A 140,164-nucleotide genomic window follows, 5' to 3' on the forward strand; every position below is an offset into this window, starting at 1 on the left:
TTTTTTTGTCCTTGTTAGGTATGTGTCGTCATGCAAAATCCTTATGTCTTGTTACTAAAACTGAGATTCAACCTAGGCAGCCCACTCATTGTTCACTTTACCAAAAACAAGACCCAGCTGGCTTAATTTGAGGGTCTATGTAAATTTTTGACCATCTTTTACCTTAAAGAGCACTTCTTTCCTACATATTTGCAACCTGTAACGCTGTAAATCACAATAAACACACCCAGGCCGAACCAAACCGGAGGAGACGGGCCAAACAATAAATAATGTGTAAAAAGTTCACGGCACACCTGGAACTCTGCTGAGTAAGCGATCTGAGTCCTCTCAGCGGCATTAAACCCTGGACCATTACAAGCTTGTTTCCTTTCACATCGAGAACTCTTTCAGCCAGAACCCATTGGCTGGCTGCTTGGACTGGGAAAGAGCAATCTTATTACAAAGAAGCCAAATCTCAGCACTGAAAAGCTCTACTGTATGTCCTAGGCTGTAGATCCATTCGGCCTGAAGCGCTCAGTCAGGAGGATTAGTGCTGTTTTTCTCATCTTTCGAGGTTGAAGAGCACTGCCTGCTTAAAAAAAGCAGGAACATGTTTTATGTACTGAATGCAAGAAGCTATCATTTCTATAGTTTCAGCTCTAAACAATTGCTAGATACATGCTAAAGACTGTAGTATTGTGAAATACTGTTTTAATTGAAACAGTTTTCTGTTTATTTAAAAATGTAAGTTATTCCTGTGATGCAAAACTGAATTTTCAGCATCATTACTCCAGTCTTCCTTCAGAAATCATTTTGATATGCTGATTTGGTGCTAAATAAACATTGTAATGTTGAAAAGAGTTGCCGCTTAATGTTTTTGTAAAAACAGGGATACATTTATTTTGGATTATTTTATGAATAGAATGTTTAAAAGAGCAGGATTTATTTGAAATGGAATGTTTTGTAACATTATAAATGTCTTACCTGTCACTTTTGATCAGTAGAATGCAGCCTTGCTAAATTAAAATATCAATTTATGTCAGAAGAAAATCTTATTTCAATCTTTTGAACATTATTGTAGGCCTATAATTATTCAAAGCATGGTTGTCAAATTTTAAAAAATAAAAAAAAATACAATTTTTTTTTGCTCGCAGAATTAAGAGATAATAATAGATAATAAAGAGATAATAACTAAGGCGTGAAAATAATGTATAATATACTTCATGTATTTGTGATATGATCTTCTCTAAGTCACTTTCTCAAGTGAACTAACAATCTATGGTCACTGAATGACTTTTTTGAGGTAAATATTATGTCAGATGATATGTCCATAAGTTGTTTTATTATATTTCAGCAGTTAAAGACATTTCAGTAAGTTGTACTGAATCTTTCATATTTTCTTTCTTTCTTTCTTTGTTTTTTGTGCAGTAAGTTATAACTAGTAGTAAAGAGGAAGAGATGAACAGTTCATTCGTGCTTTGTGCTGCTGCTTAAAACAGAAAAAGCAAAAAAGTGATCTGACACGGGACATTAACAACATTTTTGGATTTCATAAGGAAAAAAAACAATTTAAAAACTGTATTCTCTGTGAGCTGATTATAATCAGACCATTTATATCAGTTGGAAATTTTAGCAATTTTGATTCAAATGCTACAGAAAGGGGCATGGTTTCTGGAGCCCTGAACAGTCAACGTGACCTCATGATAATTCACATGTATTTTACGTAAAATGTGGTTCTACAAAACATACATTTACCTACATTTTTTACAGGCACTAAAACTTACAAATACTGATGTATTTACAGCATCTAAACGTAAAATTCTGACATAATTTCAGCATTTTAACATACAATACTGACATACTGATTACAAATAAAATGTAAATTATTTAAATTATTGTTAAACCTTAATTATTTCAATTATACTTATGCATTTTGAAATCGCAGCATTCATTTTATTATTGTATTCAGTTGTCATTTCAATGGCATTAGGTTTTCAGTTCCATTATTAGATTAAGTATTTTCATAATATGAAATACCATTTTATTCTGTTCTGTGTGATTTCTGCTGCCAACTCGTTTCAAAGAATAAATAACGTTAAACAAGACCACACTTTAAACCAAGGGTCAGCAGACCCGGTCCTGGAGGGCCCGTGTCCCTGCAAAGTTTAGCTCCAACCCTAATCAAACACACCTGAACCAGCTAATCAAGGTCTTACTAGGTATACTTGAAACTTCCAGGCAGGTGTGTTGAGGAAAGTTGAAGGTAAACTCTGCAGGACACCGGCCCTTCAGGAACAAGTTCGGTGACCCCTGATTTAAACCTTTAAAATTAATACCATTTCTGCAATCATTTAGTCACTACTTATCATGTGATGTTAACTTTGTTTGCCGAGGGACACAAAAGCATTTTAACGACATGCTGTGACAATAGAACCATAAAATAAACCAAAAACGCAAGATAATTACAAAAGGAATCAATTTTATTTGTGCACTGTAATTCAAATATTCAGAGTCCATACGACTGCAAGGAACAGAACCAAATCCAAGCCTTAATTCGGCGATCTTCATCTCCATCCTGAGCAGAAACCATAAGCATCAAAACCTGGGCTGACGCACTCATTACAAATTCAAAACATCAAGAAACTTTATGACAGGTTTTATAGCAGGATAATCAAACGCTCATTGGCTCTCGCCTGCTTCGTCACAGATTGAGACATGGCGTGTTTCTGGTGAGGTGTGCTTGAATGAGAAATGCGCACCTTCACAGAGTGGATCGAGATCATAATCTGGACAATATTTTCAGCGATTAGCAATAAATAAATTATCGCGATTGCACTTATCGGTCTGTCATGTTTTTCTGTATACTGTATAGAAATAGTTATGGTTAAGTTTAGAGGTAGGAGTGGGATTGGTGACTATAAAAAATATCTTTTTACTCCTATATTGTTATTAAAATTTCCCTGCACACTTTAAAAAAAAATGCAAATGCATATTTTCCAGTTTAAGAAACATTTTGAGTCTCAAATTCTAAAAAATGCTCTTTTCTTGAAATGACATAAAAACCCTTGTCAGACCAACAAAATTTCCCAAATATTGTCCCAACTAGTCAAACACAGTTGTTTGAACAAAGAATTTCATACTTTTGAAATGTTAAGGCTTTGTGAGTTCACAGCCTGTATTGCAGCATGAATACATTATGCAGTTACTATTATAGGATTATTGTTTTGCTGTTTGCTGACTTAATTTAAACTTTTTGTTGTTGTTTTGTCATTATTGTTAGTTATTTGTTGCACTGTGAGGTAAAGAGCTCATCTTTTTAACATTTGTTGACTGTAGCCAATCTTGAGGTTTGTGTCTAGTTTTGAGGACTTGAGTATGTTCAACCACTTCTATCTGTTTGCTGGATATCTTATTCTCGTAAGGTGTTTTACAAACAAAGACAATGTTGTCTACATATTAAACTAAGTTATCCATTAAGGTTTCTATAACAATTCACTGTTTGTCATTTGTAAATAAGCAAAAAAAATGGATACATAAAAAAATAAATTACCTCAACGACAGTAATCATTGTTTCATGACTTTTTCTGTTAGCAAAAAAAGACAATCAGCATTGCATGAACAAATTTATGTTGTTTAATCAAAGTATGTAGAGGAAAACTAAAAAAAAAAAGTTATTTGCCTTATAGTTTTCTCAACTATTTATTTTTTACAGTGCATATTTCAGTCAATTGCATTTTATATTCGCTATAAAATGTGAATATAGGTTTAGATTTGGGGGAAGGTTAAGGGGTGTAAAAATCTAAATCTCTTATCAATAAAATTATAAAAATGCATTGATTCAAATATCTTGATATAAAAGATTTGTAAATAATACATTTTCAGCTAAAAATACATAACCATTTTTACATTTTAAATGTTAAAATATGTCCAAATTGTAAGTTTCAGCATCAATAAAATGTACAAAAACGTACATCTTAAGCTTCTAAAAATTACATACTATGTATGAACAAAGAGACCAGGCTGGAACAGCATATTGACTAGGTCGCATTCCTTGGGGAAAGGGTGTTGCGTCAAGACCCCTCTCTGATCAGAGCCCTTGAAATCATCCTAACTTTCCCCTGTTATACGGCGCCTCTGGAAAGGAGGCAAAAATTAATGAATAACACAGCAGAAAGCACACATACAATAATATTCACACAAACACACACACCCATGTCCCACTACCAGTTCAGTACCTGTGGGAAAAGGAGAAAAGAACAGTAAATGAAGGACATTTTACAGACCTCACAGCCTTTCCAGGCATGAGCTGTGTTCAGCATCCTAAACCTAAAATGTTCCTGTCCTTACTCACAACTACATGATTCACTCATCAATATGCCCCCAGAACTGCAGCCACTGTATAGGATACAATTCATCGATTTACTGTCAAACATGGTGGACAGGATAGTGGAGAATACTAATTACAACTGTAAAAAGGAACAATATTTTAGTGATTTATAAATATAGAGCATATTTTCTGGTCCAGGAAAAAAGAAGACGCTGAAAATCAAACCCAGCCTGGCAAATATTGGCTGTTAGTAAGTTCATTTCTGACATCTGCACAAAGTGCTTACGCTATACAGTATATAGACCATTATGCCAAACCCAACATATTTCATTAAACCGGTAAATCTGTGCTTTATTTTTGTGCAGCATCAGGAGAGATTAAAGACGGCTACGTCTCTGCAGTGTGTTAAACAACGCTGGCTCTGCAGAACACAGCTCAAAATCAAACCCAATCAACTCAACTGCACTGCAGGGACGGCTAGCCTTTTCCACTTCCTGCAGTTCCGCAAACCGATGCAGAAACATCAGAACCCCCCGTAGACTCCCCTGATATCAGGCTCGTGCTTGATCCAGAATGCACTAAATCAAAGCTAAATTAAAGCCAAATGTCCTCCGATACCTTAGACTGGGCTCTAAAAAGAAATTAAAATGGAAAATGATCCACATGACGTTCATGAGCTCAAGCATTGTGATTAGTATTCGCTCACGAAGTGTATAATTTTAGGAAACATACTGTATATAGACACACACACGGAGAAATTATCGTGTAACTCCACATACTGTAGAAACCTTTCTCAGTTTCTCTTTAGATGCATTGCTTGGAAGGAATTCATATACAGACTGACTGTAGTAAATAAAATTAAATGCATGCAAGATTTGTGTTGCTTTTTGGGGTACTGAATTCCCCCAAAAGAACTAAATATGTTGATTAAAATAAAAAATTTAATAATAATTGTGATTATATTTCTGCAAAAGCATACCTTTTTACAGCCCTAATATTGTAATATTCTATTTTATGGAATCATCAAAGCAAAAGCAAAATGTTCCCAAGCACCCCTGGTGTGTAGACATACCACATAAGGAGGTTTTGGTGTGTGAATCAGTCACAGTGTGATCTCACAGCAGCAGGAGGAGTGTTCCACTCTATAATGTTATTAACTAATATTGCTCTGATGAGATCCCTAATTAGAGCTTTTATCAGCTGGATTATTCAGTCAGAAAAAGAAGAACACATGTTCACACACACACCCCTCTTAACAAGCATGTAAGGTGAGATAGAAAAGACAGAGAGACATTTGACCCTCATTTATCCTGTACATAATGGAATAGCTATAATAATAAAAAATAATACTAATATGGTGGGTGTTCAAATCTGTACATTGAAAGTTTATGTAAAGTCTATGTTTCTAAACACATTATATATGTTATAAATGCATTGTGAACGATGAACTACGTAGTTCTGAATTGTGGAGTTTTTCACCATTTTTGTGTTCGGGATTTATATAGGGCTGACCTGAAATCATGTTTCAATTACGCACTGGAGCCACTGAACATGGGCCCTCTGCTAATATCATAATAACTAGAGCGCATTAACATCAGTGGCTCACCTGCTCAGTCACGAGTTACTGTCATTAAAGGAGAAGTCCACTTCCAAAAACAAAGATTCACATATAATGTACTCACCTCCTTGTTATCCAAGATGTTCATGCCTTTTTTCCTCAGTCGTAAAGAAATTATGGTTTTTAAATGCAGCGTCAAATGATCCCAAATGCGGCTGTAAACGATCCCAGCTGAGAAAGAAGTGTCTTATCTAGCGAAACGATCGGTTACTTTAATAAAAATTATACAGTTTAGATACTTTTTAATACCTTACTCTGCCTAGACATTTTTTTTCGGTTCATGACAGTTAGGGTATGTCAAAAAACTTATGTTCTGTCTTGAGCCAGAATACACACAGTTCAGGGAGAGAAAGACAAGATGAGCATTTGAGATTAAAAATAATTAATTTTACATAACCTTACATATTGTGCCTTTAAAGGCATCAATCTGTCAATAATGCATTAACTAACAAGCAAATATAACTGTTCATTGTTAGTTAGTCGGCTCAGGCCCATTAAATAATATTTACAGACGCATTTCATTTTTTATTAAATGTGTTGGTAAATGTTGAAATTAACCTTTACTAAGAATGATAAATGCATTATCTCTTAAGACGGAAATATATTAAATATTTTATAATGATACATTTATTTTACGTTGTAGTAAAATTACAATAATTATGTCTTCATTTTTTCACTTGCAAATGTTACTATGGCAGAAAACTGCAGGGAGACCTATACACAAAAATATTAGAATTGATGATGAGCTTTGAAGAACTGCAAAACAAATTAGGATTAATCTGAAACAATTCATAACACAAAACTCATTACGGCGTATTACTGCATTTGGAGAGAGAACTTATTTTTCTTTCACAATGGGTAAGCATGTTATCAATCAGCTGTAACAAAAACATAACCACATTTGAAGAAAATACTGCACCAGTGCTTGCAAAGCAGAAAAATAATAAAATTTATAATATTTAGTTTGACCTCCTTAGGTTGTCCATCAACATTCTCGAGGTTAACTGCATGTTTTCCCTGACCATCTGTTTAAAAAAGAAGGAAGGGTAGGGGGAAAATGTATCTGAAGCTATTTTGCACCATATCCAAGGAAAGTGCCTTTTAACTTTCAGTGTGTGGTCAGAGTTGTCAACACTCATGAAAATCTCTGTTTGTATCTCTAAAGAACTGATTGTCTCTCATTAGTGTTTGGTTTTCCAGCTTTGTTTAAATGAGTTAATCTTTTTGCTGTCATCCTTAAAGGAGAAGTCCACCTCCAGAACAAAAATTGACAGATAATGTACTCACCCCCTTGTCATCCAAGATGTTCATGTCTTTCTTTTTTTACCCATAAAGAAATTGTTTTTTGAGGGAAACATTTCAGGATTTTTCTCCATATAATGGACCGATATGGTGCCCCGATTTTGATTTTCCAAAATGCAGTTAAAATGATCCCAAATGCGGTTGTAAATGATCCCAGCTGAGGAAGAAGGGTCTTATCTAGCAAACGATCAGTTATTTTCATAAAAATAATGCAATTTATATATTTTTAATCTCAAACACTCGTCTTGTCTCACTCTGCCTAAACAGTTTTTTCAGGTTCATGACAATTAGGGTATATCCCCAATCAATATATATATATATAACTCCCATCTCATGTTCTCCCTCAACTTCAAAATCACCCTGTATCGCTGTTTTTACCTTTTTTGTTGAGGGTGTTTGATCTTCTTTGCATGTTCACTTTGCAAACACTGGGTCAGTACTTCTGTAATGATGTAAGATGATTTTTAAATGATTTTTGAAGTTGAGGGAGAAAATACGGTCAGAACTTTTCTTGAGCCAGAATACACAGAGCTCAGGGAGAGCAAGACAAGATGAGCATTTGAGATTAAAAAGTATTTCAATCGTATTTTTTTAAAATGAAAATAGCCGATCGTTTCGCTAGATAAGACCCTTCTTCCTCGGCTGGGATCGTTTACAACCACATTTGGGATCGTTTGAAGCCGCATTTGGGATCGTTTGAAGCCGCATTTAAACTGCATTTTGGAAGTTCAAAATCGGGACGCCATATCAGTCCATTATATGTAGAAAAAATTCTGAAATGTTTTCCTCAAAAAACAATTTCTTATTGAATTAAGTAAGAAAGACAAGAACATCTTGAATGACAAGGGGGGTGAGTACATTATCTGTCAATTTTTGTTCTGGAGGTGGACTTCTCCTTTAACAGGAAAGCTCCTCAATTTGTGATGTATAAGAGTCCTGCTTCAATGAGAAGACGAGTTCTTACCATGTCCAGATTAATAGAACAAGCAGAAAAGAAAGAGAACAAAATGAAATGATGAGAACAGGATGAAAGATGAAGCTTGAAGATACTGGATGGGTAAAGAAAAAAGGGGATGTAATACAGTGATAACAGCTCAAGTGACACAACAAACATTCATTTATTGGCCGTGACCTTTTAGATAAATGTGTGTGTGTCTAACTCTGTGTGAAGGACGCTTGATTTCACGTATCTGCTTTGTGTCTGTAAAACAATGAATGGGTTTTGCACCTCCTTTCTTCCACCCTTCTGTTTATCTCGTTCATGTTTTTCTCTGTTCTTCCCCTTTCATCTCCTCCTCCTGCTTTTTGCAGTCCTTTTCCACACTCTCTCCTTCCCGGACCATCTAAAGACATGTCGCCGCAAGCGATTGCAAGTTGCCATGACGCTTTCTGTCTGGAGATTCCTTTGGCGCTGAGCTTGTGTGGGATTCATCTGTCAATCAGTGACTTAACATACAAGAACGCATACACACACACACACACACACTCTCACACTCAAAAGACAGTCGAGCAGGGATATATTAAACAGATCGTCTTCAAAAACGTAGCAAGCAAACACAGAAAGACGCCTTTCGGATTTCTGTCTAGTGTGAAGGGATGTGCACATGCACAGACAACTTAATGAATAACTGCAGACAGATGTGTGAGAAATTGATCCTCTAAAAACAACCCATGTGACAATACTGGAGATTTTAAGTGTCACAATATCTCCGCAGGTTATAAAATGCACCTTTTAAAATGAAGATCTACCTTTTCCAGCATAAAAAAAGTGAAACGCTTTTTATATTTAACTTCTGTAATCTGTATTTTTAGAGTAAACCAGAATTTCCAATGAGAGAAAAAGTAGGACATGACTTTTTCCTAATTGATCCTTAACAAATGGCATTACCACATGGATGTAGACTGTTAGAGGGCAGAAATTCATTATATCTACCAAAAAAAAGGTAATGAACTAACATTTTAAAGTCAATTTTAAATTCATATTGAATTTAAAAATGGAGTGTCTATTTACACTAAGTGCAAACAGCCCGCCTTGTTGGCAGAGGCTATTTACAATAACTCCGCCCACCAATGTGTTATTGGGCTAGTCAACACTACAAAAGATGTTTACTAAACAATGGCTCCAGTGGTGTAAATGGTACAGCGCGTGCCACAGTCATTTTGACGCAATCAACCCGAGTTGGAATCCGCCTTTTGACCAACGTTTTTTTCTGCCTTTACAAATCTCAAATTACATCAGAAAGACATTTATTTTCAGTAAAAATAAAGGAAATAATCAAAAAGTTGAAAATAAAGTATCGGTTAGGGTTAGGGTAGGTGTAGGGAGTGCTTAATTGTCCCAACTAGGTGGAATACATTTAGTAATATGAATTAAAATTATAATTTACACTAAATACATTATTATTGCATACTGTTTTATAATGTACTACAATGTACTTGCCACTGTTTGCAACAATTCATATAAATAGTGGGAAATCCTGCTATTTTAACCAACACATTCTTACTCCCAACTCGTCACATATTGACACTTGGTCAGGACCTCTTGGCGTCGCTGTTTGATGCTCAAGGTACCCCTTTAGCGTAATTTTTCGACGTACAGGATCCTCCATTGTTTTCAGTTGTTTGTCTTTGTTTAATGATTTGCATACATTTGTAAAATATAGAAATAATTTAATATAAATTCATACTTTCATTTGAACACCTAAACCCACCCCTATCCCTAAACCTACCTACGTCAGACCAATAAAAAACATGTAAAAGGCAAATATATGTACAGTCAGAGGTATTTATTGCAAAAACTGACCATTAAAAAGCAGTATAAAAGTCCTTTTGCCTTCCAAGTCTTTCTGAAGCCATACGATATCTTTATGCAAAGAAGAGAGTAAAACACAAGGTTTTAATCGCTGAAAATAATCGCTCTTCTCATTCAAAAAGATGCTCCCATACTTTAGCATGATGCAATTGGTCATGAGGCACACAAGAGCCAATAGCAGTGTTGCCAAGTCCACCGTTTTCTCGCTGAATTGGGCTACTTTAACACTGTTGCCGTTAGTTGTTTTTCATGTCCATGGGTTGAAGCGACTGTGATATTTATCCATTGGAATGTGAATTTTACCAGGGGTACCCCGCATATTTTACCCTGCGGAATGCGATTTTTAATGGGGGACCCGATTGGGCTAGTTTTGAGTAGCATTTGTTCAGGTTTTGTAGTAAAAACCTGGAAACCCTAGCCAATACCAAGGCTTCTTTTGGAGTAATTTTTTTAAATTGCACACAGACTGCAGCACACAGGATGAGAACCTTGATGCCAAGGTTTTCTTACTTAAAGCAATGGAGGACCCTGCATGTTGATGCTATACAAAAAAAAAAAAAAAAAAAAAAAAAAAAACACTTAGTTGAGTCAACTTAAAATAATCTCTTATCCTGCTACCTTAAAATTTTATGTTCAGTAAACTCGAATAAATTTAGTCAACCTGAAATGGTTAGTTGTACTAAGTGACAACTTAGATATTTAAGATGACTATACTAAAAATGTATAAAAGCTGTGTTTGTTACCTGGCTGCTCTAACATTTTTAATTTGAATGAAACTAAAATATCTAAGTTGTCACTTAGTAAAACTTAACATTTGAAGCAGACTAAACTTTTTTGAGTTGAACTGAGCCTGAACTTAAAATTTTAAGGCAGTGGGGTAACAAATTATTTTAAGTTGAATCAACAAATAGTTTTTTACAGTGTAGGGTGCCCTGTGCGTCAAAAAATGACGCCAAAAGGTCCTGACCAACCGTCAATATGTGACGAGTTGGGAGTGAGAATGTGTTGCTTTAACATAGTGTAAATAGATGTACAGCTTATAGTCTTAGTCTTAGGTCGCTATATTTTCACACACACACACAAAAATACAAATAAAATAAATAAATAAAACAAAAAAGTTAAGTAAATTATTTCTGCCTTCTATCTTATTATTAACTGATTTAATTTATCTGATAGTTAAGTGACAAACACTTATCAGAAAAGTACCTCACTTTACAGCATTTTTACACAAGCGCCTAAAACATTTCACAGAACAGTACTGTAACATTTCAGGTAGTTTCTTCAAGTGTCTTGAAGATGTTGCCACAGTTCTTCTGGATTTAGTCTGTCTCAGTTTTTTTTTTTTTTCTTCAGATTCTTCATGTCACATACACAAAGCAAGGATACATTAAACTGATCAAAAGCAGTACATTTAAAATTCTGATAATATTTCATAATATTACTTTATCTTTTATAACTTAAAAGATAAAGAAATATTACCAACTCCAAATTATATAATTTTTTCACATAAATTAATTCTCCTCATGCTACATCCATTTAAATGCTGTCTACTGCGATCTTACATCATTTGATAGCTATCACAAATCATTTAGATTACCCAAATAAATAACTTTAATGTACTCAGCTACTTCCGTCAGTGGCTAACTACAGTAGCACACACACGAAATACAGAGTGAGGTGACTGTGCGCCACACAAACACCTTGTAGAGTTTGTTAGGAGCATGTATTAAAATACACTCAGACCTTGTGCAGTTTGTTAGAGCGGAATGTGAGACAGGCGAACACACACACACACACGCAGGCAGGCGAGTGAAATCCCTGACTGCCTCCAGCCTTCACTTTGCATTTTGAGTGAAACTAAAGATTAAAGCCCTTCTCAATACAAAACCCCAACAGCAGCACAGCCAATTACACCTCCTAGACCTACCAGAGAGAGAGATAGAGGGGGAGAGAAAAAGAGAGAGAGAGCGCAAGAAAAAGCAAAGAACTGGACTGAGAGATGTAAAGAAAGAAAAGAAGTGGACAGACATGCAGAAAACAGAAGAAAGAGCGAGAAATGGTGAGGTTGAGGCCAAGGCACATCTCACCAAGGAAACAGTCAAAAAGGAGAGATGAACCATATGTCAAAATGATAAACTTAGAGATCGCTTGGACAGAAATAGAGAGTTGTCACGTTGTGGCTCCTGTAAAGTCCAAAAAAAAAAAAAAAAAAAGAAAGAAAGAAAGAAAGAAAGAAACCACACACACTTTCATTCGAACAAAGTCATAACACTCTGAAGAATGTAGCAAGGAAGCTGCTCCTTTTTATGCTGTCTGTGGTTACAAAGTAAGTTTTTAGAGCAATCAACGAGTCTGATGCTCCAAATGCTTCCAACGTGTTAAAAATGGAGGGAGATGAGGAGTGAGAGAGATTAAACGTGTGCACTTTCACCATCCTTCACGCTGTGGTTCAGATACAGGCTCATTATGGAGGGAAAGTATGTGTGATGGATAAAACCAGCATTAGTCAAGGGTTTAACTTGGGAAGAGAGTGTAAGTGTGCCTCCGTAATGGTCGCAAGGTGTAGATTAGTCAGACCTAGTATCATAATGGTTGAACATTCTGGATTCTTGATTGTGCCTCAGAATGAAACGAGCTGCCTACTTTAATTATATTTTGGCCTTCAAACAGTACACTCAAATATATATATATATATTTAAAGAGCATTTTATATTCTGTTTAAAATGCTATTTGTGGAATCTTCAGTGCATTTAACATTTAAAAACCAAGTGAGCTGTTGTCTATCTAGACATCAGTTTTCGGACATCATTTACATGAAATTTGAAATTCATGGCCATTTCATTCACATTCACCTTGTGCACTACCTACCTAGACAAAACAATGATATGGATTCAAATTTATGCTTGTCTTAAAACTTTGTGCCCATCTAAACTGCTTCAAAAGTTTTGAGTTGGCAAGACTTGTTTTGAATGTTTTTGAAGAAAATCTCTTATGCTCACCAAGACTATCAAAATACTGTAAAACATTAATAGTAAAATATTTCAATTAAAAATACCCATGCAGTATTTCAATATACTGTATTTGAAAATGTAATTTATTCCTGTGATGCAAAGCTGAATTTTCAGTATCACATGATCCTTCAGAAATCAGTCTAATTTGCTGGTTTGCTGCTCAAGAAACATTTATTTATTATATATTTATTATTATTATTGTGGAAACTGTGATAGTACATTTGTGTGAAACTCTTTTCTGTTGCTTTCCATTTCCAATTTAATGTGTCTTCGCTGAATAAAAGTATAAATTTTTAAAGAAAAAAAATACATTTAAGGTTGCATAAGTTTGTGTTTTTCGTGCATTTTTAACATTTATGAATTAATAAAAAAAAACAATAATGGCTGAAACAGTCTTTTTGGGCACTGCTGATGAATTAGAGCATGATGTGATGAAACACGTGATTGTCTCAAGACCTGAGGTGCAGGGCAGTCAAAGTGAAACCTCGCAGTCCATTTGCTGTGGGACTGTGGGACACTGGAGGTCTGGAGGGGGGATTTTAATCACTAAGCCCCTGCATCATTACTAACGAGTCTCACACATACGCACAGCTGCAATCAAAGAGGCGAGACAGCCTGCACCACGTCCGGCGAGATTTTATCACAATCATACTAACGAGCCCCTCCGTACACGTACTATACGATGATAACTAAACCAAACACATACGCTTTATCACTCTCTTTCTACCCCTCTCATCACCATGTCTGCTACACTCTGGGTCCATCTACGTCACTCTTTCCCATCTTTTCACTTTTCTCACATTATTATTAGTAGAGTGTCTACACCTTAAAGGGGCCATGACATGAGAAATCAAATTTGCCTTGATGCCTTTTGACACATAAGAGGTCTTTGTAACATTAAAATATCCTGCAAGAACATCTTGCTCATAGTAAACAAAGCATTTAATCAAGCTCCAAAAATTGTTCATTAGGATATTGTGGGATTTGTGATGTCACATGGGTATATATATATATATATATATATATATATATGTTATTTGCATCTGCTACCATCTGAGGGGAGGAAGAACAAAAATGTTAAAGAAATGAATACCCTAAAACATTTAACACTACTAAATCAAATGCAGTTCTGACTATTATTTTCCCCTTTTGTTGTTGTCTTTCTGGTTGATTTGTTCTCTCGTATTATGTTAACCAGTATGTGTATATGTGTGTAGTTTGTATTGTGTATGTATATCAGAAAAAAAAACATAGAAATAAGGTTAAGAACTACAATCCAATGAAGCAATGCAAATGACATACAATTTAAAAACTATATATTTTCTGTTTATAAAAAAATATTTTCACTGAATATTTTCGTCACTGAATAAAAATAAAACAGTAATTGTGACTGTTTTCTCGCAATTGTGAGTTTGTCTCGCTATTCTGACTATTTCTCAGATTTGAGAGACATACCTCGCAATTCTGAGAAATGAAACTCCCAGGGGAAAAAAAAAGTCTGAATTGAGTTTACATCTCACAATTCTGACTTTGTAACTTGCAGTAGTGAGTTTTTATCTCACAATTTGGAGAAAAAAGTCAGAATTCTGACTTTATAACTCACAATTGTGAGTTTACATCACAATTCTGAGAAAAAAAGTCAGAATTGTGAATTTATTTCTCGCAATTCTGACTTCATAACTCGCAATTGAGTTTACATCACACAATTCTGGTAAAAAAAAAAAAAAAGTCAGAACTGTGAGGTTTTTTTTCCACAGAGTTTTGAGGAAAAAAGTCAGAAATTGTGAGTTTATCTTGCAATTTTGACTTTATAACTCACAATTGCAAATTTATCACACAATTCTGAGAAAAAAAGTCAGAATTGTGAGCTAAAAAGTCGCAATAGCCTTTTTATTTTATGTAGTAGTGAAAAGGGGCTTCCATAACCTCCAGAGCAAGACTGACAAATGCCCCGCCCATTGACTCTCAGACTCTTAACGGCTTACATCTGATGTGAACATCCTGTCAAAAGCAAACAGAACCCATTATAATCACTTACGCTTTCTATATTGGTTACAGTATACAGATATACGTTTATATATATATACGTTTCTTATACACTCCATGTGCTTGAGTCTGCTGACAACAGGACAAATGGAAGAGTAAAAGAACATTCTCTTTGATGAGTCCATTTACACAGCTCATTTGCATCTCTGTACAAACTTCAGAAGGATCCTAGTGTCAACAACAAGGAACAATCTTGGAGGGTTATGTTTGTTCGGAGCATTTGACTGCAGATTGTTTTATAAATGAGGCACAGTGTAATGGAGAATTTGCAAAAGCTGACGATAGTGAAATGGTAACACTTACAATAAGATATCATTTGTTAACATTACTGAATATATTAACTAACTTTAACTAACAATAAACAATACATTTGTAACAGTATTTATTTTTTTTGTTACTGTTACTTATTTAAATTTAACCTTATTTTAAATTGTTTCCAATAAAACTATAAAATATAGGCGCTGCCTAAGTTACATTATAAATTAAACAAACAGCTAGAACAATTACATCTGGTATTTCAGCTGTAAACTGTATTCATTTGAACAATTCTCTAGCATACAGTAACGTTACCGTTTAATCTTCCAAACAAATTCGAGTGTCCATCTTCCAGTAGATGGCAGCAATGTTTTACTAAACTAGCCCTTTCTAACATTATCACCTCGAATTACACTGAGAAACGTACACCTTTAAAGTGAATTTTACATAACATGTGGCTATTTTAATAAGCCCAGTTATATACAATTATTACTAAATTAGCCAGTTCCCTGTTCCTGGAGATCTACCTTCCTGCAGAGTTTAGTTCCAACCCTGATCAAACACATCTGTATGTAAACTATCAAGTGCTCCTTCAGGTCCTAATTAGTTGGTTCAAGTGTTTTATCAGGGTTGGAGCTGAACTCTGCTGGAAGGTAGATCTCCAGGAACAGGGTTGAGAACCTCTGCATTAGCCAAATACCATAAATCCCCAAAATACTACACACTACTACTGGCATAAAAATATAATTAAACTTTTTTTAAACTTTTAGACTAGGCCCACATGAAGTTTGTTCACAAACGTTTACCTCATGTAGTTTATTTATATGATCATCATTCATTACATCATATTACCTCTGTCTTTGTCCCGGTTTTCCTATTTTTCTCTTCTTTTTTTTCTTCCCTGAGCACCAGAGGGCTTTGGTCTTTTTGATAATTTATTAGTGAAGTGAACATCTATCACAATCAGGTGACTGATGTACGTGTATGTCATGCATTTATTTATTTATTTTTTGCAATATTTAAAATTCATAGTATTGAAGTATTGAAGTAGTATTGAAAAAAAAACCTTCACTCATTTTGGCGCCCATAGCGATCGGCGGCGCCCATAGCATTTGCCTATTCTGCCTATGCCACAGGCCAGCCCTGCTGCAAGTAAACGATTTCATAATGCTTTCTGTAAATGACAGTTTCATATAAATAATGTTTTCATAACCTTATGGCCCATCCACACGGAGATGCATTTAGCAGTAAACATTTTGTATCTTATCTGCATTTCATCAAGGCATTTTAGGAGCCTGAAACCGCTATTTTTTGAAACCGGGTCCCAGAGTGGATAAATCTGAAAACGACACCCTCGTGTTTTCGTGTGCACGGCCAATCCGTATATTTTGTGAAGCGATGATGTCATCACCCCACATCTCGACCCTACAGAGACCACCACGTCACATAACCGCAACAACAACATGAACAAACAATGAATGACTTTTTATTAACATTAACAAAGATTAATAAATAGTGTAATCAATGTGTAATCCACAGGGGGCCAGAATGAGGGTTGAAAATAATTTTTTTCAATGTACCTACAAAAAACTTTATGCATGGATCGGTTTGTGTGTGTATGTGTGGTTTGGTTTATATATCCTGGTGGGGACTTAAACCTGAACACACACAGACTCATGGGGACTAGTGTCACGGTGGGGACCTAAATTGAGGTCTACACGGGTACAAAAGCTTATAAATCATACAGAATGAGTTTTTGTGAGAAAGTAAAAATGCAGAAAGTTTCCTGTGGCGTGTAGGTTTAGGTATAGTGTGATAGAAAATATGGTTTGTACAGTATAAAAACCATTACGCCTGAGAGTCCCTACAAGAATAGCTGACCAGATGTGCGTGTGTGCGAGAGATAACCTCAAATTACAACCTTGAGTAGTGTTGTCAGTGTTAGGTGTTATATTTTTTCTTCTTTTTTTCCAGTTTTGTTTTTTATTTTTTAGTAATTTCAGTACATAAAGTTAGAGTAAATAAAAATAAGAAATGTCTCCTTGGCAACTAGTTGAAAAATAAATATATATATTTTTTTTTGTTTGTTTTTCAGTTTAAGTTTATCTTATTTCTTCTTTTTTTTTTTTTTTTTTTTTTTTTTTTTTTTTTACTATAACAATCCTAACCTTGACAACAATAACCTGCATGTAAGCATGCAAAACAAATACAAAAATATGAACCTTCAATTGTAAAACTCCCATGCGCATTTGCGACAGACATGGCAAAAAAATAAAAATGAAATAAATAAATGGACAGCAGCGATAACAATACCTCCTTCCCTCATTCCAAATCCCATCTATCCATCTTTCCTCGGCAGCATTATGCGTTTTGCTTCATTAGACTTGAATCTCATCTCCTGACTGTGTTCAGCGGCAGCCAGTGTAGCATCCACTGGGGAGATGCACATCGGGTTCAATGGCAGAGTTAATACACACTTAATACGCACGTCTGCATCAGCCTCACCCCACACACGCACTATTTTGCACAGCCATTAAACCCCAAAACACAAGCTAGAGTGAGTGAGGAACAGAAATCAGACTGGAGCATTCATGCGGGGTGAACGGTATATTTGTTTATATGTGTGTGGGATGAAGTAAGGAGGTAAATGTTGAAGAGATCAAATGAAATGTTTGGGTAATAAAAGGTATGAAAATAAATAGCAATGTGTAAAATGTGTGTGAGAGGGAGTGCGCACGAAACAGACATGAGGCCCCTGAGAGCGTAAAAGCGTCTGCTTTCATTACTTTTCAGAGGCTTTTAGTTTAATTGTATTCTTATGGTACGTCTCTGGTGAACGGAGGGGTTTGCTGAAGGATAAAAGTCTGTTTGCTCTCTATCTCCCACTGAGAATTGTGTGGGATGAAAATCTGAAACTATTTTTTTTTTTTTTACCGAAACTCAGATAAACTGCTCAAACAAATACATAAATTACCTCTCAAATATCAACACTTTAAATATTCATTGAAATATTAAACAGTGTGCTAAACGCTAGTTAAAATGGAGTGCAAATGGCCACCCACTGTTTCACAGTGGCCTTGATTCCGGAAGTTTTTCCCATTCGTTTCCCCAGACGGATTAAAAAGAAGATTCAATATAAAAAAAACATGAACTAACCAAATTCAAAATGAGCCACGTCACAATACTGGAAATACTGTTTATATTGTATTTTATTTATATTGTGTTTTATTATTATCTCATAAAGCACTCCAGAAAATATAACTGAATCAACTCTATAGTATGTTTAAATCAGACACAACAAGTCATTGATAAGTACAAAATATATTTTACATGTATGCATTTAGCTTTTATCTGTCTAATAATATTATTAGATGCTTTTTATGATTTTTTAAGTTGAAATGGTACATATCGAAATCACATAATGAAGCTGAAATCAAAGTTGAATTCACACATATTTTTAAAATGTAAAAAGCTTTAAATTTATAATTTAAATATTTGAAGTTTACATTGTAATTTTTTAAAATTGTAACTAAAGCTTTATCAAATGAATTATAAAGTACATTTTACCTTAAATTTTATACAAGAATCTTTTTAACCAAAAATACTATTTCAGTCTTTCTACTTCAAAATGTTGCATTTAATTTAATGTGGTTTTTGCCTATTTGTGAAACTTACCAGCAATTTCTAAGTGAAAATCATTTCTTGGTCAAATTGTTTTTTTTTTTGTTTGTTTTTTTTTCCCAGTGTATTGCTTTTAAAGTTCAAATCACACATATGGCCTCTTGATAATTTTTTTGTATGTTTTTTTTTTTTTAAACAGAAAATGAAACCTGGTCAGCTCTATTTAAAAACATTAAAAATCTTTTGACTGATTGTGTAAATATAACCAATTTCACACGAGTAGCAGTGCGATATGGCTGATTATCGGCACGGCTGTGATTCAGCATGCCGATATACAGCCATATCTCACATCTACTCATACAATATTGCGTTTATACAACAGTTCAACAGCACAAGTGTGTAAATACATAAGAAACAACAATGGAGTGTCTTTAAAAACCCTCTTTTGTGTGGAACTACTTCTTTACACCATGGATTTAAATCTAAGTTTGACAGTTTAACAGCTGAGCCCTAGCCTCCGTTACTAATTTGGAATGTCACTTTAGAACTAGTAACGAAGGAATTTTGAGTTGTTTTATTAAAGCTCATTGTATTACTGTATTAAATGCTTGCTGTATTATGCATAGTATTATGAGAGAGAGATGGACTGAGCGAGTGTAATTATCTGCATCCAAAACAGCATTCATTCTTTAGCGCAATCTCATATTCACAATAAAACATTAGTTTAGTTTTTTCATCTGTTAAAGGAGAAGTTCACTTCCAGAATAAAAATGTACATATAATGTACTCACCCCCTTGTCATCCAAGATGTCCGTGTCTTTCTTTTTTCAGTCGATAAGAAATTATGTTTCTTCAGGAAAACATTTCAGGAATTTTCTTCATATAGTGGACTTCAATGGTGCCTCCGAGTTTGAACTTCCAAAATGTAGTTTAAATGCAGCTTCAAATGGCTCTAAATGATCCCAGCTGAGGAAGAAGAGTCTTATCTAGCAAAACGATCAGTCATTTTCTAAACAAATTGACAATTTATATACTTTTTAACCTCAAATGCTTGTTTAGTCTTGTCTCTGTGATGCACATGCATAGTCTGTGTAATCCGGGTCAATACGGTTAGGGTATGTCGAAAAACTCCCGCCTTATTTTCTTCTTGTACATCAAAAATAAAAAAAAAACCTTTTTGTAAAGGATGTTTGATTTTCTTTACATGTTCACTTTGTAAACACTGGGTCAGTATTTCTGCAGCAATGTAGGACGATTTTGAAGTTGGGGAAGAAAAACGAGATGGGAGTTTTTCGACATTGACCATATTGACCTGGAAAAAAAAAAAAAGGGTTCACGCAGACTCAGACAAGACGTGCATTTGAGGTTTAAAAGTATGTACGTTTTTTTGTTTGTTTCGAAAATGACCGATCGCTTTGCTAGATAAGACCCTTCTTACTTGGCTGGGATTGTTTAGAGCTATTTGAAGCTGCATTTAAGCTACATTTTGGAAGTTCAAATTTGGGGGCACCATTGAAGTCCATTGTACGGAGATAATTTCTGAAATGTTTTCCTCAAGAAACAATTTCTGATTGAATGAAGAAAAAGACACAAACATCTTGGATGACAAGTGGGTGAGTACATTATCTGTAAATGTTTATTCTGGAAGTGAACTTCTTTTTAAGGGTGATTTCTGATGACAGCGCTGCTCAATGCACTTGTTGGCTGCATTTTACAAGCTGTTATTGAAAGTAAAATTAACTTTCTTGTTTAAAACTGTTTTAGTCTTTCAGTATAAAAGTCTTTACTTCGGACTCTTGTCACTTGTCCCCATCTAATGTATCTAATAATGTATCTAAATCACCAGCACGAACAGAGTTTCTCAATACTAAATACTATTAAATGCTACTATAATTTATATAAAATTGTATTTATTGAATAATATTTAATAATCAACAACAGCCATCATAAAAGTTGCTAGGCATTTCAGTCAAAAGTACAAATATACAGCACTGAAGTTATATAAATTGTAAATTAAGACGTTGCCCTCAGGCAAAATTTTTTGCTCTGGAACAAATAATAGATTAATGAGACCAAAGACTGCCTGTTAGATTTACCCAAAATGAATTATATCTCATGTTTAACCACTATAGAGACATCAGAGCCAGCAGCAAATTCCAGAAGATCTGGCTGAAGTGAGGCTGCTCTCGGCGGGTTCATGAGCGCAACCCATGCCCTGGAGCTCACACATCCAAAAAAAAACACTGAAGCAAATTTTCAAATAGAGGTTTTCTTTATTAAACTGCATATCTTAAGTCTAAACAACTACATTTTTGCCTAAAAAAACTTTTGGTTGTGAGAAATACTGCAAACGGAATGATACAAACGGTGAAACGGTTGGAGTGCTGTTATCACTAGAATATCACACCTGTGTAAAAGGCAGTTGTATAGACATACATAATGGTTTAATTTATTTAAGATGATTAAATGTCAATTTTTTTAGGTCATAAAATGACATCACTTATTTTTCTCTGTTTGCTTTCTTTACCATCACATCTCATTGTTGCTAGTGAAGGCCTTAGTACTAAAGGTTGGGACGAGTTTATCAAAAAGGCAGTTGTCTCTTCTAGCAGATAGGCGGGACTTGCGTTCCTACAGCCACCATATGGAGTTTCAATTTCTTACATCCGTCTCCTCCCCCTTATTACGTCTCTGCTTTGGCTCAATATATGAGCATTTGATTTGTCACTTGTCTGAACACGCACCGCAGATAGATGCCCTCAGACAGCGCTGTTTCTATGATGAATGGAGGATACTGTGGCCTTGTGATAGAACAAGAGATGGATGGATATTTAACGGAAAGGGAAAGAGATAAACTGATAGAAAGTGACGCAAAGCGAGAGAGAGAAGCTGGCGGATGAGACAGATCAGGAAAGGGGAAGGGACAGAGATGTATGGAGAGGGATGTGGAGAGAGCAGCGGTTGTTTATCTCTTCAGGTGCACATGTTAGTTAAGTAGACGTATAGACTACGGCGGGGCAGTCAATGGCGCAGAATAAATGCGACTGTAGATCATTATCTGTTGACGCCGTTAGTCTCGTGGCTTCTGGCCAGCGGTGCTGTCCATCAGCCGTGAAAGACTATTGTCAAAGTCTAGATGTGGGAGAACATTTAGACCTCTCCACAGCTTTTGTGTTCACTGAGATTGCTGATAGAACGGATAATGGATCCGCGAATATCTTTTCATCTTATATACAGAACTGAAGTTATGAGAATCTTATGAGACCTTCAAAATAAGCAAAAGATAGCTGCATTTGTGTTAGCATTCTGAGTTAGCACCCTGTAAGTGCAAGGACCATTCAATTTACTTTCCATTACGGACAGATGTCTTTAAACATTGCAATGTGGTTTTCACTATTTATGAAATTACAAACAGCACAGTTCTATTAACTAGCATTTAATAGTAGATAGCATTTAATATAATGCTGTCAAACGATTAATCGTGATTAATCGCATCCAAAATAAGTTTGTGTTTACATATGTGTATACTGTGTTATTGTGTGTGTGTGTATGTATGTGTGTATATATATATATATATATATATATATACACACACACACACACACACACACACACACCCTATATTTCAGAAATATTTACATGTATATATTCATATTCATATAATTCACATATATACAGGGGTGCACATAAGTGATTTGCAGGTCCAAAATTAGAAAATGTGCTGTGTAAATAAGTTCAGACCAAGCATTTGTTTACCAACCTGGTTGACAGCTGCACAATTACCATTTTAGTTTCACAAACTGTAATACTGTATAAGATTACTATTCAAACTAAAAGAAGTATAATTCTAGGTTATTTACTGCTGTTTTCAATGAATAATGCAACAATGTGGCATTTCATTCACTGACACTCTTCACTGAACGCTCTTCAATCCGAAGCAACCCGCCAAAATAAAAGCTTGCTAGTTTAAGTTTGAAAATGATGAAAATTCATTAAAAAAAAAAAAAAAAAAAAAAAAAAAAAACATTTTAAGTTTACTATAAACTAATTTTATTTTTATTTAATACACACTTTTTATTTTGAAATATAATAGTATTTCATATTGTTTTGTTTATTAATGAATTTTTTTTTTTTTTTTTTTTTTTTTTTTTTTTAGAGTTATATTTAATGGGTTACACTATGTGCAGCGTGAGGACCAAAACATATCTCCGGGTACTCTTATAAAAACCAGGCTAAAAAACTTATGTGCACCCCTGTATATATAAAATTTTTTGTTCATAAACAACATTTTTCTTACACATACACATTCATGAGTGTGTATTTATACATAATAAATACACACAGTACACACATATATTATGTAAATGAAAACTATCTTGGTTGCAATTAATTGCAATTAATCATTTGACAGCACTATTTTTAAACAAGTCTCTTCTGCTCACCAAGCCTGCATTTATTTGATCCAAAGTACAGCAAAAGCAATAATATTGTGACATATTTTTACTATTTAAAATAACTGCTTTCTATTTGAATATAAACAGCTGAGTAAAATTTTTTCAGCATTCTCTGATTCTTTTTTTTATATTATATTTTTTTATAAATAATTATAGAAATTAGTACTTTTATTTAGCAAGGATGCTTTAAATTGGTCAAAAGTGATGATAAAGACATTTATAATGTTACAAAAGCTGTTCTTCTGAATTCTATTCATCAAAGAAACCTGAAAAAAAAATTGTACTCAGCTGTTTACAACATCATCATCATCATCATCATAATAATAATATATAATTGATGATAATATAATAATATGATAATTGAGCAGCAAATCTAAATATTAGAATGAGTAATGATACTAAAACTTCTGCTTTGAAATCACAGGAATTAATTATATTTTACAATATATTCAAATAGAAAACAGTTATTTTAAATAGTAAAAATATTTCACAAATTTACTGTTTTGCTGTACTTTGGATCAAATAAATGCAGGCTTGGTGAGCAGAAGAGACTTCTTAAAAAAAAAAAAAACCTTACAAATCTTACTGCTTTAAACCTTTTGACTGGCAGTGTATGACAATTTATGTACTTTTTTTTTTTAAATAAATAAAAGTAACATTTTAAAATTAACATTTTAATTATTCTAACAAATTTAGGAAATTTCTCATTCTCTCTCTGACCTTCAGTGCACTAACACAGCGGGACAATAGTTTGGAATAATTAAGTTTTTTGCTTTGTTTGTTTTTGGTTTTGTAGTTTTTGAAAGTAGTCTTTTACTAAAGGTTGCATTTATTTGTAAAAAGCTATTAAATTTGAAAATACCTATTTCTATTTGAATATATTTTAAAATGTAACTTATTCCTGTGAAGGCAAAGCTGAATGTTTTAGCAGCCATTATTCCAGGCTCCGGTATTACACAATCTTACAGAAATCATTCAAATAATTAACTCTTGTCAATATGGCCGACAAGTGGCATGAAATGCCTTAAAATAGACTTTGGCCAAAGATGTAGTATTTATGTGACAGGAAATGCAGCAAGACAATACGTGTACCTGTTTAAAGCCCTTTTAGCAGTATGAGACGTAATTGTGCTCCTGTTTTCACACAACAATGACCCTCTCGTCCTCTCTCTCACCACCTTTTTAGTCTCGACAGCCAGAGCACAACACCATCCATCCATCTCCCCCTCTCACTCCAGCTTTCTCTGGGAGAGCGACAGAGACGCAGAGCTGTTCATCCTGTTTGTAGAGTTGACCCGCTGCAACCCTCTATTCAATAAAAGAGACAGAGTGATGGAGAGAGAGACGGAGCACTGGTGATTGGCCATTTGTGCTCTCGTATCTATCGATCAACAGATGTCGTATTGATCTCACAGTATAGCCACAAAAATTGCACACTTGATTGCAAACTGAACGTATACAGACAAAGATTAAAAAAAAAAAAAAAAAAAAAAAAAAGTAAGCACAGACTTGCAAACAAAAAAGGAATTGTGACATTAAGTAACTGTGCTGGATGTCTCAGCAAAGTGGTTCATAACTGAATGGGTTCAGAAACCTTGAGCAAGGTTCTCATAATGCCAGAACTGAACCATCAATACACCAACAAATGCTTCATTCCACACACTCAAGGACAACACACACACACACGGTTTTTATGAGCTTACCTGCACGCATGGCGGCACCCATCTTTATAAGCACACTCTTCATGCCACACAAACATGAAGCCATACAAAAACAAACAAACACACAACGCACACTTTCCACCCACAGGGGATTATACGGGCCACGCGTATCTAATATTCGTAAGAGCTTTTTTCTCCCCCGAGTCTTGTTAAACAGAGCAGAGAGAGTATTAGAATTTCAAGAGGCTTTGAGAAGAAAAAAACTCAATTAGAAGAATCTCAGGATGTACTTGAAAGAGAAAAAAAAAAACCACACACATACTCAAAACACCAGCCAGTACCACCTTCTTTTCACATCTAATCCACTGGTTAGCTCATCAGACCCATTTTATGAAACAGCCTGCAGGTACGTTCTAGAAAACACTTCAGCCAAGCTTATTGCGATGAGTTTCCAACTGGTAAATCATAGAGGAGCCGGTGACCCACGTCCCATTAGCAGGAAGAAAAATGGGACTCTTAAGTATGAGATTCGTTCATGTTTTTGGTTAATATACAGTGGGGTCCAAAAGTCCACATTGAAAATTTCTAACTAAAAATCTTATTTAAAGTTTTAGGATGTTGAAACATTTTAAAACAAAGAAATATTATAAAGTACAACAAAGACGACAGACTTATGATTTGGGATTGTATCTACGTCGCTAATCAAATTGTTACACACGTCATTTTTTCATTATAATGAAACAATTGCATTTTCACCACTGGTCTTTTAGCACCCACTGTACATATTGTATATTACAAAATGGGTAGTTACAGTACTGGCATCTGACTGGTCAATTCAACGTCGATTATGCCAGGAATTATAGGCCTGTTCACGTCAAGGAAGATAACAGGGACTAACAATGGATTATAGAAGATAGATAACAGGGAATAGCAATACTTACACAGCCCTCCAGAAGTTTGGAAACCCCCCCTGGCAAAGTGTGGTTTTGGACGATATCAGCATAAATCCTTATCATTTTTTGGTGCAAATACATTAAAGTAACTTGACATTATCATTGAAGACCAGCAAAAATAATTTTCATTTTGATTACATAATACATGTCAAAGTCAGACATGCCCCTTTGGCAGCTGTGATGCCTGGTTACTGGTTTAAACTTGGCCCAGGTTTTTAAAAGATTTTTGGGTCAGCACACCTTAATAGCTTCAACAAGTGATTGCTAACTAAGTTTAGAATATAGTGCATTTAGGCCCAGATTATGCAGAGCTGTAATAGCTGCTGATGGTGGATATTTTGATGAACTGAAAATTTACCTTTTTTCTATGTATAAACCGTTTATGCAATAAAATGTTTTTATACTTTGTGTTGTCCCTTATCAGTGTGAAATTATCACAAATCGAAAAGGATTCATGCCAATATTGTCCAAAACGCCACTTTTCTAGGGCGTTTCCAAACTTTTGGAGGGCAGTGTACATTTTTCGTTTCACATCATCTCTAGTCTCAGTGCTACCTGAGGTGCTGTTGCTAACAGCAGACATATGTTTGTACAAATAAAAAAAAATAGTTGAAATTAGCTTAAATTTAAAACATATCGACAGATTAAATGAAAGACTAATGGTAGAATCGTATACTGCTGGAATTACAGTAGTATTTCACTTACTTTATTAAAATAGTGTAAGTGATTAGATTTTTAAATTTATTAAACTATTATAGAAATTTAAATTTCTAATGAATGTTTTCAACTGTTCATTTTGAAACATTTAAAGCAGGCAGGGTTAACATTGCTACAGTACTCAACTCTGTCAATTATGGCCAGACTTCTCAAAACCCTTCTTCACTTGAATTAAGATTATAATAATCTTAAACTGATACACAAACCCAAATAGAAAATAAAACAGTTATAACAAGTATGATATAATGAATAAGCACGCGTCCTAAACTCTAAATATTGGTGTTTCATATTTTAGAGCAGTCAATGCAATTTGGGAAATAAATCAATCAAATCTGTATCCCCCCCTTTGAAATAATTAACATTTTCATAAATGACTAATTTAATTAAACTTTTTTTTCTCTGTAATTGTAACAGATTACAGTTACATTTATTTTGTAATTAAATAAGGTAACTCATGTAACTAGTATACATTTTTAATAACTGTTCTAATTCTAAAAGAATAAAGACGTCTACATCACAAGTATAACGATAATGACAAACGACATATTTGGAATCATTTTCAGAAAAGTTTTTTTTTTCAACTGATGATCGATAAAATCACTGACAGCCAATCAGAATCCACCACACTTTAACGAGTTTAGACAACACAACTGCAGTATGCTTAAAATATTAGTTCACTTCCAGAGCAAAAATTTACCTTGTCATCTAAGATGTTCATGTCTTTCTTTCTTCAGTCGTAAACTAACCAGGTTTCTTGAGGAAAACATTTCAGGAATGTTCTCCATATAGTGAACTTCTATGATGCCCACGAGTTTCCAAAATGCAGTTTAAATGCGGCTTCAAAAGGCTCTAAACGATCCCAGCCCAGGAAGAAGGGTCTTATCTAGTGAAACGGTCGGTCTTTTATTAAGAATGTTTATATATTAAAATTGTTTGGCGTGTTCCACACGTCGGCTCACGTCGGGATCATGTTGGCGGGAGTTTGCGTCTGGACCGTTGGGGAAAGTGAGGACTCTGATTGGATGCCCATTTTCGCAAAGGAGTCAGTGCCGGTGTTGTGCCCAATTCTGACCCCCGCCAGATTACTACCCCCCCTAGTATTGGAAGGTATAGGGTTAGGTGTGGGGGAAGGGTTAGGATTAGGGGTGGGATTAGGATTAGGCAATCAGGTAGCGATTTCAACTAGAGGGAGTAATAATTTGACGGGGGTCGAAAATGGGCACAACACCTGAAAATTAAAGCAAGAAGAAAAAAGTAAATGAAGGCGGCACAAACAGAAGATCCAATGTTATGTGATCTTACTCAAGCTTTCCAATATGTGAATATTATCATAACAACATGAGCCGCTTAAAATGAAGAAAGTTATCAACATAACTGATACTTAAAATGATAAGAAAGAGCTGCTTTGTTTATGTTTCGTATATCTGAGTTTATCTCATATATCTTTGTTTCGGTTTCTCCTTTTGAATGACGAATATCTAACCTTACTATTGAAGGCTGCTGATATATAGACAACTAAATCTTTTCACGCATGCGCAGAAAGCACATTAGTTTACAGTCGGCTGTAGTCTGTGTGGTGTGTTCAAGCACAGCTATTTGTCCAGACGCTGCCGACATGAGATGTGTCGAAAAACTCCCATCTCATTTTCTCCTCTATTTAACACCAAATAGTCCTACATCGCTGTTTTACCTTTTTTTCTTTGCACATTCACGTTGTGAACACTAGGTCGGTACTTCTACAGCGATGTAAGACTATTTTGAAATTGGAGGAGAAAATAAGATGGTAATTTTTCGACCTACCCTAACTGTATTGAACCGGAGTGCACAGAGTAAGCATACGCATAGACAAGACGAGCATTTGAGGTTAAAAAGTATATAAACTGTAATTATTTTTTATAACATAACCAATCGTTTGCTAGATAAGACTCTTCTTTCTCGGCTGGGATCATTTAGAGCCATTTGAAGCTGCATTTAAACTGCATTTTGGACATCTTGGATGACAAAGGGGTGAGAAAATTCTCTGTAAATTTTTGTTCTGAAAGTGAACCACTCCTTTAACAGCGCTTATAAGAAACAGCAAGCTATTGTTCATTGGGGGAAGGTAATATTATTGTTACAGTTATCATCAAAGTTGTTTTTGGTGTAAATGGGTTTTATATCTTTAAGCAAAAAGATGCCATTTAATGAATTCTGATTTAATAATAATATATAGTAAAATATCAGCACAGATTATGTTATTGTAAACCTTCAAGCAGTAAAAAAAATGTTTAATGTTTTGCCAGTCAGATCAAAATGAGTCAAGATGGAAATGTTAATCACAAGTGATATTACTTACGGTCCACTAGTCACACTTGGAAATGGAAGGTCAAGTCGCAAGCACTGCATTGCAGGATACAGTTTTCCACTTAGTGTGTCCTGCTGTGTGCTAATCTTTTGGCAGCGTGGTAAATCATTGGAATATTTCAAAAATAAACAATATGACAGAGTATACATACTAAATAAACAGTAATGTAGTATGACATTCTGCAAAGAGACATTATAAGCCTTATATTATAGTTCCTGGAAGACTCATCTGTAAAACTGTATGTCAGATTCATAAGCTTTTAAAGGGATATTTTGCCAAAAAAGAAAATTCTGTCATCATTTACTCACACTCCATTTTTTCTAAACCAGCATGAGTTTCTTTATGCTGTTGAACACAATGTTGGTAACCAAACAGTTGACGGCAGCCATCAACTTCCATAGTGTCTTCTTCCATTCCATGGAAGTCAATGGCTACCGTCAACTGTTTGGTTACCAACCTTTTTTTAAAATATCGTGTGTTCAACAGCTGAAAGAAATTCATACAGGTTTGAAACAATTTGAGGGTGAGCAAAATGATGCCAATTTTCATTTTTAGGCAAACTATCCCTTTAAGCATGGATATATATATTTTTTTGGCACCAAGAACCATTTACTATGCCAAATCGTAATATTTCTATTTTAATTTCTATGCATCTTTTTTCTTAGTTTCTAAAAAGGCTTTATTTATTTATTTTATTGATTTCTTGTCTCCCAATTTTTGCGAGCATGAACAGAATTTGTTCTAAGATTTGGTGCATTGTAATTTTTTTTTTTTTGAACAAACAACATTAAGCCACATATGAAATTCTTTTTATGAAACCAAAAACCTGTATGCTGTCAGTCGGACAGGCTTTTATTTAATTAATAAAAGAAAAAAAAGCCAATTCTGTTTTAGCAAGAGCTCCAGATTTGTCTAATCCATGACTGTAACCAAATATAAAGAGAGAATGGAATCAGCAGAAAGCAGGATAACCGCTAAGATATGCCTGTAACATAAACATGTTGTGCTTGTTACAATACAAAAAGAAAAACACAAACGCAGACAGGTTTGTGTTTTTTGGCATTTTTTATACAGAAAGCCTGGATTCAAATACACAAGTGCTACAAGGAGGAAAAATCCCAAATAAACATCACAAGGAAAAAAAAAAAGTTCAATAAGCATTTCCCCATTTTTACACTCCTCATTGGATTCGTCAATTTATTCGCCCTGTAAAATGAGACCGAACTGCTGTAAGTCCATCTGAACTTCATCTACACTGGAAGCCAGGCTAGCTTGTGGGTCGCAAGTCAAAGTTCATTAAGGTGGGAAGTTCTATGTTTGAATTTCCCAAGAAACGGAGGACAGTTCTGAAAAAAAGCTGTTTGTCGTCACACAGGATTCATAAAGTCACACAGGAATCTACTGAACGCTGATGTCGTCGTTACGAAGACACATGCTACCTATTGAAAAGTTTGTCCTCAAAAATCCCTCCATCCATGACTGTAAAGGGGAACGTCTATTGGCCGATCACGTCGTTTTACAGGTGGGATGAAGCGGAGATGGACAACCGGTTCACACAGTGAAGGAGAGCACACGGTAGTGCCAGTGGAAAGAAGTTACGTAAAAGTCCAGTCTTAATCCATCTCATGTTCAACTGCCCAACCAAAAGCTCAACCTCGATCCATCCGTCCATGCTCAAGAATCCACGGTCCGACAGATTCATAGAAACTCTGGAATACATTTTTGGGTAGGGTTCAACCTGTGGCAGCCTCCACACTCCCCAACACTGAGAAACCCAACAGTAGGGCAGCAACAAAGAGGGTCCTCTGCGCTCGAGGGGTCTGTCCGGATAACGTGAAGGGAGGGGCAGGTCAAGAGCTGGTTTAGGCATCTAAAGGGACAGAGCTTGGGGGGGACGTAAATCTAAAATAGCGCTTTCCCCCCCTTTGTAGGCAGTTGTGTGAGTGTGTGTAGGTGTGTGGGTTAAGTAACGGTACGGGGCGGCACTAAGACTGTTTGAGGCGTTTGCGAGGAGGGCCCAGGAAAGGGCACTGGGCGGAGGCCAGGGAGCGGTACGCCTCTGCAACCAGGTGAGGATGGGACGCCACCATTGACTTCCACCCCGAGGTCTCCATCACATCGGACGCGTGGCTGTGAGAGAGGGAGAGAGAAAGAAAAAGAGAAACACTGAGAACACAATCCTCTTCGCTGAGCTCAGCACCCCGAGGGCACTCGCACTGCACTATCACGCACACCAAAAAATGGCCTTTAACGACATTTACCCGGAGTGTGTTTGTGTGCGAGATGCTGACCTCCGCCTAACCCCACTATGCTGTTGCCCCCAAACACTTGGCATTAATTGCAGCACTTGCTCGCAGTGTCGACAGCGGGCCTTGCGGGCAGATGCCCGTTCTACTTCCCCCCCCCATGCAAAAGGTCACAGCACGGTCAGCCATCCACAAAGAACAGGTTACAGGCTTTCCAAAATAACTTCAAAGTAAACAAGAGGATGGAAAAAGCAAAAACAGCTTTTATATGTATGAAAAAGCCTAGTGTCTGTAAATGTGACAACGGAAGGGAGAGAAAAAAAATTAAGCTTTCTAAGTTCATTTGAAAGTGCTTGCTCAAGATTTATCCATTTGCACTGGTATAATGCCATATTTTCACAGTCTTTCTAAAGATGCACCAATATTACAATTCCTCAAAAGGTCAAAAGTTTACATGCACCTTGCAGGATCTGCAAAATATTCATTATTTTACCAAAATAAGAGGGATCATACAAAATGCATGTTATTTTTTATTTAGTACTGACCTGAATAAGACATTTCACATAAAAGACGTTTACATGTAGTCCACTAGAGAAAATAATAGTTGAATTTATAAAAATGACCCTGTTCAAAAGATTACATATGCTTCTTTCTTTATGCTGTGTTGTTACCTGAATCCTTTGTTTGTCCTGAACAGTTAAACTGCCCGCTGTTCTTCTGAAAAATCTTTCAGGTCCCACAAATTCTTTGGTTTTTCAGCATTTTTGTGTATTTGGACCCTGTATGATTTTGAGATCCATCTTTTCACACTGAGGACAACTGAGGGACTCATATGCAACTATTACAGAAGGTTCAAACACTCACTGATGCTTCAGAAGGAAACACAATGCATTAAGAGCCAGGGGGGGGGGTAAAAATTTGAATTTGAAAATCAGGGTAAATTTAACTTCTTTTGTGAAACTTGTATCTTCTGAAGCTTCTGAAGGGCAGTACTAAATGAAAAACATATGATATTGAGGCACAATAAGAAAAATGTACACATTCATTCTGTTCAAAAGATTTCACCCCCGGCTCTTAATGCATTGTGCTTCCTTCTGGAGCATCAGTGAGGGTTTCATCCCTCTGTACTAGTTGCATACGAGTCCCTCAGTTGTTCTCAGTGTGAAAAAATGGATCTCAAAATCATAGTCACCGCAGGAAAGGGTTCAAACACACACACACACAAAAAACAAACAAACTGTGGGACCTGAATTTTTTTCTGAAGAACAGCAGACAGTTTAACTGTTCAGGACAAACAAGGGACTCATGAACAACTATCACTAAACAAAAAACACATCTGTGGATAATTCAGGTAACAACACAGTATTAAGAAACAAGTGTATGTAAACTTTTGAACAGGGTAATTTTTATAAATTCAACTATTATTTTCTCTTGTGAAATGCATGTAAATGTCTGTATGTTATGTAAAATATAATATTCAGGTCAGTACTAAATAAAAAATAACATTTAGCATTTTGTATGATCCCTCATATTTTGGTAACATTATTTACATTCTGCAGATTCTGCAAGATGCATGTAAACTTCTGACCTCAACTGTACAAGACAATATTTTTTTTTGTCGGCTGCTAACCTGTTAATGACTTACAATAAAATCTTTTTTATTTTGTCTAAATAAATAAAACACTTAAAACTAAAATCAATCATTTAAATGCTGAATCTAGTGAATTTAGGCGTCATAACATTATAATGTACAGTATAGAAAGTACACATTAATTTTGAAATATGCTATATAAGATTATATTTATTATATTTATTATATAGTGTTTTCAGAACTTTTAGTGAGGTAAATAACAGGAAAGGTAATATAATTTTAAAAACGAAAACGAGCATGCACTATTAAATATTCAATATTAAAACCAATAAATTAGAAAAATCTCTGAAATCTCCCAAAAATAGATTCTATAAGTCTTTACGCATTTTTGGTTTTGTCTCAAAATTTGTGAATTTGAGAAGATGTACAGTCGTTATTTTTTTTTTGTTTTCCTTGCTTACAAAAACAATTCTCATAGCTTAAAAAAATTATGTCACATGGACTATTTTACTGATGTCCTTACTACCTTTCTGGGTCTTGAACATGTCAGTTGTGTTGCTGTCTAAGCAGTCAGAAAGCTCTGGGATTGCATTAAAAATTCATAACAATTTTTAATTTTTGGGTGAACTATCCCTTTAAGCACTGTATGAAATTTCTTTCATGGAACCAAAACCCTGCATGCTGTATTTTGGACAGGCTTTCATTTAAATCAAAAAGTTCAAGGCTCATTTGTATGTGGAACTGAAAAAGACGTAAAGTGTCATTTGTTCTTGAATCTGACTACAATGGCCGTGCTGTATATTTGTTGCTGTGCTCAAAAAGCAAGGACAACTCAATAGAAAACCTCTCTATTTTCACTGTATTGTTTGACTTTATTAATTTGTAAAGTTTCCCTTTCTTTTTTTTTCTGAGCAGCGGGGATGCTCCCGCTGACACTCATTGTCCTGTGATGGCTGGACAGAGTCTGGCTCTGTGGGAAGACTGCTGCACTCTGACACTAGACTCCTACGTGCGGCAATAATACCGTTTGAGAAAAGAAAGACGAGCACATAAACCAATAACATAAGCAGCAAACATGAATGCAGGAAAAGAAGGGCAGAGAGGACGAATCGTTTTGGGAGGGGGAGCTGGTGTGCATGTTTATTTTCTGTGTTGCCCTTGTTATTGATCTCCCTCTGTCTCTGCTGTTGTTGTGGCAGTGGGTGTTTTGTATAGAGATGGAGAGAGAGGGAGCTGAAATGAGATGGCCACAGTCCAGTTTCACGCCAGCCAAGTTACTGCCATCCACGAAATGAACTCAAAATTACACCGTCCAATAAAGCTGCTGCAAAGAGAGACTGAACAAGCTAGTAAAATAAAATAATAATAATAAAAAAAAATCTACAAAATAAAGCATGAAAGATGCAGAGAACAGAGTGGGGGGCTGACAAAGTGGGGACATCATGTGAAGATATCAGTAAAGTGAAAGAGCTCAAAAAGCATTTAGTTTCTATTCTAAGACTGAAAGGAGCTGGTTAATTATCACCAGCCTACACAATTAAACCCCTCATAGAAATCTAACAGATTACTATTTTTTTAAATGATTTATATATATATATATATATATATATATATATATATATATATATATATATATATATATATATATATATATATATATATATATATATAGACAGTATTATTATGCTTATTTGTTTCTGAACTATTAGTCTGACAGGAGTAGCACTCACTAGTTGATGAAGTCGACAGCCTGCGTCTTGAGCTGGTCGGCGCTGTGCAGGTCGGCCAAGATCAGAATCTCTGCTGCGTTTTCCACAGACAGACTCGTGCACAAAGCATCTTCACACATCACCTTCAGCCGCTCTAGAGCATACTAAAGACAGAGAGATGCACTTCAATACAAAGCTTGCACTGTCAACACAATTGACACAGGTATTGCATTCTTACTGGCAGATATTGGCTTTGTTTTAATAAGTGATTAGGATTTTTGCCAACTGCTGAAGCTTATGACACGTGCACATTCTGGTAATTTATTGTTGGTGTGTCTGCCAAGAAAATAACGTGATGTGAATGCATGATTGAGAAGAAATCAAAAAATGTTTACAATTGCCATTGTGACTTTTAATAAATTAATCATTTTTTTGTTTTTAGGTGAGATGAAGAAATGCTGTTTGGCATGCATTCAGCTAAACTTGGTGATTGTGTGTGGGCATTACTCACCTTGTCAGCAGCAGCGAGCAGGTCATCGGCCATCTTGTCCAGGTTGGGTGCTTTGCCAGTGTAGATGAAGAACATCATCTCTTTAAAGACCTCAGCCTCCACGTCGTTTATCTCAACTCGGTTCTAGACAACAAATCACAGCAGAACCCCGTCAATCACAGTCCATCAATACTCCTCAACTTCTGCAGACTATCTGTACACGTGTGCTGATCAGCAGTGTTTTATCTAAAACACAGAGGCAAACTATGTTTGTACTTGATGGATAAACCCAAAGTGAAGTATTATTAGTATTAGATGAACCCAAAGTGAAGTACCCATTAGTTTTCTTATTATTCTTCCATCTTTTTTTCTGCTCCGGGAGTCTATGGGAGCCCATAAAACCGCTTATGAGAAAGTTATGAAATTTGGCACACAGAGGACAATCTCTAGTCTCTTGATATTAACCATAGCAAATTTGGAGTCTCTATCTCAAATTCTCTAGCGCTACCAACAGGCCAAATTTGTACTCATTTTTGCTAGTAACTTTTGAACTGTAAGGTCTAGAAGCATTTTTTTTCCACTCTGATTCCTTGGGTCATGTCCAGTCAAACGCATACTAAAATTTTACTTTCTACAGGTCAAGATTTTTCAAAAATATTTTTTGAACTTGTCCTAGTTTGTTCAAATTTCAACAAAATTGGCTCTGATCATCTTCAGATAATGCTTGCAAAAAGATAGACCAATAGACCAAACCATTTTCGTAAAGCATGTTAACGAATTTGATGAAATTTGTCCAAAAATGAACATGAGGCTATATCATTTACAACACTTCAGCAGATTCTGACCAAACTTGGTATGTGTTACACCAAGCATGACCTGAAGGCACAAGTAGTTTTCGCACAGACCTACTGGTAAAAAGATATATATATATATATATATATATATATATATATATATATATATATATAAAAAAAAGATATAAAAATATAAAATGACCATTCTGCTTATAACTTCTGATCAGTTTGGCCAAAAAGCTCATCTTTAGAGCATTTTGGCAAAAAGTAATCAAAAGCTTTTTAATAGACCAAACCTTTTCGTAAAGTGCAATAACGAATTTGACCAAGATTGTGCAAAAATGGACGTGAGGCTATATCTCTGCAACACTTAGCAGATTCTGACCAAACTTGGTGTGTGTTTTGGCACAGCACCACCTACTGGTCAAAAGATGTATATATAAAAAAAAATGCTTAGAACTTCTGACCAGTCTGGCCAAAAAGATTGGTCATATTAGATTTAAAACAGCATAGATTGTCATTTCTTTCTCATTTCTCATTTCTTACAATTCTCATTTCTTACAATTGTACGGGTCATGATTTTTCACAATTTTGAATTGTTGAATTGAAAAAAAAAAAAAAAATAGTTTTGGCACAGCACCACCTACTGGTCAAAAGATACTTAAAAATGGACCTTTCTGCTTATAACTTCTGATCAGCTTGGCCAAAAAGATTGGTCTCATTACATTTGGAAAGGCATACAAAACGATACCCTGAGCGTGGACTATTTCGAATTTCATAGTAAAATGCTGTGTTGATAAATCTCTTAAACGGGGATCTCCAACCCTGCTCCTGGAGAGCTACTGCTGTGTTCAAATGCTCCTGGGATGTTCGTACTAACGATTTACCTTTTCTACATAAAATTCAACAGTTTTTAAACTGCATCTACAAAATGCCAAATAAAGAATGTGCATCATTGTGCTTTTGCTTTTTTCTCTTTTTTATTCAATTTATGAAGGTGATATAAACTGAATTATTGTATATTCGATGGTAATTATACAAGAATATAATATTTTGTTTATGTAACTTATATAGTTTTATTGTACATTGCAAAAAATAATCTCAATAAATTTGCCATCAATTATCTATATCACTTCATATCTCCTAGGCTGCGTCCACTGCATCCGAAACGTTTTCTCACTGACTCCCCCCAGCTCAGAAACTCTGGGCTTAAAGAAAATTTTGAGTTTCCCATTCGTAATAACATACACCTGAACCAGCTAATCAAGGTGTTAAGGGCTACTTAATTTCAGACATGTGTTTTGAAGCAGGGTTGGAACTTATGCTGCGTTCCAAATGAAGTCGGAAGAGGGAACATCCAAGTTGAAATGTTCCACTTTCAACTTCATTTGAGTTCCCGGCAATCACACATCATGTTAACATATTTTTGTCAATTATGGCAAAAACAGAAGAAAAAAAATAAAATGCTAACATCTAATGTTTTTAAGTTTGACGTAAGGTAACGCCACACTATGATCATTGGAAGCGGTGACGTCAAATGACTGCATCTACGGTCAGAAATTTGACTTCAAGCAGTGTTCTAAATGTTATTTCCAAGTAGGAGGTGGGAAAAATCCTAATTTCAAGTTTGTCTAGAATGCAGCATTTGTCTGCAGGAAGTTAGCTCTCCAGAAGCAGAGGATGGAAAACCCAGGTCTTTACTGAGTAATTAAAGACAGCTTCTTAGCTCTTCATTTCACCTCTGTTGTACATGGTCCCTTAATTGCAGCTTGTAGCTATATTTATTCATATTATTATATTAAAATAATATATAATTTGTTAGTATTGTAATATAATAATGGGTCATTGTTGTAATTCTTTAATTAACAACAGTAGTATTAACAATGATAACAAAAAAAGCATCAAAAATAATAATAATAATATTAATTTATATAATCAACAGATAAAACATCAAGAGATTTCAACTAAAAGTAGTGGAATACTAAATTTGATGCTGCTGAACAGCCTCAAGCTTGCAGCTGAGTGGTCTGAAGTTAGTGGCCATTCAGAGATGAGGTGCAGCCTTGATGCTCGCAATGTAGACACAGCATGAAGATGTCGTGGTGCAATGCGACAGCAGCCGCTTTAAAGAAGACACAGTGTTAAGCCCAAAGTATACTTCGGGCATCCGTGTTGGTCCATGGCATGTTCACATGATGCAAGTTTCATCATCAGATTTGTCCGCGGACGTCCTATTTTTATAACTGTGCAGACGGTCCGCGTACAACAGCGCAAGCGCGAGGTGAAGTATACCCAGGCCTTTAGAGTTATTCTAACAATCTAGAATTTATTCAACTCTATGTCACTGAAACAGTCAAGTGGCTGCGCTTTTGGAGGTTTAAATGTGATGTAATTGGACCTGATGCAGTTCAGGCTGTTGAAATTGCTGTAAAAGCATAACGTGCAATTGTGTCAAAGTCTGGTCTTTCCTCTCATGAGCTCCTGCAGTGTTCCCTTGAGCACCCTACACCAAACTCACACAACCACTGACCTCCACAGTATGAGCGCATATGTGCACACAAAAGGACAGAGTCACTCAAAAAAAGCAAATTAATATATAGCTCAGAAAGCCTCATTCCCTTTCTGTTCCTGCCCTGATCAATGTTCCGGAATGAGCGCTGCGAGAGTTTCTCTCTTCTGCCCAAGGCTGCCAGAGCACAAGCTCTTTGTTGATTGTCGTGCTGGTAACAAAGGCTTTTCCGTCCCAGCCCGTCCATCACAGCTAAACCAATTAATGCAGCAACTGTTAGGAACTCCACCACACCCACAGACACAGAAACACGGCAAGGTCAAATGAAAAAGTTAGCTTGAAAGCAAACAGCACTATTTATTAAAGGTTGTTACAGAAAATAAAAGTCTGTGTAGCCTAAAGGTGCGTTACCAGTCACAGGCTTTCTTCACAGTTTTCACACTAAGTTTTACCTTCCACCCCCTGCAGATTGCAGTTTTGGCTGTGAACTGTGGCACTTTTGTGCCACACATAAACTTGTTACAAATGTAAGAGGCTATGTCAAGGAAAAGAAAGCTTGTTTATTTGATTCAATGAAAATTCACTCATATCATTCCGTACACTAAGGATGAAATGCTTTTTTTAAAAAATAGATAAAATAACTATAACCTCCATTTGGATCATCTATTATTCATTTACTTTACCTTTCGTTTTGTGTTTTTGTTGTAGTATCGTTATAGTAGCAGTATCGAGATATTTTAGTTAGGTATCGTATCAGAGTCAAAATTTTGGTATCATGACAACAGTAATTTCTACAGATCAAGATTTTTTGCAATTTTGACTTTTTCAAACACATCCTAGTTTGTCCGATTATCACCAAAATTGGCTAAGATCATCTTCAGAGCATTCTGGCAAAGAATGATCAGAAGATTTCCAATAGACCCAACTGTTTTCATAAAGCGCGTTAATAAATTTGACAAAATGTCCTGTAAAAATGAACATGAGGCTATATTTTCACAACGCTTTAACAGACTCTGACCAAACTTGGTACGCGTTATACCAAACATGACCTGAAGGCACATGAGTAGTTTCGGTACAGCTCCACTTACTGATCAAAAGATATAAAAATGGACATTTCTGTTTATAATTTTCGAACAGTTTGACCAGAAATCTTCGTTAGATTTTTAGCGCCACACTAAATTAAACAATACCCAATTTTCCTGTCAGCCACTTTGAGCGTGGACCATTTCTATGAAAACAACAAAGGTACAGATCACCAAACATGAAAATTCACTCATCATACCATTCCAAACACTAGTGTTCAAGTCAGTCAGTAAGATTTTAACAATGACTGTAAACATTTATAATGTTGCAAAATATTTCTATTTTAAATAAATGCTACACAAAGATTCCTGAAAAATCATCATAGATTTCACAAAAAAGGAATGAGCACTAAATCGGCATTTATGAATTCTGAAGGATCATGTTGACACTGAAGACTGGAGTAATGATGCTGAAAATCCAGCTTTGCATCACAAGAATTAATTACATTTTAAAATATACCCAGTTAAAAAAAAACTGTTATTTAAATCATAATAATATTTCACAATATTACAGTTTTACTGTATTTTTAATCAAATAAATGCAGCCTTGGTGAGCATAAAAAACATTGTTCAAAACCATTGCAAAAATGATTCACATAATGAAAGTCAAAGGGGCTCATTGTTATTTTGATCCTCAGTGATTTTCACTGCATGGACAAAAGAAGTTAAAATTTCTCTCGTGTTCCTCAAAAGAAAGCAAGTCAAACAGGTTTGAAATGACATGAGGGTGAATAAATAACATAAATAATAAAATGACTATTGGTGCATCACAAGAGATGAAGAATGCAGACTTTTCATTGAGTTTGCTCAGTAAAAAAAAAAAAAATAAAATAAAAAAAATTTGACATCAAAAGCACTCAGGTCCACACCAGTGTGAAAAGTCACTGAAGTATCCAGGCAAGTTCACTGGCAGATTTTCAGGAGTATTTCCTTCAGATCTAACTGGCAACTTAACTGTTTACTCTCTCTCTCTGATGAGGCATTACCTCTCAATTCTCTTTAGATTTTCTCTATTGGAGTATCAAATCCATCAATATTCTACAGACATCGCATCCAATTCACTGAGCCCCAGCCATCATCTAAACCTGACACACACATGCGGCCATATTCGTTTCACACGTGCCTATGAACAAACAAAGCCCCAGATCCCGTCATTCATCTATTAAGCACACTCTCTCTCTTGCTCTCAACAATAAACTCAGTCTCACACATTTGCATGGATCTTCACAAAGCTAATAAGCCGCACAAGTGAAAGAACAACAGGAAATCTCACTGCTCCACAAACCCCAAACGCAAGCACATCCTGTCCCAAAAAACGGTGCATGATGAAACTCTGGGAAAGGGTGGATATGACAGGAGGAGAGAGACAGAGGAATACTGGATCAGCAGATGGCGAAACATGGGAATATCATAGATGATGATAAGAGGAAGAACAGGAAGTTTGTTAGGGGGAGTTTAAGGGGCAATCAATGCAAATAATTGTAATTTTAGTATTATTTACATTAGGGCTAGACGATTAATCAAAAAAGTAACTGAAACTGAAATTCAGAACCTCTAACCAACGTAATTTTCCCATGTCAGTTATTTCATTGTTTTAATCCTATTAATACTTTACCCTTAAAACTTTCCAAGCGGCACATTTAAGACGCTTTGTCAGGTTAAAAGAATTTAAACTTTTATGTGCAGCTCTGCACATCAGTGTCAGTTTCAAAACTAATCAGAAGCTTTTGCTCACAGCTTTTGCTTTTTCATAAGTTGTCTTCATTTCAAGCAATGCGTGCTTTGATTTAAATTGTTTAAAACATTTAAAAAACCATAAATGTGACCCTGGACCACAAAACCAGTTGTAAGGGTCGATTTTTTGAAATTAAGATTTATACTTCATCTGAAAGCTGTATAAATAGGTTTGTTAGGATACAACAATATTTGGCCGAGATACAACTATTTGAAAATCTGGAATCTGAGGGTGCAAAAAAAAAAAAAAAAAAAAAAAATTTTTTAAAATAAAGATCTTAGCAATACATATTACTAATCAAAAATTAAGTTCTGATATATTCACAGTAGGAAATTTACAAAATATCTTCATGTAACAATTTTTTACTTAATATCCTAACGATTTTTGGCATAAAAGAAAAATCTATCATTTTGACCCATTTTTGGCTATTGCTACAAATATACCCATGCTACTTAAGAATGGTTTTGTGGCCCTGGGACACAAACAGTTTGTTTCCTTCAATTATTTTAAAATCACAATAAGAAATGCACTCTTTCATTAGAAACAAAAAACATTCCACCTTTAATAGTTGAGCATATTTGCAGCACAAATGTTTAATGAACTATGAGGGCAAAAAAAGATGTAAAAATTGTTCATTAATCAAAGTAAAATGTTCAATATTTTGATTTAACGTCATATAGTCCGGACCTAATTTATATATTATTGGAGTTTGAATTTATATTTTGAATTAGCTTTAATTTTTATATTTTCAATGTGCTTTTGCCATTTTTATATATTTTTTATATTTACTTTTACGCTGAAAAAAATGCAACTGCATATTTTCCAGTTTACGAAACATCGAGTCTTTTTTTCTTGAAACGACATAAAAACCATTCCCTGACCAACAAAATAACCCCAAATGTTGTCCTAGTCAAACACAGTTGTCTAAACAAAGAATTTCATATTGTTGAAATGTTAAGTTCACAGCATTCATAGCAGCATGAATAAAATATGCAGTTACTATTATAGGATTACTGTTTTGCTGTTTGCTGACTTAATTTAAACTTTTTGTTGTTGTTTTGTCATTGTTAGTAATTTGTTGCACTGTGATGTAAAGAGCTCATTTTTTTAAACATTTGTTGATTGCAACTGTTCTTGAGGTTTGTGTGTCTAGTTTTGAGGTCTAGAGTATGTTCAACCACTTGTATCTGTTTACTGGATATTAGTATTGTAACAAAAAATTGATACATAAAAAAAATAAATTACCTATCTTGCTGTGACAAGATTTTTTCTATTAGCAAAACCAGACAATCAGCACAAACAAATTTATGTTAGCTAAACAAAGTATCTCTACTGAGAAAAACTAAAAAAAATATTGTTGAGAGAACTCAAAAAGGGTTCATTTGTGTTCATTTTAGTATTACAAACTTATTTTAGCTACTTGTCAATGCAACATTTTAGATTTATGTTTTGAAGTGTAATATTTATATTTTATTATTATTTATTTTAATAGTTTTAACAGTTGTTATTACCTATAACACCACAAAACATAAAAACATTCCACTAATTCCATTTTTGTAGCTAATGCATTCATTTCCTTTTAACATGCAAGAATTGAGTTCTCTGCTTAGACTGCATTATACAAATGAATGTCAGATTAAATAAATTGCATGAAACATTTCACTAATTGCAAGTGTTATCTTTGACAGTCCTAAAAATAACATACAGTCTTCAGTCCTCATTTAAACAGACATGTGCAGCCCTCTCGATTTACACAGGCAATCTTTAACGCCTCTATGAACAAACTATATCAGGCCTAACATGACTGCCATATTAAAAAGCCATACAAGAAAAATGGCAAATTGTGATTTATGATCGGCTATTGAAAACAAGCAAGAAGATGGTACAGTTGAGCAATTCTCTAAATGCGGAGGTATTAGACCACACACACACAAACACACACACATCTGGACTGAAAATTAGGCCACTGATAGGCAAGGATGGATACTGGGAGACAGCTAATATACTTAGAAACTAATAAACATTGCAGAAATGAGGCATCAGGAAAACACTTGCATGAAAAACAACAAGCTGTGCATGAACATGAATGGTGTGACGCCCTAAATGGATGGGAGTTGTCTTGCTGCTTTTGAAGTATAATGAGACAAAATGTGAAATGTATACAAATAAATAAACAGACTCACCTTTTTACTCTCCTCCATCTCGTGTTCAAACATAGCGCTGAATACGGGGGAACGTGCTGTGAAAGTGAAAAAGAACGTTTTTAATACACAACAAAAAACGTAGATAATTATAACAGACTGAAACAGCGAGTTCCCCACGTATCTTCTCATTCGTGTTCTCCGAAGGCAATTTCAAAATGTTCTTCGAAAAAGAGTTCATGCCATGAACCAAATCAACAAGCTCTGAGATGAATCACAACATTACAAACTTTGATATGAAGCAAACCTGAAAAAGAAAGCTACAGTATGGTCTACTCTTTCATATAAGGAAATGTGCTGCTGACAGATCAATTCAATTTATTTGTCCAGTGCTTTTTTGTTAAATCATAAGAGGGATCATGAACAAAGATTCTGAGGAAATGTATCAGTCGTCGACATCAAAAAACGAAACATCTAACAGCGGTTCCTCAGACAATTTGTGCCTCGGTGCAATTGCCGGTCCTTTTGGCTGATTAACCCAGGGGATGATGGCGGCTCAGACCTTCCTCTCTCTGTTAAGTCTGGATATGGAGTCAGATCTGTCTTGGGCAACTTTAACTTGTTTAAGGGAGTGTGTGAAGTCTGGCACATTCGCTCCCTCACACACACACACACACACACGGTCTAATCACAGCTCAGACACCAGCCGATCAGCTCCGTCTCCACGGCGATTAATGAGCACTACCAGGTACAGCCAGATAACGAGGAATCCCGCCTCACCATGAGCGACAGCGGGAGAGAGAGAAAAGCTGCTTCTGAAACCTGAAAAATTCTGCCCTCACAGGCAGTATACATCGGTAGGAAGGCATTCAAATGTTAACTAACATCATGTCTAAGATACCACTGTCTGTTCGATTTTTGAAGGAAGCACGGATGCTTCTTTCCCTGCCTATGATATACCACAATCCTGCGCGTGTGGGTCGGTAGTTCTGTGTCTGGCAGAGCTCACTGTTGAGTTCACTTCTCACCGAAACCAGTGAAATAGTTTATACATTTACATTTTTTAACTTATGATTCATTTTTAACAAGATATCAGCGTTGCACTCGTTACATATTCACTTGGTTACCTCTACAGCTCATATGAATTTGTTCTTGAAATGTAAAACCAGATTCCCTTAAAGGTGCCTTTATACTAAAAAGCTGTCTGATAAGTGACTGACTGACTGAGCAATAAGACAGTTGTCTTTGGCTTTGAACACAAACACAGAGAAAGACGACGGAGGGAGATTTATTTAGTGACGAGACTTTAACAACTTCAAAAATGTGCAAAAAATTGCCAATGGATAATTTGTTGTGAATTTTGTGTAAAATAAGTGTTCATTTAATATCTTATGTGCCGTCACTAAAATGTACCAATGTATATAAGTGTACGACCACATTGGTCTCTAGATATCAGTGTTGTTGATAACTTAAGCAAACTAAAACAATTAGAAATCGTTTTAATTGATCACAATAATGCTGAATTAAATGTAAAAATTACACATTTCATTTCTAATATGAGTACTAAAATTACTAAAACTGAAACAAAATGAATTAAAGCAGATGAAAAATAGCTTTTTTGGCTAATTCTGGCACATTTACAGTCATGTTTATTACTGTGCATTGCCCCTGTAAACTATTAAAACAAACTAAAGCTAAACAGAAATAATAATAAAAAAAAAATCTTAAGCTTAAACTAAACATGCTTAGGCAAGCTTAAACTAACATCATGAAAATATTGACATTACTAGTGTAACAAACTTCTGCAATAATTTCCTTTAAACTTTCATAAGATAAAATCTCAGCATATGCGAAACTCTGAAAAATGCATTCAAGTTAGGAGTGTGTGATATCATACTTTTTGATTGTGGATTTTTAAAAGCTGCTTTTGAAGAAATAGTATCATTCTACAGCGCACATTTTATCAGTTGCAGTTCTGGCGTCTTTGTCTCAATACACTGTACAACACGACATATTCACGTCAAATGTTAACTCAGCAATGGAGTTAAACTCTTATTCGCAACCACAAAAGTACATTATTTGCATGTGCTTCAAAGCATTGCTGGTTAAACATTCTCATGTTCTCCCTCAACTTCAAAATCATCCTATATCGCTGTTTTACCTTTTTTTTTTAATGGTGTTTGATCTTCTTTGCATGTTCACTTTGCAAGGACATGTGTCAGTACTTCTGCAATGATGTAGGAAGATTTTGAAATGATTTTTGAAGTTAAGGGAGAAAATACGATTGGAGTTTTTAAACATACCCTAACTGTCTTGAACCAGAATACACAGAGTTCAGGCAGAGCAAGACAAGACGAGCGTTTGAGACCGCATATGGGATCGAAACAACCCCCCAACCCCACTCCCCACGGTGACCCGGTATTTCCAGTGTTACCACACATCGATTAACCAGTGGGAAAATTTCTTCACCATCACATCCCTAAAACACAGTCAGTAAACAGCTGAGAGAAAAATGGATGTGTGCTTGTAAAATGTGTGCAGGCCTTAAAGTGACAGCAGACTAAGGCTACATTTACACTAGTGTGGTTTCATTTTAAAACGCAAAACTTTTGCTATGGTTACGCTTGTTGTTTACACTACTCCGGCGTTTTCGGCCATTGAAAACAGAGACTTTCAAAAATGCTGCAGACTTTTTAGTTAAAAAAAATCCAGGGTTGCATTTCACACATTTGCTCTGCCTATCCTTGACAACCGTGTAAACAATAACATTAGCCTACATGCCCAGTGTGCACAAATGTTCATTTGACAAGTGTTTTAGGTCGTGTTGTGTGGAAATCATTTCTGAAACGCAGTGAAAAACACCAGTGTAGATGTGGATCACACTAGCGTAAACAGGGCCTAATAGTACGAAACAGCTACCGCTCGTCATTAAAGGGATAGTTCACACAAAACTTAACATTCTATCATTATATACTCACTTTCATGTTGTCCCAAACTTGTATTTATTTCTCTCTTGTGCTGAACATAAAAGAAGATGCACTGAAGAATGTGGGTAACCAAACAGTTGTTGGTGCCCATTGACTTTGAGTGTAGAGGGGGAAAAAAAAAAAAACACTATGGAAGAAACTGTTTAATTTACCACATTCTTCAAAATAACATGTTTAAATGAAGAAAGAAACTCTTTCAGGTTTAAAATAACTTGAAAGTGAGTAAATGATGACAGAAGTTTCATTTTTGGGTGAACTATGCCTTTATTGTTAATAAAACAACAAAAGAGAGAAAAATCACTCACTGCTCTTGACTGAAGAACTTTAATACAATTGATTTGATAAAAATCAATGTATAAGTTACACAGTGAAGTGTATATAGTGTTTTATTTCTAGATTTGTTCACTCAATTTCTTGAATGCTACTGCTAAATACACCTACTGTACCTGAAAAATAAAGCACTGTTTGACTTTTTGTATATTATGTGTATTTGTATTTTGGTTCTTATTTTTTTAAAATACAATAATTAAAATGTTTAATTAATAAAAAATATGTTGTTACCTTGTAAAGCTTTGTTTTTAAAACAGAGAAAATAGTTTGGCTGTACTGCTCAGAGAGCTTGCAAAATAGTAAAACCAACATAAAGAATTGTGATAAAAATCACGATTCTTAAAAAAAATATTTTTGAAAAAATATTTTTGTCATATTGGCTGACCCTAATTCAAGTGTGTGTATTTCCCACATTACCTGCCAGTATGGCTTTGTGCGCCTGGAACTCCTGCCCGGCGACACACAGCGAGCAGTCCGTGAATCTGGAATGTTCCCACAATCCACCCAGTTCATCTGCCAGCCGGCAGTCAGGAACCTTCACCATGTTCATGGTGTTCTGACCCGAGATGTTCACGGAGTCCTGCACCACACTCACCTGAACACACAAAAACAAAATGCAAAACCAAATCAGTGCTGTGCATTAAAATGTGTAAACAATAAGTGTTGAGCAAGCACTGAGTAAAATAATAATAATATAAAAAATAAAAGATACTTAGCGCACATTTGCATTGACATATTACAATGAAATTACAGAAATTATGGATTAAATGAGCCATTTGACAGCCTGCTTATAGTAATGGCCATTTAAAAAAAAAAAAAAAAAAAAACTCATAAGCCACTACTTTAAAGACACCAGTTTCATGCGTTCTGGGTTAACTTTTATGTTTATTTTAAAGACACATTTAAGGACATCCATATGTCAGCCAATATGGTAGATCCTGATTACACTGGCTCAGGGGGGACACCACAACGACTGTTCAACAAGGGCAGCCGTCTAGTTATCTCTTAATTTACACAAATTGCCTCAATTTGTTACTGGTCTCTGTGTGTGAGCGTGTGTATGTGTGTGTGGCGGGCCACCATGCTGACTTGGCCACCTGTTCCCGCAGACATAAGCAGGTTCATTTATCTCACTCCAGGAGTCACACACACACATGCTGAAATGCCACAGGTTCTCACACCAAGTTAATTGCCATATAAGGCACATTTCTTTAATGAGCAAAACTCCTCACAGACAAACCTCAAGACTGAGGGCGTTTCAAAACCTTGTGAGCTGCCTACCTTTACAGCACAAGACAGGTACTGAAAGTTCATTTCAAATTTGAAAAGTCTGCAAGGCATGAAAACTGGAAATTTCTTTTCAAAATGCTCAGAGGTGAACAGTTTGAAGGTAAAATCAGGGATTATGAGTCGGCAAGAGTGAAATGACATAAAAGAAATGTGAAAGCGAGTGAGAATGAGACGGCGATGGACAGAGATGGAGGAGAGTGAGTATGACACACAGGAAGAGGGTAAAAGAGCACCACAAACAGGAAATTAAATGTCAAGGACCCTTGTATGTTCTTAATGGAGGAGCAGACTTTCCCCTGAAGGAAAACAGGGAAGACAGCAGACGAGAAAGAGAGGAACAAACAAGGGAAGAGAACCAGAAAACGCATAAGATTAAGACAGATTGGAGAGCCAAATAATAAATATATATAAATTAATATGAAACATGATCCTAAAGGCCTCACGATAATGTTGCAATGTCATGATTCATAACAAATCACATGGCCCATGTCTTTAAGATTGAAAAGTCAAAGATTATTAAAGATTTTTATTAATAAAGTCTGTGGAGAGAATGAATGGGAAATACATTTCCTGAGGCAGCTGAATAAGTGACTGGAGTTCTGTCTGTTTACAAACACAAGACTTTATCTCCAGCCTCAGAAATAGGACGGATCACTACTTTAAAGTCAAGCACATCACTTTAATGAGCAGTGTGTGTGAGATGGGCACTAGAGCAGCTCTGTGCTGTCTGGACTCAAGTATGACTGAACTGTTTACTGTGTGTAAATCTAAACACAGAAACTAATGAGGGAGGAGGGTGTAAACTAGTGTGTGTGCACGCCGCTCCTCCACTGAACTTGATTAATGAACCTGCGACACACACTCAAACTCGCTGAGTGAAACCCATGTGCGGACATTCATCACTCACTCATTAGTGGCACGTACGCAAAACAGAAAGAGGAAGAGATGAGATGAAAAAGAAAAGGGAGGAACAATAATTCCAGGTGACTTCCTGCATCTATAAATACACACTTCAGGACAGCGGCAGTCCTGAGTCCTAGCGCCGCACCGGGCTCATGCTAATGAGCTTGTCCAGGTCATAATGAATTCATTGATTAATCAAACCAAGCAGTGCGTAATTTACACACACTTTAATTAGAGAATTACCACATGGTATCTTCTCACTTCAACTCTTAATAACAAACACACCTCCGCTGCACACTAATGCAAGAGACAATTAAGCACAGAATTTACCACTACTGGACAACATAAACAAATTTCTTACAGACAGATATAATACAGATTTGAGTCTGCTTGTATGTTATGTATATACATACAAACACAGATTAGATAGATAGACAAACAGATAGACAGACACGCATGTATGTACGCAAATACATGCACATACATATAGAATACAAAAGCCTACTCTCTAAACTTTAAACCATTTTATTGATTGGAATGAAATACATGTACGTTGTTGTCTGTGTTGATTACAGTTGCTGAGCAACAGTGCAAATAGGCGCACTAATGTATAATTCAACTGCCATGTATTTGAAAATGGATTGCTACCTTATATAGTACATAAATCATTTTGAGGTTAAACTTAAAGCTAAAAAAATACCTGATATAAAATTACTTGTACAGCGATTTTGGTCATAACGCCCACAATAATGTGTATATCTGATATTCATTGTAGGGTGTGCGATAATTAAAAAAAAAAAAAAAAAAAAAATCTCAACATTTTCTGGAATTATGTTGATAACGATAATTAGACAATATTTTGTCGAGTGTGTTATTGTAATGCTACTTTGACAGGTTTAGGACTGCCATGGACAGCTGACTCCCAAAGCTTTTGATATTTTTTTATATTCTGTGCAGTGGTTAGAATGCAGGACTAATTAACTTTTCTAATAAGTTAAAACTGATTTTTACCTTTATGGTCATTTTTTAATTACATGTATGCATCATCTTTTGTGTCAAATTCTTACATTTAATCAATAAATTGAAATGGTAAGACACTGGGCTGTTGCCAATCAAATTAAATCAGTATCAGCAAAATTTGTGTTTGGTTTGCAGAGGTGGCACACAATCTGCATCTGAAGTGGCATTTAGATTCATTCACAGACTGTTTAAAGCAGGACATGAATGCAGTTGGATGCAGTTACAAATGCATAAATAATGTTTTGATGTTTAAAAAAAAACACTGATATTTAAATGATTTGGGAAAAAGCGGAAAATATACATTAAATATAAACCTAAAATCACCAGTAGGTGGTGGAAAATCACTGCGTGAGTGAGTCATTGAGTCATTCATTCAACTGATTCATTCAAACAGCCAATTCACTCAGTAGCGAAACACCATTGTGTGTTCCTCAGAGTTAAATATAGGCCCTATTCTGAGACGCTCAGACTCTAGCAGAATTCTTGGCCTGAGTGCGACCCGAGCCAGTCTTTTCCCCTTTCTCCCAGCTTATACCACTGTTTCAGCTAGGGATGCACCGATACCACTTTTGACAGTACTCGCCCAATACAGATACTTTTATTTTTGGTACTTGCCGATTCCGAGTACCGATACCGCACACCAGCTATACAGGCGTTAATACTAAATGTTTAACATTATATTATTGCATACATATACTTCAAAAACATCCTTAATCTTTAATGACTCCATTCTGCTATCTGTTGTTCTGTTGTTTGTGCTTATTAGCCTGAATACGCACTTGTCACATGCTGTGTGGTATCAACGTTTGGTATCGGGGCATTTTAACAAGTATGAGTACAGGAGCTCAGTATCGGTATTGGTGCATTCCTAGTTTCAGATTATTAAAATAGTTCAGTTTTGTATGCAATGGCAAAGTGATTATAATTGATTTTATTTAAGTTAATTTTGAAAAACATTTGAAGAATTTTTTGTTCATTAAATGTACGTTTTTGTTTTTAAAGTGACCAAGCAGCCAGCGAGTTTATCATAGCTTATGTTTAATCAATTTAGCCATCTCAAATCATCACAACTTGCCTAAAAAAAAAAAAAAAACCTCACATCACAATGTTAGTTTAAACATTGAACCTACAGTATATAAAGGTTTTATTATTAAGCACATATCCAAACGTTTATGTGGAAAGGAGCTAAAGCGTGCTTTACAGGACATGGAGGCGCCAGGGCAGTCACTTGCATTGGAAACAACTTAAAATGCGTCATCATTTTTGCTCATAAAGGTAAGAGGAATACATTAATCGGACCTGTAAAGGGTGTACTTTTATTAGTGTGCGCTCACAACATCAGAAATTCGTTGTGCTTTTATAAAATAAAGAAAAAGGATTCGCTTTCTGCCGTCTGGGTCTTGAACAGGAGTGCTTCTCAACGATGAAACGAAACTCACTGAATAATCACCTCACAAACTTGATAAATATATCTATAGAAAGCTTTGAATACTACTTTAAAACTAAACAATTCAAATCAAAAACTCTTTCATTATAAAATCCATGATGATTTCTCTCTAAAGGCTGAGGAGACGGCTAGTCAGGATCGGCAACTTTATCTTTGCAAGACTAGTTTATTAATAATTTAATTTCAAATATATTTTGCCAGTGATTTGCGGCAAGCTTTGGCCTTTTGCGTGCGATTACTCTTGACAGTCACAGTAACACGGTCTCATGTTGTTTCCATCAGCGCTGCAAATCTTTCTCATCACTGTAACTGATGAATGTTGAAAATATAAAAATAAGGATAAGTCTAAAACAGGTCCAATGCATGGCCCACGTTTGAGTTATGCTGTGAAAATTCTACGTTGCGGCCTGCCAGGCTCGGGCTGAACCGCAGGGCTCTACTGCTGCTTGTTTGGAACTATTTTTTTTGTCGAAATTCCGCAAAAACAAGAACTGCTGTGTCTACAATGCAAGTCTCTAAAAAATTAACTTCTTGTTCATTGAACTGTTCATCAAATCAATATCACATTTGCAATCGTGCTGACATTTGGAGAAAAATGTCACTCTTCGTCTGATATTAACTATATCAGATGATATAAATATAAAAGTCATGTAAAAGTCATGCGGTGGACATATTTCCCCATTATCTTGAATTCTGGGTGAATTCTAGCCTAAATGTATTTTAATCGACTACATCAAGCAGTGAAAGCGTGAACTGTAAATGTGCATGCGCAACAGTCTAACCTACGTCATGTGGCGTATTTCCGGGTCATATTGGTGTGTTTTGTTTGCCCTGCTGGAAAAAAACGTAGAAACGTCACAGAAATTCTAATGGTCTCCACTACAAACACCATTACAAACCACCAACTTTTAACCATTAAACCCATTAAAAAAACGGATTCCTGTAATGTGTTTTGGGACATATTCCAGTAGGATTGAGAGGTTTTAACAAGCCACCAATAGAAGGTGAGCAATTACCAGTAAAACCATTACAAATTCTGTGAAGGCCTCTATTGTTTTCTTCAGCAGGGTGTTTTCTGTGATATATTCGATAATGTAAAATCATATAGGCCTATCTTTAAACAACGATATTATCGCAGACAATGTATATTGCACACTGCATCCTAAAAAAAAAAAAAAAAAAAAAAAAAAAGACAGAGAGGCAAGCTTTATTTGTAAGCAGCTGTGCGTTTGTGTCAGAGAGCTGGTGTTTATACAGTCATTCTGTTTCAAACTACACATACGCTTTTACACGCATCATTTCCACTCAAGCTGTTCAAGTCTGGCCCTGACCACAAACCTCCCTTTTTCTCCTTCACCTGATCTTATTCCTCCCTTTCCCTCCTTCTGACACCAGCATCTGCCTCTCGTCTCACTGAACTGTCTGCGATTATGTATGCGCGCGAGCGGACTCGTCTGCAGAGACTGCCGACCTCATACATCTGTGAAAAGGGATTCCTGACTTTGAAAACACCCTTTGTAGAGATGCAAGCACAAAACCGAGGTAAAGATTAATGCATTTTGAGGTGTTTCTCAGAAGGTCGCAACACATCACTTCATCACGTACTGTATGTAGTGTGAATGTTTACAGGAAAATGTTCAAAAACACATTCAAATCCTCCTTCGCTTTCATTAGGGTGAGATGGTTTAGCACTTCTACCTCTCCACCTTCTCCCTCAATCACATCCTCATCCCCGCTGAGCCCTCTGTGTTTTGAGGGTGAAGAGGAACAAAGCAGATGCTGCAGGTACAGAACTTTTCTTAAAGAAACAGTTTACTCAGAAAAGAAAACTATCACTATTTCCTTCCTGTAATTTCACACCCAAACATCTGGAACATACACTACTAATCAAAGGTGCAATGATTGCACTACTTCTTCTAATATCATTGCACTTTGTATTTTTTAACTTCTTTAAATTCTTTTACATATGCTACTCAACTGTATTTTACAGAGTTGTTTATCATTTTTGTTGTATTATTGTTATTGTTTCTTTTTTTCCTTGCCTAATAACATCTGGCAAAGGGACTACAAATGAAAATTAGTCTTCGGGCTAACTTGGGTACATTTATATTCATGAATGTTGATTAATGTACACTTTCCCTTTCTGAAATAAATAAATAAAATGAGTTTTTTGTAATTAATATTCAGAAAGAAGGCATTAAATATATGTAAATTATCAAATGTAAATTATGTTACAAAAGATTTCTAATAAAAAATGCTGTTCTTTCAAACAAAGAATCCTGAAAAAAAAAAAAAAAAAAAAAAAAATACCACAAAAATATTAAGTAGCACAAAATATTAGTAACTGTTTCCAACACTGATAATATGAAATGTTTATTGAGAACCAAATCATCACATCATAGAATGATTTCTGAAGAATAATGTGACACTGAAGATGATGCTGAAAATTCAGTTTCGACATCACAAAAATAAATTACATCATAATAACATTAAAACAAAATCAAAAGTGGAATAATATTTCACAATATTGTTTTTACTGTATTTCTTAATCAAACAAATGCAATCCTGGTGAGCACAAGAGACTTCTTTCAAAGTCATTAAAAAAAAATCTATCGACTCCAAACTTGTGAAAAGTGAAATTTTGAAGAACTGTACCATACTGTAATTGCTCTTTTTGATGCAAATCTAATAAATGGAGACAGCGGCTTCAAAAAAAAAAAAACAGTGTCCAAAAGATGCAAAAGCATCATCAAAGTATGAAGGTTATTAAATAATAATTTTCATTTTTCAGTAAACTACTCCCTTAACTTGCTACCATTTCTAAACTTTTGTGTGTGTGCGCGAGTGTGTATATATGTGTGTACATATATATCAGCAGCAGATGTTGCAGCCGTAGTGGATCTCAGAGATATCAGTGTGGCATATGGCTGCACTGAGTGAAAGATGGCTGCTGTCAGATGGAGAGAGAGAAGTGTAGAGCTCATTTATTTACTATGAGCAATCTACCTGCTGGAAGATGGAGGTGGAGTGAGGGAGCAATGGTGAGGTGAGAAAGAAAAAGAAGAAAGCTAGTACAGGTGAAGGAGAGAAGACCTGAGAGAGAGAGTGTATACAGAGAACAAAATTATAGAAAGAGAAAAGAAAACAGTGGGTCGAACGAGAATATAGCTACCAAAGTCAATAAATCATTAGCTAAAACCAACACGTTATTAGTCTGATTTTTCATCAATCTTTAAAATGCAGAGAAGAGAAATCAGAATTAGAATTAGAATCCTCTTTTCCCTCTTAAATCCCTCCATCTCGCTGGCCACAATGACACCAAGTGTTCCACCTCTAATGGGACCCCTCTCCTCATTAAAAACAAGAGAGAAAAAGAGAGAGAGGGAAAGGTATGCTCAGGCCCTTATTTAAGGAGCTAACACCTAAAAAAGAAACTGCATAACAGAAGACAGAGAAAGAGAGAGAAACACCTCAAATGTAGGCAAAAAAAAAAAAAAAAAAAAAAAAAAAGAGAATAGAATTGTGGGAGGAAAACTGAGTTAAGAATGGTGCAAGAAGGAAGAAAGGAGGAGGCAATGCTAAAGTTCTGGGAAATAATAATGAGATACAGGAAGAGAGCGAAGAGGAGGTGGAGGAGAGGAGAGAGGAAAGAGTTTGTCTATCTTGATTAGGATGTGTAAAACAGCATATTTTCAAGACTAGCAGACTAATTAGTCTTAAGGAAACCCTGTATAATTAATCTCATTTCAGGTTCACCTGACCCCTATCAGACATGTTTCTTTGGGAGTGTTTACATATACAATTTTCTTATGTTCAGAAACAGCTAGATGGAGTGCAGCGGTATAAAACTGGGATCTTGAGACTTTTTTTCCCACATCATCTAAACAACAGTTGTAGCAGTATGCTCAAAAAACAGTGTAAGGCATGATGCAACAACTAAAAGCATCCGTACGAATCTGTGACTATAGTGCAATGCTTTAAGGGAGCTTTCAAAACAATGCCATTCTGGGGTCTCAATTTTCAACCGTTTTAGAAAAAAAATCACATGTATTAGAGATAATGAAGTCAAATAGGAAAGACTGGACATCACGTTGGTTTTATAAAGATTACTTTATAACAGCATATTTGTTTTTTGACAGGACTTCATTTAAAAGTAGACATATCAAGCTTTCTATTGATACATCTCTCATGTCTGTGTCGAGTATTCACTGAGTTTTGGTTAATTTTAGTGATGCATTTAAAAAAAAAAATGCACGCAGACTGAGACAGCTGAAAGCACACACTGTTTCTTTTCTTTATTTTACAAAAGCACAATGTTTTGTTTATATTGTGAGTGAGCACAAACAAAAACAGACCCTTTACAGATTCAAACGATGCATTACTATCTTATGTTATTATTATCTAATATGTACAATCAAAAATGTCAGAGATTTATGCTGTTGTCATTAAAAATTCAACTGCTGACCCCAGGAGGTTAAACAACAAAAATGTATGAAATCATGTTTTTTTTTTTGTTTTTTTTTAAATAAAAAAGAAAACCTTCCCTAATTACACTACTGTTGAAAAGTTTAAGGTCAGTAAGATAACTACAACTTTTGTTTAGCATGGATGGATTTGTCACATTTGGTTAACTTTTTAACTTTTTGGTTACATTTTTTTTAATACCGATAACATTAAGAATCATAAATTAGCATATCAGAATGATTTCTGAAAGACCATGTGACACTAAAAACTAGGGTAATGGCTGCTAAAAATTAAGCTTTTTCATCACAGAAATACATTATTTTAACAAATTCAAATAGAAAAAAAGTTATTTAAAATTCCAATAATTTTTCACAATTTTACAGGTTTATTAACTAATCAATTCTTTGTCTGGCTCAGACTGCATTGGTTAAGTTGATTGGGCTGTCACGTGATGAACGAATGACTCGAACCCGAAAACTTGTCAGATAAGAGGTGAGGTGAGCTAATCATAGACTAAAGACCCAGGTAAACAATGAATTAATCTTTTCTGTTCCTTATAGCATTATAGTTTTGTCTTGTTTGTAGTGTGATCAACGTTTGTGTAAGAAGTAGATGTGTTAGGGAAGTAACACGTAACATTTTAATTATATTTTGCTAAAATGAACAAAATGACTCAAAAAAAGATTCATTCATTTTGCTGAACGGGTCTTGGTCCGAGTCGGTAAAATGATCTGAACTTCACATCACTAATTGAAGACCAATGGTTAATTTATATTAAAAAAAAAAAAAAAAAAAAAAATATTCAAGGGCTTAATCCCTTGAATATTCGCAACAGTTTAAAATCAGCATAATTCCAAGCAAAAAATGCAGATTTGAGAAAGCTAAATCCTGGACATTTTGGGCAATTCAGAAATCTTGGCCGGACGCATTTTTTAGGTCCAAAAAGAGGACATGCCCGGGGAAAAGAGGATGTATAGTCACCCTAACTAATGTAAATCAAGCAAGCTAGTATGTATAGGTCACAAAGTGTTGGCGAAATAACACACTGGCAGACCGGAGGGAATAATATGGATTTTTTTTCCAGAAATCTTCTCGCACAAAATAAATTCAAGCACTTTCAAGGACCTGTATCCATGCATGTTTATTTTCAAAAACTTTCCAGGGCCTTGATTTTTATTTTTTTCCAGATTCACAAACTTTCAAGGATTTCAAGTACCCGTGGGAACCCTGTGTTAAGGGTAAATGACTGGAAAAGTGTAAAGAATTCAAAAACGTGAAGTGTTTGTCATGTTCTGACCATAAACCACAATTAACCGTCTGTTTTTACAAGTTTCACATTGGAGCAAAAATCTGCCTTTTAAACTTGAAATAAATTTAAAAAAAAAAAAAGTACCTTTATCAAGATAATTATCGATATCGACTGATATCGACTCCATATCACTCAGCCCTACATTACAGGCCCCAAACTATTGAAAAGTAGTATATCTTAAACCTACGAAAGAAAGTGCAGCATATGATTGGTCGTGCATCACTTACCTCACAGAAGAGTGTCAATTTGTCATCAGGCAGAAGGCCGTTGGCTTCATCCAGGAGGAAGTCTCGCCTGATGAACTTCTTGAACCCCCAGTCTTTTCCTTGTACGAAGCGATACGCCCGCTGGCTCTCTGCGCAAAAATAAAAAACAAAGCATATTGGCACACAATTGATTAGGTGGACACAGAACACCGGCCTTGCTCCAGGTTTCTGTAATGACCTGTTAACAAAATCCCACTGAAATAACTTTCACTATGTATAAACGTGCACAAATTCAGTCAAGTATTAGAGTGAGGCGAAAACATAATCTATGCAAGAAATCTCACACATATCTCAGACTAATCTGAATCAAAATACTCTTAAGAGGCTTTTCTGCCTATCTGGCAAGGTCTATAATCTTGCTCTCCATTAATTTCTGCATTATAACCCGTCTGATTATTCTGTGATTTTTCACTCTCCTGCGGTTTCTCTGCAAGCACCTTAAACCTTCAAAGGTATTTGTATTTTTTTTTTATAGCTACTACATTTAAATCTTCGCTCCATCTTGACTGCATATCTTTCAGCTGACCAGCAGAATCAGTTCTACATAATCCATACTGGAAGGTATTTTGGGAAAAAAAAAAAAAAAAAAAAAAAAAAAAGATCTGCCTCATTACAATAAGCTTTCTACAGTATAAATGTAGCAAAATCAAACACTTGCAGTTTAACAATCAATTTTATTATGACAATTATCTGAAATTACATGATAAAAACTATTTGATATGAAAAACGAAAGACAGGATTAAAAAGAAGGGATTCAATAAGAAGAAGGGAAGAAAGGATGAAGAACAAGAACTTAAGAAAGTGATGCTGAATCAAGACGTGCCAACAAAATCGTGCTGGAGGATTTCTCCTTAGTCACTACTTTCATACACAGAAGGAGAGAGAAGAGAAATGCATGACACAGGAAGTGGGGAAAAGCGAAAAAATGAGAGATGAATAGATTCCTTTGTGCTTTTGTTGCATTGTGGGTATGTGTGACAAGCACACTCTATCAAGTGTGACATCCTCTCTTCCTAAACGTTACACTTGTTCTAGTGAAGCATCTTTCCTCTTTTCTCTGTCGGTCGAGCGCAGCTGGGGCTCAAGTCATTGCCGGTTAATCTGCTGCTGTTTGTTTGTGCGTGTGCAGGTGTTTTAACTTGGTGTGAAATGGCTGTGTGTTCACAGCTCAACTGTGACAGTCATACAGATTTACTCAATGGGGAAGCACTGGAAGGGCAACCAAAGATATGCCTCAGGAAGACCCTTGTCTCCCTTCAAATCAGAAAGTCACAGTAACTTACCAGGAGCTGCTGCTGGTATCCAATAACAGAAAGACTAATATATTTGTAATTATTATGATTACTAATATTCACTACCTGATCTCATTGCCCTGTGGGAACTGTTTCGCAAGACACAAAATATGTACCAATAAGTACATATCACTGCAGGACTTAAGATGCAGATGAAAGCTGAAAGATGAGAGATCGAAAAACAAGCTAAAACGGCATGCTTGTGGCTGCGTTTGTTACGTCACATTCACTTTTGTTCATACTATTGGGTCGTTTATGTGTAGTGCAGATGGTACTATATTTTAGAACATAACGGAGCATTAGAGTTATAGCGCCACTCAATGGACTTTTCAAGTCAGAACTGCGGTGACACACACAAAACCAACATTACATAAAATGTAGTACATGTACGTTCATCTGTTACACTTTTTTTAGCACCACTCAGTGGACATTTCTGTATGTATTTCACGTCTCACGAAAGAGTTTCCACAGGTACGTTTTCATCATGAGATTAGGTTGTATATTTGACATATGTGACCCAGGACCACAAAACCAGTCTTAAGTCGCTGGGGTATATTTGTAGCAAAAAAATACATTGTATGATTGTATGGGTCAAAATTATTGATTTTTGTTTTATGCCAAAAATCATTAGGATATTAAGTAAAGATCATGTTCCATGAAGATATTTTGTAAAATTCCTACTGTAAATATATCAAAACTTAATTTTTGATTAGTAATATGCAATGTTAAGAACTTTATTTGGACAATTTTAAAGGTGATTTTCTCAATATTTTAATTATTTCCCCCCCAAAAAAAACATTTTATTTTTTTTTCCCAAATTCTGCTTTTTCCAATTAAATTTTTTCTAAACTGTTTTAATGATTAAATTATATTTTATATATCAAAAAGAATATCAATTGATTAATTGCTAATTATATCACATAACTGATATCACAAAACTTTTAGCAATTTATTAAAAGTTTTTAAAACAAGAATTACATTTTTAAGGCCCTATGAAATATTTTCCCCCTCAAATTCAGTTTAATTTTTAGTTTTAGTTTTTTAATAATCAAAAGTATCTCTAAATAGTTTATTTTATTAAAAAAAAAACAACAACAACAACAACAAAAATAAATGTACTAAAAATATCATTACATTCAGTAATATATTTCTATCACAATTTCACAAGTTAAACCAAACTTTTATTTTGACAGGTTGCTGTGAAGACCTTTAAGTTTCTGTTTGTAACATGACTATAGTTTTTGTCACAAAAAAGGTAAAATGCTCATGAAGTGATGCTCAGTGCAGTTCCAGAGGTTATGTTCGTTCATGTACTCCTATTTTGAGGTGGGAGAGTCTGAAAACACAGCGAGTGTCAGGCGCACTTCAGTATGCGTGTAGTAAACAAAACCGTGCGTCTGCGCCATTCATTCACACAGAGACACACAGAACATGCGGGATTCATATTTAAATAGTATTTTTGATATTCATAATATTTATATTAACATCTTAATATTCATAGACACTAGTCCATATCACATTTTAATTGAAATGTACTGACCTAATTTAATTTATCCATTCAAAATTTGGCAAATTCAGTGACATTCTGTGTTATACAGTAAATTCTATTTTAATGAAACGGATTCCGCGTCTGAGTTTTCCCCTTTTCAGAAATCATAGGGCCAAGCATCACTTTATTTTTGTTAAATTAAAATAAAACACATTATAAATGTTTTTTTAGTTTTGTGGTGAACTATTTTAGAAATTCATTTAGGGAGAAAACAAGAGAATATACTGCAATTTAATAAGACATAATGATACATCTCAAATGGTCAAACATCAGCCAATTTATTTGTTTTATGCCTCTGCTGAAGTATTGCTTCTAGGACAGCCCGTATTGCTCATGAGTTGTGATGTCTCGAATTGGACAGACAGGAGTGTTCACAGATGGCGTGGTTTGATTCAGCTGCTTTGGAGAAGATGCTGATGGACCGGTGGGTAATTAACCCTCCCAGAATCAAGAACTCCTCGGTAAATCAAGTTACTCCTCTATTAAATGGGAGAAGCAGAATTTCAAAACATCATTTTTTAACCCCCACAAAATACAGGCATGTGCACACTCCAAGTGAAAGCGACTTTGCGAGTCATACAATGACAAAAAAGGCCCAAAACGATACAATTTCACATGGTTTCAGCATAACCCTTGACCACAGATGCACATAATGGAAGATTGAAAGAGAGAGGTAGAAAGAAAGAGTGACAGAGACACTGATTGGTCTCTTGAGGAGGTCTAGGGGTCAGATCAGGGCAGTGGCTAAATTTGTGCTCTCATTGGGGACATCTAGCAACTAACCAATTGCAGTAGGGCAGGGCAAGTTCCTGTTGGCATCCAACCAGGGTCAGGCCTCTGTGGACACGAATACACAAGCAGAAAAGAAAAGGAGTGTTTTAGGACGTCTGACAGCATACAGCTCTAATAAAAAGGACTGACAGATGGATTATGCATATACAGAGGGAGAAGAGAGAGTTAAAGCACTGAAACAGAAAGAGCAGTCAGCGGTAATGCATATTCAGGCCCCGGCGCTGGGCTTTGGGGCACAGTGCCTAATGTCCTGGCACATGGTGAGAAAGAGAGAAAGGTTGCTCGGATCGCAAATGCACTAAGCATACACGCACACAGAAAGCCAGGGAGGTCGAAAGGCCAAGTTCTGTTTGCCCACACTTTAAAACACATCTATGAGTGAGAAAAACCAGATGAATTCCAGCACGCATCAATTGACCAGAGTTCAACAGCAAACCATTTTAATCCGCAACACCGCAATTGCGAACTCCTTGAGAAAGACATTGAGGGCGTCAAGTAGTCTCAGCCTCGGACAAAACACCCATTGACCGCCCACAGATGACCTGATGCGCACTGCGCACATACACGAAAACAAAACTTGTCTGAAATAGCCAGTTGGCTTCGACATACGCAAATTTCAGGTGTCAGGATACACAGGTTTTTTCTGCTTAAGATGATTTCCTCATTGGAATTGCCAATGTTTGCAAGGACCATGGCATCTAGTCTTTGAAAGATTTCCAGGAATTACTCTCGAGCCACTTAGTAGCAAGCAAATTATATCTTTTAGCAGATGGTCTTTTAGTTAGACGGTCGCTTCATGTCTATATGGGCGGTTCTTGGACAGAATAAGCTGTAAAGTGGACCGATTTTACAAGAATAGTTAAAAGTCTGGCTACATGACACTAAAAAGAAAATCATAGCGAGATCTGTCACATTTTTCTCAACAACAACAACAACAGAAACATCCTTGACGTACACTCTGCCATTAATAGAATAGCACAATGTCAGAAATATAATGTGAGTAAACTGACATTCTCACAACAGCATCAACACAATCCGCTAGTGTAAACAATATCCAATAATTCCTCTAACCTTGACACTCCTATACAAACATACAGAGAGCAAAGCGCCTTTAACTGCCTGATATGATAAACTATCAGCTCTGATCGGCTTGTCTCGATCAGGTCTGTAAAAACGTCTGGTTTCTTGGCTGGAATAAGCTGTAATGTGGGCCACACTAAGTTGTTAGTCAGACGTCCGGCTACGTGAGAACACTGCAAAGTATTGTTAAACTAAATACTTTATATGAGAGGAACAAAGACAGACAGAGTTTAATAGCAGGTTATGAAATTAACACCTGCCACCAGCTGAATGCCAATACTTTTAGCACAGATGTGACTTGTATGCCATCCCAAATTGACTTTTGACAGAAAAACGCTGCTGCTCAGAAGCAACATCACGAACTTGATTATTACATAAAACAGACAAAAGAAAAACTATCATTGTGCATGTCGGACATATGCATCTCACCTTCAGCTTCTGGACTGGAAAAAAAAAAAAAAAAAAAAAAATTGAGTATTTTCAAAAAGTAGTCAAATAGAATATGAATTCAAATCTAAACTAAACAAAAAAAAGGAAATACAATGTGAATACAAAGAGTGCAGTTTTCTTTGCATTATATAGGTCTTTGCGCATTCATTTCACATGCATTTAAATACAAACAACTGATAAAACTAGATATGCGCCAACACGTGTGGCTGACCGGCCCAAAAAAGAATTTAAATCCTCAACTTTCTGTGGCTTTACAGTGAAAGCGTCAGTGTTATAAATGTTGATCTATGGGAGTATTACCAGCTATGGGCCACAAGGGGCTTAGAGCAACAGCAGTAAAGCTCTGTTGTGTAAATATTCATCAAACGGTCAATAGCCAATAAAGCACATTCAGAATCAATATCTGCCAGCACGCAATCTCATCTGAATAACTACACACAGCACGCAGTGAAAGGATCGTCAACAGAGTAGTTTATACACTACACAGCATCCATCCAGTCTACAACTATGTGAATCTTTCATTTCTCTATTAGCCCAATGCCTCTGGCCTAAAGGATCTAAAGAGGGATTGGAAAAGAATAACGCATCTATATGAACTTGTTCACTACAAGTCAAAAATAGTTATTTTTAGTAAGACATGGTTTAATACAATTACATCTAAGCAATAGTTATCTTTAAAATAACAATGAACAAAACCTTCACAGCATTTTAGAATCTAGGTTTATCTTAATTTTTAGCACATACAGTCCACTTTTAATATTTCAAGTTGTAAAGATTAACATTAGTTAATATTTCAAGAATGCTGAATTAACTACTACCAAAAGTATATTTATAAAAAAAGTTCATTGTTAGGTCATATGTAATGAATTAACTAATCTTAGATTAAATTATCTTTAACTTTTTAACAGCAGTGTACTTCTTATTAGGAATAGCACGTAAAATACATTCAAGATCTAAAGGCTATGAAATCCCGTTTCCGCCACTGAAGGTAATTGCGAGTTTATATCTCACAATTCTGACTTTATTCTCGCAATTGTAAATTTACATCTTTGCAATTCTGACCTTTTCTCAGAATTGCAAGAAATAAACTTGCAATTTTGAGAAATGAAGTTAGAATAGTGCGATATAAACTCGCAGTTGAAAGAAAAAGTCAGAACTGCGAGATTTAAACTGGCAATTCTGACTTTTTTTCCTTAAGTTTATCTCTCAATTCTTTTTTCTCAGGACTGCAACTTTCAAAAAATTGTAGATTTAAATCTTGCAATTCAGAGTTTTTTTTCAGAATTGCAAGTTTATATAATGCAATACTGACTTTGTAACTCGCAACTACGAGTTTATATAATAATATACATATTAAGTCAGAAGTGCAAGTTACTTTCTCAGAATTGTGTGATATAAACTCACAATTGCGAGTTATAAAGTCAGAATAGTGGGATATAAACTATAAAAATTTAAAACTCGCAATTCAGACTATTTTTGTGAGTTTGTGAGTTTCTCTCCCAATTCTGATTTTGTTTTTTTCAGAATCGCAACTTTCTCAGAATTGCTAGTTTACATCATGTAATACTGACTTTAAAACTTGCAACTGCAAGTTTATATCAAGCAATTCTGATAAAAAAAAAGTGATAAATGCAAGTCTATATCTCAATTTTGACTGTTCTCCTCAGAATTGTGAGATATAAACCCACAACTGTAAATTATATAATTATAATGCAATACTGGCTTTGTAACTCACAACTACGAGTTTATATCATGCAATTCTAATAAAAGTCAGAATTGCAAGTTACGTTCTCAGAATTGTGTGATAAAAACTCACAATTGCGAGTTATAAAGTCAGAATAGTGGGATATAAATTATAATAGATTAAAACTTGCAGTTCAGACTTTTTTTCCCCGCAAGTGCAAGTTTATCTCTCTCAATTCTGACTTTTTTCCTCAGGATCACAAGTTTAAATCTTCCAATACTGACTTTATAACTCGCTACTCGAAGTTTATATCTTGCAATTTTGACTTTCTCAGAATTGTGCGATATAAACACAGTTGAGAGTTCTAAAGTTAGAATAATGGGTATAAACTGTAATAAATTAAACTCACAATTCTGACTTTTTTCCTCGCAAGCACGAGTTTATCTCTCTCAGTTCTGACTTCATTTCTCAGAATTGCAAGATAAAAAGTCACAATTATCTTTTCATTTGATTCAGTGGTGGAAACGGGCTTCCATAGAAGGCATACATAATATGCCGTAATTTTAAATATTCCTCTTTCTTTAAAAACTCAGAAAATAAGAAAGGTCCTTTTTACAGGATACTGTATTTTAAATTTCATTTTGTAAAATCCAAATCCTTGGTAAGGGTTTAAATAATGTCTTTTTTTCATCCTTGAGCAATGAACCATAAACAATTATTGAACATTATATATTGTTCAGGGACTTTTCATTCCACTTCTGTTCATCAAATGCCTGTAAAACTTGCACAGTTGCAAGTCTTTTATTCCTAAAAATGTTTGTGGAAAATAAAAGCAGTTTCATGTGAGAAAACGTTTCTTTTTTTGCTGAGCTTATATAAACGTACACTCTTTATATCACAGTCTGTTCATTACATAAATTTGCGCTTTAGATTTAGATCATCTAAATAAATGCTTCAATTTAGTAATCAGCATGATGCTCTTCAAAGGGTAATGACTCATTAATTTATTCTGGTACCTCGGAGAGCTTATCACTACTGGAGTGTCTATTGTCTTCAAAATAACTGATTAGGAGTTGCTTTTGTGGACTTCTTTATTTCTTCCACACTATAAAGAGGCTGTTTTGGGATTGTGCGTTTTGGAGCGTCTCTGACCGCACTTGAGGTGGTTCTTAGATTTCTTCCTTGGGAGCTCTCATTATTGGAGCTCTACACCATCACATTCTGTTTGGAAATTTGATTTAAACAAAAGAGTAATCTTTTTCCACAACAAACTAGCCCTTTGACATACGGTATGTCCCATCCCGACATCTACAAGCCATTTTAACAGACTACATACACACTGCTCTCCTGAAACTGGTTTCACATGTCCGTCAAACCTGATCACTCTTCCTCGGAGGGGACCAGGTTCCTCGGCACCTCTATTTGTTCGCCGTCATGCCCATGACTGACTCCATAAACACAAGTCATGCTGCAGAGACCCAGTGCTTTCTCACAGCCCTCTTAATTAAAGCACTTTACTTTGTTTTTATTTCTCTCTCTCCACCTATGCTTTTCCCCCCTCCTCTCTCGTTCATCTCGCTCTCCCCCAGGAGGAGGGCAGGATTAAATTGGATTCTAAATGATCCAGAACCGATAGAGCAATTTCTGCTGCCATATTTTCATCCTCCGTCCCGCTTTAAAAACTCTCCCATCACTGTACGGTGGCTGTCGGCGCTCCCGGGTCCCCGGGGACGCCCTGAGCACGTCACCCCCCACCCTCCCCAGTTCCGGAGGGGCACTAACTGGAGAGAACGTTGAGTGGAGGAAAGAGATGGAGGAGAGGGGGGAGTGTGGGGCAAAACACAAGGAGCTCCTTCTCGCCCATTAAGGTGCAGAAAATGAGAAAATTGGAAAATGAGAGACAGGGTTGTTCAACCTCTCATCTCATCTCGCTGCCACAATCTGGCAGACTTTTCGCTTTCTTTCACTCCCGTTCCTCTGCCCATATGTGAGATTCTTCAAAAAGATGAGAGTGTGACTGCTGCTCGCACCTCAGTTTCGTCACTCCAGGTCGCATGGAGCTCGCCACCTTTTGTGTAACATCTAATACAGGCTTGTATAAAACCGTCAGCGTCGACACGAGGACCATTCAGGGGCATGTAATGGACTCATATGGTGCCCCGAGTTCGAACTTCCAAAATGCAGTTTAAATGCGGCTTCAAACGATCCCAAATGTGGTTGTAAACGATCCCAGCCGAGGAAGAAGGGTCTTATCTAGCGAAAAAAAGTATGTCGAAAAACTCCCATCTCATGTTCTCCCTTAACTTTGAAATTGTCCTACATTGCCATTTTACCTATTTTATTATAAGGGTGTTTGATCTTCTTTGAATGTTTACTTTGCAAAGACTGGGTCGGCACTTCTGCGGCGATGTCGGATGATTTTTAAATGACTTTTGAAGTTGAGGGAGAAAATACAAGTTTTTCGACATACCCTAACTGTCTTGAACCAGAATACACAGAGTTCAGGCAGATCAAGACAAGATAAGCGTTTGAGATTAAAAAGTATTTAAATTGTATTGTTTTTTTTTTATGAAAACAACCGATCGTTTTGCTAGATAAGACCCTTCTTCCTTGGCTGGGATCATTTACAACCACATTTGGGATCGTTTGAAGCCGCATTTAAACTGCATTTTGGAAGTTCAAAATTGGGGCACCATATCAGTCCATTATATGACATGAACATCTTGGATGACAAGGGGGTGAATACATTATCTGTAAATTGATGTTCTGGAAGTGGACTTCTCCTTTAAGTGAAATACAGCACAGAAAACATTTTTGTCTGTCTCTTATACACACAGCCAGAGAACTGGTGAGGAGTTATCATTTACTTTTATCATTTACTTTATTTCCAAATCTTTCTTTTGCCTAGCACAAAAGGCGAAAATCCTTGACATTCTTTCAATATAATAAAAGTGGACTAAGACTAGAGCCATCAACCTCTAAAATGACCAAAAAAAAAAAAAAAAAAAAAAAAAACAGGATTTAAGTATCAAAACGTGGTTCAAATTTTGTCTGCTATATTCCATGTTCTCGGAAGTAATGCAATATCTTTGTGTAAGGAACACACTAAAATGTCATTAAAACCTTCACATTTGCCCCAGCTGATTCAGTTTACAAAAACAGATAATAAAAAAAGATTTGTTCATTAATCAGACTAAGCCGGTTTACGAGTTTAAAGTGACAGTTCAACCAAAAATGAAAATTCTGTCATTAATTTACACCCCCATGTCGTTATAAACTTACACATACTTTTTTGGGTCTCGACAGTGGTATTTACCTGGCAGTCAATGGGACAGTCACAAGCCTCCCGGTTTTCATCCAAAATAGCTTAAATTGTGTTCAGAAGACGAATGAAGATTTTACGGATTTGGAACGACAAGGGGGTGAGTGATTAATGGCAAAATTTTCATTTTGGGGTGGAGTAACCCTTTATTGACAATTTTTATTTTTGGGTGAATTATCCCTTTAACTAGGACCTTATGATTTTAGTGATGTGGAAAACGCGTAATAACGGAATTTACAGTTTAACATGGAATGGCACAGAATTTGTCAAAGTTTGGATGAAGTAATCAAAAGAAGGTCATTCAGAGGTTGCATTAGACCTTAACATTTTCTGCCATTTTGACGAACAGGGTTGTAAAAATTCTATCATAATCTATCATTACCCCTCATTTTAATTTTCATATTTGAATTATAACAACACATGTAATTGCTCTTATTTTTGTTCATATTTTCATTTTTAATCATGAATCTACAGGATGACAGCACAGTGTCTAAAGACAACAAAATACACTAGGGCTGGGTAAAAAAAAAAAAAAATCAAATAAAAATTCATTTCTCGACTTTAATAGATGCTCATTTTAATGAACCAATATCAGTTCCTAAATCCTAATCAATCTTTTAGTCTATGCTGTTTTCAGTTGATAAATAAACAGTACATAGTGCGCTTCTCATCCAATAAATTGCAATAATCTCTGTACTTTGTCACTTTTGATATGAAAAAGTCTCAGATTTCAAATTCTGTCCATTTTATTAGGAAATTTAAGCAATAAACACTGTTTTGGAGCTCTTTAATGTGACATGATAGATCGCTGTAGCTAAAGTCAGTAGGCTACTCGTAATCAAACGCATAGCAATAGATTCGTGAGACTTTCGTTTTTGTTCTGGTTCCTGTGCTCTGCTGCCACACTGGAGCGCACTCACCACCAACTGGACAGGGGTGGGAATTACAGCTACAATTTACAATAGATCACCCTCAGTGTAATCTGTCAAAGGTTTTTCCGTCACTGATAAAAAAAGATTCCGTCAATGACGACCTTTGATGTCATTACACTTAAATCAAATCGCGATATGGACTAATATTTGTAAATATTAAGCACTAAAACGACTATTAAAATATGAATTCTGCATGTCTCTGTGTAAATGAATTGCATTAAATTAATGCTTTATGCCTTTATTTGATAACCAGATAACATTTCACAAGGCTATTTTAATAAATGAAACTTGTTTTTATGCATTCAAATAATTAGACATGCTAAAACACAATATTTGGTAACAATAAAACATAAGGTGGCCAAAAATAATTTCATAGGGCCCTAAACATATGAGTTTGTTAAACTTTTAATACACGGATGTTAAACTGTTTAAGTTTCATGATTGTAATTAAATAAAATTTAATTTAATTTAACCATTAAAAAAAAAGTCCAGAAAAAAAAAAGAAGAAAAAACAGAATGCAGAAAAATTAAAACGGAATTTGGAAAAAAAAATAAATAAAATAAAACAGAATTTGGAAAAAATATCATATTTAACTCACTAACCCACTCAACAATCAGTCACAGCAGTTAACAGATAAATGGAAGGGAAGATTATTACTGAACCGCCTTAATTTCAGTCTGTTCATCATACAAATCTATCACACGGCTTTAAAACACCCGAAATATGGAGTCAATACACTTAATCATACACTTTTGCTGCTTTTGCATCCTTTTTGAATGTTGAAAACTGCAGTTCTTATTCATTGCAAATGCACAGAACACAGCAATCTGTACAGTTTACTTTTAATATTTCATGAAAGAAAAATGAAGGTTTGACGTGAGGGTGAGCAAATGATGGCAGAATTTAAAATTTGGAATAAACTTTTGGACAGAGCAAAAACTAAAGCTGCATACTAAAGCTTCTAGCCAAACATACACACGTCTACTGCACCATTTCTTTTCCACATACGAATAAACTCCATGACCCTGTGCGCTACAGAGTTCACTGACCTAACGCACACATGCCCACACTGATATTATATGCATATTGATCTTTTCAATCTGTTATTTTCACATTTATCAATGTGCATTCGCCAGGATTTAACATCCACACCAGAATGTCAGAAATATTTTTCCTATGAGACTACACAAACACACACCCCCAGCTATGAATACCATTTGGTTTAAAAACTGGCAGAAAACCGAAATCGGACATAAAGTTGTTCCGTCTGAGTGACTAATCCAGCGCCACTGAAGGCCAAACCCCCAGTAACCCACTTATACCCATCAAACAGGACAGCCCGGAGGCCATCACCCCAAAGAAATCTCAATTAAAACACTGCCGCCTGCCTCAAATTTAATATTACAAGGGGAAAAGTTCACACTGTATGTTATTACTTTCACAGAAAATACAAGACCGATCACATTTTCAAAGGCATGCCAGTCTGTGATTAACTTCGTTTCGCAGGTATCCATGTCTGTAGGATCTACAGGTCCCTAAAGGAATCAAGCGATACTGAGCTAGTTTACAAAAACGCTCTCTGATTAAATAAACGTTTCATAAAATACTGATTGTGATGAGTATGCGAGAACGAAATTTGCTTCTGCTTATTTAGTTGTTTTTTTTTTAAGGAGATCAAATTATACACTAGATTAGAGGTGGACAATATGACTAAATACTGTATGAGCGATTGTATCTCTGTTAATCACTGAAACAAAAGTTATTTTGGCTAAAAAAAGGTTTATATGCAAGAAATAATCAAATACTTTAAATGATATTAAATTACTACTTTAAATTGCCAATTCTTTTTATTTGAAACCGGATGGACACAAAACCAAAACATATAAAAAGGAAGCTAGTACCATGGTACATTGTACTGCTTCCTTCACTGAATAAAAAGAAATTCAGCCTGAAGAGTTTGATTGACATCTCACCCATAGCTTTGGTTTCCTCGGCCTTGGCATTAAGGATGGAGAACTTGAACTTCGCCCGAACCTCGCTCTTAGGACAGCTGACCAGTAGCAGATAGAGCGACAGATAATCTTTACTCTCTTCATCCAGACCTTTTGGATTCACTCGCAAACACCTGCTCAAAAACAACAAATCTTACATCAGCAGCTAGACTTTTTTTTCATTCCAAACAAAGTTTATGTGACAAAAATCACACAACTTAAAATACGTCGCAAATCCATGCGTGTTCCTTCCCGTCTTACCATTTAAGCTTGTCATTGGCCCCCGAGGAGAAGGTGGAGCTTTTGATGACCTCGCCCATCTCCTCCCTGCAGAAGCTGAAGTTGTTGATGGTCCACATATAGGAGAACTTAACCACTTTGATCTGGACAAACACAAACACACAAGAAGATAACAGACAAGACACTTCATTCTTCCATTTATCCATCTACCTTTTTTTTTCCCCTTTCCTACATTAGATCCGCAAGTGTTGGCCAAGACATCAAAAAGCGACACATCAAAACCGCCTTTTATCTTAATGCGCTCTGACAACAAACAGGATGGGGAGAACAAGGAATAAAAAGACCTCAAACAAAAACACTGGGGGAGAATGATGGCAAGATAAATGAAAGCATTAATGGAACATGTTTCACTAGTCGTGGGGATTCGGAACACGCTGGAGGGTCCTGTGAAGTCACACACACTCAAAACACAGAGAAGATAATGGCCTTTACATATTTTTAGACAGACAGACACGTACACAGATCACTCAGGTACATACAGAAATGTTTTCTTAAACACACTTTAGGTTTAGTATTATGTAATATGCTTATATTATCTATATTTACATAAAATATTGGTTAAACAGTAATACTCCTATTCAGCAAGGGTTATATTATATTGGGCAAAACTGACAGTAAAGAGTTTTACATTCTTACAAATAAACTGTTTAAAAATCAACATAAGAAATGTTTCTTGATCAACAAATCAGCATATTAGAATGATTTCTGAAGGATCATGTGACATTGAAGACTGAAGTATGCGGAAAATTCAGCTTTGCCATAACAGAAAATAAACTACATTTTTAAAAATATTAAAATAGAAAACAGTTATTCTCTTTTTATTTTATTTATTATTTTTTTTTATTATTATTAAATAAAAGCAGCCTTAGTGAACATAACATTTTATAAAATATTAAAAAAAATAATTTTAGAAAACATGAGTGACCTTTAATGGTGTTTTGGTGCGTTATGAAGCTTCACTGCCCCTGGCAACTGTATATATATATATATATATATATATATATATATATATATATATATATATATATATATATATATATATATATATATATATATATATATATATATATATATATATTTTTTTTTTTATTGGTTTTATTTTTAACATTAAAGGATTAATGGTTCACTTCCAGAATAAAAATCTCCTGATAATTGACTCACCCCTATGTCATCCAAGATGTTCATGTCTTTCTTTCTTCAGTCAAAAAGAAATTATGTTTTTTTGAAGAAAACATTCCAGGATTTTTCTCTGTATAGTGGACTTCAATGGGGATCAGCGGGTTGAAGGTCTAAATTGCAGTTTCAGTACAACTTCAAAGGGATCTACACGATCCCAGCTGAGAAATAAGGGTCTTACCTAATGAAACATTTTCTTAAAAAAACTACAGTTTATAAACTTTTTAACCACAAATGCTCATCTTGCACTAGCTTGACCTCATGTGTGACGTAGGCAGACGTACCATCCCAGTGTTTACAAAGCAAATGTGCAAAGAAAGTCAAACGCTCTTTACAAAAAAAAAAAAAAAAAAAAGGCTAAAAAAAAAACAAACAAAAAAAAACATATACATCAACAATTTTGTTGGAGGAGAAAATGAGATAGGCTATCTTATCTTTTTTTCACAGAGCTAAAGCAAGATGATCATTTGTAGTTAAAAAGCATGTTTTTTTGTTTTTAGAATATGATGGTGTAGAGCCCTTTGAAGCTGCATTGAAAGTGTAATTTAGAAGCTTCAACCCTCTGATCGCCATTATACGAAGAAAAATCCTGGAATGTTTTCCTCAAAAACCTTCATTTCTTTTTGACTGAAGAAATAATAAATGTCAACACCTTGGACGACATAGGGTGAGTAAATTATCAAGATATTTTTATTCTGGAAGTGAACTAATCCTTTAACATTCTGATAAACTACTCCTTTTGTGTTCCACAGAAAGTCATATGGCAACACAAGGTAACTTTAACCTTTAAAATGTTATTTCAAAACTACTAATTCCATTCAGCAGAGAAAAAAAAAAAAAAAAGGATGCAGATCCCACATGAGCATTTTGATTGGCCATTTTTAGCATCAGACGAGACTTAATGTGTGGCTGGAACACCAGAGGTGCTCAGATCTGCACCTGGAAGATCTTCCTTCCCACACAATTTTGTTCCAGTCTTGCTCTAACACACCTGCCAGTAATTTTCAAGTAAACTGATGTTTGATCGGCTGGTTCAGGTGTGTTTGATTAGACATGGAACCAATTCTGAAGGCAGACCACTAGAATTGAGCACCCCTGTCACAGAGTATACAGATTCATCGCATGCACTCACCTGTGTGTAACACCAGCTTTCGGCCACAGGGCCGCTGGTCATTTCTGCAGGAGGGGGCGGACTCGGTACCCTGGACATCGCCAGTTTTAAGCGTTGGGGGTGGGGGGAGGCTCACCACGCCAGCCACCACAGAACGTCCCAGGAGAAGCGCACACACGTGATTACTCACTCGAAAGCAAATAATGCACACGCACGCATGTGTATTTTACAGCCGCCGCCAGGATCCGGGCACACACTCGTGTTCAGCGTAACCCAGAGAACATAGAGGCAATGCAGGCAGAACCTCGAGGCGTTTTTCAGTGAGCCGTCCAGTTCATTAGCTTTACAATCTGTAGCAGAGAAAACAGACAGCAAAAACAGATTGAGAATTTATTACTTCACACTCTTTCAAACAGCTTTAAAATTTGATCTTTTAGAAACAATTTAAATAAAATTAATAAAAACTATATATTAGTAGTAGTAGGAAGTTGTCTATATGTGACCCTGGACCACAAAACCAGTCTTGTGCTGCACAGGTATATTTGTAGCAATAGCCCAAAATACATCGGATGGGTCAAATTTATCGATTTTTCTTTTATGACAAAAATCATTAGAATATTAAGTAAAGATCATGTTCCATTAAGATATTTTGTAAATTTCCCACTGTAAATATATCAAAAATTAATTTTTGATTGGTTGGCTTAAATGTTTAACATAGGTAGATTTATTTAACTCAACTACTGCTTAAAAATTGCTATTATTTATTTATTGCTTAAAATGAACCAAAAATAGGTCGGAAATTAACATTTATTAATAAGTTCAATAAATGAACATCATAAGTATTAAATAATTAATATGAAAAGTTGAATAAATAATAATTAAATAAGCATTTTTAAAAATGGCCTATTAATAAATGTTCACCTTTTGATCATTGCTGATGCCTCTAGTAATTGCGTGTCCAATGTTTTATTTACAACCTATTTTGGGCTCATTTTAACCCAGCCAAATAGCAATTTTTAAACTAGCTGAGTTAAATAAAACTACCCAAAAATTGGGATAACATTTAACCTAACTGCTGGGTCAAAGCAACCCAGTTGCTGAATTTGTCTATATTTCACCCAGCACTGGGTTGTTTTTAACCCAGCATTTTTTAGAGTGTGAAGACGACTTAACACTACTACTACTACTACTACTACTACTAATATATATTTTTAATTAATTTTATTTAAATTATGTTTAAAGGTGGAATTTTAAAGCTGTTTAAGTTTAAGAATCTGAAATTTGTCCATTTGGATTGTCCATATTTTGCCTAGCACTGGTTGTATTTAACCCAGCACTAATTTTTAGTAACTAATAAACAAAAATTAACAGTTCAATATATAATTAAAGGTGAACTCCACTTTGTGAACAACAATTCACAAATAACTTAATTTATTCACCCCCTTGTCATCCAAGATGTTCATGTTTTTCTGTCTTCAGTTGTGAAGGGTTTTTCAGGATTTTTCTCCATATAATGGACTTCATTGGTGCCCCGATTTTGAACTTCCAAAATGTAGTTTAAATGCAGCTTCAGAGGACTCTAAACCCAGCCAAGGAAGAAGGGTCTTATCTAGCAAAACAACCTGTCATTCTTTTTTTCAGAAAATAAAAATTTGTATACTTTTTAAGCACATAAGCTCATGTAGACACAGCCTCTGGGATGAACGTCCATGACACTACGTACTACTGAATCATGTCGAAAGGTCACGCGGAACTACAGACCCAGTGTTTGCAAAGACTAAGAAAGTGCAAGTAAGTCAAACGGTGTTTACAAACAAAAAGGTACAACGATATTGGACGATTATGAAGTTGTAAGAGAAAATAAGATTTTTCAACATACTCTACTATTTTGAGCCGGAGTACACAGACGATGAACTTATTCGTAATAGTGATGGGAAGTTTGGATCATTTTACCGACTCAGACCTTAGAGTCTCGTTCAGCAAAATGAAGGAATCTTTTTTCATTTCGTTCATTTTAGCAAAATCAGCATCACGTGACAGCCCCATAAGATGAACGAACGACTCGAAAAACCCGAAGACTCAAAACAGGTGAATTAATGCCAGTACAGAACCTAATAGGATGTCTCACTCCCTGAGATGACTCGTTCTTCCTGAGTCACGCGCATCCCAGAGCCTGTGCTACATGAGCTTTTGTGCTTAAAGGTATACAAATTTTTATTTCTCACAAACAATGACCAGTCGTTTCGCTAGATAAGACCCTTCTTCCTCAGCTGGGGTCATTTAAAGCTCTTTGAAGCTGCATTTAAACTACCTTTTGGAAGTTCAAAATCAGAGCACCAATGAAGTCCATTACATTGAGAAAAATCCTGAAATGTTTTCCTCAAAAACCATAAGTTCTTCACGACTGAAGACAGAAAGACATACATCTTGGATGACAAGGGAGTGAGTAAATTTAAGTGCATTTAAGTGAATTGAGTTATAAATGAAAAAGTATATTTCTAAATTATTTTTAAATAAATAAATAAAATAAAGTTTTACAGTCATGGTAAGTGAAAAGACCAGATAACTGATTCACCATTAACAAATTCAACTAATTAACACACTGCATATTACATGTAGTAGTAGTAGTATTAAATTGTCTGTAGTAGTTTGTGGATATAAATTAATAATTCAATATATAAATAATACTAATTTTAACAAAAAAACTTAATAAAAATGGTATATTTGCATCACTGTTAATTAATAAATGAATAAATTGTGTTCTAAAGTGAAAAGATCAGACAGCTGATTCACCATTAACTTCCACCTTCATTAATTACAAACAATTTCATACTGTTCTACATACAAAACAACACTTGCTAAGCCTGTTTTCTACAGTGGCTTTACTTTTCTTGCACATATGTACGAACCACAAAAATATGCAGAATCAAACAAACCACCACATCTTGTGTACCGTTTGATCTCGGTTTTGTTGATATCTAGTTTAGCACGTCTGCATTTGCCACTTGTGTCAGAGTAAAAGCCAGACCTCTGAAGACTCAGAAGCACCATCAGCAACTACAGCGAGTTTAAATCCGTCAAAGCTACATGTTTATAATGCTGGAGGAAAAAACAATTTCTTCTTTTCCCCTTGTGTAAAACAGCCCTCCCTCTCTTTTCCAGGAGAAAAGCACATTCATCATTCTATTGGCTCTCTTGTTCATTTCCCCTCAAACCTCTGAACCTTAAACCTTTTCAATCTTTTTTTCTTCAGACCAAAAAATAAATAAACAAAACCGAACCTCAGGACTAATCCTTATTTTTCCACTTGCTGCTGCTAATTAAGGCACTTTAATCATTAGCTGGATACACCCTAGCCATTAATGAACTGACCAAACTAGCCACTTATCTAACAGTACTGTAAGTCATTAATAAGGCTAATTATTGGATGTAAAAACAGTCCACGGGAAGCTCGTGACTGATAACCAATTAAAGCAGAAAAGTACATTTCTCGCTCTATGAATGACATTTATAAATGTTTAAAGAACACGTGGTCAAAGGCCCTCATGGTCATGAGCTGGGCAGAAACGTCTTTATTAAAATACGTCGCTTATAGGTAACTTTTTTAATTTACTTCACAGAACAGCAAGATTCTCTGCGGTCAGATCACAAAGTTATGAAGAGTTGAACATTTACCAGACACGCCGACTGGGGGACCTTTGATTTTAGCTAAACTTTGAAGAAAGAAAAAAAAACAAGTATTATCCTCTCTTTTCTCAATCTGAAGCGACCTCATCACCCTTTCAACTCTCATTCCTCTCTCCGTTTCTTTTGTCTTGCGCTCCTCTCTCCCCTTTCTCACTCAACCTGCACATCCTTTCGTCTGCGAGCGAGAGAGACGGAGACGTTCCTTTCCCCTAATTAGCATCTGATTGAAAGGATAGACCACGGCCCGGCGGAACCTTCTGTAAATTGTGCGACGATTTGAAAAAGAGAACCAGAGCGGATGAGTACATGGTGGAGAAAGAAAAAAAAAAAATTAAGTGCAAAACAAAGTGTATTGTGGGGAGAAGAGAAGAAAAGAAAATATTAGGAGAATGAAAAGGTCAATTTAAAACTTTTCTAAAGTACAGAGCAACTCAACCATTTCCCACCTACACACACTAAATTATAACCTAATATATTTCAGCTATTTAACAATACAGAAAATAGATCTCGATATTTGTTCTGAAATGGCTTAAAGGAATGATTTTTTTTTCCAATTAGAGGAAGAATCATTTTGACTGAATAGTCATTTAAGCCAAGTAGATGTGGAAAAAATGTTGAAGTATAAATATACAAATATAAAATAACAATACGAATATAAAAACAACAAAATATGAAAATATACAAGTCTTTGAACAACACTTTATTTTAAGGTTTCTTAACTAGTTTCTTATTAGCATGCACATTACTAGAATATTAGCCATTTATTAGTACTAATTAAACGCATATTAATGCCTTATTCTACATCCCTAATCCTACCCAATACCTAAACTTAACAACTAGGTTACTAACTATTAATAAGCAGCAAATTAGCAATTTATTGAGGGAAAAGTCATAGTTAATAGTGAATAAGTGTACACTATTCTAAAGTGTTACTGAAAGGATATTTAACATTTTATTAGGAATGCATGATATCATCGGACCGATATTGAAATCGGTCAATAATGGCTTTAAATGTAAATATCGGCATTGTACCGATATGAAAAACCGACATGCCGATATGTCTTAAATCATGAGTATGTTTTGATTTAAAGGTCAGAAGCTATAGCTTACATGAATTAATAAATAAATAAATCACAAACATGATACTTGTAAATTAAATCATTGATATATAGCGATTGATATATAGTTTAGTTAGAGGTATTTACAAAGCTTCAATGTACTGTCATTATAAAAGAAATTCATTACTGTTAATTCTAACAAATAAGTTCTTGTTAGAAACTAACCAAAATTAAAAAAGAATTTGCTTATAATTTCCGTACAGGAGAGACTTGGTGTTGTTTCGAATCAAATGGAAATATATCGGTATGGGTATCGGCTATCGGCCAAATCAAGTTGAAAATTTTTGCCAAAATTAGCATTTTATCCAGCAAAATAATAACACATAGTAATAAAAAGTAATATTTTGCTACAAATTTCCATTTTTTAATAGCATTTTATATATGCCAAATTAATACTTTTGTGTGCGACAAATGTTAATTAAATCAGAGTTTTAAAACAATTAGTATTTTACCATTTCTGTTTTTTTTTTTTTTAATCAAAAATAAACTTTTCGCTTATTTTATTTAGCCAAAAATAAGAAGTTTCAATAATTACATTTGGATAATTGGGTAATAACAAATAAACAAGTTGTAATAAAGTTTGTCAGCAACAGGCCGCCTCTTGATGGGTCAGCCAAACAAATTTTACCTACTGCTAATTTAATATCAATTTGCTTACAAAGTGCATACACACTGCTGAATTAACTGTTATAACTTCTACACATAGTGTGCACAAAAACACTGGCAGTCAAAATATGTCATATAATACATCTCTTTTTTGTTTTTTTGTGCCGTTTTGCACAAATATTCTCAGTTGTTGAAATTTCAGTGCATCAATGGAATCAATTTATTTCAAACAAAAAGATCTACAGAACCAATTCACCAGATTTGCTACTCAAGTTAAAACAGACAATATAAAGACAATAGACAATATGAAGTTCGTCTTTGCTTTTATACTTGCAAGAACTGAATACTTTAGGAAACTTAAGCGACCTTAAAAAATAAATATGATGTTTACAATTTTGCTAAATTATCTATAGGACAATTACCAAGAAAACAAAGAATATTCGATATATTGCCCAGCCCTACTACACACACCAAAATTAACGTTCAGAGACAATATTTATTACCTTGCAACTCATTATTACCAGTTAAGCCAATCTCTCTTTTTTTCCCTACTTCCTTTGTGCTATTTGTTTCTGATGAAAAACACTTGTGGCATTTTCACTCAGTAAAACAATAAAATATTAATCATTCAAGTCGGGGAACAAGTTGGTGTCCATTTGCAATTCAAATTATCACCGACTTCCTGGCAATTAATTTCCACGCGCGTGTCTCCCATCATGTGTCTCCAGTTATCTGTTTTCTGAACTTCATTTCCAGTAGTCTTTGTATCCTCATCTATCGGCACTGTCAACGCGAACGCACCTTATGGCAACCTAATATCACTCATGAGTCTGCTAACAACCTTTAAGTACTGAAAACACACAAACACTGTACCAGCCGCAAGACTAACAGGCTGGCTCTTACAGATTCAACAAAATTGTGCGTATTTCCTGAAAAATATAATCATTTGCAAAGTTCTAGTTTGTATCCATAAAATTGTGGTAATTTGTTTTCAGTTACCAATACAAGTGCAGCACTTTCGGTGTTTTAAAATGCATTCCACAAATGTATCCCTAAATCAGCGCAGAAAATCCTGTGATTCCGTCTGGGTCTAGTAGGAGACGATAACCCACAGGACACAAACAGGATGCACACACACTTCAGCTGTTAGAGGTGTGAGGAGGGAATCTAAGCTCGCAGGCACATACACCAGATCAAAGAAAAAGCATGTTTCACATGTGATCCTGTTCATTAGTTTGCAAACTACTCAATATATGACTTCATAACTGGAACCACACACACATCATCATCTGCTGATGTTTAAACCTTAATTTCATAGCTAAGAATCCATATTTGGTCAATACACTAACACGGCTTGAAGCTTACTTCTTCCCAAGAGGCACCAGTGCTTCAGCTTTAAAAATCTTCTGAGTGCATAAAAACTTGGGTACAATGAAAATTGATCAAATCAATTGTTTTTTCTTAATAAAGGGACATTAGGAAATATTTAATATTTAATATTTAAAGGGATAGTTTACAAAAAAAAGAAAATTCTGTCATTAATTACTCACCCTCAAATTATTTCAAACCTGTAAAACCTTCTTCAGAACACAAATTAAGATATTTTTGATGAAAGCTTTCTGACCCTACATAGACAGCAACGCAACTACCACATTCCAAGGCCCAGAAAGGTAGTGTTCTCATGAATGCTTTGACACGGAAGAGAAGAAATTGTTTAATAAAGTCATCATTTTTGTTTTCTTTTTGCATAAAAAGTATTCTAGTAGCTTCATAAGATTACGGATGAACTACTGATGTCACATGGACTATTTTAACAATGTCCTTACTAGGGTTGCCCCATAATAGTCGACTAACCATTAGTCAACAAGAAGAGGCATGCTCAACCAAAATTTTATTAGTCGCAGAAAAAAAAAAAAAATTCCACAAGAAGTGGCGAAGTCAAGCAGTTCGTAACGGACAGATCGTTAACTGCTGGTCTATGGGGTAACAGTAAATCGGACAGGACATCCAAACACTCACCTATCATTCATCAACCTCAAATATGGCTTTTCATCTCAAATATGTAAGTAGTAGCAACTTTACATGCTGGCTCAATCTAAGGTTAGCTTAGAAAAATGTGCGCTATTGAAGTGTGGAATAGTAGCACGCTTACTGCATTGACAGATGGAGGCACCGGTGCGCTCAATTGCTCTTAAAATACTCATTTTCATTTTCGGTCATACAGATAAAAGTAACACATCTTTCGAATCTACGTTTATTTGTGTGCACTCAGAATAACAACAAAACGTTACGCTTTTGTAAAATAATGAAAGCAAACAGGATGTGCTTTCTATCGTCTCTGTGAACTTAAACGCAAAATTTCAAAAAACGGTGTATACTAGTTTTACAGACATGAAAAATACATTTATAGAGAGTGAAATGTCTACTTTTAAATGAACCAATTCAAAAAGAAAACAAATATTGTCAGATCATATAATCCATATGAAACATGTAGGCGCATCCACTACTGTGGAGATGATGAGTCAGTGTCGCTGACTTCCTCTCTTAAGCCGAAAGCAAAGAAAGTGCTAGTTTATCAATAAATTATTAAAACGTTAATGCAGTCTACTTGCTGTTTTTCCCTGAAACATTCATAATTATTATATCTACCAGTGCGCTGTGGGAAGCTTTTTTACGTGCACTTGAGCGCTTCCTAGGCTACCTAGGCAATTAAAGGCTCATAAGTATGATTTATATGGTTTATTAAACGTGCGATTATTAGACTAATCCTTAAAAAGAACAACTACTAGTTGACCTACCTGTCTGGGTCTTGGACATGTCAGCTGCGCAGCTGTCTATGCAGGGTCACAAAGCTCTTAGATTTCATCAAAATTATCTTCATTTGTGTTGCAAATATGAACAAAGGTCTCACTGGTTTGTAACAACATGAGGGTGAATAAGTAATAAAAGAATTTTCATTTTTGGTGACTATCCCTTTAACAAGCAAAATTATTTAATTTATTTGAATACAAATATTACACTAGGTTCAAATTCTATGTATTTATTTATATTTTTCTATTTAAATGCCAGATATAGTTTGTGTAACAAATACCAGTAGTAACCAGAAAAAAAAAAATCCATATTTTGCATAATGCAAGACTTTTAATTCTAAAACAAAATTCCATCTAACCATCTAAAACAGACTACATTATAAAGTAAACATTGTCCTTATTCATCAAGCGTACATCAAAAACAATCACTAGCATAAATGTGTGGTATTCATTAATTGCAAACTGCTCTAAAACCAATGAGCTTGTACAACATGTTTAATAATTATAAATTGTCATTCATTTTTTTTCATACATATATTTACAGTTTAAGATGTTTGAAACTTTATGACCTTAAATTTATTACTGAATTTAAGACTTTAAGGACCCGCAGGGAGCTACTTTTTTTTTATTATTATTATTATTATTATTATTATTATTATTATTATTATTATTATTCACACACACACTCCTAAATACATTTCACACATTTATTTTTAGTTGCAAATGCGAGCGAAATTCTCACACTGTCAATCCCTAGCTGATGTGTAGCACAATTCACAAACATATCTATGATAATCAAAATCCATTTGAAGTCAGAGTACAGTTTGTTTGGTTGGTGTGAACGCATTTATTTTTTTTTCTCCAATGGAATTCACACCCGAGTCTGCATAAAAAGATCAGATCCCCTATCGACAACATATAATTTGCATCTTTGCATGCTCCCAGACCCACAAATTACAAAATAATGCATTTTTTATTGCTGCTTTCTCTGAATAAACAGCCTTCGGAGTGAAGCTCACATGCTTTGCATCTTGTGCTACGTTCATAGCAGACAATAGGACATTCTGTGTCCGTGCTAAATCTTACGTGACTAAACGTTCATCACACAATGAATGTGGGGTTCTGATCAAATTCGAGTCTGACCCAGCAATAGAAACAAGTGTTACAACAGTCTCAGATATAACGGAGTTGGTTAAACCACAATTAGTTTACAGCAGTGTCAGACAGCATCTGAGATCTGATCGGCTGGCACACGCGAGGCGGGTGGGACGAGACGGGTGCCAGGCAAGGAGTTTCAGCCCTCGAGGAATTCATTACTGCAACCGTTACCCAGCCAAAATAATTAATGAATTAATGAGGGGAGGGGAGAGAGAGCGAGGGAGAGAAAACACACAGCGTTTCTGCGCTGAAATTCTCTTTTAGTTGCGACTTGAAAGAGAAACATGAAGTACAGCCCCACCCAGCAGACTCTCCCTGCTGGATTGAGCTTCTTGTGAGGAAAGGAGAACCATCACATGACCCTTCACTTACTTAAGCTCCTCCCACAGAGAACATGTCAACTACACACTATCAGAAGGGGGAGTGACATGATATAGAAAGGGGAGGAGTTTAGCATGGGTTTGAGGAGAGAAGATATAACTTCAGGAAGATGGGTCAAGACTTTTTTCTTTCTGGTTTAATTTTACTTAGTCTCTTTTTTCTCTCTCCACAGACAGAATGAAAGAGATATGTTGGAAGAGAGAGACTTTTTTTTTTTTTACTTGACCTTATTCAAACCCCTATGCAATGCTAAAATACATTCAGGGTCAATGTTAGGTTGACATCTAAAAAATGCATTTAAAATCAACATGAAATGTTAACTGCAACCCACTTTAGTTTCCAAACAGGTCATTCAACAAGGACATTCAAAAGTTTATATAATGGAAAAAGTCATTACATTTTTTTACATAATGAAAAAAAAAAAAGTGTTTTCTCTCTTTTGAAATAAAGTATTTAAATGAATGTCAAATTAACAGGAACGTGTATCAGGAAAATAAATTAGGTCAATTCAGATTTCGTGCTGACTTTAAAGAGATAGTTCACACAAAAATGTAAACTCTCATTAATTACTCACCCTCATGTCGTTCCAAACTCGTAAGACCATCGTTCATCTTCAGAACACAAATTAAGATATTTTTAAATGAAATCTGAGAGCTTTCTGACCCTGCATAGACAGCAAAACAACTGACACGTTCAAGAAACCTACAAGAATACTTTTTGTGCACAAAGAAAAAAATTTCTCCTTATAGCTTCATAAAGTTAAGACTGAACCACTGATGTCACATGGACTATTTTAATGATGTCCTTACTAACTTTCTGGGCCTTGAACATATCAGTTGTGTTGCTGTCTATGCAGGGTCAAAAAACTCATGGATTTCATCAAAAAATATCTTAACTGTGCTCTGAAGATGAATGAAGTTCTTACAGGTTTGGAACAATGTGAGGATGAGTAATTAATGACAGAATTTTCAGTTTTGGGTGAACTGTCCCTTTAAGACAGTACAACATATTAAACAAACTGTACTTTAGGCTTGATGGTCAAAAAAATAAGTGTCTGAGCACTGCAGATCAATAAGATGGCACTATATAACTTAAAGCACAAACCGGTAAAAGCACAGTGAAAATTTATCAGCATGATACACCATCTTTTCATGCATCCAAGCATTCATTTCCTCCTATCTTCTGAGAATAAATGAAGTTGGTTAATTATCAGCTTGATTAAAATGGATGAGTCGATGCCAGAAAAGTGAGACGCTGAAGCAGGAAACTTTGAGGGTGAGATTGTACACCTTTCTTGCTCACATACACACAAGCAAACAGCTAGACCCTTGGGGGTCTTTATATTAGCATGTGTGGAACTAGAAACGTCCAAATTTGATGCACATTAAATCATTACCAAGTTCATCTAAAAATACTGCATATAATTACAGCTTAATTTTCAGATAATCCTAAGTCTAGAAAAATAGCTGCAGTGGAAGAAAACCCCTTGAACTTCTCTTTTCTTTTTCCCCCTATTGAAAGAGAGAAAGTGGCAGTGTCTCTCTTGTTAGGACACAGTTAGGGAATCGTGGTGTGTGAGCTAACAGTTTGCCATTGCACACTGCTGCAGTGTGATCAATTAGACAGCTGACTCTCTCAAGTTTACATCACAGTTAAAAAAAAAAATTCTAGGTTGTAAACAAACACATCAATACATATATAGCCTTGCCGCCCTCAATGTGGTTGCCTAATTATACAAAACTTTGAAGGCAATAAAATGGAATCTCTATCTGTCTGTCTAGCATATAAAAAGGCTGCTTTGCTACCCACCACACTTGTAAAAATATATCATTTGACAAACTGATCTCGATTCATGACACGTGCTTAATTGTATGATGCATGCTTGTGGGAAAAATATGCCAGATCATGATAGTTCCTAGAACTAATCAAACATTACATTACAAAACAATTAAATTTTTTTTTTTTTTTATTCATTGTTACCCAAAAAAAAAAAAAAAAAAATCTATTACAAATAAATGTGAATTTTCTATTTAAAATATATTGAAATAGAACAGAACTTATTTGATCACATAAAATCTTTATAAGAGAATTTAAAAAAAAGGAGACCAATTATGTGCTTTTTATATGTAATACAAGTCTCAGATGTCCCCATAATGTGTCTGTGAAGTTTCAGCTCAAAATACCCCACAGATCATTTATTATAGAATTTAAATGCAAATGAGCACTGCTCCCCGCCTCCTTTTCCAGAATAGGGCTGTGCCTTTACAGCTCATACCGCAGATACTCTGCTAAAAAACATCTGTTTGGTTTTGATTATCAAGTGTCAATTTATATACTTTTTAACCAATGTTATACTTTTTTTTTATACTTTTTTTCCCCCAGTTCAATATGGTCAATACAGTTAGGGTGTCAAAAAACATCTTGTTTTCTTCCCCAACTTCAAAACCATCCTACATCGCTGCAGAAGTACCAACCCAGTGTTTACAAAGTGAACATGCAAAGAAGATCAAATGGCCTTTACAAAAAAAAAAAAAAAAAAAAAAAAAAAGGGTAAATAGCGATGTAGGATGAGTTTGACATTGAAGAAGAAAATGAGATGGGAATTTTTCGACATGCATTTGACAACTATATTGACCCGGATTACACAGACTGCGCATGCACAACGCAGAGACAAAACAAGACAAGCATTTGAAATTAAAAAGATATAAATATAAATTGTCAGTTTGTTTCAAAAATGACCAATCGTTTCGCTAGATAAGACCCTTCTTCCTCAGCTTGGGTCGTTTAGAGCCATTTGAAGCTGCATTTAAACTGCATTTTGGAAGTTCAAACTTGGGGCACCACTACATATGGAACATTTCTGAAATGTTTTCCTCAAGAAACAATTTCTTATCGACTGAAGAAAGAAAAACATGAACATCTTGAATGACAAGGGGGTGAGTAAAATATCTGTACATTTTTTGTTCTGGAAGTGAACTTTTCCTTTAAACTTCTGAAATACAATTTTCTGAGCGCACATATCCGAAGCACGCACACAGAAAGCAGCTGTCACACGGCATTTGAGTACTAGTTCTCTTTGAGGTCTTATTGCGCTTAAATGGTTAAATACACACAAGTTCATGTTAAAACACACAAGTTACAAAAACTGTCGGTTACGTCTGTGAAGGTAAAACATTGCATGTTTGTATTAGTTATGTGGCAGCAGCATAATATACAGCAAATGAATCAATAAATCCACCGTTCTCGTCTCCTCTGAGGCTGGGACTCTAAATAGTTTTCTGTGCTCATCTGCGCTATCAATGACAGAACAGTTAGCATGCTTTGCTTGAACTTTTGCCATGGCACAGTGGGTGGAAATATGCAGATTAAGGGACAGTAATATCATCATAAAATCCCCTTTCTATATCAAGGGGGGAACGAAATCTGGCTTTTTTTCTTTCTTTTTTTCCCCCCCACAAGCTTGCAAAGCAAAAGGCTTACCAAAAAAATGACTGGGTTGTTCTTTTTCACATTTTCTAGGTTGGTAGATGTACCGGGGACCCAATTATAGCACTCAAACATTGAGAAAATTTGATTTTCTTGATACGTCACCTTTAAAATCCAACCCTAAAATCTTAAAAACTTTTATTATAGTAATATTGTATTACAAATAAAAGTGTAAGGCACATTATCGCACGCTGTATATTTTTTGCTACATTAAAAACTGTATAGTGTATAGCAGTAAAACAGTACAGTTCTTATTCTCCTCCACTGCAGCAGTATGCATGAATGTGTGTGTGCCACTCTTGAAAGGGCACCGGCCCCACAGGGGGGCCCCTCTGCCTGGGACCCGCCGCCTGCCATCCATCAGAACAACACAGTTAGCAAAAACACTCGGCCGCAACCTGCCAAAACCCACAGCCGTAATCAGTACATCTCCAACCTCTATAGTTAGAGAGATGGGGAGCTGTGTGGGTAAGAACCGTTAACTCAGTGCATGTTAATACGGTTTATTTAAAATGCACAAACTACTGTTCCTGTTCTAATACCGCCCTCTTCAGTGTGTCTCGCTGTTCTAATTTTTCATTCTGTAGGGTTTTTAAGGCTCAATAAAACAATTTAAGAGTGTCGATAATATAATCTTTCATATGGCCCAAATCCAATTCTACCCATGACTGAAAACGACAGCAGGACAGAGGTGCCTTTTATTCTTCTGCACTGTACATCATCCAAAACGAGTCTACGAAATATTCTCACTTGGAATAAAATATTGAAGACTACCACCTGAAAGCACAAGATAAAAAAAACAACATCAAGGCAGGTGCAATAGATGCGTTTTAAATGCAATTTAGAAAGGGGGGAAAAAAAAGATGGATTTTCCAATCAGCTTTGTGGAAGCAGTGGCCACTAAAATCCCTTCAAATTGTGAGAAGTTCCCCAAGGCTCACCCTCAGGTCCTTTTCTAATTTGTTGTTCATGCTGAATTTGGTGTTTGAAGCACATCAGCAGAGTTAAAACAACATCTTTACATTAGGAACAAAGGATTCGCTCTCAAATGGATCATCAGGTCCTTTTATATTTTCAGTAACGACCTTCAACTTGACTTTGCCAGGTAACACATTTCCAGGCTCAATTATCCCCCTTCAATAGATTTCAAAGGTGTTCTTTAGAAGCATAAAAGCATTATAATTAGCGCGAGCCCTCGTTCACGTAATGTGCCAAACACAAAGCAGCTCAGTAACTGCTAATTTCTTTGGCTGTCCTTACAGTTGTGTCTCATCTCTGTTGATCCTTCCTTCCTTCCACACACACATACCGAAAAAAACAGACACGCTCACACATCCCAACACTCCTCACCAGCCGAGCTTGAGCCATGTGTGAAAGCCCTTTGTGTCACTGTCTTACTCTTCTTCTGGTGAGACTCAAGAGTCGAAAGGAAAAACAACTTTTTTTTCCCCTCATAAGCGCACTCTGAAGCATAACTAGTAGTTGGCAAAAAAAACTTGAAGTGAGAAGGGGACACATTTCCATGCATGATGAAAAGCCAAAGAAACCTGGAAAGGAGCCCTGGATATCCTTGAACCTGTGCAAACCTGCAAATTTAAATGAATTTCTTTAGCACCAAGACTAAAGTTTCACGTCAAGATTAAATTGGTAAGTTTAATTGGATATTTACACCAGCCAGCTGCCTCATTTATGAACTAGACCACATCAACGAGATCTAAAAAGACATGCATGTGCATTTGTGTGTGAGATAACATTTTCTTCATTTTAGATAATATAGTGCCATCTAAGCCAATAAAAATCTATAATGAATGCAAAGAGCTTCCTTTTCACTCGCTTTAATTGAAATTCACCGGATTGTGGAATAAATAATTATTTTTATATTTTGAATACTACTCATGTCATTCAACAATGTGTAATACTTAATAACAAAACCATTAAAAATTATACATTTTCTTTAGAAGCTTTTTTCAAGTTATAAATTATGAATAAATGAGACAAACTATTAAGTCATCAATTCCTATTGTTTGCAAAACAATTAATTGCCTGCAAAGAGTCATATTTCAGGAGGGGGGCATTTAAACTAAACAGCAACTACTAACAACTAAACAATAGAGAGCTAAGCCAAAGAGATGTTTGATTATTATAGACACAGACAAAGACTAAGTTTAAGACCTGCTGTGCTGAATTTCCCAGTATCCCTCTCCTCTGTGACCTCATCACAAAGTTAACACGAAACAGATTGGGCGACAATGTCCTTCCTGTAGTCCAGCAGAGTTCACAGTCACAGAACTAAATGAATCCCAAAAAAGTCTAGTATCCCTCATAACTAAGCCAATAAAACCCACCAGTTACACATAACACCCACCCTTTAAAAGTTAACATCAATGAACCGGCCCCTAAACGGGTATGTGCACGCTCACACATAAAAACACACAAAAGTGCCTTCAGCAGAGCCAATTAAGATCAAGTCTTCTGTTAACTTGTCATGCTGTCTAAGCAACAGCAGAAATGCAGCCGTTAAGGCCGATGAGCTGCCATGGTGATATGAGAGGGTTAACTGCCCTCTTCCTCCTCAGTTTATCCCTCTCTCTCTCTCTCTCTCTCTCTCTCTCTCTCTCTCTCTCTCTCTCCAAGACATATGTCAGTGTTAATACTAAAGGTTTTAGCCAATGGCTAAAGACAGACAGACAGACAGACAGACAGACAGATAGATGAGGACAGTGAAGAAAAAAAACAAAAAAAACAAAGAAGACACAAGAAGAGGACAAAGAAGACAACGACAAAGAAGAAGAAGACAAGGATAAAGAAAAAGACAACAAAGAGAAAGAAGAGGACAAAGAAGACAACGAAGAAGAGGAAGAAGAAGAAGAAGAAGAGGACAACAAAGTAGTAGAAGAAGAGGAGGATGAAGAAGAATGAAGAAGACAGAAGAAGACAGGAAGACGAACACGACGAAGAATAAGACAGACGATGAAGACGATGGCGAAGGAGAAACGACAATGAAGGAGAAGACAAAGGCAAATAAGAGGATGAAGATGATGAAGAAGAGGACGAAGAAGATGAAGAGGAAGACAAAGAAGAAAACAGAGGAAGATGATGATGAGGAGGAAGATGACAAAGACGATGGATGAAGAAGCGGAAGAGGACGACAAAGTAGAAGAAGAGGACGACAAAGGAGATAAAGAAGACAGCATAAGCGGACAAAGAAGAAGAGGAGGATGAAGATGATGAAAAAGAGGACAAAAAAGATGATGAGGATGAAGATGATGGCGAAGGAGAAGAGGATGAAGACGAAGGCGAGTATGAAGACAATAAATAATAGTATGAAGAAGATGAAGTAGAGGACGAAGACGATGATGGAGGAGAAGACGACGAAGAAGAGGACGAAGAAAAAGTGGATGAAGTAGAGGACAAAGACGAAGAGGACAAAGAAAAAGAAAGATGAGGAAGAAGAAGAAGAGGATGAAGATGATAAAGAACGAAGAAGAGGAGGACGAAGTAGATGAAGAGGATGAAGAAGAGGACAAAGAAGTGGACGAAGAACAAGAGGTAAAAGAGGGCGAAGACAAAGCAGAGGACAAAGATGATGATGGGGATGAAGTAGTAGAAGCTTTAATGAGCCGGCTGAAAAATAAATGTAAATGAATATTCATTCCTCGAAAATATAAAAAAAAAAAATAGTTGAATGAAAACATTAAGGAAATGCAATCTGTAGGTATGTAGCATGTAGGACTGACACCTAGTCGTTGAACTAGGTATTGCAGTCCAAATTAAAATTGTAACCCGGCCCCTTCTCCTCAGGCTTGACGCACACGCAGGTTGGCAACTGGAATGAGTGCACCTGAAGATGGAATCACACCAAGATCTCGATCTCACCAAGAACGATAATGACAACTATAAATACAACAATAACTATGTTTGCGTCCACACCAGTAAACGATAACTGCCTGGTTTTGTTCCATTTACACTTCAATCAGTAGATGTCCTCAGCATGCACGTTTCAAGCGCATCTAAACAGTGAATCTAGCGTAAACTATCTGATCTCTAACATAGTCAATGTAGTGAAATAAAAACAATACCTACTCTTTTCTACTGCAAATTCAAAGGAGGCAAGACAATGTTGTCCAAACTAGTGCTGAATTCCTGGGGTAATTTTATTTGCAGTGCACTGTCTGTTTGTTTCTCTACAATGCATTTGCAAACAAATTTGTATTTGTATTTTCGTTGATATCTTTACTGCATCTTCAGCAGCTCAGATGGAAATCTGGGAATGACGAGCTTGTAAATAAGGAAAGGCGATCGCAAAGATTCATAGGAAAACGCTTATACACTTCTGCTGTCAGTGAAGCTGGATCACGAATGATTCCACTATGTTCATTATTACATCCAGCAACACAACACCTCAATCGCTCAATCGAAGATATTCTTGTCTAATTTACATCCCTGCTTCCGCATCGAAACAAGGAAAGTTACTGGACTGTGACAGCTGGTCTGAGGTAAGAGCTCATGTCAATCAACTGTCATGAGAGTGGCCTCTGTGGGTGTGACGACACACCGACAGGCATCTGATAATGGTTTGATTTGAAAAAGGGGATATTATTTTTACAGATTAATTAAAAACCACTGCATGGATTTTTATCATTATAGGGTAGATTTGTACATACACTGCCAACACACATTAATGTTCAAACAACATGAAAAAGTGAAGTTTGCATCCAATGACCCCTTTAAAAGTTATGATGCAGTGGAAGTGGAAAAAATAAAGTGGAAATATGCATCTATCCATCGTGTATATATATACACATATATATATATATATATATATATATATATATATATATATATATATATATATATATATATATATATATATATATATATATATATATATATATATATATATATATATATATATATATATATATATATATATATATATATGTATGAAGAGCTCAGATGCATAAGCAGCTAAATCCATCTGACGTCTTTCTTTAAAAAATACATTTTTATCAGGCTCAGATGTATAGGTTTCTATGTAAGTTCTGGTACTTCTGATTGGGCTGAGGCTGGTATTTTAGCGAGTTTAAGGAAAAAGTATTTGATGGACGAATAATGTGTGTCAAGAGCATTCACTCAGTATCATTATCTCATTTTTGACCGAGATGGCTTTTAGCTGGTTTTGCATCTGAACTCTTCATATATATAAAATGTAAAAAAAAACATGCAGTTACGAGTCATTCATAATAAGATCACTAAGGTGCCTTTTCATACATTACCTTTTTTTTTATATAGAAAAATAGATTTCACAAATATTTTCATAGAATTTTAATTTTCAACTAACTTGAGCATCACACACCAGAGAGATATCTCCAATACAAGCTCAAAAATAATTCTGCTGGAAAATCATTAGCATCTAATTTGTTTACTATCGTAAAGCTTTTGTTCAGGTTAAGTAATGCAAATCAATAATAATCTAGCAAAAACAAATTAATTGCTGAAGCGGTTGTTACTGCGAACACACACATTTGTTGAGCTCTTCAAACAGGTTTGTCACATACTTGTGCTGCTGTGTGGCTCTGACTAACATATGCACAGACATGTTACAGAGTATACTCATTTGTATTCACATCTTTATATCAAGTTAATTTTACATGGGGTTGCAGTTTCCCTCTGTAAGTGCATGGTGATTATCATAATTGCCTTTAAAAATTGACAAACAACTCATACAAATGCATTTATATTTTCAGAAGCGTCATTAAACACGGGATGAAGCACAGTTCACAGTTCACGCAGAACTGTGGGTGGCTAACCATATGCTTCTTATTTTTTCGTAAGGGAATGGTTTCACCCCTACTGAGTAAATGTATGAGTTTGCGTGACAGCGTGTGTAGGACTGTAGCGTTGTGGATTCTGCATGCGACTTTAAACTGAGCCCCAGTGACACTCCGCCACCCAATTACCTGATGCAGACACACAAGCCACTGAATATTCTACATCTCTTGTCCATGTACTCACACCAGAACGTGAAAGAGAATAAAATTCAAAGAATTAAATAAGCTGCGAATGGTAATTTATTTTAAAAAAGCAGAATGTGAGGCCGGGTATGAGACGAAGCGTGAGACTTTCTCCTCTCAATGCAGCCTTTGTTTCAGGCAACATCTGAAACAGGAAGGATTTTACACTGCATGTGTTTACACCTCTTGAATAATAGGGAGGAAGTCACTGTTTAAATTCGGCTGAGTGCTGTAATGTGCAAACGGATCCTCAACAGAGGCTTTCTGTCATTGCAAACAAACTGACTCTTCACACTCTGGGATTCCACTGCACGTCTGGGACGACGTCTGTAAAGAACTGTCACGCTGCATGAAAGCATTTTTATGATGTAATCACTAAAACATGAATCGCAAAAAAACTATATTACAGTGTCCTAAGCAGATACGACAAAACAACAGGAAATTGTTACTTGTTTACAGTATTTTTGATCAAATAAATGCAGCCTTGGTGAGCACAGGAGACTTTTAAAACCATCTTACCGACCCTGAACTTCTAATGGTAGTCTACAGTAAATCTGTCAACCGGTAGAGATTTTCGACTATCGTCTCTATTGCGGGGACACGCTTGCGTGACATTGCTGTGCTACACTGTCACAAAAACGTATCGTTTGCATTCGTTTTTAAACATTGCCATTTAAAAACAAGTGATTTTAGGCCGTTGAAACAATCATCAGTGAAAGAGATCTCATTTCTCTATATGCACACGCTGTCAGAGGCTGTTTCTGAGCACTGTGATGGTGTCATAGAGTGCGGATGTACTGAACAGTTATTTTTGCCGCTTTATAGGGCTTGAACGGCACACAATAGTATGTGTCAAAATGCCTGTCTTTGCAAGTATCCTCATAAACAGTTATTTAGGTCTTAAGTTAAAGCAAACAGCACAATATTCCTGCTGTCTGTCATGTTAATTAAACAACAAAGAAGAGAAAATCTCTCACTGTTCTTGACTAAATTACTCTTGTATCTTTAATAAGAAGAAATAAATATATTTAATTCACACAGTGAAGAATATGCAGTGTTTTTATACATTTGATTACTTCATACAATGTACACTACCAGTCAAAAGTTTTTAATGTTTTTTAAAGAAGTTATTTGATCCAAAGTACAGCAAAAACAGTAAAATTTCAAAATATTTTTACTATTTAAAATGACCATTTTCTATTTTAATATATTTTAAAATGTGATTTATTCCTATGATTTCAAAGCTAAATTTTTTAGCATCATTACTTCAGTCACATGATCCTTCAGAAATCATTTGAAATCATCAGAAATCATCTGATTTGCTGCTCAAAAACATTTTAGTAGTAGTAGTAGTAGTAGTAGTAGTAGTAGTATGTTGAAAGTTTAGAAGAACAGCAGAACAGCATTTATCTGAAACAGATTTCTTTTGTAACATTATAAATGTCTTTGTCATCACTTTTGATCAATTTAAAGCATTCTTGCTAAATAAAATTATTCATTTCTATAGCAGCAAAGCATGATCAGCAGCAAATCAGCATGATTTCTGAAGAATCATGTGACACTGAAGACAGGAGTAATGATGCTGAAAATTTAGCTTTGATCACAGGAAAAAAAATACATTTTAAAATATATTCAAACAAAAAGCAGTTATTTGAACTAGTAAAATATTTCACAATATTACTGCTTTTGCTGTATTTTGGATTTAAAAAAAAATGCAAAAAAAAAAAAAAATTTAAAAAAAAAAAAAAACTTACTGTTCAGAAACTTTTGACTGGTATATAGTTATGTAGTTTTTTTTGCGTTTTGTTAAAAAAAAATTGTTTTTTATTCTAATTTAAATCACTGACTGTTTACTTGTCTTCAGCGAGCTAGAGTTTTGTTTGTTGTTATATTTTATTTTTTTTATTTTTATTTTTTTTTAAATGTCATTGTCACTGGTCACAACAACTATAAAATTTCTATGGTATCAAAAATGAATATCATAAAGACTTTATTTAAAGCAAAAATAATTATATTGTAAAACATATGTGACCCTGGACCACCAAAACCAGTCATAAGATTTATACATCACCTGAAATCTGAATATATAAGCTTTCCATTGATGTATGGTTTGTTAGTATAGGACAATATTTGGCTGAGACACAACTATTTGAAAATCTGGAATCTGAATGTGGGAAGAAAAAAAAAAGAAAGAAAAAAATTCTACATAGTAAGAAAATCACCTTTAAAGTTGTCCAAATTAAGTTCTTAGCAATGCATATTACTAATCAAAAATTAAGTTTTGATATATTTATGGTGGGAAAATTAGAAAATATCTTCTAAAGATCAAAACATGATCTTTACTTAACATCCCAATGATTTTTTCATAAAAGAAAAAAAAAAAAAAAAAATCTTGCATTTTGACCCATAATACCCATGCTACTTACGACTGGTTTTGTGGTCCAGGGTCACATATCGATATTGTGAAATAAAATTATTTATATAATGATATCAAATTTTGGTTATATCATCCAACCCTAGCACATATACTAACATTTTCAAACAAAGCAATAGCAAAAACAGACAGTTTAACACTAAATAACAAAAAGCATGGAAAATGGCAACGTAAAACTAAATTACAATCGCTCTCCTTTCATTATATATATGGATTCACTTCAATGCCAGTAACCGACATGCTTTCACTACCTCACTACAGTTTCATTACATCACAGATTCAAAGAAGACTTGCTCAAAGAATCTGAGGAAGTTTACACAAATGATAAAACACAGTATAGAAGGATAATGTCATCTAAACAATAATAATAATGCATCTAAACAAATGTTCAATGCTCAGTTGGTTATAGTTCTAAAGCTAGTGTAAAACTCTGAATCTGAAAACAAAATGTAGACAAATAACAACGTAGACTGTTTTTACATCTTTGATTTGAATCACTCATGTCACCTACATCATTATGGATCAGACTAACATTCCTACATGTTCCTACATAACACAGATTAGCAGAAAAGGCTCTTATAACCTGGATTATTTTACGACCAATTCACCATCATCAATTAGAGAGAGGGAGACGAAGACAGAGACAGTGTGCCGCTCTTAAGAGACAAAAGAGCCATAGGCTAATGCTGAAAAAGATGTAGAGAACAGAGACAGGGATAAAAACAGACACGAGGTCATGAGCGGCTAATTATCCTGTCAGTAGTAATGCACTCAAGCCTGTGATCACCACAGGGTCATCCGTACTACGCGCACCTGAGAGAGAGGTGTGTGGCGGTGTGTTTTAACTTAGCAGACGAGTCTGGGTGTGCTCTCGGTGCGAGTCCTTCACCTCTTGGATGCGGGTGCGTGCTCTGACACAGAAAACAGATTTAAAACGCATTATTTCCCGAGCAGAGGTTCTCACGTGTTATTCCTTTCATTCAGTTCAGTCTTAACATTTAAGATTTTTCCCTCCTCTACTTCCAAATAGCGGCCTTTCAGCACCCGGCGGTCCATTATTAGCTGTAAAAATGCCACTTTCATTACCCCATTGTCATCGAGATGCTCAAATCTGCATCCTTCAGCACCAAACCTTCACCTTTTCATTTCTGCTCGCCTCCTTTTCTTTTCGCACTCCACTCCACATCTCTGCAAAATCTCCCAATGTCCTTCTCTGCCCATTAAAGAGGCCCGTTTTCTTTTTCTCTTCTTGTTCTTCCCTAAACCACTCCATTTCCCCATTTGAATCGCTCCACTCACGCGCCGTCTAGTTTGTAGCGTAAGTGTCCCTGAGCTTAATTTAAGCTTTACAATAAAACACATGCATTATACCAAAAGTAGCCATATACAAGTTTGTTCCACTTGTGTTTTGAATTAAGTTCAGTGTGTCTAACATGTCTTTTACACAGATGTTTCTTACCTATTGGTGATGAGGCAGTAATGTGGCATCACGTGGCGGCCGTTTCTCTCCCTCCGACAGAAGTTCTCAGCCTCACGGATTCTGTGGAGAGCGTCTATGAGTTCGATTTTCAATCATCCAGAAAGAGATCTGAGAAAAGAAGCAGAAGAAAAGAGAATTATGAAAATGCTGTGAGGTAATGGAGACATACGACAATCGAGAGTACAGAGAAAGGGAACTTTAAAACTGAAACCACCCAATTTTAACAATTCTTAGAGCTAACATAAAATGAATATTTTAGAGCTGCAAAACGATTAGTCGCAATTAATCGAATATAAAATAAAAGTTTATGTTTACATACTACACGTGTGTACTGTGTATATTTATTATGTACATATAAAACACACACACACATATATATTAAGAAAATGTTATTTATATGTAAAATATTTAAATATAATATAAATTATATTCAAGTGTTTACATAAATATATACAGTATATACAATTTTTTTTTAATATACACAGTACGCATACATATAGTACGTTAACAAACTTTTATTTTGAATCGATTAAGCGTGATTAATCGTTTTGCAGCTCTAGAATATTTGCTATTTCATAACACTGCACAATTTTATAACAGTTTTAATTTACTTTCTATCTGAAACCACAAACCAAGACATAGTTTTTTAGGGCCCCAAATCAGTTTTATTTCTTCTCAAATTCTATTTTATTTATTTCCAAATTTCATATTTTCCATTTCCATTTTTCTGTTTTCATTTTTAATTTTTCTAGACTCTGTTTTAATGGTTAAATTAAAAACAAAATCATCAAAGAGTGTCTAATAAATTGAAATTGTTGCATTTACATTTTTTCTGGTAAATATTCTTAACAATTTTTAAATAATTTTATTAGTAGTAATAGAACTATCATTACATTCAGTAATATATCTCTGTCATAATTTCTTTAAGTTAAACCAAACTTTTATTTTGACTGGTTGCTGTGAAGATCTTTAAGTTTTGGATTGTATATGATATGAGTTTCTCTCAACAACAGTAAAATGGTCATGACTCTCAGAGCAGTTTTAGAGAATGTTTATGCATTAATGTACTCATACACTGAAGCAGCAAAGGTTGAAAAAACTGCGCTTCAGTATGTGTGTAGTTTTTTTTTTATTTATTTATTTGAAGCTTAATAAATCACAGACGCTGGTCCATATTGTGTTCTGATTTAAGTTTACTGGCCTAGTTTTGATTTAACTACTGGCCTTTAACTACTGACAAATTCTTTGACATTCCGCGTTATACAGTAAATTTTAATTTTATGACCGGAAAACATAAGGCCCTAGTTATTTATCACAAATGAATAGGTCTAAAAAAGCAGCAATTATGCAACACCTGAGTAACAAAAACTAAGTAAGTACTATTATAAAACAGGATTTATTGTAATAACATTCTTGACTGAGTACAAACTGTTTACATGTTTTACTCCATCATGAAATCAGCCCACAGCAATGCTAAAATGTTTTGCCAAAGTGCTGGACGAACAGATATTTAAGGCAGAGGAACAGCTCAAGGAGAGTTGATCGGTCTGAAGCCCTGAAGGACTCGGGCCAGTTCAGAAATCAATCCCATCATCCCCTAGACATGACATCAAACACAAGCTGGGCTGTAACTGCTCTACACTCCCAGGGAAGCCCAAATCTCCACAGCTTAACCCCATTATCATCCAAAAACCTGCTCACGGCGATACTGAAGCCTGGATCCTCCATTCCTTCGGCTAGTGTGTGTGTTTGTGTGTGTCCAGTCTAGTACAGAAGGTGTAGGTGTAAACTGAGAGATTTCTGGGTCACATGATGCACTCACTGATGACTGAATTAAGCCCCTTTCAGATGACTCATGTCACTGAACTCCAACGCTTCAGAGCAAAGCATCAGCCACGGCACTTCCGGTCAAGCGTTTTAGTATGCCACTCAAAGTTCAGACAATTTCAACGACCCCACTTGCCAGTGACATTTCAAAGCGCAACCTATAATTACCAGCAAATTCACAATAAGTATGCAGTCCCTATATATACTTTTTTTCTATAATTTATCAAAGCAATCAAATCACTCCTTTCTTTTTCTAGCTCAAACTGTTTTCACCTTTTACTGCATATACTTCCCCTTTTTGCTACCTAGCAACCTTATAAAACCAGACACTGTCTGCAACACTTCACATGTGGAGGTCAAACAGGGCTCTATGCTTACTTTTCTTTTTAGGAGAACTTGTGCTCCTAACCTAAAAAATTTAGGAGCACAGTCAAAATTGTAGTTGCACCTTCTAATCAAAAATCTGATCAAAAATTAGCCTTCTCATTAGGTGATGTCTGACTCAAAGTGATTTACGGGGGAATTTTGTTTTTATGTTTGTAATGGCATTTTTGTAACTTTACTAAAAGTATGTCATCTTTGTGTTAAATTTTTTAAATTATATTTTTTAAGCTTTTTAAAACTTACAATTAAAACAACAGAATAAAAACAACAGGGCTCGACAATAAGGAGTGTGCAACGGCCCGGAGCCAGTGTGAAAGACGCTCGGGAGAGTTGACGAATTTATCACTGGCCCGATCAGAAACTTAACATAACGAAAGTTTATCATTTGCACGCGTTTTTAAATCTTGTTAATTTAAAATGTAGCGCCACCTGCTGGCAGAGACTGAATTTGCGTTCTTTCAGTCCATCTGCTGTTTTTCCCTAAAGTATCTTTTATGATGTTATAAAATAATAATAAAATCATTTTTAAACAAACAAATAATGTTTGAACTTTATTTTTGTTAGGCTAGTAGGTTGCGCTGTGATATCGAAATTGTAATTGAGAATTGTACAGTTTAATTGGTAATTAAAATTTAAAAAACAAAAGATAACATGGGTCAAAAACAAGGACAACTGCAACTTTTATTTTTTTGTAGCAGGGCCAGTAAAAAATATGACTGGGCAAGTAAAAATTTGAACCACTGGCCCAACCGAGCCATTAGAAAAAATCCTTAGCGTTGAGCCCTGAACAAGTAGAATAAGAATAATTTACAAATCAAATGAAATCAGTATGAACAAAATTCATTTGTACTACAATGGTGGCACAGAACACAAAAGCGGCTTGTAGGTGTATTTTCACGTTTAATGAGGCTCAGAGGTGTCATGAGTGCAATCAAATTCATAAACTGTTTTAAATGTAAAAATTTTAATAATGAAATATTAAATTGTTTAAATAACTGAAAAGAATTTAAAAAGGAAACTAAAGTCACTGATTTAAATACTGAGTCATTCATTTGATTCATTCGAACAGCTGATTCACTCAGGAATAAAGCAGGTAACTGTCTTTATGAATGATCAAACTAGATTCGTTTAAATACGCACATTCATTTATAAACAAAACATTTCTGTGTTTGAATGGAGATGCGAAGCAGCTCAGTTGTGACTCATTTCAGACTAGTTTTGATGACGAAATCAGGCAATAGTGTTATAGTCAGACAATGTAAGTCACTTAACTTCTAGTTTATTTAACTGTTGCATTAAATCAATACCTCATTTACAAACTCACTTAGTAATCATTAAAAGCTGTCACTCATCTTAGTTCATCACAATCTCACAAAGTTCCATTATAATCAATGAATCTCTCTACACTGCACAATCAATCTCTTATTTACACTCTCTACACTTTGTTTATGAAAGGATTTGTGAGATATGTCTGTCATACATTAAATCAACGTTGCAAAAACACGTTGAAACCACAAACACGTAGAAATACAAATATGCTGATCGGGTCAGTCGCACATGGTGCTCCTAAATATATTTTATTAGTCGCATGCAGTAGTTTTCAGTAGCAAATGCGACTGAAAGGGTTGCACTGTAGAGCCCTGTTAAAGCAGCGCATTCCACTTGTGTTGACATCCTGATGCAAGTCATGTGAAATGGACTTTTTACAAAAAACCTACAAAAGTGTGAAACTCAAGGGTGATCCCAATATTCCAAATATTAAACCTAACATACGAATGAACATTTCAGCATTTCAGCTGCAATTATGTCAAAGCTGCTTGTTTTCTCTTTTTGTATTAAAAGAAATTAAAATAAACTAGAAGTACTGACATATTAAAGTAATTCACCACTATTCATTTGTGATTCTTTAAGTTTCAGAAACAGTAAAACAGTAGTTACTGACATCAATGGTTCAACCATAACGAATGAAGTCATTTTTGTTTTCTTTGTGCGCAAAAAGTATTTTTGCAGCTTCAAAAAATTACTGGTAAACCACGTCACATGGACTATTTTATCGATGTTTTTACTGTGTTTCTGGGTCTTGAACAGGTCAGTTGCGTTGCTGTCTATGCAGGGTCAAAAAGCTCATCAAAAATTTCTTCATTTGTGTTCCGTAGATGAACAACGGTCTTACAGGTTTGGAACGACATTACAGGGTAAATAATTAATGACAGAATTTGCATTTTTGGGTGAACCATCCCTTTAAAAACTCCCAGAACACAAAGCGAACACATTCGATGGGAAGCGAAGAAAACATTTCAAACCTGTGCAGTGGTGCTACGCTTCAGAGAATTCTCACCTCTGCTCTCTCATTGAAGAAGAAAGTTATTATGCCATCTAATGAGCTTTAAAAAGCCAATTCCTCGACATGCACAATAATAATTAAAATTGATACTTAGCCTGAGCGTATCTATTCAACACAAGAGAATCACAATACTATTGATTTTCACACCTTTACCGCAAAGACACAAAAACACCAACAAGTCCCTTCATCTGACAAAGGATAGACGGAGGTTACACAGGGCTGTGTCTCAAAATACAGTCAGCTGCCAACATGCCACTCAGCATTTCTGGGTGTCACTGACACATCTATAATGTCTGTCCCATGGTAGGCAGCTCAGTATGTTTTGAAAGACAGCGATAAACACAAATCAGAGACAAAGAACAGCTCCCTGATGCACTTTTCACAAACATACAGCACATAAACAGATCTTCTCAAAGGTGAAGGTGCAAGCAAAAAACTGTTCCCAACATAGAGGTATATAAGTTCAATAAAAACTGAAAGTAGTAATCAATACTAAAGCTAATTCAGGTTTACGCATCACGTGCAGCTCAATCAATATTAGGATCAACAATTAAATTAAATTACTCTTGCCAAAAGGTGCTCCAAGAATGACTGTGAGCAGGAGAGATGAGAGTGAGATAGATGAAGGGAGAGAGTGGAAGAGACTGGGCAGCAATCTACTGTTGGGAGAGATGGAAAGACAAAAATTGTGATGAAGAGAAAAGTAAAAATGAAGTGAAAGAATGAGCTAAATAGAAAGAAAGACGGAAAACATGTAAAGACTGTTTACGCATCCTGTGTCTGCATTAGATTTCCTTTAATAATGGCCATATAAGTTATGAAACGGTTATCAGGAGTGAGTCATTAAAAGAACAAGCCGAGTTCACAATTTTGGGGTGAACTACTCCTTAAAGAACCATTACACAAAATCAAATTTATATGAGAGGGGTGACCTCATTCAAATGCTAATTAAAATGGAACTAGAAACCTCAAAGTACTCATTTGGATTCAGTCTGACATAATTATTTTCACGTTACAGCCGACAACCGACAAATGCGATATTATAAATCCGTACTATTAATTTTAAATATTCCTGAAATCTATTACAGAAAAAATAAATACCTTTCAAAATGTCCATTGTTAAGGCCCAGGGACATTTTTTTTTTTTTAAATTCTGTTTTATTTTTATCAACTTTTGTGTTTTCCATTACTTTTCTAGATTCCATTTTAATGATTTCATTAAATTTTAATAATAAAAAGCATCTTTAATGGATTTTATTAAAAAAGTAATTTAATAATGTTCTACTCCATTCATTTACAGAAATACTGTGTTGTTTATTTAGAATTTTCTGATAAATAAATTCTGGTAAATAATTTTTCTGATAAATATACCTAAAAAAATACCTTTAATACTTGGGCTTTTTTAAAATATTTTTTAGTAGTAGTAGTACTATCATTACACCAAGTAATATATATTTCTATCACATTATCTTAATAATTTTAATCATTAACTTTTATTTTGATGGGTTGCTCTGAAGACCTTTATGACAAAAGTTTCTCAAAAGAAATGGTAAAACGCTCATAAAGTGACTCAAAGCAGTTCTAGAGATTATGTTTATGTGTTCATGTACTCATATATTAAAGCAGCAGAGGCTGAAAACACCACAAGCATCACGTGTGCTTCAATATGTGTGTAGTAAACTAAACTGCACGTCTTCGCCATTCATTTACACAGAGACACTTAGAACACGCAGAATTCATATTTAAAATAGTATTTTCGCAGCTTAAGTCACAGACACTGGTCCATATCACGTTTTGACTGAAGTGTATTTACCTACTTTTGGCAAATTTCGTAACATTCCGCATTTATACAGTAAATTCCATTTTTATATCAGGATTCCGCAATTCCATTCACATTTCCTGCATTGCAGAAATCATAGGACCCTAAATTAAGCAGCACAGTTTATAATAAGTATCTTGAGCTCCAAATCAGCATATCAGAATGATTTCTGAAGACGACACTGAAGACCAGAGCAACAGCTACTGAAAACAAAGCCTTGTCAAAACAGGAATAAACTACATTTCTATTATATTAAAACAGGATGTTATTATAAATTGTAATATTTCAGAAGTTTACTTTTTCTTACTGTATTTTAAACAAAAATATAGTCTTGGTGAGCATTAGATAGCCTACTTATTTCAAAAAGTTAACTTTAAACTGATCCAAAACTTTTGAACTGCAGCGTGTACTGTTTGCTTGAGGAAAAAAAAGCCATTATAATAATAAAGGAGGGACCTCTGGGATAATGATTAGATGGTTGAAAAACTCTTGTTAGTGAATAGAGCTCAGAGAGTTATAACAAATGGATCTGAACGATTAGTTTGGTTTTTATAAGAGTATGAAAGTGCTTACGGCACATTTTATGCACGAATGCACACCACTTGGACATGCGGTGCTCTTAAAGGGAAAGCACTCTTCAAAAATATTTGCCAAAATCTATCACTTTCCTGGTGATGTATAAACACTAAATTGGTGCATTTTTCCTCACATTACTTGAATGCCCATCATATCGTAATTACAACTTGGGAACATCTAAATAGCTTCCCAGAAGGACCTGAAGGAAGCGAGAGGTACAGGTGTGTTCTTCAGAGTGAAGCCGCGGTGTGTAAAAACAGATGATAAGAGAGAATAAGTGTCAACATGAAAAGCGCTGCTGTCAGCTGGAGGACAGATAGACGAGCTCACACAGGTATACAGAAGATAAATGCTTCCCCTTCACACATTTAACAGAAGACATTCAAGGGCAACAAGTCACGATCAGACGCTCTCTGCCAAGAGTGCTTCACTTTTCTTCCTGTTTCTACCAGTCCTCTCACTAGCCAACCACATTCTTCCTTTCTAAGGCTTTTATCTGCACCCTTGATTTGCCTTTCATAACTCTGTATTCTATCTATGTGGACTGGTGTGAAAAAGTAAAAAAAAAAAAAAAAAAAAAAAAAAATCAGTCTGCATTTATACACATTTATTTCTGACAATGGCGATATTTAAATTGAACTTAATGCATTTTAATGTGTGAGGGACTATGAATCATTCAGCTGAACTTCAGCTTCCCAACTTTTGCTTAGACTGCAGTTAATTTAATATTGCATTTTTAACACATTTTAATTTTCTCACTAATGATTTTGAGAATAAAATAATTGGCAGGCCCCCTGCTGAAGACCCTCGCTCTATGTGCAGCGCTACCTCTCACAAAAACAGTCATACACTTGTTTTGGTGGCTTAATGAGAGTAATAGATCACACGTGTGCCGCTACACGGAGGATTAGAGATGAAAAACTTCTATGGGGCATTGTGGGGGGGGTATTTACACTTCATGCGTACTGAGCGATCGGATTGTTTTCCAATTGGGTATGTCCAGTTCATTTCCACCTGGACACATAAAAGTGTCTGCAAAACCAAAATGAATGTGATATATGGTTCCCATGCTACATGCAAATATAACTATTTATTTCTGTGATTATCCTAAAGCTGGGTAGCCAAATGTTTTTTGGAGGGTATTTACACTTGGGTCTTTTTAGTCACAGTTAACAGGCTCTTCACAGACAGGCAGAACTTCAGCATCCCAAAAAAGTTCGGTTTAATTTGATGAAACTGTCACAGAAATATATTACTGAATGTAATCATAGTACTACTACTATTAATACAATTATTATTAAAACATTATTTTTAAGGAATATTTACCGGAGAAAAAAATATTTACCAGTAAAATGTAAATAGCATTTCTGGGAAAAAAAAAAAAAAAAAAAAGGAATAATAAATTAATTTTTTTGTTGCTGTCATTTTATAAAACTCAAACATTTAGAGATGCTTTTCATTATTAACATGTAATGAATCCATTAAAATGAATTCCAGAAAACTAATGATAAACAGAATTTGGTAGTAACAAAAAAAATTAATTTGCAAAAAAAACATTTTTAATAAAATCACTGTTAAATAGTAAGTTTCATGACTTAAATTAATTAGACATGCAAAAACAGTTGAGAAAAAAATAAAATGAAAAAAAAATTCAAATACTATACAAGCAAAAAGTAATGAGCTTTAATTACCAAAAAAAAAAAAAAAAAAAAAAAAAAAAAAAAGATTTCTATAGTTACGTCACCTGTAGCTGCATGCACATTGTGGTGGCAGAGAAACACCGGTAACAAGTGGAGGGAAATATGTAAAATACATGGAATAAGAAGGAAAAAAATGTGGTGTTGTATGTTTGGATGTCAGAATCAAATTCAAATAATTTTTATAAAAACCTGTCATCAAGGACGCCATTTCAAGCTAAACGCAGATGTTTAAACAGACAGACTATGGATGAAACCTGCTATGATTACTCTACTTTTAAAGCATAAATTTGATTTAAGCAATAGGTCTACATAATATTCACATATGCAGGTCATAGGGGACATATTATATTAGCCTGATAGTTACAGCATGAAATACTATTCAAATCTAAAACATTTTACATGAGATTGACCCATTTTATCTCACAATTCCGACTTTTCCTCGCAAATGCTAAAAAAGTTAATATCTCCTAGTTCAGACTTTATACCTCAATTTAACTCAACAATAACAAGCTGGTCAATTCTGAGGGCAAAAAAAAACAGAAGTGTTGGATATAAACTCATGATTCTAAGCCAAGGAGAATGACGAGTTGATTTTTCTTATCAGAATTGCGAGATATAATCTCGGAGAGAATTGCGAGAATAAAGTCAGAATTTTGAAACATAAACTCAAAATCTTTTATTCCATGGCTTCCATAGACCGCTACTTGAAAACTCATTTTCTGCCACCAAAAAAAAAAAAAAAAAAAAAAAAAAAAATTTAATTACTGTTTGCAAATAAAAGAAAGAAACACTATTGAATAAGGGTTTATTTTCAGTAATTTATTTCAGTGCTGTACTTTCAGTTTCAGGGAAAAAAACATTATCTGTTTCAGAAAATAAAAACATGCTCATCATAGAGGTGTATTCAAATATAAACTGTATTTTGAATGCATTTTTGAAACAAAAAAATGAATGTTATGTCTCTCACCTATATACCAGGTATGGATTGTTTAAATACATGTACAAAGAACCATAAATACACCTTTATGCACTCAAGTAACTAGTATGATTGCTGATTCTCGTGCACTGTTGGCAGAAAAACAAATCTGCATAAAGCAGGAAAAGTAGACTCAGTAGAATGAGATATTAATTTAGTCAAAATTACACCATTCTACCCACAACAATTAAAAAAAAAAAAAAAAAAAAAAAAAAAAAAAAAACAACTTAATTTGATTTGTTTCATTAACATCCTCAAACAACAATAAAACTGCCTATGCTTTCTCAGAAGACTGAGACTGATTAAAAGAACGCATTTACTGCAGATTGAAATGAAAGACTGAAATGAAAAGAAAGAACCGAAACATCACCAGAAGAAGAAGAAAGGCCTTTCTTGGACATCTGAAGAGGGTCACAAGCAAAAGAAAACAGACGAAGAAAAAAAAATTGTCCGGTTGAATGAGTGATAAAGACTTTGACACAAACTTAATTACTGATAATTGATTCTGCTCCTAAGAAGAAGGTGACACAAAGCGCTATAAAAGGCATCAGTGTGTATGTGTGCATGGCTGTCAGGAGGTATTCTGAGCAGGTCTATAAAGCATCCAGACAGCATACCTGATGAGAATGACATCAGAGCCCTTAGAGACACCATGGCTTTGATCAGAAGCACAGCTCTCTAAACTAGCAGACGTGTTGATGAGACGAGACCTCGGGCCACCCGTTTGGACGGACGGCACAGAGACAGAGTGAGATGAAGGAGAGCAAACATGTCTGCTCTGAGTGGTCGCTCTCATTGATGAACAGATGAGACTGAAAGGACGTCCTTTCAGCCACTGACACACACACAAACATACACTCATCTCCAATAGGGTGTGATATTCATCTCCACTAACGTTTAAAGTCCCCATGAAATGACTCTGAGGGATTTTTTTTTTTTAAACTGGATGTTGAGGACTATGAGATAAACTAAGAGTCTCAAATATCCTATGCTGATTTTCACAGTGTTCTTCAGTAACAGTAAGAAAGCTCAAGCTAGGCCTGCTCCTTGGGCTACAGATGGTTAGGCCTGTTTGCCGTTTTAGCGGCCAAATCTGCGATATGCAGATAAAAGGTGTCTTAGCCTCACAGGACATGCCCACAAACCCTTCAACACCCATCTGGCGCATTTAGCTTACAAAAATGTGGCTTAACCAGAGCTGCTTTAAGGCAAGCCTCCAAGATTAGCAAAAAAGTTTACAGCAGAAACATTGCTGCTTTGTAAGATAAGTCTGTGACAAAATCTGCACCAGGTTGGATTCCGTTTAGAGCTCTTATTCATTTCTATAGTATCAGCAAATAGCAGGGCTCTAAGATTTATACAATTTTTAATCAATATTTTTTATAAAAATAAATTATTTAAAGATCCTTATTTTTATTAAAATTTAATGAAATATTTATGCAAAACTGATGGAAAACCGAATGTGGTAAAAAATACAACTAAATTTGAGAAAAAAAATAAAACGCATTTCACAGGGCCTTAAACTTAGACTTTTAATAAACCGCTGTTAAATTGTGTAGGTTTCACTGATTATTTAAAATGATATTTAAACGTTAACAGAGCCTAGGAAAATTAAAACAGAAAAACTAAATCCAGAAAAATTAAAACAAAAAAATTAAATAAAATAGAATTTAAAAAAAGGAAAAAAAAGAAAACAGATTTTAAAGGGCCCTGTGACACAAAGTTAATAAACATTATTTTGTACAGAATATTTACCAGAAGATAATACTTGCCAAAATTTATTTACCAGAAGAATGTAAAAAACAGTATTTCTGATAAATAAATAATTTTTAATGAATTTAACATTTTTAATGAATTTTAAAATACAATGGAATCCAAAAAAATTATGGAAAACACATAATTTGGTAGCAATAAAACTAAATTTGAGAAGAAAAAAAATTAAACTGTGTAAGTTTTATAATTTCAATTAATTAGACATGCTTTTTGCTTCATATTTTTTTAATTTAACCATTAAAACAGAGTCAGAGACCAATTTAAAAAAAAAAAAAAAAAAAAAAAAATAAAACTGAGAAAAAGGAATTTGGGGAAAAAATAAATAAAATAAATAAAACAGACTTCATAGGGCCCTGTAGATGGTACAACAAATAATAAACTAATTTTACTTTTTACTTTTTTTTTTTTTTACACAATATTTACCAGAAGAAAATATTTTGCAGAATTTATTTACCAGAAAAATGTAAAAACACAGTATTTCTGAAATAAATAAACAAATAAAACAATAAATTAATTTTTTTAATAAAAATCAATCAATTATAGATGCTTTTTATTAAACTTTTTTTTTATGAAACCATTAAAATAAAAATTCAGAAAATTAATAGAAAACAGAATTTGGTATAAATAAAACTAAAATTGAGGGGGAAAAAAAAAAACTTAAATTGTGTTTTATGATTTTAATTAACGACATGCATTTTGTTTAATATTAATATTCTTAACCATTTTTAACTAATAAAACAGTCTAGACCAATTAAAAGATTAAAAAAAAATAAATAAATAAAAATCCAGAAAAATAAAAATAACAGAATTTGGAAAAAAAAATAAATAAAACTTCATTAACGGATTTAATAGGACCCCGTGAAAATACTACTAATAAATTTATCATTAAAACATTGTGTTTTTTATGGGATATTTACCAGAAGAAAATATTTATCAGAATTTACTCAAATTAAAATGTAAAAACACAATATTTCTGGAAAAATAAATAAATAAAATAACAATAAATTACTTTTTTATAAAATCAATCTGAGATGCTTTTAATATTTACATTTTATTGAAACCATTAAAATGGAATCCAGAAAAATTATTGGAAAACAGAATTTGGTTAAAAATAAAACGGAATTTGAGAAAAAAAAAAAAAAAAAAACACTTTTGTGTAAGTTTTATGATTTCAGTTAATTAGACTTGCATTCTGTTTAATTTAACCATTAAAACAGAGTCTAGAAAAATTCAAAAAAAAAAGGGGAAAAAATGGGTTTTGGAAAAAATAAAACAGATTTCATAAGCAGCGATTTTATACTGTACAACTTAAGGCTACAGTGTGATTGTTTATCAAGGCACACATGATACAAGTTGACAATTAGAAATCACAAATTGTACGATATGCATATACTAGCATTCTATCATCAATTGACCACACTCCTCTTCACATCTCATAGCATCCATTACTAATAACCCACATCAGTCAAACACTAGACTAAAATTTACGCCAACGGTGAGATGCCTGTCTACGCGAGGCCTGACGAGGAGTGACAGACAGCCATAGCAGACACTAAAACCCACCAGGAATTTGAAGCAAGTGGTGCATTTCCAATCACTTCCACTGGCAATTTTCCACTTCACTTTGGCTGCTATTAAACATCCCAAACCTTGCTTTGATTCAGTCAGAAGTGATGCTGACGAGCTCTCTAAAACTGCACTTCTTGACTCCTAAAACATTTGCATCAGCTTCATAAAGTCACTCATTCTTGAAGAGAATAGTTTTTATGAGCACAGTATAAATTCCTTACTTCAATTCAAACAGTTTAGACTGCAAGGTCCACAAATTATGATAATGAAGCTCAAACAAACTATTAAGTGCTTGAAAATATGGCTCCTGCTGTACTTTCCTTCCAAAACTCTGTAAGAGATGCTGCGCTAAACACACACACGCTCGGAGTTTGTTCATCTCACACACGTGAAACAAACCTAAGTCTCACACACACACTCTTCTGTTTGGCTGCTGAGTGGCAAAGCTTTGAGATCAAAGGTTTTACAGATGGCTTAACGAGCAGTTAGACACATAACAGCGGGAGACAGAGAGAGAGAGAGAGAGAGAGGGGGAAAAAAGTGAAGAGGAGAGACAGGTATTTAGACAAGTAAAGTCACGGAGAGAAAGAGTGAGAGAAGTTGACATCCAGAGAGGGAGAGAAAGGAGAAAGAGATAGACAGAAGGAGACAGGTGGAGCAGAACAAAGCAGACGAAACGAAAAATGTAGAAAATGAGAGTTATCAACTTGCACAATAACACAGTCTTGCTTTCTACTGAACAGCTTTCGGTGTAAAACAGCTTCAACCTAACAGAAGTTTCATTTCATATAATGCCGACCAAACAACATATGAACAACAACAACACAAGAGCGGAAAAGAGTGGAACAAACACAAGGACTAGACACAAGGACTAGAAACCAATAAATCAATATTCCCTTTTTATGAACAACAAACAGGCTTTGGTTTTGTCTGATAACCAACTATTTTTTAGATTTTTAATTTGTTTTTTTGATGCAATTACTACATGAGCATTGTGTTAAACAAAATAAACATGAAAAATGTATTACTTGTAATTTAATATTTTAAATTTTTTATTTTAAAAAGACTATTACAGGATTCTACACTTACTTTTCTTTTTTAGGAGTAAGTGTGTTCATAACTTCATAAAAAAGAAAAAAAAAAAAAAAAAAAAATGTAGAAGCACAGTCAAAATTTTATTGATAATTTTATCGATAGCCTCGGGGGCTATCGATAAAATTATCAATAAAATTATCAATTTATTAAAATTGTGTCACTTTTATAATCTTGTCAAATTTGCTTTTTTTTTTTTTTTTTAATTAAATTTAAATTTACAAATTGAGAAGTAGAGAATTAGTTACCAATCAAATGAAATCAGTATTAACAAAATTAATTTGTACTACAGAGGAAGCACAGAACACAAAAGTGGCTTGTAGGTGTATTTTCATGTTTAATGAGACTCAGAGATGGCATGAGATTAATCATGTTGAGAAAATGTTTTAAATATAAGAATTTGAAAACAGAAATATTAAATGATTTAAATAAGTGAAAAGATACTTTAAAAATGAAACTAAAACTGGCAGTAGGTGGCAGCAAACCACTGATTTAATTACTGAATCATATCATTTATTTGATTCGTTTGAACGGCTGATTCATTCAGAAATAAAGCAAGTGAATATCTTTGAATGGGAAATTGAATCATTGAATCATTAGATTTGTTTAAAAATGCACGTTCATTCATAAATGAAACACCGCTGTGTTTAAATGGAGATGCAAAGCAGCTCAGTTGTGACTTGTTTCAGATTATTTTTGACAACGAAATAGAGCTAAATCAGGCAATAGTGTTATAGTCAGACAATGGAAGTCGCTTAATTTTAACTTCTTGTTTATTTAACAGCTAAAAATCATTAAAAGCTGTCACTCATCTTAGTTCATCACAATCTCACAAAGTTCCATTATAATTAAAGCTCTCAACACTGCACAATAAATCTCTGATTTACACTCTCTACAATGTTTATCAAAAGATTTGTGAGATATGTCTGTGATACATCACTCAATGTTGCAAAAACAAGTAGAAACCTTTGAAACTCCCCTCAGTGCAAACACAAATATGCTGATCGGGTCAGTCACATATGGTGCTCCTAAATATTTTTTCAAAGTCGCACGCAGTAGTTTTCAGTGGCAAATGCAACCGAAATGGTCGCACTTTAGAGCCCTGTATTAATATATTTATTTATTTGCAAAAGCAAACTCCGAACCATTTTTAAGACCAAGCAGGTGACTGAAGGACCCATATGAGCTTTTAAGTCAAAGACATGCAACATTATTCTGCACCTTCATACACTCCAGCACATCAGTTTCACAGGAATCCTGATCTACATGCTGCCAACAGCTCTGCCTCATGAATATTCATCAAGCTCATTACCACACAAGTGAGGAAACACACCAGATTGTAGAAAGAGAGACAGATATACAGCACAGCCATACACACACACACACCTTCTTCTGCCCTGAAACATTCTACTAATGCAAACATACATGCATGAAAAGAAGTTTCTTTTCACGCCTCTATTTTTACTTCAGACTGAAATATACTACGTTTTAAGTCTATGATTGAAACCTGAACAATAAATTGAGGTGGAATGGTATGACAAGGCATATTTGAATCTATCGTGCTTACTTAGATGCCTCCATCTGGTTGAGTTTTAGCATAGATTTATTCTGTGCAGCCTGTGATATCCCACAATTCTGTGTGGGTCAGTTTGCTGAAGGAAAAAAAAAAAAGGCATCTGATGGAGCTGTTAAAAGTAGTAAATTACTTTATGAACATCAATTTTCTTTCAATTTTCAACATCTGATTCAATTTCTACTGACAAATAAGTATTGTAGTCATTACGTACTCCCTTGGATATTTCTAAAGTTCACTTCAGCATGTTTTAGATCATTACACATGAACCTTGGAAAGCAGTCTGGTGCCTTCATTCAAAAATGCTGCCAGGCAAGTCAATGACTGTCTGGACAGGAAGGCAACTGCCTTTTTGGACACAGCTTTAAATGTCTTAGCAAGCATGTGTGTGTGTGCGTGCACGCATGTTGGACCATTAGTGGCTGTTAGTGAGCTAGAATCTCAATCAATAGTTGCCTGACTATCAAACAGTCGAATGGCCACATTCCCACCTGCTTCCCCTCTGGCACTCTCCTTTTCTGTCCATCACAAATGTCCGGCCAAAAATAAAAGGCTAAAAGTCTGAACTATCGATTTCATCCGAGCAAACGCTGAGCGCCACTCTGCCCTCACCCTTCAGTTACACTAACCTCCATCAATATCATGTGATACTGTGCTAAAATTCACACAAACACAGAAAAACAGTTTTATCTCAACATGCAACATACATCAGGTATGGGTTGCTTCGATCCTGGAGGGCTACCATCTTGCAGAATTTAAAGAGATGAAAATTACCCCACGATTTACTCACCTTTAAGTAATCCTAGGTGGATATAACTTTCTTCTTTCAGACAAATGCAATCAGAGTTATATTAAAAAAAATGGCCTCTGGCCTTTTCCAAGCTTTATAATGGCAGTGAATGAATGTTGAGATTTTGAAGGCCAATAAAGTGCATCCATTCATTATAAAAAGTGCTCCACATGGCTCCGGGGGGTTAATAAAGGCCTTCTGAAGAGAATCAATGCATTTGTGTAAAAATATCCATATTTAAAACTTTATAAACTGTAATCCTAGCTTTCGGTAACTGCCGTACAGTGAGTGGTGTTCCAGTGGATGTCGCAGGACGTAGGCGAACGTGGTGACGAATTTGGAAACGCAGAGGAGAGAGCAAAACACAACACTAATCACAAATTAGAAGTACAAAACGAGGATTTGTAAAGGAAAATGGCAGGGGATTTCGATATAAGCAAAGAAGAAATAAATTTTCCTTTACTAAAAAACATGAAAACTAGGGCTGTCAAATGATTAATCGCGATTAATCGCATACAAAATAAAAGTTTGAGTTTGCCTACTATATGTGTGAGCAATTACTATGTATATATATATATATATATATATATATAGAGAGAGAGAGAGAGAGAGAGAGAGAGAGAGAGAAATATGTTATTCATGTACAAAATATTTTTATTTATATATAATATAAATTCTGCAAAAATTATAATAAATACATATACTTGTAAATATTTCTTAAATATATACATGAATGTGCTTGTATTTATATACACATAATAATTACACACAGTACACACATATATATTAAGCAAACTCAAACTTTTATTTTGTATGCGATTAATCGCGATTAATCATTTGCCAGCCCTAATGAAAACATTAGGTGTGTTCAACTTCACGCGGTGATGAACAGATCAGTCGGTGAGAGTTGCCGCCTGCATTCAGGGGTGGAACTGAAAGCAGAGACGTCAAGTCGGACACCTTTTGCTTCCTTTGCTCCTGTAAACAAAACTTGGTTCTCATGAGACTAGCATAGGCTCAGACTAGCATTCTCACAGGAGCATATGCTACTCCTACATCCAAAGTCATCGCTGGAACGTTTTAAATATGGATTTTTTTTTAACATTGATTCGCTTCAGGAAGCCTTTGTGTAGAGCCATGTGTAGACATGGGACGATAAATCGATTCGTGGACTGATTCTGAGATCTTCCGAATCAACTCTTTGAAATCAATTCTGAGCTTAGATTTGAACAGCAGATGGTTTTATCCGCACACTCAAACGCTCCTGAAGAAGAGTGCTGAAGAGAACTTGTGCGTTCAGCCGAGTCATGTAATTTCACTTCTGCCCAGAATGCTTTTATGATGCAGGATTCATGTATACACAGCCCACTGTGAACACCCTTGTAATTCGCTTTAATCTTTTCGAATTGCATGAATGATTATTTTAGGTTCAAGTGCATGTAAGGATTTGGAAACATGCAGAGCACGGCTGTTGCTAAAGCAAGCAGTGCCATCTGCTGTTCAAAACTAAACCTAGAGGCGATTTGAGAAAGAATCGCGATGTGTTAGGAAAATCTCAGAATCGATGCTGAATTGTTTCTCGATTCGCGTTGCAATGTAGAGCACTTTTTATGATGGATAGATGCACTTTATTGGACTTCAAAATCTCAACACCCATTCACTGCCATTATAAAGCTTGGAAGAGACAGGACATTTTTTAATGTAACTCCAATTGTATTCATCTGAAAGAAGAAAGTCATACACAAGGATGTCTTGAGGGTGAGTAAATCATGGGCTAATTTTCATATTTGGGTGAACTTTAACAAATCAAACACAACAGCGCTGCTTGAAAATCAAAGGCAGGTGATTTTTTTTTTAGGGATGCAACATATTTTTACAAGGTAAATATAATATATAATATCAATCACTGAAATAACAAATAAAGTAAAAATGTCTAGGATTTTTTTTCTTTTGGCTAATTCATAGTCAATTTAGTATTAAGCAACCTGTCTGTCCTGAACAATCATAAAGGTGATTTAAATATAAAATGACCTAAAGATACAGCAGCACCAAAAACCTTGTCTAATTTTAATTCTAAGGGTCTCAGGTTAAAAAAAAACAGCTAAAAATACATCACTCTTTCCATGCAAATAACCTTGACTGACGAACTTCAGGACACAAAAGATGGTAAACTGCAGTCCAATCTGTTTATGTTTTCAGTGCATTAGATCTACATGAATACTAATGAGTAAAACAAGAATTCAGAAGACAGAGAGAGCGTGGGAGAAACAGTATATTAGAGTGTCTCCATAAGAACATGGGAAGTATTCATTACTGAGGTTACAACGTGTGCACAATAAGTCCAACCAGACAGACACGTACTGAGATCCAGTTTATACCTTTCTATGGCTCCTTAAATCTAAATATAATCGGACATAGACCAGAGTGTGCTGTGCACAGAGACAGACACCCGCACGCTCAGATGAGGAGCAGGAAAATATTTTAGCCCTTTTATGGAAGCTCACACAGGCATTTGCGACCCCAATCCATATTTCAATTTCCATCCTCTCATGTAAACGAATTCAATCGCCACTATGTGTCCTCAGTGCAACCGTCTGTGTGAAAAATGAGCCTATTCTCACCCACACATCCTGACGCCTTCACTCCCATATCTTTAACATGCACACACACACACTCTTGATCTGGCCCTTCTCTTCATAAAGCATTCATTGTCGAATCTCACGCATCATCTTACAGGAGTTCTCAAAAATAACACAGAGAATAAAACCAAGCTTAATTTAACTTCAGATCCACTTGAGCTGAAATACAAGTTCTTTGACTGTGATCAGTAAACTGCTGCTGTAATGGACGCTGGGCGTGTTTTCTGTTACCCTGCCATTTTCAGTTATAACTGTTACTTAATAGTTACCGGAGGAAACTTTTCATAGCCTTTTTGGCGTGTTTGCACCGCAAGAACTAGGAACGTAGTTAGTTACAGGAACTCTGTTTGGGGGAACTAAATTAGCTCCTACTTCAGAGCAGGGTCTAAAACAGTTCTATCCACAAGTTTCCTATGCTCCATGTTGCCTTGCATCAAAAGTGGGAGTGTCTTCCGGTTCGAAGTAAACAAGCGGGACGTGACACTCATTCATTCAACAGTTGACAGTAGTAGTTTCGGGAAAAGATAAAAAGCTTTTAGTGTCGAAAACAGTGCTATTGGTTGGTTAGCAAAAAATAAAGCAGCCAAGCCTGTGAAACAAACTCTGTCGGATGATACATTCACCACACATTACACAGATCGAAATTAATTTACCCATTATAATGTGGCATTATAACGTGACATTAAACGGTAGTACAAATATCTCAAATTTTAATTTAAAATCTAATTAAATAAGTCTCAATAAGTAGGATCTGGGGGTTGAAACAGTCCGACATGCAAAGTGAATTGTGCACTGGACTGGACAGAAAGTGAAAATTCGTTTGTCACTGGTTTTGTGATTTCTATGCTAACAAAACAAGCCTCAAATCAAGGCTTCATCTGGCACACCCCTTAACACAAGCTCTGATGCCTCGGTTCAAATTTCACATGACTAGTTGACAGTCATTCAAGATTTGGCAATCCAAACCTGCTAACGATGTGGAAACACAACTTCAAACAGCACATGTTGTCACTGAGTGCGTAACTTATTTGGCTACCTGTTGATTGCAGCGTTGTGTTCTTTTCTCAACCTTTAAGTGATATGTAACGCTGCAAGTTGTCATAAGAGATTTAGTCATATTTTGGTGCTCTTTCAATCATTTAAAAATTGTGGGTTTGCATTCCCTCTCCATTGTTACGAAACCCACGACACACAACAAAAACAGCTCCGATCACTGCGTCCTCCATTCACCGGTTGTTGACATTTGTAAATGCCGCAAATAAAGACGTCACTATCGGCCGCTTCAGAGTTAACCTACAACCAGTGCGAATGCAACCAGGAAAACACCCCGAGGGAGAAATTGGTTCTCTAGGAACCACTATGCTGGCTATTTTTCAGAACTATGCGATGTGAAAGCTACTAATGAGGACTATACACCTGATGAAAACTATTTATTAGCATTCACATGCAAACAACTACTACAATATATTGAAACATCCACAATTTATCAAGAAATACAGTAGTCAAACCCCAAAGACTTGCCATTAATACAGCTCCATCTACCATTTAACTGGTCATTTAACTGCCATTTAACTGTCCAAAATGTAGATGAGTTTGTTTCGTCATTGGAACAAATTTAGAGAAATTTAGAAAAATGTAGAATTACATCACAGTGAATGGGTGCTGTCGGAATGGGAGTTTAAAAAAAGCTGATAAACACATCATAATAATCTACAAGTAAATCAATGTGACTCTAGACCAGTGTTTCTGGTCTAGACACATCCCCCCATCACTGCACAGTTTGTATGTCTTCCTTATCTGACACACCCATTTCAGGTCCTGGAGTATCGTTTAATGAGTTGATGAGTTGAATCAGGTGTGTTTGATTAGACAGACACACAAAATGTGCAGTGCTGGGAGGGGGGGTGCCCAGGACCAGGGTTGAGAACTGCTCCAGACAAGTGGTTCTCGACTCCTGTCCTCGGGGCCCACTGCTGTTCCATGAACTCAACTGAGTGTGTCAGATTCAGAAACATACAAAATGTGTGGGCCCCGAGCACTGGCATTGAGAACCACTGCTCTAGACCATCATTTGGGCGTTGGTAATAACCAAAAAAAAAAAAAAAAAAACATAATCCATACATTTTCCTCCAATAAAAAAAACTCCATCCCATTATTCATATTTGTTAAGAACGGTTTTCACTTTGCTTGATCTGTGCATATTTCTCAACTGATTCAGATGAGATAGAGGACTTGTATTTTAATCAACAACAACAAACAACAATTTTAAGTTAAAAATGTATTGATAGGTTTGCTTGTTACAAACGCACAGCTTTTTCACTTTACAAGATGTTAACTGATGGATTGTAGTCGTGTGGATTACTGTGATGTTTTAATCAGCTGTTTGTACTCTCATTCTGATGGCACCCATTCACTGGTGAGCAAGTGATGTAACACTAAATTTTTCCAAATCTGTTCTGACAAAGAAACAAATGCATCTACATTTTGGATGGCCTGAGGGTGGGTACATTTTTAGCGTATTTTTATTTTCGGATGAACTATTCCTTTAACATAATCCGTTTATTGTGTTATATACAACTTCCTCTTTCAAAGCCACCAGCTGTCTTTTAGCATATGATTCAGACATTGTAAATATGTGGTTGCTCACTGGGTAAATTTTAAGCACACGCTTTATCAGGGAGTTATTAAACAAATAACGATCCATGTTTATTACACCCAAGCAAGCCATTTGCTACTGTTAACATTACTGATTATTTAAAAACAACAGCTTTAAAAAATTATAATAACAATCTGAATATTTCAGCATGGCAATCTCTCTCTTTCTCAGTCTGCCGCCTGGTCTCGGGTTTGTTCATAAATTACAACTGTTCATCATTCGAGGCAATTTGGTGCGTAATATCTTGGCTTTGATGGAGCTGCTGACTAATTGATGGATTACTTTATTTTCGAATAGCGGAAACTGCCAAGCCAGAGTTGCGGTAGTAAATCTCTCCGAAATGAAAGAAACCATCACATTTACGCTGGACTTTAATCAGCGCCTAATGCAAGAGTTTATTCAGAGACGCTCCATCAGACCCATTTTACACAGCTGATAGTTACGGGAAAGAATTTGTCATTTCTGACACACCTGCTGAGACACCCGAGATTCCTCATAATCCATAACAGATTTAGAAGCATTATTATTGTAAACAAAATTTACATGTAACTATTCAGAAAGATTTGAGAGGCTGTTCCAAAAAAAAAAAAAAAAAAAAAAAAAATCTCATCATAAATTGTATTAAATGCTAGAATTAAATGCTGGGAGATTGGATGCTAAAATGAATCCTAATGAGCACATTTTTAGAGACAAACATAATCTGCAGAATTATTTAAAAAAGATGTAAACAGAAGTTTCATTGTGCTATTTTATACAAGGAACACAATGCAGAACTCACATGAATATCATACACAAGGAGAGACCGACTACAGCTTTTTAAAATTCTCAAAACAGTGGGAAGTGGGTCAGACTGATTTCAGGACGTATGCTAAAATGCCTGAATAAATATGGAAATAAAGAACTTGCGTGCAACAACAGATGGCAAAAGTTTGACGTGTTTAAAAAGAGCAGCGTACTCAGAGGAGTTTCACTATTTCAGTTTCATTATTATTTCAGCGCTGGGGTTAAGAACTGGGCATCAGATAGATTAGAAAAACATCCATCTCCAGAATTGCATTAGCTGAGCATTTTCACACAATCTGTGTCTCCATCTTTCTCCAACACACTCAAACAACTGCTCTCTGTAACTGTACGAGGCCACTAGTGCAAAAAGTGAGTGGGCATTTTCATTACATTCTCTATGGGAGTTATATGGCAGGGTTGCACTAGGGAATGAAAAAAAAAAAAAAAAAAAAAAAAAAACTTTATGCAAGTGAACAGAAAATGTCATCTTTTGCCAATATTTCTAGTGGATTCAATGCTTAAATCATACCGTTATATATTATCATACATTAATTAATGTATATTAACGTTCAAAAGTTTGGGGTCTGCAACATATTTAAATGTTTCTAAAAGAAGAAATATTACAATATTAATTTTTTTTTTATAAAATCATATTTCATAATTTATTTCTGCGATGGCAAAGCTACATTTTCAGAATCATTACTTCAGTCTACATTTCAGAAATCATTCTAATATGCTGATTTAGTGCTCAAGAAACATTAATTATTATTATCAATGTTGAAAACAGATACGCTATATAATTTTTATTTATTTTTTTATTTTTTGCAGAAACCATGATGTATTTTTCTGGAATTCTTTGAACAAAGTCGATTGAACAAAACTGGATTGATTTTTTATTATTATTCTAGATTATATAATAATATAATATATATTATAGGTGGGTAATTCGTGGGATTTGGTGCCCCAGTAAAGATCATGATATTATTGCCTTAAAATGTTCAACATACACTGCAAAATTATTTGCAATTAATCAATTCAAAATAAAACTTTATGTTTGCATACTATGTGTGTGTACCATGTTTATTTATTATGTATAAATACAAACATATGTATTTTAAAAAACATTTGTATGTATTTTATGTACTTGTATGTAAACAAATGTATATAATATATATTACACAAAGATATAAATATTTTAAATACAAATCTAACATATTTTTTCCTTAATATATACATGTGTGTGTTATATACATAAATATACACAGTACACACAAATATAGTATACAAACAAACTTTATTTTGAATCGATTTATCGCGACTAATCGTTTTAGAACATCAATTTTTAAGTTGCATTTTAAGTCCCTTTAAAAAAAAATGTAAACAATTCTAAACATTTTACAGCATTTTAAACCACCAAGCATCACAATTTTTCCTATTAATAACTTTTCCTTATTTTATCTTTCCAATTTGATGTGGTCAACTTCAACATGTCCACCCTGTTTGTCTTTGCAGTCACTTTTAATTCAACACATCCTTGCAAGAAAAAGTTCTACTTTCTTGACCTTAAACCTTTCAACAGAAGTGTCTTTACATTAACTAGAAATATTGAAGTAACACAGTATTTGTATTTAATGTAAACATACATGGCCAAACACTAAATGCAATCAGAGTCCAAATGACAATCACCACCTGTGCTGGACATTTACGCTCCCAAAGTGGCAGAGCAGGTGTTTTTGGTGGTATTGAGCATATTTCTTCCACACCACTGAGCTCATAGGGTTAGTCCCATTACATGTGTCACAGGTGTTTGTAAAACCCTAGGGATTTCTTTAGCTCTGATGTGTTAATGTGAAATCTGTTTTTACAAACTCAACATAACATCACATTTTTCCCGAAAAAATTACCAGCTGGGGACCCAGAGCTGATCTAAAAACAACCCCCATAAACAATCCAGGAGTGGCACAGCCACCGTTCCGCTTCACAAGCGCCCCAGGCAGCCCAACTTTTTCAGCTGTGCCTAATTTCTGCAATGCAGCAAGCTATTCAACACGTCTGCGTGAACGCGATCATGAACGCGGCTCACTTTCTGGCAAAGAGCGCCCCTGCAGCGCCGCACTGCGCATGCGCACAACGATAACCCACTATCTGGCAGGATGCGGGACGTGTAAACAGCGCATGCGCAGTGAAATCCTTCGATTCACAGTCAATGCGGGATCAGTATTTAGCAAGTCCTGTGTCACTGATACCCAGGCCTCTGCCCAAAAACAACTTACAAGCATTTACAACAATACTCGAGTGCTGCAGTGGTTGTGACAGGGCACTTTAACCTAAAACACATCTTTCAAACGCATACCGGGGGGTTTAACATCACACATGTCCGTACAAATCACATATAGTGAAAAGAAATAAAGTAAACACAACAAACTGAAGCAGGTGGAAGAGCAAGTCTGTCCATTTATAACATGACAGTTGTCACTAAAAGCACTCGTTTCACTACAAACCCATAGTCATTCACAAGTTAAAATGTTTCACTATCAATACACAGAAACGCTCGGCTAAAATCACGATGCATCCCTGTTATATAAGAGTCATAAAGTAATAAGGCTGGCAAGCGCAACAAGAGGCTAAGCTAGTTAGCACTGCAACAGCAGCCTGAAACAAGCTCAAATATAACCGACACAGATCCTCTAAACGCGCCGTTTTCACTCTTACGAAGTTAATTACAAGCTAAAACCGAAATATATGACGTCTCCTGATATGTTGTGGTGTGTCCGCGTTTATACACTTACCTTTTTTTGAAGGTAAGCTGTTTTACCGTATCGGATATTTTTCTATGGAGCGGCTTCACGTCCGGGTTAAATGAATGACGGAGGACGGGAGTGCGTACGTACTGCTCGGGAACGCGCGCTGTGCAAAAGCAGTCACACAACCAGTGTAAATATCAGTTTACATGTGAGTACAATTACTATTTTAAGCACAGACTCATATACTTCCAATCTGATTTAATGTTGTTGTCCCTGTCATCTGTGGATTTCAGTCAAATGTGTGAGAGAAATGTAAAGAGCAGTCTATGAAATGTACATTTTATATTTAAGTTCATTTAAGTTTAATTTAAAAGAGAAGTTCACTTCCAGAACAAAAATGTACAGATTATTTACTCACCACATTGTCATCTAAGATTTTGATGGGTTTTTTTTTTGTCTTCAGTTGTAAAGAAATTATGTTTTTTGAGGAAAAAAACATTTCAGGTTTTCTCTCAATATAGTGGACTTCAATGGTGCCTTTGAGTTTGAACTTCCAAAATGTAGTTTAAATGCAGCTTCAAAGAGCTCTAAACAATTCCAGACGAGGAAGAAGGGTCTTATCTAGTGAAACAATCAGTTATTTTCTCAAAAGAATTACAATTTATATACTTTTTAACCCCAAATGCAAATCGTGTTTAGCTCTGAGATGTGCATGTGTAGTCTGTGTAATCGGGGTCGATACAGTTAGGGTATGTCGAAAAACTCCCATCTCATTTTCTCCTTCAAAATCATACATTGCTATTTTACCTTTTTGTAAACGGCATTTGATCTTCTTTACACGTTCACTGGGTTGGTACTTCTGCAGCGATGTAGGGCGATTCTGAAGGTGGAGGAGAAAATGAGATGGGAGTTTTTCAACCTACCTATTGAACCGGAATACACAAAGTTCACGCAGAGCTAGACAAGACAAGCATTTGAGGTTAAAAAGTATATAAATGTTATTTTTTTTTAGAACATAACCAATCGTTTCTTCCTCGGCTGGGATCATTTAAAGCCCTTTGAAGCTATATTTAAACTGCATTTAACCTCCACTTTGGAAGTTCAAACTCAGGGGCACCATATAAGTCCACTATATGGAGAAAAATTCTGGAATGTTTTCCTCAAAAAACATAATTCCTTACAGCTGAAGAAAGAAACACATGAACATCTTGGATGACAAGGGGGTGAGAACATTATCTGTACATTTTTGTTCTGGAAGTGGACTTCTTTAATTGAAATTTTGCCATTTTATAATGGCAATAACTGTTGTGATCACTGTTTTTCATTCTATCATAGTTAATAACAGTTTTTATCTATAGAGTGTTTTCACAACACATCATCAATCGGTCATATTGGCGACACTGAACATAAACAATGCCACTGAACCGAACGAAACTCGCATATTTTGCTGATTATTGCTGTGGAAACAGGTCAATTATTGGCATGTTTTGGGCTGTACTAATCGGTCAGACCGGGAAAAACATTTGGAGTACTAGACTGCCAAAAGTTATCACAAATCAAGGAAAAGAGTACAAAACCTGTCTGAGGAACAAAAGGCATTTGTGGTTGTCCAAACTGAACCAGGATTTCCAGGGCAAGAATCTTGACAACATTTGTGTTTGTTCTTATCATTTCTGGTCACGTAAGTGAAATATTATGCTAATATCTTAATTAATACTGCTCCTACATATATTTATTACCTATTAACTTTAGTTTGTCAAAATATTGCTTAATAGGTACTTCTCTACATGATTTAGCAGCTTCCACATGGTTTAGACAGCATAAATCAGCAGAACAACATATTCAGGAGTACGTTAATTGTGCATTCAGTAATCTCCAATATGGCCATGCATCTGGGTATCTGACCAAACTGCGATGTAAGTGCAAACCCTCTATTGTTAACGGTGATGTTTGGATGATCATCTGAATTTCTTTCGGTTGCCAGATTTTCTCGTTATGTTTTGCTGGCAGTGTTTATGATGGTTAAGATTTATATTGGTAGTGCTTGATTGCATGCAATAATTATCACAAATGAATAAACAAGCAATTTCTCTTTCACTTGAGTTTATTATTCTTTCTGTCACACCCATTGTGTCACTCTGTGAAGGGCATTAGTGTGTGTGTATGTGTACATGTGTGAGTGGGTGGCAACTGGTTATGTTTTTCCCCTAATCCGTGAGGTTATAGGAGTTTGGGTGTTTTTGGATGCATGTGTTCTTCTTCCAATTCAGCCTCTGAAGGGAGACATGAATCAGCGCCAGCAGATGTTCATGAAAAAATGACTGTGTAAAAAAAATAAAATAAAATAAAGATGAAAAAGAGTTGGAAGGGAGAAAAAAGGAATAATATTTAAAAACACAAGGGAAAGACAAAAATATGCACAGCCTCACAAACCATGAACGTCACTGTTTGTTAAACCTAAACGGACGGCTTAAACTCACTTTTTGTTGTAGGAAGTCTTGTAAATGTGCCTGTGTATATCATAAAATAAAACACGTAAAACTTTTTATAACCATTTTTTATTCCAATAATAATTCTAACTTTTCTGTTTTATGTGCCCTTTCATTGTTACATATGTCCATTTAAAGCACTGTGAATTACTGTTTGAAATCTAGTTTTGATGGTGGAGTAAAAATAAACAAAAATCCAGGCACTCATAAAATAAGCTTCCAAAAGAGTCTTTTCGCAGTGATGGCATAGAAGAAGAAAAAAAATTGGATCCCCAAAGAACCTTTCAGTTAACAGTTCTCAAAAGAACATTTTTTTCTTATTATGAAAAACATTTTATAATCTAAAGAACCTTTTTTTAGTATAAAGAACCTCTTGTGCAATGAAAAGTTTTTATGGATGTTAAATGTTCCTCATGGAACAATTGGTCCCAATAAAGAACCTTTTTTTAAGAATGAACTGTATCTGAAATGTCAGTTATTTGTACATTACCAGTCAAAAGTTTTTAAACAGTAAGATTGTTCACGTTTTTTTATAAGTCTCTTCTGCTCATCAAGCCAGCACTTATTTGACCCAAAGTACAGCAAAAACAGTAAAATTCTGAAATATTTTTACTATTTAAAATAACACTTTTCTATTTTAATACATTTCAAAATTTAATTTATTCCTGTGATTTCAAAGCTGAATTTTTATCATCATTACTCCAAACACATAATACTTCAGAAACATTCTGATATTCTGATTTGCTGCTCAAAACATTTATTATTACTATTAGATTGAAAACAGCTGTGTAAAATTTTTTCAGGTTTCTTTGATGAATAGAAAGTTCAGAAGAAACAGCATTTATCTGAAATAGAAATTACCTTTGATCAATTTAAAGCATCCTTGCTAAATAAAAGTATTAATTTATACAATTTTTATTAAAAAAAACAACTTCAAACTCGCTAAATTCCAGCCTCAGCCCAATCAGAAGTACCAGTACTTACATAGAAACCTATACAAAGTAGCCAGAAAGAAATGCTCATTTCAAAGAAATACATCAGATGGATTTAGAACTCTTCATATACATATATATAGATATAGATAGATTGATAGATAGATAAATAGATAGATATAGATTTATATACTGATTCCAAGTTTTTGAAAGGTATAGTGTTTAATGTTACAAAAGCTTTTTATTTCAGCAAAATGCTGATCTTTGGATTTTTCTATTCATCAAAGAATCCTGCATATTTTAATGATATATTGTGAAAAATATTTCACAATATTACTGCTTGTGCTGTGTTTTGGATCACGTGAATGCAGGCTTGGTGAGCAGAAAGGAATTCTTTAAAAAACATAAAAAATCTTTTGACTGGTAGTGTATATATTTAAATCTTGTTTATTTAATTGTAGAAAAAAAATATCAAAGGAGTAACGATATACCAGACTAAACATCAGCAAGTTATTCAGCCGTGGCCTTGAGGTGCAGGTAATCATAATTTTAATCTTTTTTTTTTTTTTTCTCTCTCTGAATAGTAACTCAAACATTTGTCTGTATTACTTGATGACAAGTTAGCCTACCCTTATGATCCCATTAACTGCGGTAATTGTGTTGAACTACAGTTTTTGATATCTGAATGCTGTTTAGAGTCCTCAGTTGTTAACATGTGACACCAATTAATGCGTGCAAGGACAGTGTATCCCATCCACAAATGACACTGTAGCGTTGACAGTACTTGACACTCTCTCTGCATTAGTTGAGAGTGTTTCACATGTTAATGCAGAGCTCAAACACAAAGCACACAGCTGAAATGTTCGTGCTATCAAGATTAATGTAATAATGTTTTGATATTCGTAATGCTTAATGGTCATTGTCATCATTAAGCACCTCTTTGAATCAACATGAATCAAAATGGTCTGTTTATTTTCTTAATATACAACCCTGCCCCCTGGTCTTATTGTCAACAATTCATCGCCGCATATTATTCCAAAGAAAACAATATCTGTCTTCTTAATATTTCATCAACACATAATAACTTGCTTTGTTTCTCCAATGACTTTCCGTTTTCAGCTGACATCACTGAGGAGGTCTATAATACTTGGAGAAAGCTATCCGCTGGCATTCCCATTAATCTCAATGGCAGTTCTTTGGCTGTCTGCTGTCTTGGGCACTCAGTTCTGGAAACTTTTTTAGCCAATCACCTGAGCCATAAATTGCCATGTGACTAATCACTCTGAAGCCACAAACAAATTACATCACAACATGATATTGTGGGTTGTGTGTTAGCCAACTACGGTTGCAAGTTCCACTGTTACTAACATAGTTTAATGTTGAAACATCTGTCAGCGAACATTCACAAACAGTCTCGCAAACTCATTTGTAACTACAGTTCTCATCTTTCATTAAATATTTATATATAATATCAGATCTATATATGTATATCATATCCTATATCTATATACTGTAGCGTGTCAACAAATATGGAAACCCTAGAATATGACATAAGAGGAAATCCATAATGAATCAAACATAAAATAAAGCAAAACGACAGGGTTTAAAAATAGTTAAATAGTCCTCAGATGCTCATTACAGCAGCGTTATTGAGAAATTACATTGTGGAGGAAGCTGCTGACTGAATGAACCGCATACATAGCCTACGGGAGTATGCCAATTACATACCGCATGTGAACATGATTATGAATCATAATAAATGACTTTCTGTTGTTTTGTGTAAATGAATGCTCCATTTCCTTTCTCATCCCTATGCCCTAAACCAGGGGTGGGAAACCCTGATCATGGAGGGCGGGTGTCGTTGCAGAGCTAAACTCAGCAGGGACACCGGCCCTCCAGGATCAAGGTTCCCCACCCCTGCCCTGAACCCTTCGAAGGGTTAACCCTCAAGAGTGAAGGGCGTAGGTAGAAGACCAAAGAGATATTCCTTGGGACACACTTCTGCGATATCTTGCCGAGCCAATTAAGGAATGCACCATCGTAGCACAATTAAACCTGCACAAAGAACCATGGGAGCGAAGTGTCCATCAGTTGTATCCTTCAAAATCCTTCATTCCAAAGAGCCCTTTGAAGTGGGCATTTTTGAGTGCTTTTGTTTAGAACAAGCCTTCAATATGGTGGCCATGACCGTCTCAATCCAAAGGGATCTTCGGTAGAGCTGTGCAATTAATCGAAATACATCTCGATACGTTTCGATTTCAGCCTCCAACAATGAAAATCCAATAATCAAGATGAAGCAATTATTGCCTCCGATTCCTCCCTCTTTCCAGTGGTCCGCTTTCGCTTATTTAAAAAAAAAAGTTTATTAAATGTATTTATTTTTGTGTTTCAAAAGGGAACTTGAGATGTTACTCAGGATGCTTCTGTGGATGCGCTCAGAACACGGACAAGTTAAGTCAACTTTTAGCTTAAGTTGCTAAACGGTCAAAGACACGCAAAACTGTGTCAAAATGTGGCGCTTGGTGACTATTCACATAAACCCTCGTCGGTTGCCTTACGTGAACGTAAACAGTTGAGAATGAAAACGTGTGTAACAGTGAAGCTCTTAAAGGGGTCATCAAATGATAGTTGATATGATTCTTCTTGGTTAAAAATTTTCAATGGTAGTGTAAAGCAACATTTTTACCTTGCCAAAATGAGACAAATGTCAATGTTACCAATTCTTTTTTTTTTGTATTTTTCCAGACCACTTGGTTCCATTCTGGTATGTATTTAGGATCCAGTAACAAAACGGAAAAAACTTGGATTCAATCAATTCCCAAAGGACCAAATCAAGTCCCGCCCTACATTTTTCCCATAGAATATTCTGTTTCACTCAGAAAAATAACCACATTACGGAAAAAAACTGGGTTGCAAATCTAGTTTTATGCTGACTGTAAACAATAAGCTTCTTTCTGATTCTTTGTTGGTCACTAGTCTCAGCTACACCATTAAATGTGACCTTTTGCCACCATGTTCGCCATTTCTGTGTTTGTGTGCATTGTTTTCAGTGTGTCTACAATTCAGTGTTGTAATGTAATCAGACATAAATAAGCATGAGGAAGTCACAGCTCAACGGGGGAGTGGCGGAGAGAAAATAAAGGCAGTGTAATTAAAGCAGCGGTCCCCTCACACATATTAACCAGGGAATAAATGACTGAGTGTATGATTTACACACACCCACAATTTCCAACCCATGTGTCTGTGTATCACTTACCATTCTATTGCCCCCTCCAAAAATAATTAAGCATCTTCAGAGAGGAATTGGGTTACCTGCACATTACAGTGAGAGATGTAAGGCTAGCTTACACTAGGGACCTGGAGGAATGAACACTGGGTGAGAGATGAAAATTATGGGGGGAGAGAGAGGTAGAGATGAGAAAGACAGTTCATCTCTAAAGCACAGTCCCACCTGTGCACATTAACACATTCCAATTACCATGGTAAAATGCTTTCTAGTTTGTCTGTTAATGGACCTTGGTCAGGGACACCATATTTAATTTGACGTGAACAACGAGGCTCTTAGACGCAGAGGTACATTGAATTCACAGGGTTGTTCTATATTAAAAACCATATGCAATTAAAATGTTTTTGACAGTTTATTTTGTGATAAATGACTGTACATTATGGTACCAAGTAAAATAAATAAGGGCACATCAAATATTGATTTGACTTAATTACTTTGTAATTGACCTGGATATAATCTTAAAGTTTTCACTAAGAAAACAAAATAAACCATGTAACAATCAGTCTAGCATCATTACAAACACTGCAGCAATATTACAGTGATACAGGATTTCTTTCTTCGGTTGAAAACAATTTAAGGAAAACTTCCCAGGATTTTTCTCCATATAGTGGACTTCAATGGGGATCAACAGGTTGAAGGTCCAAATTGCAGTTTCAGTGGAGCTTCAAAGGGCTCTACATGATCACAGCCAAAGGAATAAGTGTCTTCTCTAATTAAACAATCAGTCATTTTCTAAAAAAAAAAAAAATGTATATACTTTTTAAGCATAAATGCTCATCTTGCACTAGCTTTTGCATCTAGGACTTCACGCATGACGTAATCATTTTGGAAAGGTCATGTGCAATCAGTGTACTCCAGTTCAAAAAGGTAGGGTAGAGCAAAAAACTCACTGTTTTACCTTTTTTGTAAAGGCCGTTTGACTTTCTTTGGACGTTCACGTTCACTAAACACTAGGTTGGTATTTCCACTTAAGTCACCCGTGACCTTTTCAATGTGATTACATTATTCTTTAATAACTTAGTTCTCTAAAGCCATTTTTGAGGTAGTCTCACATTGCCAGACCTTCAGACAGACGGTCTGGAAACCTTTGTCACTTTGAATGGCCAAGCCCCACCCAAGGGGCCATATTACTGACAGGTAAAGCAAACAATCGCGTTTTGTTTTGTCATGCGTCATGTCTAGGGTATGGAAATGTCCCCACAATAACAGACCAGTGTGTAAAACTCTTGAATGTATTTTAGTAGATCCTGATAAGTGCTCATCATTACAATTGTAAACAAGATGGCTTTCTTCTTTCATGAGGGGGTTTGGCGTCACGGCATCTTTGTTTCCTGGCAGAACGGTAAAGAACACGACACACACGTCTCGTGGAAATCCTGTATAATTCAACCAATCCAATGACAACTTCAAAACTCCTGAAGTGTTTTCACTTTTGTGAGACTATTTTTGAGGAGGCGTTTATATGACACCCTTTATGAAAATTAACCATGGTTTTACTAGAAATACAACCAAAACAAACATCCCAGCAGGTACCTTAATATCAATTTTATCATCAAATATTAGTCAAGATGCTGTAACATCATTTTAAATTCAGTTTGGATGGCTTTCTTCCAGTGGAAACTGGGTAAAAATAGGAAGGTAATCCCACACTGAAATCGGTATTTGCACAGGAGCGTAATTACTAGCCTGACATCCGTAAAACAATATCCATTTTTGCGGATGTGTTTTGGTTTTGACAACGTTGACAACCCTAAGAAACCCTTTCTGTTTTTAGTACATCGTTGCTGTGCAAACGTCCCCTGATATGGAAGATGGTGCTAGATCAGTTTGTTTGAAATTAAAGTGAGTCCGTGATCTAATATGAGAAACTCGGAAGTAACACTGGTGTCGTAAGAAGTCTGTTTCTTCCTAGAAATTGAGTCTCCATCACTTAATACTAAGTACACAAATGACATTCATTTAAAATATGTATTCAGTTGATTACTACCTAGCATTGTTATAGACGACAGCATCTGACCGCTGAATACCATGGCTGACCAATCAGAATCGAGTATACAAAAGTATCGCGTTATATATGATCTTAAAATGAGGCAACCCATGCCCGTTAAAATAAAACCACTTTTATGAGGCTACTGTGAGAAAGGACACGATTTAAAATATAATTTAAAAGATACTTTTCATTTATTTATGTGTAAAACTTTTTTAATGAGGAAAAATTACACAGTGCATCTTAAACAAGAGCAAAGTATGAACAATCAGAGAGCGGAACGACCAATTATATCCAAATAATTGGAATATGTTTCCTGGAGGGTTAGCTGATTTAAAATTCAAGTATGGTTTGTCAGCTTTGGTCACATGATGAACATAATGTCTTCTTTCCCACCTGCCATTAAAAGTCTGCACGCCAAGACAAAGCGATCAAACCTACCATGAAGAGGACATCATCCTTGAGAAAATTCACACAAAATATATATTGCAGGAACTATCTCAAGAAGACCTTTACAGTTGTTTGTAATGAATCAGGCTGATACAAAGGGGACGAACTCAATGTCAGGTGTTTGTTTTATCTCTTTTTGCCCTTTTGTGAGTGATTTTATGGCTACAATTACTCTTAAAGTAAAAGAGAGAGAGGATGAGAGACAAATAATGAGACACAATCATACAATGGATTATGAACACACTAACAGAGTATAACAGGGCATTTAGAGAGGATTTGCCTGTGAGCGTGTGATAACTGTCGACTTGTTTTTTCCCCATTTAACCACTGCGTACTAAAAGAAGGGCCATCGAAGGACGTGCTTTTTAAAAAAACAGTAAATCAGACGACATGTGGCGGAAGGAGAATAAATAAAAGAGCGAAAGAAAAAACTAATTTGATTGCTTGGCTGCACTTTAAAACACAATGGCAGATAATATGAATAATTAATTGTAACAGGTTCTTCTGACGAGGCGCTTGCAGTTTAATTACCGAATGTGTTGTTTGCACAAGCGCGCCGTAGATTAGGGCATTTCAAAGAGAAGAGCTGAAGAGGGCGAGAGAAAGAGAGGGAGAACGGACTGAAATAGTTGAAAAGAGGGCTGAAAAGTCTTTGAAAACTAAACTCGATCGGTTCCACCGTCAGGGTTGTAATGACGCTGAAACGGAATCTGTTGCAGCTCTAGTTGATGCGTCTTTATCAACCCTGCTCCAAATGTCAACAAGAGTCCAAATGTCAAAGATGGCGAGTTCGGATGAGGGAAAAGCTCAAACGTCTTTGTGCCTGTTGGACCGACGGTAGTGTGTACGTGTGTGCAGCGCTGCTATAATGTGCAAATATGCCTTGTGGTCCACAGAGAGCTGGATGTTCACAGAAAATCTGCATAATAATTAGTTAGGGAATAGACAGCAGCCCCTTATCAGTTCTAAGTAAGAGGAACTCAGAAAACAACACACACATACACACACAGGGACAGTAATACATGCAAACACAATAACACACACACACACACATAAAAACATTGGCAGAGCCAAGAAATATTTTTTTGAAGTCTTTCATGCTTTTTACCCACACAATGTATATTAAGTGAAAAATGTAGGCATATCAACAGACACTGAGATGTTTTTTTTCATATGCATGCTTCCCCTTTCACTTGACTCCTCTTCTCTGTCCTCCTACCAGATACATGACTAGGTCATAATTCTTTTGAAGCGGCCGTAAAACATTTAGTACAGTTATCTTAAATGAGATATTTGAAAAAGAACTGAGCAAAATTATAGAACACTTACAGATACCTCCAAGTTGTTGGTGTTAATCTGGCACCTGGTGCTAGTTTCCTTAATTATATGACAAACCCTATTTAACTGGCAGCATTCCTCCATTTTTCACTGAGATTGCAAGATGGCAGCCACTCTAAGGAGACTGAAACTCTGCGACAGCAGGTTGTCCAGATGAATGCCAAAGGGATGAGCCTTTCAGCCATTGCAAGAGAAGTTGGTCATTCTAAATCTGATTTCTCGAATATTGCAGCTTTACAATAACACTAATTCATTCAAGTCCCACAAAAAGGCTGGTCTTCCACGTAAGGCAAATGCACGAGAAGACAGGACAATCCAGAGACTCTCAATGGGGAATCGGTTCAACACTGCAGCTGGAATTGCTTGCCAGTTCACTGCTGATTAGTGTCTCAGGATGTTAAAGAGAAGTCGGACTGAAAGCTCACTCTGACTCTCATCAGCAGAGAGAATCAAAAGGTTAAGCTCACCTTTGCTGAGGAGCATGTTGTGTGGAGAGAGGAGAACTAGTCCAAAGTTCACTTTAGTGATGAGAGCAAGTTTAATTTTTTGGGTCTGATGTAGGGTTGTGCCAATAGACGATAGTATCTTGCATCGACGATAGTCAGAGATATCGCCTGTTGCTGATGCCTGTGATGATAGCAAGACAATTATTATTATTATCCGTCAAAAATAGACTAGGCGTCTAACTTTAGCGATGCAGTGCAGAGAGCCGCTTCTGGGATGCTTCAGAAACTTGCCGTGAGGTGACTGGTATAAACTAAGCGGCAACCTCTCAGTCTCCCTCTTGAAGCCAACATAGAAGTGAGTAAAACTGCAATTCATCGACTGGCCACTAGAGACTGGCTGCAAAAGAGAGTCAATCCCATTGACTCCCCATGTTAAATGCCCAACTTCACAGCAGAAAAAAAATATGTTTACAGCCTGGTGCAAAAAGTGGTTTTGGTTTATATAGCTAATTTTGCCCTTCATGTCAATTGTGAGGAGGGTGAATTTTTTTATAACTCATCCGTGCAATTTTCATGCAAGACAGTGCTCCTGTCACACTGCAAACAGGTAAAGCAGTTTGTTGAAGCGAAGATCATTAAAATAACGAAATGGCCGACCCAGAGTCATGATCTAAAAACATGACTGAAATCTTCTAGAAAATCAACGGTGACAAAGTTATGGCTAAGAAACCCACTATAGTTAACAAACTATGGAAGACGGAGTTGACCAAAAAGAGTGGACCAAGATCACACCAGCGCAGTGAGAGAAACTAATGATGTCCTGTGGCCGCAGATGTGCTAAAGTCATTCAAAACAAGGGCCTCTACAATTCATTCTAATTTCTGACAGCTGTAACCCTCCAAAATTTTAGTTGTAATTGTCTTTCATGCTACTGTTCTCTAATTTTGATTACTGTGTTGTACACAAAATAAAGGTTTTTGTTAAAATGCAAAGTAACTTTGTCAAACATGTTAGTAGGACAGTGGTTTACCTACAGCTAATATTCCTTCAAATTTTAAGCGATGAACATTAATATTTCAGAAGAAAATCAAGTATTTATAGATAGCTCTCCAATTTTGATTTCCACTGTATATATATATATATATATATATAATATATATATCCTGTGAATATCGACATGGTATACATGGAAAAAGTTTCTTCGTTTTTTTAGATTTTTTAAAGTGTGAAAGAACTGACTTCTAAGGGTATGTTTATACTTGGCAGGCATGGTTCGATTAAAACCAACTCTGGTGCGATATCTCTGTTAGTGTGGTTCATTTAAATAAGTGTCAACACTGCCATCTGAACCGTGATGTGCACACCAAACTTAAGTGGGTCTCGGTCCCCTTACAAAAGCACTTTTGTGTGGTTTGACAGATATATGAATGCAACACGGACCAAAGACATCTAAACAAACCAAGAACAGGACTTGATGTCACAAGATGCAACCCTAAAAAGGACAGAATAAATCTTATGTCACCCCTTACAGTTCAATACAGACGTTGAAACGCCCGTCTTCTTGAAGCAGATCTTTATTTGTGTGCAGCAGAGGATTTCTGGGCTTTGTTTTGACTCTTATACATTTCATAAACACTCCTTGAGTTATAAGCTGATGAAATGTCACCATGTGTACACATACAACGAGCACATTTAGCCCAACACACAACATTGCTTGGATATTTGGTTAAGTTTACAAAATATGTCATAAAAGCTGTCCTATCACATTTTTATGTCTTTTGTTTTGTATCTACAGTGCTACAAATGACAGTGAATGCTGAGCAAACCAGGACTCATGTATCTTTTTGGCCTGGACCGGTGGAACGCCACTCTCTTGTGTACATGTGTAGGACAGTTAGCGAAACCTGGACATTACGTTTTAAATATGGATATTTTTCTTACACAAACGCATCGATTCACTTCAGAAGGCCTTTAACCCCCTGAAGCTGTGTGGAGTACTTTTTATGATGGATGGATATGCTTTATTGGCTTTTTTTATGTAATTCTAAATTTTCATTTTTGGGTGAACTATCCCTTTAACTGAGCCCTGTTTTGCAGACTTTTAGTAGAGTGCATTTTTTTTATTATTATTAACAGGGTCTATCCTGCTTCCTGTGATTGGGTCCCTGACTTGTAAATGTGAATGGTCAATTGTCAATGTGTATTTATTTGATGGCACAAAATATATCTTTTTTTTGCCGCTTGCCGTTATGCTGAAGGTTTTGAAAGTTACAGTATGTTTTTCACAGTACAGTAACTCCAGTTCAAAATATAGTAGAAAACTAGATTCGTTGTAATGTGGCCCCTTTAATTTGTTTCTCTCTTCATCTATTGTTAACATTTACGATTGCGGTTAGCTGAATAGTCCACGGCTATCCCTGAAGTCCTGATGAAATTGCAATTACACAAACAGGCGCATACACACAAACACACACATAATCACAGCAGATTATGTTGCTTGAGTTTGTGTCTCCTCTGGGAGCAGCCAGAAGCCCTCAGTGAACAAATCAAACTGCTGAACAAATGAACAGGAAAAATGAGAAAGAGTTTCATTCAGGATGGAACAACAAAAACTGTTGGTTACATTCAAATGCATCACCAGGCCATATGGTGCCAGAGTTCTGTGACAGAACTGCATCTTTGTGGCCTTCTACAAAAAATAAAGCTCTCAGCAATGTGAGACAGAAACAAAGTGTGTGTGTTAGAGCTGACCATTTAAATGCTCTTCTGCAGGGGCAAATTAGAAAGATATTTACTCTTGTCTGTTTCTAATATTGCCTCGCTGTTTTAATCTACTGCCTTAAAAGGCATCCTCTTAATATTCTCTACACAAGACAGCTCTGACCCACACCGAGATGAACACAAACAAATGAATATGAATATACACACACAGTTTCCTTCCAATTAGAGGCAACCATTGGAAGAGAGTCTTATGATCTTCAAATGTTGTTTGTGTAGCTCATTCCATTTTACCCCATGGAGAGAAAATGCAAGTGCCATGTGTGCACAGCGTCCCTTTCTAATGACAAGCTTAAATGAGCTTGAAATGTTCTCGCATATACACTTCGCAGAAGAGAAAGATCTTCATTACGAACCGGTAGAAAAGACAAAAAACACAAATGAGAGCTATTTAATATTGCAATGGTTTGTACAAAGCAGCAATGAGGAAAAAAAGGACAGCAAATAGAGAAACATCTGAGACTAAGTTCAAACGTTACATTTAAAGGGACAGTTCACCCAAAATGGTTGAAAAATATTTTAAATACAGACAAATATTATTTTAAAATAATATTTAAAATATATATCACTACATAAAAATGCAATAATGGAAAAATACAAAATATTCTATACAACAACGTTTTAGTGCCATGTTAAAAAAAATCTAAGATTACAAGATTAAAGCCGTAATATTTTGAGAATATTCAAAATTACGAGAATAAACTTGAAATATTATGAGAATAAACTTGAATAATGAGAATAAAGTTGAAATATGAGAATACAGTCGAAATATTACGAGAATAAAGTCGAAATACTACAAGAATAAAGTAAAAATATTTCGAGAATAAAATCAAAATATTACGAGAACAAAGTTGAAATATTACGAGAATAAAGGCGAAATATTACGAGAATAAAGTTGAAATATTATGAGAATAAAGTCGAAATACTACGAGAATAAAGTCAAAATATTACAGGAATAAAGTCAAAATACTACGAGAATAAAGTCGAAATATTTCGAGAATAAAGCCAAGTATTTCATAGTATTTTCGTAGTATTTCGACTTTGTTCTTGTAATTTTGACTTTACTCTTGTAGTATTTTGACTTTATTCTTGTAAGTTTAAATTTATTCTTGAAATATTATGACTTTAATCTTGTAATCTTAGATTTTTGTATTTTTTTAATGTGACACTAAAACGCCATCGTAATTATACAAACATACATGCATATGTATATGATAAATATACAAATTTTATAGAATTTTATTGCAGTGTTATTTTAGTCATTTAATTTATATATTATTATATTTATTATTATTTTGAATTATATTTCAATTATTTAATTTTTAGATTTTATTTAAATTTTTGTTAAAGTTTTAGTAATTTTGTTTGATTTATTTTAGTTTTAGTGATTGTAGTACTTTTAAACTTTTGAACAAATTTAAAATTCTGTTAGTTACAAAGGTAATATTTGTAATAAGTATTTAAGTATTATTTTTTTTTAATCTAATAGTTATATTTGATTTTAATTCAGATTTATTTTGATTACCGAAAACAATTTTTAATAGTTTTAGTTAACAATAACAGCACTGCTGTAAACATGATTGCCTTTTTTTTTTAGCTTGTTAGCCTTTACAATATGTTACAACATCTCAGTGAGTTCCTGCAGTACTTACGAGATGAATGCCCTGTTTGCTATTTCAGAGTTTCCAGCCTGCGTCGACTCTCAGAAGTGTCAATTATTAATATCTTAATTAGCCCGTGAAACATGAAAAGTGCGTTTGAGGTATTTGATCTGAAAGCTGCCTGGAAGGATGCAGCCTGTTTCCAGAGTCTCACTCATGGAATTCTAATCGGCGTGTGGAAGGACGGAATACTGATTTTCAGGCCAGAAGAGAACAAAAGACAGGAGATGCGCTCATCTCTTCAGGAGAACATTCCTCAATATACAGTTACACACTCACATAAACACATGTAATGGCATTTTTTTGCCCATTTCAGAGACTGACAGTCCCTGGCCACTACGTCATTTAAGGGCAACAGATACTTCGTCATACTTTTGTGCTGCACTGAAAATTAAAAACAGCATACAGCAACTTGAAGTGAATAAAAAAAAAAAAATGACAGAATTTTTATTTTTTGGGAAGGCTTTTTTTTTTTTTAAAGGGACATCGGATGCAAAATTCACTTCCACATGATGTTTGCATATAAATGTGTCTTAGCAGTGTGTGGACACAACCACCCTACAATGATAAAAATGTATTCACTCCTTTGTTTAATCCCCAGAAAACCTAAACAGTCTCAATTATCAAGCCGTTTCACGAACGCTGACAGACTGTCCCATATTAGCATATTTCCACCCTCAGCCAGTTATATACTGTCCGTCATTTTCTCTGCACTCGAGCAGCTGTAGCGACAACGTCTCATAAGCAATGCAGGTGTTTTGTATTTGAATGTAAAAGTGAACATAAGAGTCTTTCCCGACATCAGAGCCACTGAAGACGCAGTGGATTAGTTTTGTTTTTGATGATAACATGCCACAGAATACACAAAATGAAAGAGAGACGTGGAGTCAGCAGTAGCTCATTATCATTTAAAGAGACATGCACCGAAATGGCTCGCTGTGAACAGAGCTGTTAAAAGGGTGTTGTTTTACACAACCGTTGAGGAATTTTATTCAAGGTATGTTGCAGACATTTCATGAAAACCCTAAAGAATCAGACCAACTTGTGGAAAATGGGCATCTGGGCCCATATTCACAAAACATTTTATCTTACCACTAAGAGTAACTTTTACTAAGGAATAGAGAAAAATCTTAAGCTAAAACTAAGGGTGGGGCTAAGCTCGTTGTTATGGATGATGTCAGCATAATTACTAAATATGAACACAGTGATTGGCTGATAGGGGAGGGGTCTCTGTCAGAGATTTATTCATAGAAATATTGTAGAGCGTGATATTTTGTTGCCACAATCAAATAAAGATCTTAAAATGCAGGCGAGGTGTCATTAAACAAGTATATTTTCAGCTAATTGTCACCCTCTTACATGTGTGCTTCTCGTAAACAATTAGCTGATAGGCATATATAAAAAGCCTGTTAATTAACACAGTAGAATAATCATAGCTGATAGTAAGACATGCAAACGTAAAAGAAAACCAAACTGGATGCAAGAACAGCTTCTTACCCATCCTGTTAATGAAAACAAGGATATAATCAAAGGAAAATTTGGAGTTGGGATAACCAAAAAAAAAAAATGCAAATAAATGCAAAGTGTTTCTAAAATGTTTACCTTCCAAAGCAGATTACTGGCAACAGCCATTTTAGCTCTGCTGAAAAAAAAGAAACAAAAAACAATAGAAACCATCACAGAATTTGTATTGGTTTTACTTATAATGGGAATTTTTTATAGGACAGATCATAGCTGACAGGAAGCGAAGTGGGAGAGAGAGAAGGGGGCGGGATCGGGAAAAGTTCTCAAGCCGGGATTCAAACTCAGGACGCCTGTATGTCGTCGCTGATAGCCTTGTGGGCAGTGCGCCAACAGACAGCACCTTTGCATGTTGGCGCACTGCCCACAAGGCTATCGGCACCGACAGAATTGTACTGGTTTTAATGGTAACTGTAATGGTGCCTGTTAAGCTCTACTAGTACTTGGTCACCTTCTATTGGTGGCTTGTTAATACCACTAAATCTAATGGAACATGTCTTAAAACACACTAGAGAAAACCATTTTTTTAAGGTTTTAATGATTAAAAGATGATGGTTTGTAATGTTTGTAATGGTATTTGCAGTGGAAATCAATATAATTTCTGTGATGTATTGTTTTTTTCAGCAGGGAGGATAGCTTGTGATTTGGTCTTAGTGACTTAGGAGTCCTCTTCACTACACCTAACGTTTCACAGATTTAGGAGCTAGTTTTAGCGTTAAAACACTTTGTGAAATACTCTTAGAGCAAAAATGTAAGAATCCTAAATTTAGGACTGACACGCCCATTATTTTTACGATTTTCTCCTAAATCGTGAAGTTACGAGCTACTTTTATTCTTAAAATGTTTTGTGAATACGGATCCTAATGTCTACTTATGGAAGACCATTTAGATTTTTACATTCTATTTTTTATTTTAAATTCCATTTCTTATTCTTATCTCAGTTTTTTTTTTTCCATTTTGAACTAAATCTGTGGTGGGAAAAAGCTTCTGTACATTCTATTTTTTCCATTTCACACACACACACAAATGCAAACATTCTGGTGTGTGCAAACACATACATTGTACCCATTAGTAGAGAGGGGTAAACTACCACACAAACAGCTCAACACTGGACTCATTACAGATGCCATCGAATTTTTAATTAAACCTCATTAGAGCCCAATCATTGTGCTACCAGCACTTGTGTGTGGGTAAATGAGAGATAGAAAAGTTATCAATATGCAAACTCTAACCCAACGTTGCCATTTTCTCTCTCTTTCTACCGACAGCTCACTCTGTCTATCTGTAGTGTCCTTGGCCTGTTCACAAGACACTCAACATTTCACACAAAGCTGTGTCCTAATACTTCATCAGCGAACAAGAAAAGCCCACAGCCTGTTGCAGAACAATATCTATTCATCCATTACATTCATATCTGGCCAAAAAAATCCATGTCGTGATGAAAATGTAGAGGGTATGGATTGAGATGAAAAAGGCATGTATCAAAAAGCTGAGCGGAAAAGACAGACACGGAAAGGCGACGAGAGAGAGAGAGAGAGAGGTTAGCAATGTATGGCCTGGATTTGGTGGTCTTAGGTCGGAGGCGTTTCTGCCTTCAAACACAAATGGGGTTTGAATCCCTCTCATTCCATCTGTGGAGGAGGTCCACTGAGTGTACGAACACACACATACACACACACACACACACACGCAGACAGCGTAGAGCAGGTCGTGGTGACCTCCAAGCTCAAATACAAACCCTAAATCTTTTGAATCTCACACTGA

At 35.4% G+C, this 140,164-nt stretch overlaps 1 protein-coding gene across 2 annotated transcripts; it reads right to left on the reverse strand.

Moving 5' to 3' along the window:
• Nucleotides 1–30,237: 30,237 nt before the first annotated feature.
• On the reverse strand, nucleotides 30,238–121,665 carry spop (speckle type BTB/POZ protein). Of its 2 annotated transcripts, XM_051105917.1 has the most exons (12): nucleotides 121,558–121,665; nucleotides 96,247–96,375; nucleotides 95,601–95,698; nucleotides 73,115–73,443; nucleotides 70,768–70,889; nucleotides 70,489–70,640; nucleotides 57,375–57,502; nucleotides 47,132–47,309; nucleotides 43,440–43,495; nucleotides 35,158–35,280; nucleotides 34,668–34,810; nucleotides 30,238–31,230 (listed from the first exon to the last, which is right to left on the reverse strand). In XM_051105917.1, the coding sequence occupies exons 4-12, from the start codon at nucleotides 73,190–73,192 to the stop codon at nucleotides 31,086–31,088; spliced, it is 1,125 nt and encodes a 374-aa protein (XP_050961874.1). In that variant the 5' UTR covers nucleotides 73,193–73,443; nucleotides 95,601–95,698; nucleotides 96,247–96,375; nucleotides 121,558–121,665; the 3' UTR covers nucleotides 30,238–31,085. The 2 variants fall into 2 exon arrangements, with proteins under 2 accessions (XP_050961874.1, XP_050961873.1); XM_051105916.1 differs by lacking the exon at nucleotides 95,601–95,698.
• Between the last annotated feature and the right edge of the window lie 18,499 nt (nucleotides 121,666–140,164).

Source organism: Labeo rohita, chromosome 3 (genome assembly GCF_022985175.1).
Source record: "Labeo rohita strain BAU-BD-2019 chromosome 3, IGBB_LRoh.1.0, whole genome shotgun sequence".
Lineage (NCBI taxonomy): Eukaryota > Metazoa > Chordata > Actinopteri > Cypriniformes > Cyprinidae > Labeo > Labeo rohita.

Excerpts from the sequence above, each read along its gene's own strand:
- spop (XM_051105916.1), bottom strand. The coding sequence starts at position 73,192 with ATGTCCAGGGTACCGAGTCCGCCCCCTCCTGCAGAAATGACCAGCGGC. Across the intron at positions 70,890-73,114 it reads AAAGCTGGTGTTACACACAG|ATCAAAGTGGTTAAGTTCTC; the intron begins GTGAGTGCATGC and ends GTGTTTGTCCAG. Across the intron at positions 34,811-35,157 it reads TGCTCGCTGCTGCTGACAAG|TATGCTCTAGAGCGGCTGAA; the intron begins GTGAGTAATGCC and ends CTCTGTCTTTAG.